Source organism: Dermochelys coriacea, chromosome 8 (genome assembly GCF_009764565.3).
Source record: "Dermochelys coriacea isolate rDerCor1 chromosome 8, rDerCor1.pri.v4, whole genome shotgun sequence".
Classification (NCBI taxonomy): domain Eukaryota; kingdom Metazoa; phylum Chordata; order Testudines; family Dermochelyidae; genus Dermochelys; species Dermochelys coriacea.
The window spans coordinates 23,505,244-23,649,422 of NC_050075.1; the positions used below are offsets into that span (position 1 = coordinate 23,505,244).

General features: G+C 41.9%; 4 protein-coding genes and 1 long non-coding RNA gene across 15 annotated transcripts in view; 2 read left to right on the plus strand and 3 right to left on the minus strand.

The window, feature by feature from the left end:
• Positions 1 to 14,234: 14,234 nt before the first annotated feature.
• FABP6 (fatty acid binding protein 6) lies at positions 14,235 to 19,602 on the plus strand. The gene is made up of 4 exons (XM_038414448.2): positions 14,235 to 14,382; positions 15,306 to 15,481; positions 17,570 to 17,659; positions 18,362 to 19,602. Exons 1-4 carry the CDS (start codon positions 14,316 to 14,318, stop codon positions 18,413 to 18,415), a joined length of 387 nt encoding a protein of 128 aa, XP_038270376.1. The 5' UTR covers positions 14,235 to 14,315; the 3' UTR covers positions 18,416 to 19,602.
• Positions 19,603 to 28,018: 8,416 nt separating this feature from the next.
• On the minus strand, positions 28,019 to 73,646 carry CCNJL (cyclin J like). 7 transcript variants are annotated; one of them, XM_043490561.1, is made up of 7 exons: positions 73,630 to 73,646; positions 70,281 to 70,422; positions 69,389 to 69,501; positions 55,341 to 55,551; positions 32,383 to 32,682; positions 31,401 to 31,560; positions 28,019 to 30,461 (listed from the first exon to the last, which is right to left on the minus strand). In XM_043490561.1, the coding sequence occupies exons 3-7, from the start codon at positions 69,464 to 69,466 to the stop codon at positions 30,023 to 30,025; spliced, it is 1,188 nt and encodes a 395-aa protein (XP_043346496.1). In that variant the 5' UTR covers positions 69,467 to 69,501; positions 70,281 to 70,422; positions 73,630 to 73,646; the 3' UTR covers positions 28,019 to 30,022. The 7 variants fall into 7 exon arrangements, with proteins under 7 accessions (XP_043346496.1, XP_043346498.1, XP_043346499.1 ...); XM_043490563.1 differs by lacking the exon at positions 73,630 to 73,646 and adding an exon at positions 70,647 to 70,879 and having other exon boundaries at positions 69,389 to 69,498; positions 70,281 to 70,378; XM_043490564.1 differs by lacking the exon at positions 73,630 to 73,646 and adding an exon at positions 70,647 to 70,876 and having other exon boundaries at positions 69,389 to 69,498.
• On the plus strand, positions 72,747 to 78,197 carry LOC122455468. 2 transcript variants are annotated; one of them, XR_006273686.1, is made up of 4 exons: positions 72,747 to 72,842; positions 73,728 to 73,850; positions 74,255 to 74,294; positions 77,684 to 78,197. It is a non-coding gene; the product is annotated as an uncharacterized LOC122455468 (long non-coding RNA). The 2 variants fall into 2 exon arrangements; XR_006273687.1 differs by lacking the exon at positions 72,747 to 72,842 and adding an exon at positions 73,404 to 73,520.
• Positions 78,198 to 93,375: 15,178 nt separating this feature from the next.
• C1QTNF2 (C1q and TNF related 2) lies at positions 93,376 to 106,982 on the minus strand. Of its 2 annotated transcripts, XM_043490565.1 has the most exons (4): positions 106,593 to 106,982; positions 99,113 to 99,183; positions 96,404 to 96,655; positions 93,382 to 94,411 (listed from the first exon to the last, which is right to left on the minus strand). In XM_043490565.1, the coding sequence occupies exons 3-4, from the start codon at positions 96,645 to 96,647 to the stop codon at positions 93,798 to 93,800; spliced, it is 858 nt and encodes a 285-aa protein (XP_043346500.1). In that variant the 5' UTR covers positions 96,648 to 96,655; positions 99,113 to 99,183; positions 106,593 to 106,982; the 3' UTR covers positions 93,382 to 93,797. The 2 variants fall into 2 exon arrangements, with proteins under 2 accessions (XP_038269680.1, XP_043346500.1); XM_038413752.2 differs by lacking the exon at positions 99,113 to 99,183 and having other exon boundaries at positions 93,376 to 94,411; positions 106,593 to 106,981.
• A 21,150-nt stretch (positions 106,983 to 128,132) lies between these two features.
• SLU7 (SLU7 homolog, splicing factor) overlaps positions 128,133 to 144,179 on the minus strand; it is a 22,240-nt gene continuing 6,193 nt past the window's right edge. For 2 of the 3 annotated variants that reach the window (XM_043490566.1, XM_038413244.2), the window contains exons 2-16: positions 143,705 to 143,884; positions 142,818 to 142,971; positions 141,580 to 141,660; positions 139,601 to 139,765; positions 138,527 to 138,595; positions 136,464 to 136,511; positions 135,488 to 135,619; positions 134,921 to 135,018; positions 132,937 to 133,004; positions 132,589 to 132,728; positions 131,469 to 131,630; positions 130,896 to 131,000; positions 130,684 to 130,758; positions 130,242 to 130,355; positions 128,133 to 129,287 (exon numbers count right to left, since the gene is read on the minus strand). In XM_043490566.1, coding sequence (XP_043346501.1) covers positions 129,108 to 129,287; positions 130,242 to 130,355; positions 130,684 to 130,758; positions 130,896 to 131,000; positions 131,469 to 131,630; positions 132,589 to 132,728; positions 132,937 to 133,004; positions 134,921 to 135,018; positions 135,488 to 135,619; positions 136,464 to 136,511; positions 138,527 to 138,595; positions 139,601 to 139,765; positions 141,580 to 141,660; positions 142,818 to 142,971; positions 143,705 to 143,874 — 1,761 coding nt within the window. In that variant the 5' untranslated portion in view covers positions 143,875 to 143,884 and the 3' untranslated portion in view covers positions 128,133 to 129,107. Of the gene's footprint in view, positions 129,288 to 130,241; positions 130,356 to 130,683; positions 130,759 to 130,895; positions 131,001 to 131,468; positions 131,631 to 132,588; positions 132,729 to 132,936; positions 133,005 to 134,920; positions 135,019 to 135,487; positions 135,620 to 136,463; positions 136,512 to 138,526; positions 138,596 to 139,600; positions 139,766 to 141,579; positions 141,661 to 142,817; positions 142,972 to 143,704; positions 143,888 to 144,179 lie in introns of all 3 variants that reach the window. The other variant, XM_038413243.2, reaches the window with a different exon arrangement.

Here is a 144,179-nt window from a genome sequence, read left to right on the forward strand (position 1 = left end):
TCTCTCAGACATAGGCTACTGATCCAGTTGTGATAAATTTCTAGATGCATATTGCTGAAGAAAAGTGGGAATTAGAGAGACAGCACCAAGCACATCGCAACCAAGACTGAATTTGAATCTGCTAGATGTCTAGAGGTGGCGGACTAATCCTCTGAGGCTAGGGATTATGGAGTGCAGAGGCACCTAACAGTAGCTGAAGTGCAATGCATGCTAACCTAAGGGACTGTTCAGTTCCTGTGGTCATACTGTCTTTGTTCTTTTGGTGATAACTGAACCTTGCCAAAAGCCCAAGGCCTCACATCAGAAGTGTCTGAGCAAAACGAGATTACACTGAAGATTAACCTCCCTTTGTATCTGATTTATTCTGATGTATCAGCAAGTAACATTATACAGATATGATTAAGTAATAAAATCTTTACACCACATCACGTGTACTACAAAGATAAAGAGGAAAGGAGATTGCTACCATGCCTTATTTATGGCAGGAAGAATGGGTCAAAATGTGTTATCTTAAAGAATCTCATATGTTAACTTCATCTGATTTAGAATTTTGGCTATTTTCTCTTAGGAACCTCAGATGTTTTGGTATAACAGTTTGTGGAACAAAATAAAAATATCCAGAAGTTACATCTACTTTATTTGCTTGTACTAATAGATATCACTGTAGTTAAGGTTAAATTTTATCTTCTGTAATCTAGACAACCTTTTTCAGTTGTTATAATTCTATCAAACTAATTCCTTTTGGATTGAAAGGAATTATTAGTTATCAGTTCAAAGATTGATTTGTCAGAGCAATCTACATAACTTGATTTTTGGCTGCTCCTGTAACTCACATTTATCCTCCTATTGGGCATTTTCTGGTTACATTACTCAAAAATGGTGCGGGCTAGAAACTCTGCTTGTGCTGCAGTTCTCACTGAAACTTAACAATTAAGCTAAGGGCCCATTCCTGCTTTCCATGCACACCCAATACTTCCATTGGTTTGAATGGGTGTTTTGAGTGTTCAATGATTGCAGACTTGAGCCCCTACAGCCAATCCAATTCCCAAAGACGTCAAGAGGATTTATTTCTTTGATTTCAGGGGACTTGCACTGGGCCCTAAATTTGTACAAAATTGGATCAGGAGACCTAAAAAAATAGGCACATTATTAGTTCAACTTAGCAATACTCCTGCCTATCAATTCCAGAGACCTGTTTATATCTGGCAGTTACCAAGGGAACATTAGACTTTTTCTATTCTTTTGGTATAGTTAGACTGTTAAACATGCCTCCATTAACACTTCACTGCAAAGTGATTTTGCAACCCAGAGAAGGCTTTAAAGACCTTTAGCAACTTTGAGACACATCTAAACACTCTGATCCAGACTGTCCCCTCATTGGAACCTATCTCTGAGAGGGAGACGGTTAGAAACACCAGGAGGTTCCCTTAGTACAAGAGGCTTTGTCTACACTAGCACTGTTGTCAGTCAGAGGTGTGAAAAACCCACCCATGACTAACATAGGTTTCACTGACAAAAGCACCAGTGTGGATAGTACTACTGTCATACAATGGGGGTGGTTTAACTATTCTCCTGCCAGCATAGTGCGGCTACACAGGAGACCTTACAGCGGCGCAGCTGCAGCAGTAGAGCTGTGCCACTTTGTAGACGTAGCCAGAGCGTGGTAAGGAATGAGGCACATTTCCCTCTAACTCTCAGGGAACAAGCAGGGGCTTGGTTTCTTGGGAGATCTGTGCCCTGAGTCTCTTAATTGCCTCCCATTTCCTCCTAGCTTCCTTTGGACACATCCCACCCTTCAGAGAGCCACATCATGGAAGAGGATGGTAGGTAAGTAGACGCTGACCTTGTCATTATTAACTTACCCACAAAAATCCTGCAGAATTGGCAGAAGTATTTTGTTAAAATGCACAAACTTTGCACAAACCATAGCTCTTAGTAATTTAACCACATCACCCGATAATTACTTTTCTACCACTGATAAGTTTAGAATAATAAAAGCTAGCACTAAATTGATTCTTAATAAGGCAAAATTATAATGGGACTCCCATGAAATTACACATTACATTAACACCAAATGAGTTCATTCTGAATTCATTATGAATTAGTACTCTGAATACCAAAGGAATAAATAATCATTAACCATTGACTAGAAAGGGTTGTTGAACTGCATGATACAGTTGTATTAAGAATTTACAAGTCTTCCTGATCAGACTTCATGCTGAAAGAATAATTTAAGAGTAACTTTGTTTTCACTGGAGATTTCCCAATTTTATTCTGAATGTGTCCTCCTTTGTTCAATTACTTTTCAGTTCTAAAAGCACTTCAAAAAACAATCGCCCGTCCTTCTTCACTTACTAATGGAACAGCTTTTCTTTTCTTTTATCTTTATTCTGTCTCTGAGTGTCTCTAAGCTGGCTATAAAACACATCTGGAAGGTTAATAAACTCTTAAAACACAGGGTGAGACATTCAAGGGCAGGGTGACTCTGACATGAAAATAAGAATGTAAAGACGTTATTTTTATGACTTTGTGGCAAGTAAATTCTGAAAGTGAAGATATGCCAGGTCTTTGATTCACTTGCTGAAAGTTTTCTGAGTTCCCAATGGAATTTAGATTTTCAGCTGTTTTGAATATCATAGGAACTGTGTTGGAAACAGTGGAAACCAACTGCTTGCTTCATTTCTTTAGGCAGACTTCCACAGCAATAGTGACAGGTTTCTGTATGGTAGCTATGGTAGAGTGTTAGTCTGTAACAGCAAAAACAACAAGGAGTCCTTGTGGCACCTTAGAGACTAACAAATTTATTTGGGCATAAGCTTTCATGGGCTAAAACCCACTTGGTAAGGCAACTCCCATCTTTTCATATGCTGTGTACTTATACCTCTCTACTGTATTTTCCACTCCATGCATCTGATGAAGTGGGTTATAGCCCACAAAAGCTTATGCCCAAATAAATTTGTTAGTCTCTAAGCCCTGGTCTACACTAGGCATTGAGGTCGAATTTAGCAGCGTTAAAATTGATTTAACCCTGCACCTGTCCACATGACGAAGCCCTTTTTTTTGACTTAAAGGGCTCTTAAAATCTATTTCCTTACTCTACCCCCGACAAGGGGATTAGCGCTGAAATCGGTTTTGCTGGGTCGAATTTGGGGTACTGTGGACGCAATTAGACAGTATTCGCCTCCGGAAGCTATCCCAGCATGCTCCATTGTGACCGCTCTGGACAGCGCTCTCAACTCAAATGCGCTGACCAGGTAGACAGGAAAAGGCCCGTGAACTTTTGAATTTCAATTTCCTGTTTGGCCAGTGTGGCAAGCTGCAGGTGACCATGCAGAACTCATCAGCACAGGTGACCGTGATGGAGTCCCAGAATCGCAAAAGAGCTCCAGCATGGACCAAACGGGAGGTACGGGATCTGATCGCTGTATGGGGAGAGGAATCAGTGCCATCAGAACTACGTTCCAGTTTTCGAAATGCCAAAACATTTGTCAAAATCTCCCAGGGCATGAAGGACAGAGGCCATAACAGGGACCCGAAGCAGTGCCACGTGAAACTTAAGGAGCTGAGGAAAGCCTACCAGAAAACCAGAGAGGCGAACGGCCGCTCAGGGTCAGAGCCCCAAACATGCCGCTTCTATGATGAGCTGCATGCCATTTTAGGGGGTTCAGCCACCACTACCCCAGCCGTGTTCTTTGACTTCTTCAATGGAGATGGAGGCAACACGGAAGCAGGTTTTGTGGATGAGGAAGATGATGATGATGAGGTTGTAGATAGCTCACAGCAAACAAGCTGAGAAACCGGTTTTCCCTGACAGCCAGGAACTGTTTCTCACCCTGGATCTGGAGCCAGTACCCCCCGAACCCATCCAAGGCTGCCTCCCGGACCCACCAGGCAGAGAAGGGACCTCTGGGGAGTGTACCTTTTAAAATACTATACAAGGTTTAAAAGCCAGCATATTTAATGATTAATTTGCCCTGGCATTCATGGCTCTCCTGGATATACTCCCAAAGCCTTTGCAAAAGGTTTCTGGGGAGGGCAGCCTTATTCCATCCACCATGGTAGGACACTTTACCACTCCAGGCCAGTAGCACGTACTCGGGAATCATTGTAGAACAAAGCATTGCAGTGTACGTTTGCTGGCATTCAAACAACATCCGTTCTTTATCTCTCTGTGTTATCCTCAGGAGAATATCATCATTCATGGTCACCTGGTTGAAATAGGGTGCTTTTCTTAAGGGGACATTCAGAGGTGCCTGTTCCTGCTGGGCTGTTTGCCTATGGCTGATCAGAAATGTTCCCCGCTGTTACGCACATGGTGGGGGGAGGAAAAATGCGACCTTGTAACGAAAGCACATGTGCTATGTATGTAATGTTAACAGCAAGGTTTACCGTAAAGGAGTGTACCCATTGATCTATAAAATGGGTCTTTTTAAATACCACTGTCCCCCTTTTTTTTCCTCCACCAGCTGCATGTGTTTCAAGGATGACAGGATCTTCCCCTTTCCAGAGGCTAGCGAAGATTAGAAGGCGAAAAAAACGCACTCGTGATAAAATGTTCTCTGAGCTCATGCTGTCCTCTGACACTGACAGAGCACAGACGAATGCGTGGAGGCAGACAATGTCAGAGTGCAGGAAAGCACAAAATGACCGGGAGGAGAGGTGGCAGGCTGAAGAGAGTAAGTGGCGGGCTGAAGAGAGGGCTGAAGGTGAAAGGTGCCGGCAGCGTGATGAGAGGAGGCAGGATTCAATGCTGAGGCTGCTGGAGGATCAAAGTAATATGCTCCAGCGTATGGTTGAGCTGCAGGAAAGGCAGCAGGAGCACAGACCGCTGCTACAGCCCCTGTGTAACCAACCGTCCTCCTCCCCAAGTTCCATAGCCTCCTCACCCAGATGCCCAAGAACACGGTGGGGGGGCCTCCAGCCACCCAGCCACTCCACTCAAGAGGATTGCCCAAGCAACAGAAGGCTGGCATTCAATAAGTTTTAAACTTTTAAAGTGCTGTGTGGCCTTGTCCTTCCCTCCTCCACCACCCTCCTGGGCTACCCTGGTAATTATCCCCCTATTTGTGTGATGAATTAATAAAGAATGCATGAATGTGAAGCAACAATGACTTTATTGCCTCTGCAAGCAGTGATTGAAGGGAGGTGGAGAGGGTGGTTAGCTTACAGGGAAGTAGAGTGAACCAAGGGGCAGGGGGTTTCATCAAGCAACAAAAACAGAAACAAAAACAGAACTTTCACACTGTAGCCTGGCCAGTCATGAAGCTGGTTTTCAAAGCTTCTCTGATGCGCACCGCACCCTCCTTTGCTCTTCTAACCGCCCTGGTGTCTGGCTGTGCATAACCAGCAGCCAGGCGATTTGCCTCAATCTCCCACCTTGCCATAAACTTCTCCCCCTTACTCTCACAGATATTGTGGAGCGCACAGCAAGCAGTAATAACAGTGGGAATATTGGTTTCGCTGAGGTCTAACCGAGTCAGTAAACTGCACCAGCGCGCTTTTAAACATCCAAAGGCGCATTCTACCACCATTCTGCACTTGCTCAGCCTGTAGTTGAACAGCTCCTGACTACTCTCTAGGCTGCCTATGTATGGCTTCATGAGCCATGGCATTAAGGGGTAGGCTGGGTCCCGAAGGATAACTATAGGCATTTCAACATCCCCAACGGTTATTTTCTGGTCTGGGAGGAAAGTCCCTTCCTGCAGCTTTTGAAACAGACCAGAGTTCTTGAAGATGCGAGCATCCTGTGCCTTTCCCGGCCATCCCACATTGATGTTGGTGAAACGTCCCTTGAGATCCACCAGTGCTTGCATCACTATTGAAAAGTATCCCTTGTACTTGCTGGCTTGGTGCCAAGATAGGGATATAGGTTCCGTCTATGACCCCACCACAGTTAGGGAATCCCATTGCAGCAAAGCCATCCACTATGACCTGCACGTTTCCCAGGGTCACTACCCTTGATATCAGCAGATCTTTGATTGCGTTGGCTACTTGCATCACAGCAGCCCCCATAGTAGATTTGCCCACTTCAAATTGATTCTCGACTGACCGGTAGCTGTCTGGCATTGCAAGCTTCCACAAGGCTATTGCCACTCGCTTCTCAACTGTGAGGGCTGCTCTCATCTTGGTATTCTTGCACCTCAGGGCAAGAGAAAGCAAGTCACAAAGTTCCATGAAAGCGCCTTATGCATGCGAAAGTTTCGCAGCCACTGGGAATCGTCCCAGACCTGCAACACTATGCGGTCCTACCAGTTTGTGCTTGTTTCCCGGGCCCAGAATCGGCGTTCCACTGCATGAGCCTGCCCCATTCGCACCATGATGCCCACATTGCCAGGACCTGTGCTTTGAGAGAAGTCTGTGTCCATGTCCTCATCACTCGTCACTGCGCTGAAGTAGCCTACTCATCCGGTTTCGCTTTGCCAGGTTCTGGTGCTACATATACTGCTGGATAATGCATGTGGTTTTTAGTGTGCTCCTAATTGCAAAAGTGATCTGAGCAGGCTCCATGCTTGCCGGGGTATGGCGTCTGCACAGAAAAAAGGCGCGGAACGATTGTCTGCTGTTGCCCTGACGGAGGGAGTGGCGACTGATGACATGGCTTACAGGGAATTAAAATCAACAAAGGCGGTGGCTTTGCGAGAAACTGAATGGCCACCTCAAAGATAGAACTCAAAACCTCAAGGATAGAACTCAAAACTGGGTTTAGCAGGCCGTCGATTTTAGAGAGAGAGGAGAAAATGAATACAAAATAAATCTGGTCTATTTCTTGTTTTGAGCCACTTCATCTATCTTTATACATCATGCTGGCAGCAGACTGTGCAGTACGACCGCTAGCCATTGTCACCTCCTGGGTGCTCGGCAGAAGACGATGCAGTATGACTGCTGGCCATCATCTTCTGCTGGCTGCAGATTAAAAGAGAGTGCACTGCTGGTAGGACTCAATCGCCATGAGATGAAACAAGGGAAATGATCTGGCTGAGTCACTCCCATGTTTGCCCAGGCGTCCGGTTAAAAGAGCACCCAGGACTATGTCGACGACGGCTACCAGTCACACTACACTGTCTGCTGCCAAAAGGCAATAAACTGCTGCTGTGTAGCAATGCAGTACCACGTCCACCAGCACCCAGGAGACATATGGTGACGGTTAGCTGAGTGGGCTCCATGCTTGCCGTGGTATGGCGTCTGCACAGGTAACAAGAAAAAAGCGCAAAACGATTGTCTGCCCTTGCTTTTACGGAGGGAGGGAGGGAATGGGGGCTTGACGATATGTACCCAGAACCACCCGCGACAATGTTTTAGCCCTATCAGGCACTGGGATTTCTACCCAGAATTCAAATGGGCGGTGGAGACTGCGGGAACTGTGGGATAGCTACCCACAGTGCAAAGCTCCGGAAGTCAATGGTTGCCTCGGTACTGTGGACACACTCCACTGACTACATGCACTTAGAGCATTTGTGTAGGGACACACACACTCAACTGTATAAAAACGCTTTCTATAAAATGGACTTCTATAAATTCGACCTAATTTCGTAGACATACCCTAAAGTGCCACAAGGTCTCCTTGTTGTTTTTCCACAGCAATGTTACTTCTGAATTCCCACTCCCTGCATTGTCCACACAATTTCGAGTCAGATGCTTCCTTTCGATGACAAACTCAAGCATAATGCCTAGTCTTTCTGCAGAGCCCAACCTAGTCACACTTATGAAAATTTTAAAAAGCATAGGCCAAGATTTCCAGGTGAAATAAATTGCACGTCCACACACAGATCACCTAATTGATTAATCAAATCCACCCTGTGCAGAGAAACAGGGCCAGGCCTATCCATCACTTAAATCCCTTTTAAACCCCATTGGGCTCAATCCTACTTAAGCCTGGTGCTATCTGCACAGAGTGGATTTCAGACTGACACGTCCATGCATAACAGTATTTATAACTACATAACCAACTAGACTGCTAATTGGGCATGAGTGTCACCAGCCTCTGACTCACACATACAGATTAGGTACCTGCACATATAATTTAGGTTCATCTAATTATTCATGCTTCACATTAAAAATATGGGGCGAAATCCTCGCTCAGTTTAAGCCAGTTATAAAATTGCTATTGACTTCAGGATTTTACCCCTAATCCATAAAACATTTGATTAAATCCCCATGAAGTTGCCACATACTTCTCAATTGTCTTTCCTGTCATTGCTGACCCTCAAGGTATTTGATTAGTGTGTCAATTGAACTATTACTTTTAAACAAAGGCTCGTTCTACCTGATACTTAGTGATGTGATCATCCAATGTTGTGACATCATGATTACCAAGGGAACAACTGTCACTTTGGAAATATTCTCCACCTAGCTTACATGTGAGACAGGCAAAAAGCAACATCCTTCTGAGAGAATCACGAGTTTAACATGGCTCCTAACATCTTGGCCAGAGGAAGATGCTGTTTGACTCAGCTGGGAGGGTTGCTACCATTGGACAATGATGATCCCATATTGAGATTCAGCTTTTGTACCTTGCCCAATGCAAATATTCTATGCCAAATTAATTCCTGCCATCAATTCTTTGAAGTCAATGGTATTATACCTGATATGAATTTGACTCAGGGAGCGTGAATTCACAGAATGCAGGATTATGCTAATTGGTTCAATCTTCTCTGGTAGTTGGCCACCAGATGGCAGACCAGGGGTTCTCAAAGTGGGGGTCAGGATTCCTCACAGGGGGTCGTGAGCTGTCATCCTCCACCCCAAGCTCTGCTTTGCCTCCAGCAGTTATAATGGTGTTAAATATATTAAAAAGGGTTTTTAATTTATTAGGGGGGTTGCACTCAGAGGCTTGTTATGTGAAAGGGGTCACCAGTACAGAAGTTTGAGAACCACTGAACTACACCTCCTGGGCCTGTTAGAAAGATAGCTAAAGCCAAGGGCAAATGGAAAACAACAGCCAAATGCTGGAGACCAATCTTCAGCTCTTACAACAAGCCAACAAGTTGATAGAACATTTTGCCTAGCACCAGTCTCACAGATGATACAGAATGTCACTCTCCGTCCATAGAAGTCACTCTTATCTTTCCATTGGTTTAATAGCAAATTATAGGCATTTAATTCAATTGTAGTTGGATGGAGTTCTTACAATGTGAAAAAAGGACATTTTTATCAGGCTGTCCAGAGGCCTAGATTCCGATGACTGGGAGTGAAAACTGCCTACATGCCTGAATAAACAGCTACTTACATGCAGGGTAACTGATGTGTGCTTCAACAGAAGCAATAAAACATGAAAAAATGTTACTTTAATCAATATTTTTGACATCATGATTATTTCTGCATCTCTTGTGACGTTTAGTAGAGTGATTGCATGGGAGTATTGTTTAATCCCACTCCCACCATTATAGCTGCAGGTTCCAGTCCCAGTGCAGGTCTCTACCCTTAACTGTGTGTTCATCTCTACAATGGTGAAACTCCTTCCTGCACAGGCATACCAGAACAAACACTATGCAACACTGAAGTCCCACTAGTGGTCTTGAAGGTGGGGGAAATCAAGAGCATTGTATGCTGTCAAAATCTAAAATTGTTACCTGAAACGAAAGGGTTGGAAACGTGATGATGAATAAATGTAGCAATGGTGTGAGCATAGCTGCGATGCTGGCAGAGCAGGTGCCAGCTCACAGGGCTTAGACCTCCCTGAACACTGACAAATGCATAGGTGCAAACCTGTCTGGCTCACTTGTATGTTAGCATTGTTAAGATAGAGATTAGTTATAATTAGGGCTCTACCAAATTCATGGTCCATTTTGGTCAATTTCACAGTCACAGGATTTTAAAAATTTTAAATGTCATGATTTCAGCTATTTCAATCTGAAATTTCATGGTGTTGTAACTGTAGGGATCCTTACCCAAAAAGGAGTTGGGGGAGGGGGTCACAAGGTTATTATAGGGGGTTTTGCGGTACTGTTACCTTTACCTCTGTGCTACCTTCAGAGCTGGGCATCTGGAGAGCAGTGGCTTTTGGCCAGGCACCCAGCTCTGAAGGCAGCACCCCGTGAGCAGCAGCGCAGAAGTAAGTGTATGGTATTGTCACTCTTACTTCTGCTGCCAGGGTGCTGCCTTCAGAGCTGGGTGCCTGACCACCAGCCGCCATTCTCTGGCTACCCAGCTCTGAAGGCAGCACAGAAGTAAGAGTGGCAAAACCATAACCCCCCCTGCAACTTCCTTTTGGATCAGGACTCAACTCCCCCCCACCCCATTTGAGAAACACAGGTCTCTCCTGTGAAATCTGTCTAGTACAGGGTAAAAGCACACAGAAGACCAGATTTCATGGGGGGGAAGACAGGATTTCATGGTCCATGACACATTTTTCAGGGCTGTGAATTTGGTAGGGCCCTAGTTATAAGAAAGCGCTTAGTGTTTATACTTTATGAAATGCTTGTAGGATGTTGCATGTATTAATCTCACTTATTACATCTGTAACCCATGTTATTAGGTAACATTTAGTGTTTGCTCTAAAACTGTAAACCCGCACACTCGGGAGAGAAGCATTACCAAGTATGAAATACTAGTATACCACAAGAGATGTCATCTCTTCTCCAACAAAAGGTGGCCCATAGACACCCAACAAGCCAACGTGGAACATCAGTGGACAAAAGACTTTGTTGATTGCTCTTCCTGTACCCATCAAGCAGAGACCTTCACAAACACTCATCCGATCAGCTTGAGCTCTGGGGGAAGAGAACAAACTTCCCTTTCAAGAAGACATTGTTATCCCTATGCTGCATGGACTTCAGGGAGAGGACAAGATTTCTAAGCATAAGCAAAGGATCCCTCGCTCTTTAGCTTGGGTTATTATCCTAAAGGACATATGCAGCACATTACAGCAGCTTCTCATACTTTTTGAAACCTAAGACTGTACCTCATCAGTATGTGTTTGTTAACCTGCTTTAACCTTGTAAATAACTCATTTCTTTTCACTTGAATTAAAATCACACTTGATTGGTGAATCTAATTACAGAACATACAACCAGATTGGTGTTTGTGCCCTGATTTGCAACAGTCTGCCCTGAGGGTGGTAGTCATATTTGTGAGCTGCTCTAAACAGCTTGACAATAGCAGCATTGTATTAAGGGTCCTATGCCCTTTTAATCTAGCACTAAACAGGGGCATGACTTAGTATTTGGGAAAAGATTATTCTTAAATACAACTGCATTTATTTTGTTGCTCTGTAAAAATGAATAAAGATTTTAAAAAAGAAATGCAAGGACATACAATACAGTAAATCCTGCGCAGTTATGTGGATGTCAGCATTTTTATATAGCATACCAAGAGTTGAAGAAAGCTAATGATATAGTTTAAGTAGAAATAGTTACTCAAGGAAGTCATGTATCGGTTATCTTTCCCAGAAGTTTCCTAGACCTGCAGTGCTTTTTTTTATCTGTAGGTTGATCTGACTTCCAAGGTCCTTTATAGTATTACTACACTAGTGAGATTGCTCTCATAAGTTTTGTTCAAACAGAAAAAGTTCATGACTTGAGTTCATTTACCTCGCCCTTGGATCATCCAGGGGACACTTCCATCTAGAACATGCAAGATGGAGGTCTGAATGGTCAGCTGTGTCACTAAATTACATTGTAGAAACCAACTCTGGGACAGTCTCACTAATTGGATTTTTGGTGTGCAAGTTGACAAACCTGGTGGGGAAAGATACAGCTCCTGATCCATAACTATTTTCAAAATTTTTTTTCCATTTACAGAGCATACAAGACAAGACAAGAGCCTTTACTGAGGATTTTGCAACCAAGATGCTCTAGACAATAATTCAGAACATCACTGCGGCTAGTGCAAATTCCCTACATATCCGTTTGAAAGCAGCAGTTCCTCCAATGGTCTCATTGTCATTTTCCATCACATTAAGGCCTTGTTTACATCAAATAAATTTGATGCCCCTATGCTAGTGCAACCCCCTAGGTACTGGACTCAGGCGATTCGTGTTTGATCCTGGCCTCTGCCACCGGGCTGCTATATGAAACTTTGGCCCAATCACTTCACCTCTCTCTCTGCCTCTGTTGTACCAAAGCTAATTTCCTTAACATGGACTGGGCCTAAGAGTTGTGGCCCAGCTAGTAAAGAAAAGATCCTCTTCAGTGGTCTGATCCTGTGCAATGGACAACAAAGGGAACTTTGCCAAGGACTTCAGCCAGCTCAAAATCAGACCTGAAGTGTCAGAATTAAAATTACCCTAAACTGGGGCAGCAAACAGTTACACCCATCTCACAGAGCATTGTTCCTATTTATTTTGTACTAGAAGGGCAAGGGGAGCCCTGGTTCTGAAGCAGAGCTTCCCAATTACTTCCCTGAACCCTGTGTGAGCAGGCCTTACAAATGACAGGGAAGCATCCAATCACTGAGTTTTGAATGCTAGCCACAGAATGTGGAGAAAATTCACAGAGAAGTACATAGACCTCTTCCCTTTCTCATACAGAGACAATTTTTTTTTTAAATTACCCTCAGACAACAGATGACAGCTTTTGTGATGACAAGCACTCTAGCAGCCTGTCATTTCCCAGCACGGTGCACTTTGAAGCTGAGTGCATAGTGAGGGGAAGTGCGTGTGGAAGAATATCTAAAATACGTATTTGATTTTTTTAAATTCTGTTTATACCACTCATGTTCACTTTCTGCATCTATTCTAGTAAATTAATTTACCAGTAGGAACATCCACCGAAGCAACCAATTTTAAATGAGACTTCAACTTGAAAAGTCACATTTCCATCTGAAAGTTTTGTACCTTCCATTGTTATGAGTAATACTTAACATTACTCTCCATCAGACTTCAGAGAAGGAAATAGGTTGTTTCTTGTTTGATCATCGAAGTTTCCAACTAAAAGGCTTGATTATCTGCAGTGTAGATAGTTATTGCATGTTCTATATTCCACTTGATGTCTGTAATTCATGAAGAACAAGGCAGAATGTGAGACCCCTCTCTCACAGGCACTGAAGAGGACAATTTTGTCCTCAAATGGTACAAACCCTTACAATACAAATAGCAAATATATTTAAGGAATAGGACCTGATCCACAAGGCCTTACATTAACCAAACATCTTAAAAGACTAATGTATATTTTCTGCCACTGGCAAATTAGAATTTGTGAATTACTTGGGGTAATAGAAGGTTATGGTTTGTCAAATTATTGTATTGTAGCACTATTGCCAACTCTTTCAATTTTAAAACCAACCTCATATTTGATATTTTTCTTAAAGCTTCAGCTCCTAGAGTTATGACATTATAATGTTTTGGGTTTTTTTGTTTTTTTAAATCTAGCCTACAGGTTTGGGGAGCAAAGTGAGAAAACATGATTTAGAGTGCAACCTAAAAGCTCTGGAACCAGAAGGTAAATAATAAGAGCCCAAGCCTTACTTTTTACATTCTCATTTTACATTCTCATTACATTTACATTACATACATTGAGGAGACCTGCCTCATGATTTCTGAATGCTTGAGGTGGCATTACAGTTGTCCAGCCAGGATCAAACCTTGCCCTGGCTGGACAGAGCCTCAAAAGGGGAGCAGCAGCATTGCCGGCTATATCTTCTGCTCCTGGGATGCTGCCAGTCAGGGCTGGATTCTAGGAGGAAGGCTTAGGGGATGAGGGAGAGGTAGCCCCCTGAGATAGCAGGCATCTCTCACTGCAGCATGCACTCTAATGGGACAAGATTTTGGGGAACAAACATTTATAATTCCTTCTCCTTGGCAGAATCCATGCTACTAAAGAGTCAATAATAAGCATTTTTCTTCTTAGGATTTTGCAGCCCCTCATACAGGCATACTGTATTATCATCCCTTTTTACAAAGAGGGAACTCATAACAAAGAAATCAAGTGATTTGCTTATGGACACACACTGAATCAGAAGCTGTCAAAATCGGACATTTTACAAATACATCATCTGCAAAATAACTAGTTTATTTCAAACAAATTAATTTGCGGTTCTCTTTTTTAAAATAAATTCCAGCAGCAAGGGTCAGCACTTGCACTTGAAAAAAAACAAACAAAAAAAAAACCAACTGATCCTTACAGCCGTATAAACCAAGGACAAGGAGTCATCATAGAATTATAAACAGGCACTTCCATGAAGGTCAATAACACCCAGGCTAGTGACTCAGAGACACTATTTCACTCAGAAGGGTGTGGTGGACTGGTGGAATGATCAGGGGATGGGGTTGAGTAGCTTGGGAAGGTTTATAAAGTGAGAGCTTTGAGCCTATTTGCACCCAGCCAAGCTTCTTCATCGCAACAGCTGCTCCAGTGCGCTAGCCACATCTCTAAGGTAGCATGGCTTTCACGGGCAGATATGAAGTGGAAAGTGAAGACAACTATGATGCCTTTGTGAAGTGTATTGGTGAGTATATACTGGAGATTTTTCTCAATGAATCTTAATGAGTTTTAATAAACTACTAAATAAACAATGCAAAGGTTTGAGGCTTGCTCCTGCCAGGTGCTGAGGGTGTTTGATACCTATCAGAAAGTGCTGAGCACGTTATCTGCTAGCCCGTAGCTGGCAAGGGGGTTATACCTTCATTGATTCATTTTCTTCCATGCAGCTTTCAATCACATCTTCCGAACAACATCTACAGCAAATGTCAGGCCTGCTCCTGCTAACGTCTTCCTGAGTTTAGTGGGAGCAGAATCAGGCCCAAAGGTACCTGAAATACAATGAATTAGGGACCCCAATATTCAATCCTTGCGCTCCACTTGTGCTGGTACAAACTCGTGACTATTCTCTACAGGAGTAGGTGCCTGAGTGAACACTAACTCCGTATGAACTTTTAAAAAGCCAAAGCCGGTGCAGGCACCTGTAAAATCCATGTAGGAAACTAGGTTTTGAGAGTGTAAATGTTCTAATTCATGCAAGTGTTCAACTCTTTAAATGGCATATGCAAATATTAGAATGTAATAAGTGTTTTTTTCCTACTTAGTACAGAAAAAACTTTGTGCACATGTAACACTGTGTACACACATGAATAGACTAGATAGATACAACTGAAAAATTTACACACCCGCCACCCTCCCGACCATGGACACTTTCCCAACAATCTTTCACAGCTCTTGAGCTGCATCTAGCTAGAGGGTTGAGGTCTCACTGCTTCCAAAGTGTGCTTCCAACATTTTGAACTACAACACCAATGTAAAAGTGTGGGGATTCATGTAATCAGTCATGAATTTCTCAATAGAGGAAACCCCACACAATTGTTTGGCTTAAATACAAAAGAAAATATGATTGCTGGGATACTGGATTTTAAAAAGTGTGTTTCCATTGGGTAGGTATCCCCAGTGATATCATTGAAAAGGGAAGGAATTTCAAGGTTGTCACAGAAGTGGCACAGAATGAAAATGACTTCGTCTGGACCCAGATCTACCCAACAGGCCAGTCCATGACCAACAAATTCACCATTGGCAAGGAAGCAGACATGGAGACAATGGGAGGTAAAAAGTTCAAGGTAAATTAATTTAGTCCTATGGTTTAATGTTGTTTCAGTAGTAACTTAGTTACCAAGTCTATTCCATTCCATAATTTAGGGGACAAATGTCCATAGCATCTGGTACCCCATCTGAGGGATTTTGTCAGTGCCTAGTCCTGACATATATGAAGAGATGCCCTGTATTGTTTTTAATCTACCCATTATATTTTTGAACATAAATCTATTTATAAATATGCCCATAGAATCGTCTAAATCTCTTGATTTTCAGGCCAATGGGTAGACAGTTCAAAGAGTTTAGTAAGGACTTGAACATTAATCACCACATAAAAAAAAAACAGGGAAAAAAGGGTAGAATGACAGCCCCTAAAGGGCCCCAGAAGATGTTGTGCCTCCAGCAGGTACACTGGCCGACACCCCACCCATAATGGGAGTTCATTACTTTTTGCCTTCTGTGCCAGATTCCCTTCAGTGACTGGTGTAGAGAGTGGGGAAAAGTCACATCCTCCTTTCCACAACGTAGTGCTGACAAAACGCTAGCTCTGTGGAGGCAGGATTTTAAAGCAAACCTTCCCCCTGCAGTTTTTGTAGCACAATTATCAGATGTGAAATGGACAAGTGTTTCATTGTTCCATCTGAATGCAAAACATTTTTTAAAATGGCTTTCATGATGAAATAGATTTTTTTTAAGTGTCATAGCTAATAAAACCCAGATAACTGTTAAACACCATTTTGTATTTATATTTTGGATTTTTTAACCTGACTTCTCTTAAGTTGACCAGTCTGTCCTTGACAGACTTGGCTGACTACATAAAGTCACACACAGAGCACCAGGACTCCCATTGTGCTTGGGCCTTGACCCATGCAGGGGTTCTCTCATTTCCTCCTTTATAAATCCATGCAACCTGGCCCTATATATTCTAATAGATTTTACTATATGTAGACTGCTAATATAATAATGATTCTTTCTACTTCCCATCAAAATTTACAAGAGGCATGAAGCAAGCCTCACATTTCTTAGATATGAGGAAGGATGGCCTGGTCTTCCAGGCACTGCCTAGAGACTCAGAAGACAGATTTAATATCTGGCTTTGCCACAATCTTCCTAAATGACCAGGAACAAATCACTTGCTCTATTCTCCATCTATAAAATGGGGATAATATTTCCCTATCTCAGAGAGGTGTTGAAAGAATAAACTCATATCTGAGCATCTCAAAAATAATGAAGTAAGTAACTAGATAGAAGCATTATTCATTTTTAACAATGGGAAAGCCAACCATCACATGGGGAAATGTGACCACCCTGGGACCCGAACCCATAATTCCCAATTGCTAGACTGGTTTGTCAATCATAACATTGTTTCCTCTACATTCTGACTAGAGTTGTGCAAAAAGCCAACAATTCTGGCTTTACAAAACCCTTGAGACCTAACATACGTACAATTACAAGGAGAGTTACTTTCATATACTGCAAACTTTTCATCCAAAATTCTAATGTTACAAATTCTACCCTTCCCCTTTCTCTATACCAGAGACACTTTAACATGTGGATCCTTTTGGGCTGCCAAAGATTCAAGTTGGGCAGTTAAGACAAAAAATGGTTCTCACGTGATAAATGCTTCCTTCAATATAACACAATGCAAACCTGACAGGGGGTTTCCCTCCCGTCTGTCAAAGTCAGCTCATTTTTTACCTTGAAAAATCACTATTTTTCTAATTATGACTGACTGGTGTTATGTTATTTTTGCCTTACAAGCTTGGACAAACCTAGTTATCTGTAAGAGACCAACACTATGAGGACTGGCTACGAAAAGAGTACTCTGCAGCCCTTCTGTCTCTGGATATACTGTTTCCCTTTAGTAACTGGCCCAAAGAGAAGATATGTTACTTGCTACTACTACTAGCTAGATCTACTTTAGCTTAAGCTGTAAGAACTTATATTTAGGAGCTAAAGTACTAGGATTCTGGTCTTGTTAGTGTCTGAGAATATATAATAGTGCTGTAGCACAAGGGTTCGCTCACATCGTATTTTTTTTTTAAGAGGCTGTTGAAAAGCAGTCATGCATGATAAAATCCAAGAAGACAATGATAAACAAATTTCCGTTACAGGCAACTGTTAAAATGGAAGGTGGGAAAATAGTTGCTGATTTCCCTAACTACCATCATACTGCAGAGATTGCTGGAGGAAAACTAGTAGAGGTAAGTCTCTAACCATCCTCTAGAGGCACTCCATGAAATGTAAAGGAACATTACCTGGTAAATTGCAGCACAGAACATTATCTTTACAAAAATTAAGGGACCACGATTAACGTTTCCATTACATTTTTTTTTTAAAGGCAGGATTTTAAAACAAACCTTTTCCCTGCAGTTTTTGTAGCATAATTATCAGATGTGAAATGGACAAGTATTTCATTGTTCCATCTGAATGCAAAACATTTTTTAAAATGACTTTCATGATGAATTAGATTTTTTAAGTGTCATAGCTAATAAAACCCAGATAACTGTTAAACACCATTTTGTATTTATATTTTGGATTTTTTTAACCTGACTTCTCTCAAGTTGACCAGTCTGTCCCTGACTGACTTAGCTGACTACTTAAAGTACATATACTTCAAGAATTTGAAATAGAAACAACACTTACTGAAGTCTTCTATAATAGTGAAACTTTCTAGGGTTGAATCCCTTAAAACATATTTTTATGTGAGATAGTTGCTATGTAAAATGTATTTCTATAGAGTATCCCATGATTAATATTAATAATTAATAAGTGTTAATTTAATTTTGGGGACCAAATCTTTTACCAGCCAGGGGCATACTCCAAGCTCTAACAAGTCTTTTCTATAAGTAACTCTGCAGTTCTAGTTACCATGTTCAGAGTTTTTGGTTTGTTCTTTATTCCAGATCTCTACAGCTGGCGGTGTAACCTACAAAAGAATCAGCAAAAAGCTGGCTTAAGAAGAATTCATCTTCCAGTGCACTGAGAAATGAATATCAAGACAATCAATAAATCAGTTTTAGAAACTCCATCTCTTTCTGTATCTCTATTACAAACAAATGAGGGAACGGTTGTTTCAAAGACAGACAACTTCAATGTTAATATTTTTATCCTTTGTGTAACTGAGGGTTCCTGGCACACACCCCTAGTCAAAAACATGAGATTTAAATCAAAGCGCTAATACGTGACTGCTCTGCAGTCTAATTCTTTCAGGATTCATTTTGTGCGTGGCCTAGGTTAGTGGTGTCTATAACCATTTGATAGTTTTCTTATCTGGCCTCTGACTAGGCATGATAGGCAGTACTCTGTTCAAAACAGCTATCATGGTAAGAACAGGGGAAAGGGGTTTACCTTTGTGTATGGCTAAACAGCAGGAATTTTACATCATTGAAAAGCTACATTTGTGCATCCGATATCAAGCCCTTCAGTATCAAAGAAGGTATTTTGGTTATATGTGTGGCAGTGATAATCTGCTAGCATTGCTACCATGGTTACATTATTGTTACCCCTCTTTATCTAAGTGGTTAGCCACTACTTGTGAGGGTTTTTTGGAGGATGTTTAGATTCCCTCCCAGATCTTTTCTACTTGGCTTACACAGAACACCTTGTCCAGTTTTGCTCAGGTGCATTATTACCTCTTCTGATTCCAAGACTGAAGTACACCTTTGTTAGAAAAGATGCTGAACTTTAAACTGGTGAAACAGGAGTCAGATCTGAAAGCTGTGCATGGTCTTCTACTGCTTACAACAAATTGATTTTTCTGATCCACAAGCTTCTGGTTGAAATTCAGCTTTCCCAATCATATTGTTACACGATGGCAGGGCATTGATATTTCCTACCCCTCTCACCAAGGATGCTCCTCCATATCCTCACTATACTCCACCTCCAGACTGCAGGCCTGATTTTTTGAAAGTAGCTCAGTTTCTGAGCACGACTATCTGTCAACAATAGGGACACAAATCACCATCACAATTTCTTAAGGCTGAGGGGGTCAGCCCTCTTGTGTAGGTCCCCTGGAGCATTCACTCAGACACTCTGCCAGCTGTACAAAGTGTTACTTAATTTAATAGATTGCTGTATGAAAACTTGTAACACTGCTGTAAACCCCTGTGGAAAGTCCTTCTCCAGCCCATGAATAATTATTTCAGTTTTTAGGCATTTCAACATCAACTAGCTATTAACTTGCACAGGGAAACAAAAAAGTTCAAGGTCATATGATCCACACACTAAAACAAGTTTTAGAACTAATTAAGAGTGAGAATAGCTCACATTATTACCGGAAAAGAATGGTGCATGAGCATAGGAAATACATTATGTAAACATGAAATTTAGTCACACAACATACCTTAGAGACTTGGATATGGATACACATAGAAATACAGTTGTAGAGAGGAGGGAGTTAGAGAGAGAACTCGGAGCCACATTATGCATTCAGATCTTCATGGAAAGTTGGAATCAAAGGGCCATGTTACCTTCACACTGGTGTAAATCAGGTCCATTTATGTCAATTAAGGAAGGGACTGGCAAAATCCCTGCAGGCAATTGGTCAAAGTATGTATGGGAGAAAACTACCTCTGAGAAATGTTACACCATGGGAAATCCACTTTCATTCTGAAAGTGGGGAGGGGGGAAAGAGGGGGGCACTTGTTCCATACAAGTGACCATGGGATTCAGATTTTACCAGCATTCTCAATAATGGAATTAGAAGCACTGATAGGTAAACATAGCCCAAATATTGAGTATCTAAATTAAAACTTGGAACAAGTTAATTACATAAAACAATTTATTCTGACCAACAGAAATATACTACGATGCATTTATCAGCAGGAACACAATGCACTTCACAAACATTATGCTTCACAACATGCCTCTTGAACATGCATAATTATCTCCAGTTTACAGGTGGGGAAACTGGCAAGAGGCATATAGCATGATATGCCAGGTGCCTCAGTGTCTGTCCCTAAGTATGACTCAAGTCAACTAACCAACATTCTCAAATCTGAGATAACAGACATTTGGCAAATTATGGTCTCACAGTAGTGAGAGTTAAGATTACAAAAAAAAAAATAAAAGCATTCCAAAAAAAGGTGGGACACTGAGGTACAGATCATGTAAAACAGAAAAAATGTAAACATGCCAATTTTCAACCAAATTTCAGTAATTAATGGTGTGTGTGTAACAGGGTACACTCACCTCTCATGAGCGCTCCCTTGGCTGAGCGCATGTGCCTGCACACTCTCTCTCATTGTCCCTGCTCTGGGAGAGCAGTGCCCCAGGGCTCCCTCCCTGGAGACAATGTCTTTGCCCTCTTGGGCTTCCAGGCCACTTCTCCCCAGTCACTAAAAGGAGGGTGGGTGAGACCCAGGCCTGCCCACTCATACTCCAGGTCCCAGCAACCAGCTCAAGGCTCCTTCTCATTCTCCCCGGCTTCTGGCAGCACTGCCCTGTCTGAGGTTCTGCAGCTCCATCAGCCAGCCAGCGCCAGCAAGGAACTGAACTCCCTCTGGCTCTGCAAGTGTTTTTATACCAGGCTGCAGGGCCCTGATTGACTGTATGGGACACAGCCACTCTAGGCAGTTTGGAGGACCCTCTCCGCAGCCCTTTCTTGGGGTGAGACGTGGCAGGGCCACGAGGCCTCCAACAGGGGGCTTCAGAAGTTCTGATATACCCGTGTGAGTGTAGAAGATTAGGAAATTTGGGAAAGCCAAAAAATTGGAAAAGCCTAATTTCTCCTCCTCCCTCCCCCAAGACAGTGCACATTTGTTGCTCCGTGCTGCTGCTGCCTGACCTGAAACATTATGACACCAGAGATAATCAGCCACTCCCTCCCTTCAAGTCATTTGAAGACTTAGAGAAAGTCACTCTTGCCCTGGTTGTCTTGGCAACAGCTGCCTACGATAACCAATTTTCCCTCAGACTACCATAACATTATTAAGAAGAAGGGTCACAGGAGAAGCTGAAATCATAAAAATGTAGGACTGGAAGGGACCTCAAGAAGTCATCAAGTCCAGCCCCCTGTGCTGTGACAGGACCAGTTAACCATAGGTGCTAACTACTTATGCTAAACTATCTGTTCCATCTTGCATTTTGCTGTGATTCTGGGAGTACCTTTCCCAGACCCGAAAGAGAGCTCCATGTAGTTCAAAAGCGTCTCTTTCACTAACAGAAGCTGGTCCAACAGAAGATATTTCCTCACTCACTTTCTCTCTAATATCCTGGGACCAACATAGTTACAACTACACTGCATACTAGACCATCACTGACAAGTGTTTGTCCAACTGGTCTTTAAAAAAGTTCCAATCATGGGGATGCGACAACCTCACTGGAAGCCTATTCCAGAGCTTAACTACTCTTCTAGTTAGAAAGCTTTTTCCAATATCTAAGCTAAATCTGCCTTGCTGTAATTAAAACTATTACTTCTTGTCCTACCTTCAGTGGACATGGAGAAAAATTTATCAGCATGCTCTTCATAATAGCCCTTAACATATCTGAAGACTATCAGGTCTTCCCTCAGTCTTCTCTCAGGACTAAACCTTTCCTCATAGCAATTTTCGTTTTTCTCCTCTGGACTCTCCAATTTGTCTACATCTTTCCTAAAGTGTGATACCCAGAACTGGACACAGCATTCCATCTAGGCCTCACCCTTGCCAGTTAGACAGGACAATTACCTCATGTGTCTTAGATATGACACTCATGTTATTACACCCCAGAATGACAGTAGCCTTTTTTCATAGCTGAAGCACATTGGTGACATATATTCAATTGTGATCCACTGTAACTACAAATCCTTTTCAGTAGTACTACCTCCTTGCCAGTTATCCCTCATTTTGTAGTTGTGCATTTGATTTTTCTTTCCTAAGTGAAGTATTTTGCACTTATCTTTATTGAAATTCATCTTGTTGAATTCATGCCAATTCCTCAATTTGACAAGGCCCTTCTGAATTCTAATCCTGTCCTCCAAAGTGCTTGCAACCCCTTTCAGGTTGGTGTCATCTGCACGTTTTATAAGCACACTGTCCACTCCATTATCAGCACCAGATCCAAGACTGATCCCCTCTGGGTCTCCACTAGGTAGCGCCTCCCAGTTTGACAGCAAACAATTGATAACTACTGCGAGTATGGTTTTTCAATATGTGCCCACCTTATAATAATGACAGCAGATGGGTTGGATAAGCTTCTGCTCTGCTCTTTTGGGGTTGTACTGTGATGTTACATTGTTTCTTTTCAAAGGGTAATTGTTTGGTATTTCCCCCAAAAAAAGTGTTACATGAAAAGCAGCTGTAATACTGAATATTGCTGCTTGGTGCAACACGATCAACAGTAGTCTCTCTGGCTGGCACAATGGTCATCCATAGACTATGACTGTGAGGATGATATTGTTCGTGTATATTGTTTATGGCTTCTTATCAATCAAAATTGCTTGGTTATATCTATAATTTCCTGCTCTTTTTAAAGATGAATCCCTATTCAACTTTGAGGGTTTTTTAAAATGTCATTTAGAAGTGGAAGTAAAACTGAATTTGCATAAAAAAAATCATGTTTTGTTTGAGTACAGTTTAATTACTTTCAAAATACTGGTCAGCATGGCACAGAGTGGTGAAATATGGAGCTTCACAAAGATAATGGCAATACACATTTTTTGTCTTCATTGTACAAGTGCTTTATTTAAATAGCACTCAAATAAGAGATTTTATATTTAAAAACTAAGGACATTCACAGACAAATCTTCAGTGAACATTAGTTAAGGTTGCTCACATGAATGAACTGTAAAAAAAAAAAGGAAATATAAAGTTATGAATTAAAATAAAAGGTTGCAAAGTCAAGCATTCTCCAGCTAGAAAATGCCAAGATGTACGTTAAGGTTGCTCTCATCAAAAACCCTAAACTATTAAGGTTTGTGAACTTAAAATAGGATTTGAATTATACAATGCCTGTTATACCCAAGACATAAAGTGATTGCCCAAGACTCAGTGTGGCAACTGCAGGTAAAACAGTGTATTTTATGGAGAATAAGGCCTCCGGGCATTGGACATTGCAGCTTGTTACTCTTGAAAGAAGAGTATGTTGACTAGGACAGTGGTGTTATCTATCCCCTACTCGTTCCCCAAAGTGCCATTAGATCTATATGCTTCCTAGAAAGTGGACAGATTATGGTCACATTTGTAGGAGGACAGTATTAACAATATAGCTGGCTCCCCACTCCCATCTTACCACTGTAAAGTGATGGCAATAGTAGCTGTGTACACAGGTTGTGTTGTATTGCTTGAACCTATAAGCTGCTCCAGCAGAGAGAAAGGAAGAATGCACCTACCTCGTCATTAGTGGTCTGAGCACAGTACAGGCATACACCAGCAAAACTCCATTCCAGTTCCAGCTCTGTTTGGCCTTGGGCAAGTTGCATAACCTCTACCTTAGTTTCTGTATGTGCAAGATGGGGGTTAAACACTCGTGCACCTCACAGGGTCACTATGACAAAAGAAAGTTTAAGTCTGGAATGAACTGAGCATTTTATGCTCCACTGTAAGACAAATTCCACAGCTCTCAAGAACAGAAATTAGCAGGGGACACTAACAGACAAAGCGGAGTGAAGACAACAGCAACTCATTATTGGAAAGGTTGGGCCATTAATACTGTATATTCTATTGTCCAGCAAAGCTCTAAAGGACAAGGAAATATTTTTCCAAAGCTGCCCCTGGCCTGTTGTAGGAAGCCATATGCTTGTGGTACGTGCACACTCAGCTGTGCTAGTCGCTTAGAATCATGCATGGGGAGGTTCTGTTGCTAAGAAATTACTATGAACTTTTTTGGTTCTTGTGCGGATGCGTTCACATTTCCATCTTGAGCCAGATGGTTAGCCCCATCACATCTAGCCACATGACTAAGCACAGATGTTTGTTTTGTCCTGCATTTACATAAGCTTCTTCTCTTCCCATTTCCCCCCTTCATTACTGCCAATTTGACATTGCAGAAGTGGAAATGGCTAATACTGCAGGAGCCTAGTGCTCACTGTCCAGTCATGTCCTCAGAGGCTTTAAGCTATGCAAGGTTCCAATGGCCCAACTCACCACTCCTGGTCTCCTTTCCCTGCAGTCCCTTTTGCTTTTATGCCAGCAGGCTGTGGCAGAGGTTGTATTCCTTAACCGCTTTCCATGCTTGACAAATTAGCCTTCAACTCCAGCTCTTAGTTTTCCTGGCCATGTAGAAGGTGCACCAGAGGCTACAAAGCCCCAGAAATAGGCTTGTGCCATAATCCAGAGGTGAGGAAGTAGGGTCACAGATACATAGGAATGTGCTGGAGGAGGGGTTTAGGCAGTGTCTCTACTAAAAAAATGTTTGCCACTATAGCTATTCTGGCAAACCTTCCTGGTATTGATGCAGCTTGTTGTATTTTTGCCAATATAGCTTATGCCAGTTCCCTGAACAAAATAAGCTATAACAACAACAATGCACTTTTTTCCAGTGTAATTGTATCCATAGCAGGACTTTTGCTGGCATAAAAATATCACAAAAAGCCTCCACTCCTCTAACCGACATTACTATATGGCAAAAGTTTCTAAGATCAGGTAGGTCAATATTAATCCTGCCCTGTCCAGGCTACTAAACACTATTTAGAAGGTGTTTGGAGAGTTGATTTTCATTTAGAGCAGAACATTTGCTTATGCTGAGGAACAGTAAAAGTAAGAGCAAGTTAAAGTTTAGTCTTAGGAATTGATTCTTGGGATCCATATAAGAATGTGATAAGATTTGAAATTGATTTCTTGGGGACCTGACAACAACAACATGTTTTTTCCCCCCCTCCCACTCTGGTTCAAAAACAAAGCTCTGTCTCAGATGGAACCAAATGATGTCATTGTATTGTAGACACAATTCTGTTGATAGAACCCTGCCATGACTGTGAGGGGGGACCTGCTTCTAAATGAATCCCAATAGTTGGATATACAGGACCTTAAAAAGATGCAAAGAACTGATGCTTTAATAAAGGAGTTGGGAGAGTGGGGTTTAAACTCCTGCAAGATAGTTCCAAACAATAGATTCATAGAATACCAGAGTTGGAAGGGATCTCAGGAAGTCATCTAGTCCAACCCCCTGCTCAAAGCAGGACCAATCCCTAATTTTGGCCCAGAACCCTAAATGACCCCCTCAAAGATTGAACTCACAACCCTGGGTTTAGCAGGCCAATGCTCAAACCACTGAGCAGCAGCCGTGTTAGTCTGTATTCGCAAAAAGAAAAAGGAGTACTTGTGGCACCTTGGAGACTAACAAATTAATTTGAGCATAAGCTTTCGTGAGCTACAGCTCACTTCATCAGATGCATTCAGTGGAAAATACAGTGGGGAGATTTATATACACAGAGAACATAAAACAATGGGTGTTATACACACTGTAAGGAGAGTGATCACTTAAGATGAGCTATTACTGGGGGGAAGGGGGGAGAAGGTGGAGGCGGGAGGAAGAAAACCTTTAGTAGTGATAATCAAGGTGGGCCATTTCCAGCAGTTGACAAGAACATCTGAGGAACAGTGGGGAGGTGGGGGAAATAACATGGGGAAATAGTTTTACTTTGTGTAATGACCCATCCACTACCAGTCTCTATTCAAGCCTAAGTTAATTGTATCCAGTTTGCAAATTAATTCCAATTCAGCAGTCTCTCGTTGGAGTCTGTTTCTGAAATTTTTTTTAAATTGAAGAATAGCCACTCTTAGGTGTGTAATCGAGTGACCAGAGAGACTGAAGTGTTCTCCAACTGGTTTTTCAATGTTATAATTCTTGACGTCTGATTTGTGTCCATTTATTCTTTTACGTAGAGATTGTCCAGTTTGACCAATGTACATGGCAGAGGGGCATTGCTGGCACACGATGGCATACATCACACTGGTAGATGTGCAGGTGAACGAGCCTCTGATAGTGTGACTGATGTGATTAGGCCCTATGATGGTGTCCCCTGAATAGATATGTGGACAGAGTTTGGCAACGGGCTTTGTTGCAAGGATAGGTTCCTGGGTTAGTGGTTCTGTTGTGTGGTGTGTGGTTGCTGCTGAGTATTTGCTTCAGGTTGGGGGGCTGTCTGTAAGCAAGTACTGACCTGTCTTCCAAGATCTGTGAGTGATGGGTCGTCCTTCAGGATAGGTTGTAGATCCTTGATAATGCGTTGGAGAGGTTTTAGTTGGGGCTGAAGGTGATGGCTAGTGGCGTTCTGTTATTTTCTTTGTTGGGCCTGTCCTGTAGTAGGTGACTTCTGGGTACTCTTCTGGCTCTGTCAATCTGTTTCTTCACTTCAGCAGCTGGGTATTAAAGTTGTAAGAATGCTTGATAGAGATCTTGTAGGTGTTGTTTGTCTGAAGGATTGGAGCAAATGCGGTTTTATCGTAGAGCTTGGCTTCCCCCCGCCCTGCTGATAATAGCTCATCTTAAGTGATCACTCTCCTTACAGTGTGTATGATAACACCCATTGTTTCATGTTCTCTGTGTATATAAATTTCCCCACTGTATTTTCCACTGAATGCATCCGATGAAGTGAGCTGTAGTTCACGAAAGCTTATGTTCAAATAAATTGGTTAGTCTCTAAGGTGCCACAAGTACTCCTTTTCTTTTTGCGAATACAGACTAACACGGCTGCTACTCTGAAACCTGTAAAAATGTCCTGTAACATCCATTAAGTTTTAAAAACTCACCCAGCTTTTTGTGCAGCTATGCAAGTCCTTGTAAGTGACATGATCAGGTTTACAGTTACATTACAGTTGCCTACTTTAATGAAAAACATGCCACCTCTGGAAGTAGCTAAAGACAAAAGGAAATTCACACATAAAATTAGGTGTGGCTTAAATGTACACTAGCCAGGAAATTAAAGTGGAACTCCTGCCAGCATTCAGAGGCATTGCAGAAGATATGTTCTCCCAAAACAAGAGGTAATGTTGGGCTTTTTAGCTCATCTATTCTGAGAAACCTCGATATGCTTCTTTCAGAGCTTTGTTTTGGGGCTCCTCTATGAACAGAACATAAAGAGCAAAATTGAGAGAACCCAGGGAAAGGACAGGTATAGAGAAAAGTGACCATGAAGGAAAGAAAGAAATTGCAGAGGCATACTCTCCAATTCAGAATTAAAATCGCATAAGCAGCATGATAAGATGCCCAAGAAATGTATTGGTCACATCACATCATAAACTGTCATTTCACCACATGCCCTCAGTCCTGATGCATCATTTCTAATTGCTCCTTAGACTGCTTCTCTGATTCACTTCTTGCTTCCTCGTATGCTGCCACATCTTACACTTGGAATAGTTCCTCACTTCCCAAGCAGTGAGTAGCACCTCCCTGATCCTTTACAATTCCTTTTTTGAAAAGCCTTCCTGCATAGGTTTCCTAAACCATGGAAATACCATTTGTTAATTCATCCTGTGTATCACACTTTTCTGTTGTGTCCCAGGAAGCACTGTCAACAACTATAGCTTCTATACACAGATACTTGACCAAGGGATTACTCTGTGCAAGGTGGGGGCAGAAGTTCACTGGCTCCTTTTAGGAGAAATACACTGAGAACGCAGACAGCATTAACAAATAAGTAGTCAGATACAGGTCTTTTGTTTATTGGACAATCTTCATCAAGCTAGCAGTGGAAATGGTCACTAAAGAGTGACTGCAGACTGTCAAACATAAGACTTCACATGACCTGTTCTAGAGAGGTTACGAAAAAACACATGGATTCCACAGTCAGAAATGTCCTAGTACCAAAATATTCCCTGCATGTTTAAGAGGTTCTTTACAGTCTGCTGAATGGCCAAATGACTATAACAGTCATTAAGATGCACTAAAACCTTGTGGAAATAAGTTCCATATAAATACCCAAACAGAATAAAAAAAAGTGAACTAAATTCTCTAAGTTGCTAAACTAATTTCTGTAAGACATTACCTCTTCAGTTTTGTTAGGATTTGTAACTTAAAAAAAAAATTTTTAAAAATGAAATAGATTTTAAACTTTCCTAGCCTGTTCTGCTAAGGACACAGTCATCTTACTGTGAGACACAATTACAATATGCAATATTTTTAAGGAGACCCTCATCGTTAAAACAAATGTTAGCAGACAGGTTATTTTTGAGAGAGATTTGCCCTCCACCCCAACACATCCCTTAAAAACTAAATTCTCTAAAAATATAACTTAAACAGCACTGTCTAACATAATATTTAAAAAACACAGCATTTGCCACAGATCAGAGTAAAAGCATATTGCACATTGTCTATACTGCTGTCCTGAGAACCTTTAAAAAAAGAATACTGGCTTTCAGCAACTACAGAATGGTGGTTGCATATCAAGTGAGCGTTCCACACCCAAGTAAAAGTCTCCGTGTTACTTGTAACTATCTACATTACCACACAAATCCTACGTAGAATTTTTGACCAAACACAGGAAGTTCCAGCTCAAAATGATTTTAAAAACATAACCCTTTGGATACACGGTAGCAGGTATTCTCATTTCAGTTAAATTACTAGTACCCTTAACCCAATTTTGCTAGAATGCTCCAAGTTGGAATTTAAAGACCAAAGTTCTGTACATCCTAACATTGCAGTCTTAGAATAAAGGCATAACCATTCCTAATTTCCATGGTAGAATTAACCGGTTCCCCTTCTCCACCTCCTCTTCATTAGTACAAGTTCTTCAGTCCTAAACTTCACTTTGACCACAAGAAATTAATCCCCAAAAATACTAAACCGAAGGCAGTGAACCCCTTCAGTGTGTATATATAAGAGTTTTCTTCCAAGGGGTTTTCTTCAAGTAACATTAGATCCCTGATGTAACTTGTAAACAATTTTACTAAAAAATTATATCCAGTCACATAAGGCAGCAGCATCTTAAAAATCCTAAAGGTGATTTAAGATTGAGGTTTTTTTACATCAAGGCAGAGAGAAGTTTTGTTCAGTGGCACAGCACCCAAATCCAAGAGGACTTTTAAGGCAAAGAGGATTTGATGGTCATATGGGTTGCTTTCACTCCAGGTCAAGAAAAAGTAAAAACATTTTACAAAGAGATTTTGCACAGACTGGGATTGTTCATCCAGATAGCATCAAGAAGCTTCTATATCATCATTTTTAGTGGTAGTTTCCAGTGGAATAAACTGTAAGAGACCCCTTTGGATAAATGCCACTTTAAACAATATCCTCCCACAAGAATGTTATTTGAGAAGTCCCTCCAGGCATTCCTGTTCAAAATAACCCTTTAAATCACAAGTGTTAGCATTTGTGATTCATTGGAGCCTGCTGTACAGAAGACTAAGCTAGTAAGCCCCATAGGGTGTAACTTCTTACACAAGATGCTTTTCAAAGTGACAACCTAAAGTGATGTACGTTATTGCATTTCTGTTTCTCTCAGTCTTATTAAAAGACAACACCCCAATCCTTGCAGGAATGGCACCCACATTAAAAAGGGTCTCAAGAGCAAACGTCTTCGGAATCAATTAGTTGTAAAGATTCTGTTCTTTTGTGTTCCTGTTCCTTTCGCTGCAGATATACATTTGGGTCTCAGCCCATGGGGCCCTTTGTTCAGACTTTACTCACGTCACCATTTTTCTAGACAGTCATCTGTCAAAACACCTGGCTGTGTAGGAGTGATGTCCACTGAAATAGCTGCTGCCATAGGCCATGGAGATGCAGTGTCTAGGTTCTGTTGCTATAGCTACCTGCATCGTGATAGGTCCTTGGATGGGCAGAGTTTGCACAGAAGGTTGAAGGCTGGCCTGCAGAGCAGAGTAAGAATGCAGTGAGGTGCTAGCACTCCCAGAGAGTAGGCTGCTGGGCCTGTGGGCCTGCAAGGAGTCACGGTAAGCAGAGCACAAATCCTGCACCGGAGACTGGAACTGTGAAAGGGTAGTTGAGTGCTGGGCTAGTGGGTGATAACTGGATTGCTGAAACAGGGCCTGAGTTGTGGTTTGGTGGTTTACACTTCCCACCACTTGCTGCTGCAATGTTACTTGTTTTTTCAATTTGCTGGCTTCTTTGACATCATTCTCATAGTATCTAGAGAAAACAAAAATTAAAGCACAGCGTTGTCAAGCAAATGCAAGCAGAATGGGTGTAAATATCTGAGGAGTTTCTACACATTGATTTTCAGTTTTCCCCTTGCCAGCCTGTTCCTACATGGTCAGTACAAAGCTTTCCCATTGACCCTAATGGGCATAGGATTTGGGTGCTTATTAGCCTGCAGAGGTCAGAGATAAAAAGAACTTCCTGTGCTCAGTAATGTTCGTATTTCCCCTGTCGGCACTTTGAATAGACTTACCATTTCTATCTACTAACGACCATTCTGCACCATTAAAACATTCAGTGGGCGTTTTGGTACATTTGGTCTACAGCGTGAAGAGATCTTTTAAAACGTGCAGCTGTATTGTGCATCAAGACCCCATAAATGCAGAGTACCAATAAGGGAATCCTTTCCAGTCTCTGCTAGCAGGACTTGCCTGCGTCCACCTAGATCATGATGGCGGCCCAGCCTATCACAACAGGACAAGCAACCTCCTCTCCTGCGGGTAGTGGGAGGGAGAGAGAGAGAGAAAGTGAATAGTTCTGGAATGTCCTTGCTGGAAGGGGAATATTGCTATCACTTTACAGCAATACTTCATATACTAAAAGTGTTATAACATCGCAAAGGATGGATAGCTACTTACACAGAAGCTATAATGGAAGTCAAATTTTGTGCAGCCTACCCACCCAATTGCATGAATAAATTACCATTCTGGTTGATTCAATGGATTCATATGCTACCACTGCATCAATATTTAGAAAGACTGCCCCGATCCCCAATTTTGCTGATATGGGTTGAGATATACTAATCTCATGTGATCTTGATTACTGCCAAACTAAATGCCATTTGGAGTCTTTCATCTCTACTTTTTTGGAGAGTAATAGAAAGTCTATTAAGAGTTTGAGGAATAGGTTACTTTGGTCCAGCAATCTTACATTAGCATCATTTCGATACACTGGGCAAGATGCTCCCAGGAATAACACGTTAGCAGCTGAAGCTGTGTGGTCCAGGAGGGAGAAATCTGCATACAGATGCGTGAGGCGCACACACAAGCAGCAGCAATCAGAGATGGTCGAAAGTTGAGGAAAGCATAATCTAAAGAAATTTTAAAAATAATATTACGCTTTGACTGATCACCATTCACTCAGAGTTCCATTCACTCTGTGCACATGCAGCAAGGTGGACCAAGTTAAACCTATAGGCCAAATGCCCACAGAGGTGAACAGTTAAGTCTTCATATTTGATACACAGGCCAAAGAGTGGCATTTTGTGCCCAGCAAAAGCCTCCACAAATCAGGATGGAACATTTCAAACTATGACCCTGCTGTGGGCTTCTATCCCCTGCAAGCCATTTGGATCTGTTCCATTTCATGCAAGTTGAATGCATTTTCTGACTCCTAATCAAGTTTCTAGGAAGGGTCTCAACTGGAACAAGGTTGGGCACTTAAATTTTAACCCAATTTTTCAAAAATCAAAAATACACCTTAGTTCAAATCTTGCTGCAGCCAAGACAGTGAGCCCCTTTGGCTTTTTAGCAGCTCTCCAAAACATTTCACCCTCAGAAAGGAAGTTAAAATCCACAACTCCCATTTCTAGTGACTCTCACTAGGGGCATCACAGAAAAGTTCTAGGGCTGGGCATTTCCAACCTGCTTTAGATACTTCCAAAAAGGGCCATAAGGACTCTTCTAGGGGAAGAGCCCTTCCCCTAGAAGTGCCTTTGATAATATGCGCCATTTGCAGTCTGTAGCAATATGGAGGAAAGATATTGCTCTTTGCAGGTATTTTTATTGCATCTACATTGTGCCAGTTTTAAAAGCCTTTGTCTGCTATGGATTTTTTCCATTAGCCCACTAGAAGACTACCCAAGAGTAAATCTCTACATATCCCACCTCTCACAGTTGGACTGAGAGATTACCTTGCACTGAGAAATCAAGGAAGTAGTAAGCATATTTCTCCATGAAAGCTTTGACTTTGGTCAGGGAGGTGATGGGCCAGCCATTGTGAAGGTCCTTCTCACCAACAGAAGCGAAGAGGTAGTAGTCAATGTAGTGTGCTGGAGTCGGCAGGCAGAGGTTCCAGTTGAAGTTTTCCAAGAGCAGCAGTTCCATCTTGAGCAGGTCTTTTTTGTTTAGCACCATATTCACGTTGCACATGTAAGCCAAGTTATTTAACTGCTCCAGCTTTGGAACGTGATCCTCCTTTTCTTCAAATTTGCCTAAAAACCCAAAAATTTTAAAATTAAAGATGGATTTCAAAATTGACTCAAAAAACACACTCAACCCAAGGTCACCAAGATTCAAAGGATCCTGGCACTAGTTGTGCATTAGTAAGCATGTAGAATTAGTAAGCATGTAGAATTCAGCATGTAGAATTAGATCCATCATGCAGCATGGGGAACCTGCTCTTCTAGTGGGGCTAGCTGGAGCTTTGTGGACTTAAACCCAAAACTCATCAGGGGATGTATATGCAGACTTGCCAGGGTCTGTGCAAACACTGTATTTGGTCTATCTGTGCAAGACAAAAGGTGTGCAGCTCTGGTGCACTGGTGAACTGTGAACTCTAGAAGTATTTATTGGGGCAAGGGAAGAAGGCAGGAAGTGAGGTCTGATCATGTCTTGCCATGATCTGAATATAAGGTATCTTTCATTAGAAGCTTCCTTGTCTTTAAGAACAACTCTAACATGCCAAATACCAACACTAGATACATGCAAGTCAAGGAGGCCCAAACAACTTAGGACAATAGCAAACTTTATAGTGATTGGTACATGCCTGCACTATTATGAAGTTGTGTAACCAATGTTGTCTTTCCTTAAAGACTTAGTGAAACTGACCCAGCCAAAAGGTATTGGAATCCTAAACTAATCTCCCAAAGTATAAGCCCACCTCCCCACGAGGACTTACATCACATTCAAAGGTTTAGAAACAGAATCAGACCAAAAAATACATATATATAAAAATTTAAAAAGTGAAGTTTATTTGCAATTAAGTAATATTTTCCATGCAAGGATCTCAAAAGGAGCTTGTTTCCATATAGCACAGAACATTTATAAGATTATTCTATGTGGTATTAATATAAATTTATAAACTAAAAATTGCACAGATTTTTAATTAGCTCATCCCAGTAAAATATCTAGCATAACAGGACCAAAAACCCATGGTGGGTCCTACTGGTGCTACTTCAATTGTGGCAGATAAATAATACAAGTGCTTTAAAAAGCAGCACAGAATTCCTCTCCCCCAAAATCCATCCAAATAAATCCAAGCCAATTTTAAGCATGTTTTTAGAACAGTGCAGACCACCACTGGCCTTTGTCTACCCTTGCTGATGTTATCCCATATTCAGCTTACCCAGTGCGGAGTCTTGTCATCAGCAATGGGCAGTTTTTGCAGTGCAGCTTAGGCTCAGATGGCTGTGAATGTGTAAATACAACCCATGCCCCCACACACCTAAAATTAGTCACCATAAAGAAGTCTGTAAAAAGAAGAGCCTATAAAATATAATGCAAAATAAGAGGATACAAAGTGCAATGAGAAATGGGAAAGAACAAGACCTGTCTATTTGTTCTCCTATCTTCCCTCTGCTAAACCTGTACATTTTTATTCTAGTATTCAAACAGCTATCAGTAGCTGAAGGAGTGCACATCAACCTTAAGATATGGTTAGACAAGAGATTTAAATTTGGTCCAGAGATCAAATATCAGCAAGACCCACAACTCGGTTCTTCGTTTGGATACACAAAGGCAGTTCCCTATAGCACAAGTGCAGATAAAGAAAACACTAATACACTTCTAGAGAAGTCTCAAGACACCAAAGGCCTTTTTGTTAAAACCGAAAAACAAACAAGTGGTCTAAACAACTTGTTCCTGAGCTTAACCATCCATCTACTTTTCTCTGATTTAGAATTCACTTTCTGCCTTAAAACTAATTAACCCCATCTTTGCAGCCATCTTGAATTAGATTGACTACATCTACTTAATAATAATTTATCTATTGAACATTTGTTCAGGATCTTATAGAAGCAGATGTTGGAATTCATTAGCATTTTTATACATAGCAGAAAGCTTGGCAGCACATCCTGGGAGATGCAAATGCATTCTGTAGGAAAACTGTATTTCAATAAGAAAAGAGAATCTGCTCCTATTTCAAGAGTTTTATACTGCACAGGGTTTCAGAAGTGAACAGAAATCCAAGATAAGCATGTATCTAAGCAAAGCAATCTGCCAAACTATGAACTGTGACATTTAACTTTTCAGGTAATAGAAATACATACTAGAAAAAACAAGCCATTTCCATAGCAAGTTATCTTTTTGGGGGAAAAACTGTTTTGAACTTAAGCATTTGCTATTTAAATATAGAGAGAACAGGGCAGTAGCTACAGTGCTAATTCAAAATGTAACTGCTTTAAATAATAGCCTAATTTAAAATGTATACTCTTAATGACTGGGTATATAATGGAGTCCACATAAAAACACCTATAACCGACTAAAAATACACACTTCACTTGTCTATTGACAAATGCCTTTCTGGCAATGTTGGGGTTTTAGCCACCACCGACATCAATTTATTCGTTTAAAAAACTCAGATTCTCCCAGATATCTCATGGAAAACGACAGGAAAACACCTCAATTTCTGAGCATGCTACAGTATATATAGACAGACTGATCAGGAAAATCATGTTACTGTCAAGTAAAAACTTGCTTCAAGAAATCAATTAACACTCGTACGAATGGTCCCTTCTGACCTTAATATCTATGAGTGCCTGTATATCATTTTAGCCAGAATTTCAGCTCTTTCTAGTGCAAATATGTCCCTCCAGTTTTGTTCTCCAGCAGCATTGACACTCCAAGGGTCTCTAACCAAATAGGTACTAAAGTATTCTTAGTCCCTTCTACAATGCTGGCCACCTAACTGAAGCTCAATACTCCAACTGCTATGTTAGGTCAAATTACAAGCTTAAAGACAAGACCATAACACTCTCCCTCAACCTCGGTCATATGCCTTGCAAGGCACCCTCATCATGGTAATGATTCAATAGATCCTAGCAGAACTAAAAAGGGAGCAATGAAGAGATTATTAACACCAATTTCACTGAACGGGCAATGCCCATGTGTTTTTTTAATATGCACACACAATATGTTGGGTTGCATGTGGGGGGGGGGGGGCGGAGGAATACACCTTAAGTATAAATTGCTTCAGCGGTACTTTTGAAGTTGTGTTGCCTAGTGATTAGAACAAATACGTGCATCACCAAAGTCTCACTGCCAACAAGCCCTGAATTACTAATGCCAATTTAATTTACTTCTTTTAAAAAGAAAAATCCATACCTTTTCAGGCTTTCATAGGGGCTAAAGAAGTTTTTTAAAACCCTGTCATTTCCCTTTTACACACCCACTTTTAAGGTACGTTTTCACTTCAGAGTTACCTCTGGCTCTCACTCACGTTTTATCCTTAATTCCCCTACTCTTCAAACACAAATCCCCCTCTCTCTTGCATTTCAGCCAGGGTTGATGGCTTATCTTGGTGTATAGCCTAAAGCTTGGGCAACAGCCAGGACACAAAACTCGGGTATTGCTTTGCAGAGTAGCTGCTCACATACCCAGGCTGTGCTAACCCAGGTACCAACGATCCCAATTAACTTTGCAGTGGAGAAATGTCCTAAAATAATTTACCATAAAGGTTAGTCACTGCCAGATTTAGGTCCGGTTCACACTTGAAAACCTGAAATCAATTGAAAAGATTTAAATCAGAGGTTTGCACCAATATAATTAGATCAAATTTTAAATAGATTTTGTTACACTGATGAAAAATTTTCCCAGCATATATAGAGAAGCCCTAAATCACTCAGATGAATGCATTCTCTCTTTCAATATGGAACAAGTCAGCTGTGATTAAAGTGAATTCCCTTCAACATCCTGCACCAGAAGTATTATTTTTCAACACTCAAACTGTTTTTTTTAAATCAAAGTCTAAACATTTTTTAATTATACGCATTCGTTGCAATGTTATACTGCATTAAGGTTGCCATCGGAAAGGCCTACTTTCCATCCTTCACAACTTCCCTGTGGGGAAAAAAAAAAAAAAGATCTTTATCTGAAGCTAGACATGGAAGGTCTGGATCCCAGAAACAAGCTGGCAAGTTGAAGCTTATACCATGTACTTAGGCTTTTCCTTCCAATGGAGAGTTCCTGTGCTTCTAGTATTCTTGTATTTGTTTACATACCTATCCACGGGGGAAATATTTTTAAATACAGTACGTTTTCAAACTCATATGGTGTAAAACATACACACAGAGAAAGGGTTCTTTGCACATAGCCCTATACATACTATATTTAATATGCAGCACTTGCTAAGGAAGTCAGAAGAGACTCCCAATGCAGAGCCAAATTGTTCCTCTAAACATTTATTCTATCAATCTGATAGATAAATATTACCTTCTTGGTTGAATGGAAACATACTTCAATAACTATATGGCCTGCAGTGGTATGAGGCCTACAATAAAATTGGAGACGTGCTCCAGGCAAGTGGATTAAGAAATGCTACAGAGTTTCTGACCTTTGTTCTGCCATTCCAAGCATTGCTTATCTCTGTCCAACCCACTCTGCAGAATCTAGCTGCACATCAAGTCTCTATAGCCACCCACATTTAGCATTTTTCTTTACGTTTCCATCTTTACTACCCAAGTGGTAGCAATGCTGGAGGACCAGGATAGTCAACACACTGCTGTTTTAACCAATAGCCTCCATTGGGATAGCATTTCAGCACTCGCAGTCTTCATCCTTTCAGACACCCCTGTTGTAACAGGGAAGTGCTACTATAACCTCATTTTACAGATGAGGAATGCAGGCACAGCAAAAGTAAGACATGGCCTACACTTAACAGTTAGATTGACATAACTACATTGCTCAGGGTTGTGGAAAGAAATCGTGCCCTGAGTGCCATTGTTAGAGCGACCTAATCCCTGGTGCAGGTGCAGTAGTGCCTCTCAGAGAAGTAGATGAACTGCATTGATAGGAACAACCCTTCTGTTGATGTAGGAAGGATCTACGCCAGTGGTGGGCAACCTGCGGCCCGTCAGGGTAATCCACTGGCGGGCCGCAAGACAGTTTGTTTACACTGACTGTCCACAGGATCAGCCACCCACAGCTCCCAGTGGCCACAGTTTGCCATTCCTGGCCAACGGGAGCTGCTGGAAGTGGTGCGGGATGCAGGTTGCCCACCACTAGCCTACACCCCGCCACTCCTGTGGCACAGCTGCCTGGTCATAGCTGTGCGGTAGCAGAACAGAACATGGCCTAAAGGTCACACACGAAGTCCAGTAGAGCAGGGACTTAACGAATGTCTCGCAAATGCTAGGCTAGCACCCTAGCCACTGGCCTTTCTTCTTTTAACAAGACTACCTTTCCTCTTGAGTCTACACAAGCGCTGTCTGCCACCCCTTTGCTATCACCCTTCGGAAATATGATAAAAAGCATGAGTGCAGATATAACCAAAATAGTCATTTATTCATCAGTTCCTTTTCCCTCCACAGTGGTGACCTCCATCTGCAGATATCAGTTTTTGATTTCCATCCTTTGTGCTGAGGGCCAGAGAACATCATCTCCACATCAGCCTGAAAAGACAATACTTCTCCACTTTACTCTGCTACATGAATAGCTGGAGTGGGAAAAGACCCAGATATTTAAAATCCATTTACAGATTTAGAACCAACAGGATTAATGAAACGTTATGATTCAGGCTCATGACAGCTGGAGAGCGTGGGAGTACAAAGTTAAAAGAAAAGCAGAGGCCAAGGAGAGCGAACGTTAAGGTAGGACAGAAAACCAATCAACAAAAGTTTTGAATCAGAATTGTCAGTGCAGAAAAATAGCAAAAAGCTCAAGGTATTCACCTGAGGAAACAGCTAAAATAAAACTGTTATATGTTCAGTATTTTGTGAGTATAATAACTGAAGAGATGCAGCTTATTCCCCTACTGTTTCCATTTGAATTTTGATTTTAGATTTTTAACACACACACACACACACACACACACACACACACACACACACAGAAAAAAACTGGGACAAGCAAACTTATCAAGAAATGAGTCTATTGGAGCGAGACCTGCTTTCCCTTCAGGACAGACAAGATTCAGAGGCCAAAATCTCCAGCAGGTAACTAAAATTAGGCTCCTAAATCCACCTTAGGCCCCTGGATAAGTTGCTTATTTTTAAAGATGTCTAGCACGCGGAAGTTCCCCTCTTTGTCCAGGATTGTCTTAAAGACAAATGCACACATTTTACAACCGAGTTCTCTCCCCACCCTCAAAAGCGAGCTCTGAGTTACCTGGCAAAGATCTAATGACATACACTTATTTAATGTGCCAAACTGCAATGCAATAGGTAATCACTCAAGTGCCCATAAAATACAGACTGTTCAATAGCTGTACTCAGATTCAAAACTCTTTGAACACCTACAAATATACTAGCTTGTGTTTTAATCAGCATTAAGGCCTGCTTTACTGTAGGAAGAGGTGAGTGAGCTAGCCATTTAAAAAAAACAAAAACAAAACAAAACAAAAGCCTTTTCTCTAGCATAGGCATCCCTAAAGGGCTTTTCAGTCATGTTAAACTAACTTTATGAAGCTAACCTGTCTTAATGGGTCAACAATGGGTCAACAAGATATGGCTTTCAGACAGGACCATAGTGACTTTCACATGAAGTGAGGCTTCAGAGCCAAGACTAGAACATAGTAGCCCCAAATCCCAGTTCTTTGCTTTCAGTAGCCCCTAATTTATACCACCCCTCCGTAAATCATTTAAAGGCCATTTATTCTGACTGTTTGAAAGCAGCTCAGTGGAAGGCCTGCAGTCAAGTGTGGAGAAACAACATGATCTGGGGAACTCAGCAGCTAAATAAGATTGATATTCAGAAAGAAAACTTCTTTGGATGCATCCGATGAAGTGAGCTGTAGCTCACGAAAGCTTATGCTCAAATAAATTTGTCGTCTCCAAGGTGCCACAAGTACGCCTTTTTTTTTTTTTTTTGCGAATACAGACTAACACGGCTGCTACTCTGAAACCTGTTCTTTGGATATGTTATTTGAAAGCTAAAATGCACATGCTACCAGAGGGAAGACACACAAAGCCCTCAGGCAGCTCCAACTTTGCCCTGCTTTTGCAGAATTTCTTTTTCTTCCTGTCTGGAAGGGCCTCATTAAGATCAGGTCATTGAAAGGTTAGGAAAAGTATACAGTAACCAAGTAATTAACATAAATAAATTCCTATGGGATTAGGAAAGAGAGTATACATTTTCACAGAGCCAGGATGGCTGTACTGCACTCAACTTCTTTAGGCTACATTTACCACTGTTCCGGACTGTGGCTTTCCCCAGAATTAGTCACCTACTTCACAAAAGTACTTATAAAGAGCATTGCCACTAGAAAAGCAGTGTGTACAGGTCTCCATTCACTTTCCGGAAAGGAAGCTGTGTCACACATATTTGATTCCCAGTATGTGACCAATCAACAGATAATGGAATAATGAGAGGGTTAGTCTGGTGTGAAGTTAAGAATGCAGTAATTAATGCCTACTGCACTGCAAAATTTTAAACATAGTTCAAAGGCAGCAACAAAACAGATTCACTAAAAAGAGTCTCTCTCCAGATTATTTGTTTGCTACAAATTCAAACCAACTACTTTGATGTATGGTTACATATGAGTGACACGCAGGTTATCATTCCTTTTTGCTTCCGCAGTGCTCAGTGCTACTACACACCCGTAGAATCTTTCCGTCAATCCATTTTTCAAACTAACAGGTAGAGCCTTTAAACACCAGAGCTGTACGCTAAACAAATTTGATTGTTATTGTTAAGTCTAAAATATTAAAGTAAAAAAAATAAAAATCACTAAGATCTTGCTGTTCAAGGTGATGTTTTCCTTTGTTCATCTTGGTCATTCATTAGCAGATTATAAAGGTGACAACAATTTTTAATTCTACTCCTTAGGTGTCCAAAAAAAACAAAAAAACAACCCCACACTTGTCTAACTTTCAGAAAATGACAACATCCTCCATATTTTTGAGCTTCTTCAGGTATTGCCACAGAGCAATACAGGCGAGTCGCATCTTACGCGGGGATTAGGTTCTAAAGTCAGGCGTAAGGTGAAAATTGCATATAGTCAAATTTACCCTTGAAAATCCTTTAAATCACCCATAAAGTACAGTATAGTAAACTGTACATGGTTTTGTGTATACTGTACAACCCTGTACAGCAGGGGTCAGCAACCTGCGGTATGTGTGCCAAAGGCGCACACGCGAGCTGATTTTTGGTGGCACTTTGCTGCCAGCCGGGGTCCCGGCCACGCTCAGCCCACTGCCGGCCTGGATGAACAGACCCCGGGCCAGCAGCGGGCTGGCGGCCGGGACCCCTGGCTGGCAGGGGCCAGCGGACAGAAATCCACACCGGCACGGGCTGAGCGGTTCAGCCCGCTGGCCCCACTAGCCAAAGGTCCCGGCCACCGGCCCAGCTCAGCCCACTGCCGGCCTGGATGAACGGAACCCAGGGCCGGCAGCGGGCTGAGCGGTCCCGGCCGCCGGCCCCGCTCAGCCCGCTGCCAGTCTGGGGTTCTGTCTGCCGGCCCCTGTAAAAGTAAAATGTATTATTGGCAAGCCAAACCTTAAATTAAGAGACTTGGCAAGCCACTTCTCAAAAAGGTTGCCGACCCCTGCACTAGAATCCACTCAACACAGCAAAATGCTCACACTATGGGTATGTCTACACTACCCGCCAGATCAGCGGGCAGCGATCAATGCAGCGGCAATCGATTTATTGCGTCTAGTCTAGACACGATAAATCCACCCAAGCGCTCTCCCGTCAACTCCTGTACTCCACCACCTCGAGAGGCACATGGGAACTGAGACAGACTGAGGGAACAGCAGATTCATGTCTCCCATCTCATGCTCACTCCAGCAAATACTCACCAGCATCCACACAACAAAAAACACGAACCCAGGAACCTATCCTTGCAATAAAGCCTGTTGCCAACTCTGTCCACATATCTATTCAAAGGGACACCATTATAGGACCTAATCATATTAGCCACATCATCAGGGGATCGTGCACCTGCACATCTACCAATGTGATATATGCCATCATGTGCCAGCAATGCCCCTCTGCCACGTACATTGGCCAAACCGGACAGAATTATAACATCCAAAAACCAGTCAGAGAACACTTCAACCTCCCTGGACACTCTATTACAGACCTAAAAGTCGCAATCCAACAACAACAACAACAACAAAAATCCTTCAAAAACCGACTCCAATGAGAAACTGCAGAGGAATTAATTTGCAAACTAGACACCATTAAATTAGGCTTGAATAAAGACTGGGAGCGGATGAGTCATTACACAAACTAAAAACTATTTCCCCATGCTAATTTTCCCCCTATTGTTACTCACACCTTCTTGTGAACTGTTTGAAATGGGCCATCCTGATTATCACTACAAAAGATTTTTTTTTCTCCTGCTGATAATAGCCCACCCTAACTGATGAGTCTCCTTAGAGTTGGTATGGCAACACCCATGTTTTCGTGTTGAGTGCGTGTCTCTCTCTCTCTCTCTCTCTACTGTATTTTCCAAGGCCTGCATCCAATGAAGTGGGTTTTAGCCCAAGAAAGCTTATGCCCGAATACATTTGTTAGTCTCTAAAGTGCCACAAGTACACCTTGTTCTTTTTTCAAAGATTCAAGAGTGAATTAGGACACAGAGGACATGCATTAGCCTCTCACTTTCAAAGATAATTTTGAATTAGTTTTTAAAGTTCCCCCTCTGGACTTTATGACTCACCTAAAGCTATCCTAGCACTTGGCACAGAAATTTCAGAAGAGTTCATTGGCGGATCTCTGTGAGAGCCTCTGTGTTCTTGTGAAACTAAGGACTAGCTAAATTAACAATCAGTTCCATAAATTCTAAATCACTCCTTCTTTCCACTTAATCACAGATGTTTTCAAAAGCTTTTTGCAGTTTGGAAAACAATCCATGACTGTACAACCTGGAAAGTATTAAGAAAACAAAGTTCTGTCCTGTTTGGCTTTAATCAAGATGATTACATGCTTTAAATTTAAACAATGACAGCTAAGTTCAGTTGTGGTGTTCAAATCTCGACTGTTTTGAATGCTCTTGGAATTACTTTTCACTTTTGCTCCTTAGCAAGTTTCTAAGTTGGATGTTAAATAAAAATTAGCAACCAGAAGAAATCTATGACCTACAATATGGACTTTAGCTGGAGGAGTTGAAACAACATTCTAAACAAAGCCGCCCTTCAAATTGTCACATTGCAGGTAGATAACATCGCAGGAAGTTGAAATCAAGGCAGAAGTCCTATGGCAAACAATATTCTGTAATATTAAGTTACTTGAGCTACTTTCCAATACAAGATCCCAGCGATTGTATCAAGTTATATACGGACATGTTTTCTCTGACCCTAAATCCAGCCTGACCCATCAACATTGCTTCTCAATTCATTGAGCACATGGTGCAATTTACTTCCACTCTGCACTTTAAATTACTTGAATTTGAAAACAGGAAGAGTCATTACATCAGATTTATTAGCTCACAATCAGGGAGCAAAGTCATTAAAAAAAAAATCAATTTATACTGTAAGTCGCTATTTCTAACTTTTCCCCCCTTTCACAGCCTTAATCAAAGTAGATATTTTGTGCTTGTTCCTTTAGTTTCATAATAGAGCCACAAGCTCAAAATACAACTTTTATAGGTAAACAACCTGTGCTAGATTTGCAACCAACACCACTTTCTGACATGTTCTATGCCTACAAATCAAGAAAGCTGAAAGTGTTTCAACCAGGCTATACTCCATCAGTATGAAGTCACTTAGGCCTGGTCTAAACTAGGAAATTAGGTCTGTATAACTGTCACTTGGTATGAAAATCCCCACCCCTGAATGACACAGTTAAACCGACCTAAGACCTCAGTGTAAACAGCACTGGGTCAATGGGAGAATTCTCCCATCGACTAGCTACCACCTCTCGAAGAGGTGGATTACCTATGGTGACAGGAGAAGTCCTCCCATTGGTGTAGATAATATCTGCATTGAAGTGCTGCAGCATTTTAAGCATAGACAAGTCCTTAGATGCTTTTGAAAATCCCACTCTGAGGTACCTAAATATTTTCCTAGAATCCTGATTTTAGGCTCATTTTTTAAACTGTTGGCCTGTGCATAAAGAGTTCCAATTCCTTTGTTAATGCATTGAAAAACCTAAACATCTCATCATTAAACATTGAAGCAGTTTTGTTTTCAAGTGATGCCTCTTAAGAAAAGAATAATCAAAAATATGTTGGCCTCTGATGCTGCAAACACTTATGCACATCCTTAACTTTAAGCACATGAACCAGAACCAGAACTATTGAATTCAATGGAACTACTTGCGTGAGCGAAGTTACATACCTGCTTAAGTGTGTGCAGGATCTGGGCTTTAAATTTTCAATATTTTGTTCTTTGCCTTTAGCAGTTTGTAAAATACAAATAAGATGTCCTTCCAGTAGTGTTCTTCTTAAGAAGCAGCAAGTGTAACTAAATTTTAATCTAAAGTTACAACAGCAAAAGTTGTAAATTTAGGTGTATAAAGCCACAACCTGATTAAATCCGATTTAAATCACTCCACTCTGGTCACAATCAAGGGGTCTTCCCAGTGTGAAAAAAATTGCTTTCTTTAAAAAGAAATATGTTCAGCTAGTTAGAGTGAAAGCCTGAAACAGTGTTGCCAAGAGGAACAGATTTAAGTCAAAGAGAAAAGAACATTTCATTAGCTCATCTGTCTGCCAGAAAGGATTAAAACTGCCTACCCATGCTGGCTTTTAACTAGGAAAAAAAGATAAAGGTTTAAAAGGCACACCACAGCTGTCAAAAGGTACCTGAAGCAACAGCTGCTATGCAATCCTAGCTATAGTGCGCAGCTCAGAGTGTTTACCAGGGAGCTTGCGGGGGAGAGAAGGAAGGTCTTCCTGGGGTTTTGCACAGTGACGAAAATAAAAGAGGACATACGATTGGTTTTATTAGAGTTTCAGAGTCCAACAGAGGTGTGGGTAAAAAGGAATATTGACTGTCAGTTTAAAGAGTCATTAAAATGTAAGTGCTTTTCATCCCATAAATACCCAATTCAATCAAACCAAGTGGGGGATACACAGATCAAGCACATCCAGCCAGGCCTGAAGGAAACACTCATTCAATGCTACAAAGTGGTATGCAGTTGAATACTGACAGACTACATTTTTCTTTACTCCTTGACCCACTAGATGACAATACACATCTGAGTTAAAGTTTTCCCAACTAGTATGTGTTACTGGCAAGACAGAAGCACTAGCCGCTCACAATGAGATCTCTAGTTAGTGTAAGATAAGTGGCTCAATCAAGGCTAGGTCTACACTGACAACTGAACTAGTAAACTTCTGTCTTTCAGAGATATTTCCCTCCCCCGCCCCAAAAGAGGGCAAAACTTCCCCTCCCAACCCCCCATTACAAGTGCTAAAGCGAACAGCAACGGAAACACTGCTCACCGGGGGTAGGAGGTGGTTTTTTTGGCAGGAGAGCCGACAAACAGCAGCTACAATGAGTGACTTTTAGCGGCATGGCTGTGGCAACACAGCTATGTCGCAGAAAGCTGTGTAGTGTAGACATAGCCTTAATGTTCCCTCCTCTCCCCCTCCGGCCCCATTAGCCTCTCATCCTCCTGCTGCATTTTCCCATAACCTAGATGGAGAGCTCTTTGGGACAGGGATTCTTTCCTGTCTCTCTGTACAGCATATACCACAATGGGTCCCTGATCCTTGTCTGGTGCCCCTAGGTGCTAGTAAAATACAAATAAGACAATTTAGCCCTTGTAGGGACAGAGCTTCTCCTTTTATGGTTTATAAATATGCACTGACTGAAAGGTGAGTGAGAAATCACATCTGGCTGATTTTTGCTATAAGAAATTAAATGTGTTTTATCATGTGCTTCTTGCTAACCCATCCTTTTAAGTGAAGATACTTCCATGCCATTAATATGCAGTATTTCCAGCTCACATGATTTTTATCTTGAATCTCAAATTTGGTATCTTTCTTAAAGTCCCAAGCTCCTGGAGTCATGTGAAAACATTACAAGAGTCTGTTTTTCTTTTCCTTTTTTTTTTTTTTTTTTTTAAATGACGGTCAAAAAAAAAAAATCTTGAAAAGTTGAGCCCTAGAGGTTCAAAAAGCAGAAAGCTTATAAAAAGAAGCCAAAATGTATGCGTGTGAGGGAGACAGAGGGAGGGGTCAATTTCAAATTTTTTAAGCCAATCTTAGGATGTTTGGGGGCTTGACTCATGATTTTTGAATGCCTGAAACTGGCAGTAGCCCCATCAGATACAAGCCTCCAACTTATTGGGGTCTGCAGAAGTCAGGGCAGGCAAGAGCTCTTACCCCCTGTGAGATGTCCTTCCTCTTAGCTATATCCATAAATCCACCAATTGTTTTCATCTTTCTTCAAATGCCTAGTAAGCCAGCATGTACCTTCTTCTAATTTCAGTAATCAATTCCAGGCACCTGGTGTTGATTATAAACACAGAACAGCTCTTCAGGCTCACATACACGAATGAGGGCCAGGTAGTCTATCAGTTTTCTAATTCATTTTCTGGAGGTGTGACCCCACACAGTCACCTCAGATCGAATCACTGCTGGTTTTAAAACTATCAGTGTATTGTTCCTGAAAAATCATTCAACTTCCTGCATGTCCTTTTGACATTTTGGGGTGTGGAGGTGTTAAGTAATAAATTAGAGGTAATGCAGAAGCCACTCCACCCCACCCCCATCTCCTGAGGACATATCATCTCGGGGGAAAAATAGGACTGACAGTTGAAATAGGACACAGAAATTTGATTTTGGGAGAGGAGGTGGGATTAATATTTGGAATTTATCAAAGTGCTCTAGGTTCCCTTTATTACACGAATACTTAGCTCATAGATCGCACTTTTCATCTGATCTCAATTCCTTGCACATTAGGTCAGCGTCATCCCCATTTTAAAGATGGGGAAAACGGAGGCACGGAGGGGAAGTGGTTTGCCCAAGGTCACACAGTGAGCCAATGGCAGAGCTGAAAATACAACCCACTTCTCTGGAGTCCTGCTCCAGTGCTCTATCCACTAGGCCAGTTGTTTCCTGACATGGGATAGGAGGAGGGGGATACAGTATAACTTTAAAATGGAAAACACACACACTTGGGGCAGTTTGTGCCTCACTTGTAAAATATTAAAATTTATTCAAGTTGTTAGCAAACAGGTGCACGACAAGCAACACTCATTAAGGAAGAGTAATATTGTCAGCCCAACCGCTCCTCCTTTAGGGCTCTTCCTTCTCCCCACACTACGCCATAATGCAGCCAGCCAGGGAACCAGGAGTGGCCAGCACCAGTTACAAGTCAACCACCTGCTGTCTCCCAGCCCTGAATAAGAGCAGTAGTAACATAGTCTGTTAATAACTGGGGAGGAAAGGGTGTGCACAAAGACAGCCTGGTGGTGAAAGAAGCTGAAGCATGCAGAGGGTTGAGGAAGAACAGACAATCAGGAGCATGACAAAGAAATGTGTAGAGAAAGGAGAGGGATTGGGAATGGAGAAAGGAAGTAAGCGAAAACACTGAACCGATGGTGGTGAAAGGAAGGCTGAATCAACAGTAGCATGTTTAAGTGTTTTTCATAGACTTGGCAGCGATGGAAAGCTGCCCCCCCAATATTGATGCCCAGTTTAGTGAGGCTAATTCAAAATAAGCCTCAGGTGTCTCTGCATCTCTCTCTGAAGGAGAGTGTCTCACTCCTGGGAAGGATTTTAAAGCCTGGCAGTTATAGGGTAAGCTTCAGTAAAGTAAGGGCTACCAGGTTGTAAGGAGCATTCGGTATTACCAAGGCATTTAGTCAGCTGGGCAGTGAAGCTAAATCCTCATAAGAATGGTATATTTAGGGGGGAGATAAATTGAAGACAGGGGAGAGCACCAGGCATGGAGGACACCAAATGAACTTCATTTACCTGTGTTTATCAAAAACTCTGCCGTTCTAGGCCTATAACAAGCTGGATGACCTATTGTCAACACAAACTGTTTCCCACTCAAGGAGGTAGCTAGGATTCTCCTCACACAAGTCACTGACATGCAGAAGACATCTGGGGAAAACAATTTTCTGGACACATTGCAAGGCCTAGAACTCTCCAACCCTGTGGCCAGAGAGAAGCTTTGTCTTCTCTGACCAAAGGTGTTGGCGGGAGAATTGGGTTGGTTTCCCCTCCCCCAAGAGATTAGCATGCCATAGTTATCTCACTGTAGAATCTGAAGTGAAGACAAGGCACCTGTAGTTTATACTGTGGGGTACTTAGGCGAAGTCAGCGCTATTACTTTCCCCACCACCAGTCAGTGACCTCGCCTAGTTTATCTCATGGCAAGTCTACAGGTGCCTTGCCTCCACTATGTTTTACAGCAGGATAGTCAACACAAGTTAGTCAACCTGTAGTGAACACAACTTTTTTTGGTCGGTGAAGACATAGCCAGAGTGGTAGAGTTAGGAGTTGTCTATATGGGAAAGTTATACCAGTTACAATAATGTAGCCATATAACGATCTTATCTTCCGGCATAAAAGGAAAGAGTTTAAGCTAAACAAAAAATAAAAAAAAAAACGCACACACCACACCAACCGACAAGCTAAATCAAAAAGCTACAACTTATAGAAGAGGGAGAAATTAAATTCACAGTGAAGTCTTGTGTGCCATCCTACCTAACTTAATTTCTAACATTGACCAAGAAACAATTTATTGCGCTTCTGTTATTTATATTGCACTAGCACATACATATGCCAATCAAGAACTGGGTCCTCATTGTGATAGACACTGTACAAACAAATGATACCCACCCCAAAAGAATTACTGTAAGTGAATGGAAAAAGAGTACTTGTGGCACCTTAGAAACTTTTTTCCACCAAATGCATCCGATGAAGTGAGCTGTAGCTCACGAAAGCTTATGCTCTAATAAATTTGTTAGTCTCTAAGGTGCCACAAGTACTCCTTTTCTTTTTGCGAATACAGACTAACACGGCTGCTACTCTGGAACCTGTAAGTGAATGGAAAACCCACAACACCGAACTTGTTAGAAGCCAAACAGACAGACTGCCTGCCCATGCGTCAATGAAGCCGTTTTGCCAACTAGACTGAATAGGGCCTGTGGAAGCTTTTCTTTAGCTCACCATCATCAAAATGCCTGGAAAAGCGAGCCTCATTGGCTTAGAGCACACTCATGAGCAATGCTCTTTCTCAGCCTTTCAGTCAGAAAGCAGCTCTTTCTCTTCCACCCACCCCTACTTCTAGTCTCAACAAAGGAATCTGCAAATGCATCTTCTCTCAGACAGCTGAGACTTGCATTGCTCCAGCTTTTGGAAGGCAGTCCACAATTCTCCTTGCTGAAAGCAAGCAACTGAGCTGCCCCCATCAAGGCACAGGACCCTTACGCATTTGTGCTGGTTGGTTGCTGTGCTGTCACTAATGACTTTCTCCAACTGCGCATAGCAAGGGCATCACAAAGCAGAACCCACTGGATGAGTTGGAAGCCGCTCTACATGCTCAGCAGGAGAACAGGGTGGGGAGAGATTGTCCATACCGGACCTCAGCTCAGGTAGTGTTAATGTGTTCTGCTTTCGCTCCAGTTCTCTCTATTTTTTCTCGTGCTAACTCAGCTCTTGGGAAGCACATTGGAGGATTAAGAAGTTGTGTAAACTCTGTAATATGGTAACACCCTGTTAAACTGGAAGATTTGAATACTATAATCCTGTATAATGTCTTCTTAAACAAAAGCTCACTGTTGTAATGATTGTTTCATTTCTGATATTTTCATGGCAAGAATCTGTGAACTTGTTAATACTTCCTAAATAAATAGTAATAAAAAAAGAAAAAAGAAGAAGTTGGGTAAAAACCCTCTAAGAAATTAGAATGTTCTGGAAGCAACATGGCACTGAATATAGTGAAGCAGCCAACAACAGATTGCTCACGGAGTTTGGCTAAAAAAAAAAAAAAAAAAATAACTATCTTGCAATGAAAGCAGAACCTTCAAGAGGGGAGAAAGGAGCAATAACTAAAAATTGTGAGAGCGTTCAAAGTTGCCCTGTGTTAACTCATGAAAGGAGAGCTGTTGCCTAAAGCCAGCTGTTGAGGGTTAGCTCTTCAGGAAAGAAAGGAGAGCAGGATTTTATACTGATAAAAGCAGAGTTGTCTTTAGGGGTTTACCACTTTAACTCTACAGGTATAGCTGAAGCTGTGCATTGTCCTTCCCCCTAAGTGCGCAGGTGGTTATACCAGTATAGCACCTTTATGGCAGAATAACTGTGTCCACACTATGGGTTGTGCTGGTATAATTTATTTTAATTCCTAAATCAAAATAGTTATATTGGTATAGAATTCAGCATTTGTAAACCAGGCCTTAGTATATTACTGGATGACAGGTTTTAAGTTATGGTGTGGCTTTGCAGAGTGTTAACCAGTTGTTTCCTTTACTGCAGTCAAGACTACGTACACAATTCAGAGATAGGGTTCTCTCTGCCTCAGAGAAATTTTACAGAGAAAAATCTCCCAGTCTTGTACCCTTTTCCCAGAATAAGGACCACAACAATGCTGTCTGAATGGGCACCCAGACAGCCTGATTCAGGAATCAAATGCCTTTCATCTCCATAAATTGATAACTCTGGGATATGTGTCAATCTCTGTAGCCTTCCTGAACTAGGGTATTTAACTGCTTCTGAAAGCCATTTTCAAGCAACAGATTTCCTGTGAACCACTATTGAAGGAGTCTCAAATCACACTTTCTAAAACTACTGTGAAGGTTTTGTCCCATCTGCACGAGCATTCGCTCATTTTCAATGCTGACTCAAGGGAAACAGCAACAATCCATGTTATTAGTGTGCATAGGACTTTAATATTAATCCCCTCAAAACTGCAGAAACCTCCTCCACCCCTCCCACTCTGCACGCATTTGAAGCGGTAGTGGCAAGCAGGTTACAACAACTCAATGATTTTTCAAGGGACACACACACCTTGGTTACAGGTTTCAGAGTAGCAGCCGTGTTAGTCTGTATTCGCAAAAAGAAAAGGAGTACTTGTGGCACCTTAGAGACTAACAAATTTATTTGAGCATAAGCTTTCCATGCATCCGATGAAGTGAGCTGTAGCTCACGAAAGCTTATGCTCTAATAAATTTGTTAGTCTCTAAGGTGCCACAAGTACTCCTTTTCTTTTCACCTTGGTTACAGTCATTTCAAATTCCAATATGATTTGGCTGGCCAGCTCAAGTGGACCCAGATTGTTCTGGAACTGCAAGATCCTTCCCATTTGTCAAACATTTTGTAACTAGTAAGTTACTTTACCTGCCAATAAACACAAAGATGTAGGCAAGTGTACATGGTCTTCACAGTTTTTTTTTTTTTTTTTTTTAAAATGCATCTGTGACGTTCCCCTCTGGTGTTAACTAGACCGGTGATCTGCTAGGCCACTCCAATCCTTGACTCTGGGAGCCAGCCTTACCCTGCTCTGCTGTGAGAACTCCCACTCCTGTGCTGTTCACGCACAGCCTCTGGCATGTAAGCTGCTCCCAGCTACCTGCAAGCGAATGACACCAGCCACTCTCTCCAGTCCCAGACACAACCCGAGGACCCTCCATCTTGCAGTGTCCAGTTATGCTCACTGGACGCTGCAACCTTACACGAGTCGGTCAATTTAACAAAGAAATAGATATGCACCAGGCTTGTTCTCCCAAGCGGAGTCTCTGACACACTTCAAACCAAATGCACTGCTTCAGCTAGAACAAACAAATTAACTATAAATTTTAAGTGATTATATCTTTAAGTCAAAACATAAGTCAGATTTGGTCAAATGAAATAAAAGCAAAAACACATTCTAATCTGATTTTAACACTTCCAATGTCCTTACAAACTTAGATGCTTCTCACCACAGGCTGGCTCTTCAGCCAGGCTCTCCCCTTTGATCAGTGCTTCAGTCGCTTGGTGTTGGTGGTGTCTGTAGATGTAGGTGGAATGACAGAGCATGGCAAAATGTCTCTCCCTTTTATCATGTCCTTTCTTTCCTCTTGGCTTTGCCCCCACCCTTCAAAGTCAGGTGAGCATTACCTCATCTCAGTTCCAAACTGACCAAAGGAAGGGGGTGACTCCCTCTAACAGATTCTTTTGTTGCTGCGTAAGCCAGCGTCCATTGTTCCTGTGAGGCTGTGCTAGATTTGTCCCATCCATGCCCTGATGAGATGTGAACTGCCTCTCTGTTCTTGGAGAGTTTTTGCATGGGCTTGCTTTAAGCCATGAGGGAACATTTTCAATCTCATAACTATATACATTAAATTATAATCTATAACATTATTGGAACGATTACTATAACAACCATGCTCAATGCATCATGAGCCTTCCAAAGACACCCAACATGACAAACTTTGCATCTGATACCACACAATCATTTTATAAAGATGAACATGGGGGTGTAGGGTGTTCCCCCGAGGTACAGAGCATCACAGCACCACAAAGTGCTTTTCATTAAAGCTGGTAGGGAATTTTTTTTTTTTTAAATTTCTTCACAAACAGTCAAAGAAAAAAATATCAAAAATGTTCACGTTTTTAAATCAACAACAGTACCCCTTCTGGGTTTTTGTTTATGTCAGCCTAAAAACTTAGTCAAAACTAAACACTTCCCCCAGAATGTCCATTTTGATGAAAAAACAAAAAACCAAACCAAAAGCCACATTTCAAATGAAAAAAAAAAGTTTTGATCAGCTCTGCTTTTCATGTGGATTAATTCTCTTTGCTTCATGTAGTAATTTATACACTCACTTGTTTTGAAACCACCACAACAAATGTTTTGCCACCTGGACTGAAAAATCATCTTCTCATTGTTTTTAAAAGATTCTCTGTTCTCGGCTGAAAAGCTATACAGCTTCTTACAGAAATGCTCTGTAGGAAGTTATAATAAAGACTGCCACACTTGCAGAAAGAAGCCAAGGGAACAGTTTTCTTTCCTCCTTGTTACAGTGGTAGAAGCTTGTCAGAGGTCTAGATGTATCTATACAGATATTCAGAGAAACCACACTTACAGGGTGGTTCAGTAGATCAAAGTTTCCTGAGAGAACTCTCTCAAGCTGATGCTTCTCAGGGCTTGTCTACAGAGGAAAGTTTACTGGCATATCTCCCCATGTGGACACTCATTGAGGAATAAGAGTACCCTTTTCCTGGTTTAGCTGGTGCTACTTTGACAATGATACAATATAAACCAGAAACAACAACAAAAAAAAAACCCACACCACTTATTCTAGAAGAACAGAATATCCAGATGGGGAGTTATGCCAGTATAATTATATTGGTAAATTTCTCCTTGTATGCAAACTTAAAACTTCAGTCATTTAAGGCCTCATCTACATGTAGATTTTGTTCTACTCTAACTATTTTGGTAAAACTTGTGGTGTAGAAACAGTTATAAAGATGATGCACAAGAATAAGCTATTATGGTGCAACCATGCTGACACTGGGAAGGGGCGGGGGGCAGGGAAAGTTTGTACTACTTTCCAGAGGCAGATTAGGATGTTATTGGGCCTTCCCACCCCTTCTGCCTGTGGTCGCCCTGTGCTCCAGCTGGGGAGCAGGGTCGGGACATAGGGGGCTTGCCTCACTCCACTCCACCCAGTGCTCTGGCAAGACCCCATGCCTGCTCCCTTGTTGGAGCACCAGGTGTGTGTGTGGGGGGGGGGGAAGCGGAAGAGCGAGGTAAACCCCCACACCCTGACCCACTCCCCAGCAGGAGCACCAGGTGGAGTGGATTGGGGGGGGGGGAATTGGCCAGGCCCCTGGGCACAGGCCCTGTTGGCTCAGTGCCTAATCCGACACAGACTGCTTTACCTGTACCAATATAAAATGGTTGTATGGGGGGGGGGGGGGGAGTCCTTACTTGTATTTAGGTTACCACACATTTTAAAAAAGTTACTCCCTCCTTACAATGCTCAGAGAAGTTGCAAAGTATTTTCCTCTACTGCTGTCATAAGGAAGCTTGCAAGTTCCCTTTTGCCTTACTACACCTGAGGTGACCTGCAAAAGATTTCTTCCTCCTCCCAGTTAGGGGACTTCTTTTGGTTCTTTATATAAAGGGCAGCCTGAAAAGTTTCTCTGCTTGTTTTTAATCCTAGAAATTGGAGGTCTATAAAAACTAATCTTTCCTGACTGGAGGACGAAATGAGGTAGGGATCCTTGCAAGGTATACAATGTTAGCAGTCACACCTCGAGTGAAGGGGTGAGTACTCTATGTCAAATCCCTTCATCCTCTCTCCATAATGGTAGTCACTGAAGTTAAATGTGTAAAATCCTTTCCTTGAATCTGATTTAAGAACTATTGAAATGATACCTTAACAGCACTCTTGCAGGCCAGACAGTTTAAAAAAAAAAAAAAAAAAAAAAAAAAAAAAAAAGAGGGGTGGGGAAGGCAGAGAAGTCTGAAAGCTTTGAGACCGCCTTCATCCATTTTAAAACAGAAGGACAACTATTATATTCTCTTAGATTAAAGTGACCTGGAAAGTAAGTACTTTGAATTGGCAATACTTCAGCAGCCGCAAGCTCGTCTTGTAACGTAATGAAGTTAAGCAGTACTGGAGATTTTAAAAAGATGAGCTGCAAGTTGTGAAGTTCAGTCCTGAGCTTGCATAAGTGTTCAGGGATATTTAAATCTGGTTTTTGTTTTTTTTTTTTTTTTAAACAAAAGTTAGACTGAACCAAAATACCAGGCTCAAAGGAAAGATTGAACTAATTCCAGCCAATGCAATTATTTGGTTTCTTCTCCATTTCAATTTTAATCAGCTTTTACTGTAAGGTAAGTCAGCAACTAAGTGATCATTCACCAATCCCAGCTTCTCTATATTTCTAAAATGATACAACAATCTCCACCTTTTTCAGAGCTACAAAAAAGGAGCAACACCTCTCTAGATTTAGAAACATACACCAAAATCTGTTGTCTGTTCCACCATAGTGTTATGCTGCCTTAAGTGTCCTTTGTATGGTAAAATTATCCTAGCACAATCCATTTCAGGAGAGACCATAAGTAGGATCCTTGTGGCTACATCAGTGCCATCTACCATTTGCATAGCCTTGAGTACAGAGGTGGAACTGAACAAATAAAGTTCTTTGTCACAGGCTCATTTTCAAGACAGACCAAGAATCTTGAACAAGTATGACAGTGTCACATTAATCAAATAGACATTAGTTGCTGTGTAACATGTTAGTACATATTCTGTCCTTATAAATTTTCTCACTCAAGTCTACATCAATGGATCTATGAAGACATCACTGTAAGAAGAAGTTCTCCAATGGTACAAGAGTTTAGGGTTTATGTAGAGCTATTGGCTGGAAACCCTGAACTTCTTTGCAAAGTTAAAAATCCCATTCTTTAAGATCACTTCTTAAAAACTTCCCTGAAATGCAAGAGTTTAACAATTCAACTTGTTCTTTAGTTTGGTTTCTAAACAAAGCTACTTTAAAAAACACAATGTTGGTTCAGAGGTATATTGGCAAGCACATACAGCTGCCACAGTGTGCTTTGGTAACTGCCTTCAGCTCAGATATTAGGAGGTCTTATTTTCCAATGTACCGAGTGATCCCAGCTCTCTTTGGTTTCAATGGAACCCAAGCATAGCATAATTTCAGGCCCAAATTGATGAATTTCAGGAGAAGTTATATCTTGCATTAAAATTATCCCCTGTTGAATGGAGAATAGCAGCTTGGGTGTTACATAAACAAAAGCAACCATCTGTTTGATCAGAAAAAGAAAACAAGCATGTTACTAGGCAGCAGTGAACTTACTTGCTAGAAGAAGGCAGGCAATCGAAATGACATACAGTTGCTTGACAGTAATATCGTAGTGATCCATAAAGAGGTCCAGTAAGTAGACAGCAAGGTGCCGTGCTGTAGGGCAGAGATTGCAGCGGCTACTGAGGACAGTCAAGAGGTCAGTAAAGTAGCGGCGCATCCCAATCTGTGGTGAATGGGCCTTGTAGACAGGCAGTTTCAGTTCCTACAAGAACACAACAGGAGGGAAGAGAGGATTAAAGTGAGTATTTGTTTCAATGAACAGAATGCCCAAACCAACACCCGCCACCTACGATAAGTGCTTAGCAACCACAGCAATAAGATTTACTCAGAACGCAGAGCTGTGTTAGTGCCAACATGTTTTGAAAGTCAATTAACTTCTAATATGTTTGAGTCATTCATTCATTTTCCTTAGGAGCCTTAAGGTACTTGATTTTGCACTGTAAATTCTGGTTTGACCCAGCAATAACCAGTTATTGCTTTCCATAAAAGGATAAGAGCTCCAACACTATCCAGACTCGGAAAAAAAAAATGATCATGAGGAATAACTGAAAAGGGACATTGATGCAAAATTTGACCTGACAAAGGTTCTGTACTATCTTTTTTTTTTTTTTTTTTTTTTAAGGCATAGGGGTTAATTTTATTTTTTATGCATACACATTCCATACAGAACACTTACACTTTGCTAGGTCCTTTAAAAAACAAAACTCATTCCTTGTTCTACAAATTAAAACGCATTCTTTTATTGTGTTTAAAACCCAAATATTGCAGAGTAGTGGTAGCCTACAAAAAGAACATTGATTAGAAAGAAAGTAGTTTATTTCCATTGTTCAAGGAGAGAAAAAAAATGCAGAGACAAATAGCATAATGATGAGTGGTTAGAATTTAAATCTTTACAGTTAACTATTTGGGGTATTTTTGTACGAGAGAAGTTTAAGAGAGTCCACTATATTTTATTTGACTAATGTTTTCTGTGCCACATCACATGCGTAAAGTTTTTATATTACTCAAAGACCAAGGCCTCACAGGTAGTCTCCAGTGTAGACAAGGCCTTAGAATAGGTCTTTGCTGCATAAGTAAAGGCTGGTCTACACTACAAAGTTAGATCAACACAAGGTGACCTATTTTGGCCTATTTGTGCATGTGTCTATACTCAAAATTAATCTCCAGCTGATGTAAATGCCCCATTACAGTGACAGTCAAACCAGTCCCTAAATGGTGTGGAACCATGGGTGACCCACTCAGGTTGATACAGAGCAACTGCAGACACTGTGTGATACATGTCAATCCAAACAGTCCTTCAACAGCTTCCTTCCCACAATGCCCCATTCTCCACTATAGAACTGGTGCGGAGCCACAGACCTGCTGCTTTTACAACAGGCTGCATGCCATACCTGGTGAAGATCTCACCAGCAACCCACAGACCATAGATCCCTCCAAGGAGCCTGAGACAAAGACCCCTGCTGTGAACACTGAGAAGGAGGAAGATGATGTGTCTGAGGGTTCCAGCCATGCCACAAGCCAGGACCTGTTCGAGCCTCCACCACAGTCTAGCCAGTCCTGCCAGGTGAACACAGACAAGCTTGAAGAGGAAGGAATCTCGCGTAAATGTGTGCATACATTTTTCCTTACAATGTTCAAACCCAAAGATGGTGCCCAGTCCCAAGTTCATGAGACATAGGTATTGACTTTTTATTGTTTTGCACATATGAGAAGAGGTACTGGTACAACAAACAGAGGTAGAGTTGGCATGTGCTTGTTTATGTGAACAGGGACACCCTTTTTATCCTGCTGAGAGAGCTTGATGAAAAACTTTCATGAGATACTCTGCAATCCTCTCCTGCAGGTTTCTAGGGATGACAGCCTTATTTTATCCTCCACAATAGGACACCCATGCCACTCTGCGAGGAGTTTGGCTGGCATCATCACAGCAAACAGGTTAGCGGCATGTGGGCCCAGGTGACTTTGTGATGCCAGTAAGAACTGGGCTTTCTGTGCCTTTGTGACCCTTAAGAGTGAGATGTCAGCTAAAATCACCACACTTGGGCTGCCAGTATTCACTGCCATTGCCCTATACTCATAGCCACGGAATTGGGGGCCAGATTTTATAGCTTCATGCAACAGAAAGTTTCCCCCACCAGGCTGTACTCACCAAGAGCTCAAGACTGGTGCTATCCCAAGGTGCTCCAACGCTGAAGTGTTAATAAGCACCTCTAATTAAAATTTTTTATGGGAGTAAGGGAAGGGAGTTTTGAAACTTTTCCCTTCCCATTGTGACTGTAAATCCAACAGTATGTCTGTTTTTATTAGCAACTTCTGGCATGGTGAGCATAAGGGATGCACCCTTCACACCTGACCTGATGAGAAGGAGAGAGAAGATGACAAGCTAGGAATTTTCTGAGAGATCTTTCAAGCCAATGCTGCATCAGACTGTGGACAAGGAGCACGTAGGGACAATCTGACTGAAAACATGAAAAAAAAAAAATACAAAACAATGGTCAGGCAAAAGGCCTAGAAGTCCTAGCAGAACAAGGAGAGGGAAATGCACCAGGATAAAAATGACTCTTCAGGCAGCAAACCCAAACACTGCAGACCTTGGTTGATCTACAGGGCCAAACATCAGACTCGGCCTTTGCAGTCACTGGAGAACTACATGGTCGCTGCTCCCCAACATATCACTTGGCATTATGAACCGCATCCTTACCCCTACCACTCCATGCTGGGGGGAAAGCAAGGCAAGCCTCAGCTTCACATACACCAATCTATGGTTTTCTCAGCTACAACAGGCTACACTGGACTAACATCCACTTGTGAAAACAAAAAGGACATGTTTACTTCCTTTTCAAGAGTAATTTTAAAAGGTTTCACTAATGTTAAGTTGTGTTAGAAATTTGCATGACATTGTCTGCACTTTGATTTTGTGCACTAAACTTTAAACGTTCTGTTTTTGGAGACTCAAAGTAGCTTCATTAGCTCACAAAATTACAGAATGCCCACCAGCAGTCAAGAAATCGAACAGTACTTGTAAATGCACCTCCAAGCGCCACAGAATTCCTAGTCTCAGGAAAACACCCCACCATGTACAGCACGCGCCACACAGTTCACAGCAGCAGGCAAAGCTGCTTTTTCACACCCTGGAGAGACGTAGCTATGCCAATATAAGTTCCCAGTGGAGGCCAGCCCTTAGTTAAGTAGGAGTCAGGTGAAGTCTTGCCTATCACAGCTCTAAGGATGGAATTCAAACTGGTCTGGACTAAAGGCACTTCAGAACTGATTGCAGAAATGAAGGAGCTAGTGCCCGAGTTGTTAATAAAATGAGAAATACAGTGGGAAGTTTGTCTCCACAGCTCTGGAACCACCATGTCAAATTTAATAGTAAGGGGGTAACATTGACTCACTTTGCACCAGTGTTAGTCACATGCTTATTAAAATTTATTTCATTGTGAAGAAATCATCTATATAATGGCATCAAAATGCATTTCTATGGTGAACTGGCACCATACAGTTTGGTCAGTTGTGACAACATTAACAGAATAAGAGCAGATTTTCCCTCTTCTTCAAGAGAAGGAGCATCTGGATTTGTAGTCAATAAAAAGCCAGATAAACAGTGAGGGATTTATTCCAGTTGAGGTATCTGCTTCTTAGACTTTCCCCACATACCAAATGCCAAGATAGAGAATTCCAATGTTTACTTCCTTTGCCATGTTCCTCTTCCACCCTTTCTCCAAATACTACAGGTATTCATTCCAGCAACTGACTCAATACGAGCAGAAGATTTAGCAAATTATGTGTTGGTTGCGGTAGTAAACCACTGCTCAAGGAAACAAAATGGAATTCATCAGCCAAGCTTGTTTTTTGGTTGTTTTTTTTTGTTTTTTTTTTTTAAATTGACAAATATTTCCAAGAAATACTCCTGGCTATCATTTCTCAACAAATGTACCAACAACCTGGGATACTTGCTCCCATACCAGAATTTGCTGTTCTATAGTGTTAAATCAGTGCAACTGTCAAAGCAGTCAATTTAGATAGCAACAGGGACTGATCATTAACATATGCATATATTATTTTACACATATACAAAACAGTTTTAGTGAGGACAAAGTTTACAGTAGTATTCTTGGGATCCCTCTATCATTTTGTGACAGGCAGAAGTTAATCCAAGGATAGCATCCGTCTCTCACCATTTGCTGATGACAGTCAGATTAAGAAAACCAATACTTGAAAGACAGCCAAGCTCTACCATACAACTGCATTTGCTCCAACCCCTCAGACAGAGACAAACACCTACAAGCTCTCTATCAAGCATTCTTACAACTACAATACCCACCTGCTGAAGTGAAGAAACAGATTGACAGAGCCAGAAGAGTACCCAGAAGTCACCTACTACAGGACAGGCCCAACAAAGAAAATAAAGAACGCCACTAGCCATCACCTTCAGCCCCCAACTAAAACCTCTCCAACACATCATCAAGGATCTACAACCTATCCTGAAGGACGACCCATCACTCTCACAGATCTTGGGAGACAGGCCAGTCTTTGCTTACAGACAGCCCCCCAATCTGAAGCAAATACTCACCAGCAACTACACCCCACACAACAGAACCACTAACCCAGGAACCTATCCTTGCAACAAAGCCCGTTGCCAACTCTGTCCACACATCTATTCAGGGGACACCATCATAGGGCCTAATCACATCAGCCACACTATCAGAGGCTCGTTCACCTGCGCATCTACCAATGTGATATATGCCATCATGTGCCAGCAATGCCCCTCTGCCATGTACATTGGCCAAACTGGACAGTCTCTACGTAAAAGAATAAATGGACACAAATCAGACATCAAGAATTATAACATTCAAAAACCAGTCAGAAAATACTTCAATCTCTCTGGTCACTCGATTACAGACCTAAAAGGAATGCATCTGATGAAGTGAGCTGTAGCTCACGAAAGCTTATGCTCAAATAAATTTGTTAGTCTCTAAGGTGCCACAAGTCCTCCTTTTCTTTTTGTGAATACAGACTAACACGGCTGCTACTCTGAAACCTGTTTCAATACTATGTTTCTAAAATGTAATTGTGAAAGAAACTGCAGATATATTTGAAGGATGCTATTTAATCCAGTGGAAAGTTGCCTAAACCTACATAGGGCCACAGCCAGGTCTGAAAACCAATAATAAAAATTCCCACAATTTATTCAAATCAGGGAGTCAGAACTAACCAACAAGGTTTTTTTTGTTTTTGTTTTTGTTTTTTTTAAGTTCTCTGTATGCTGGCTTTTCTTTTGCACAGTATGTCTCAGTAAATACCCTATTGCACTGGATCCTCAGATTTCTTATAACAAGAATCTTTGTGTCATAAGAAATAACATAAGATTATTGCCAATTAAGCAGCAGTAGAAATGCCTATTGCAGGGATGGCCAACCTGCGGCTCTGGAGCTGCAGACGACTCTTCAGAGGTCAATATGCAGCTCCTTGCATAGGCACCGACTCTGAGGCTGGAGCTACAGATGCTAACTTTCCAATGTGCTGGGGGGTGCTCATTGCTCCCTGTTCTGCTCCAGGTCCTGCCACCACACCACTCCTTCCCCCCAGCCCACCATGCCCTTGCTCCTCCCCACCAGAGCCTCCTGCACACTGCAAAAGAGCTGACTGCGGTGGGTGGGAGGCGCTAGGAGCTGGAGAGGGGTAGCGGATGGGGGGCTGCTGACATATTACTGTGGCTCTTTGGCAATGTTCATTAATAAATTCTGGCTCCTTCTCAGGCTCAGGTTGGCCACCCCGGCCTATAGTTTACAGGTATGGAAAAAATCCTAGATAAGGTTACCTTAAAAGTTCACCCTCACAACAATTCAACTTTTTCCTGTTTTCTATCTTACTCAGCTGGGGAAGAGGTTCTCATTTTCTCTCCTTGAATTCAATTTCTGCATAGAGCATTAGCACAAAAAGTCAGGGGTGAAAAGTTAACTCCTTTGTAACTGACACTATTTATACAAACAATCCTCTTGTCAGGAAGTGTTTGGAGAATAGCACAAAGAGGAGTTAAGGATCTTTTGTTTCTGTTCTTCTTTTTAAGGGGGAGGTACATGTTTCTTAAATTTAACCTAAACTACCCGTCTTCCAAACTAACTTTCCATTTTTGACCAGTATTTCAATACAAAGTGAAGTCTGAATGCTTAGTTATAAAGGGCCATGAAACTCAAGAGGGGACTCTGCAATTGATGGCATGCTATTTCCTACTGAAACTAAGTTCAACTTCTGCACAAACTGCAGCGTTGTGCCTTTAAGTTACAAAAACATTTACAGAAGTATTCTGGTAAGTGTTTCTACTATTAGACAGTTGGCAGTAGTTTAGTGAACAGGTCATTAAGATTAAGAGTCAGATACTATGTTTATGAAAGCTTGTTATTGGGTTACAGTTGATGCTTTTGGATTTTGCTGGTCACAATGCAAAGATTATGCAAACCACCTCCCCAACGGGAAGCGGTAGAGAGAACTGACAGGTCAATGACACTTCTGAAGGAACTAGCACAGTGGTGGGCAACCTGCGGCTTGCAAGCCACATGCGGCCTTTCAAGGTAATATGCACATCCCTGCGGCCAGCACTGCTTCCCGCAGCTCCCATTGGCCAGGAACGGCAAACCGCAGCTACTGGGAGCTGCGGGGGCCGTGCCTGTGGACGGTCAATGTAAACAAACTGTCTCATGGCCCACCAGCACATTACCCTGACGGGCTGTGTGCAGCACACGTGCTGCAGGTTGCCCACCACTAAACTAGCAGGATGTGTTTGGTCAGAGGACAGGAATGTGCATGAAAATCCAAACAAAAAAAAAACCAAACCACCCCACGTCTGCATCAGACTCCAGCTACGCTACTGCTATATCAGTTCAAAGCCGTAGTGTAGATGGGTTCTAACCATGTTAGGGGGACAGTCCAGGGTTTTAACCTTGTTATGGGGCCACAATTAGATATGCTCTACATGTCAACTTTTAGCCTTATTATAACTAGGTCACCTATTTGTTATAGAATAGATAGAGCCTAAGTGGTAGAGAAACATTATTAATGTAACTTAAAAACTTAAATGAGTCCTGAAGTTCCATTAAGCAAGTTTTATCAGTATTCCACCCACCCCTCATTTCTAACTAAGCAAAGTTCTAGAAGACTGTGGGGTTAGAGTCTCATAACAGACCTGGGTTCATCCCCATTGCCCTCACTTAAGCACAGGACTGGAAGGGACACTAAGTTATTAGTAAAAAGAAAAGGAGTACTTGTGGCACCTTAGAGACTAACAAATTTTAGTCTCTAAGATTCGTTAAAAATTTATTAGTCTCTAAGGTGCCACAAGTACTCCTTTTCTTTTTGCGAATACAGACTAACACGACTGCTACTCTGAAACCTGTCATAAGTTATTAGTGTTATCCCTTAAACAGGATGTCAAAATGCAGCTCTCTTGAAATTTAAGATCCCAGGGCTCTTTTTGACAAGTATAAGGACCAAGATTCTCCCTCCTTCAACAGAGTCTAATAACGGATAAGGTTGCGTGCAAGCTGTTGTACAACGAACTACCCTTGACGATTTGTGAAGTATGCCACTCAAATGTCAACAGAACTATATATCTAAAAATATGATTCTATGCAGCACCACCAACACTCTACAATTGAAAGAGATGGCGGAGACCTCCTTTTGAAGAGTACACAACTTGTTCTAAGTGGAGTACACCAGAACTTCCCATATCCAGTAAGCAATGACAAATATTACGGCATGCACCTACCGGTTTTAAAAAGAAGACAAACTATTTAAATTATATAAATCTTTACTCATGCAAACACGTGGTTCTTGTCTACTGACTTCAAATGGCATCATTGGAAGAGTGATGTTCCATGTTTATGTCTCTAAACCAGGGCTTAATTTGTGCCAGGGCTAGCCAGGGTTGAGCCCTGGCACTCTGGTTGATGCATCAGCTCTGAATGTAAAAAAAAAATTGCTTGAGCCCCAGCACCTCTTTCATTACAAATTAATTGCTGCTCTCTACTCCACATCAGACTTGCGGATTAAGGTTTTTTTCCCCAACGGACAGTCAAGTTTAGAAGACTCAGCCAGGCCTCTGGGGAAAAGAGCCTCAAGATGAGTTTTCAAAAATTTAATTAAAACTTCATAGTAATTCACCTAGTATGCTATAGCATGGCCAAGCCAATAAAGCTAACATGAGTAAATCAAGTCAGAAAATATAGGATTTGAAAACCACCTTGCTCTTAGATAGCTCTTTTCATCAGCAGACCTTAGAGTGCTTTAAAAAGGTGGTCACAGTACGATCATCCCCATTTTACAAACAGGGAAATTGGGGCACAACAAGGGACATGTCTTGCCCAAGGTCACCTAGCAGCAAGTGGCAGAGCTGGGAACAGAGTCTAGGTTTAATGAGTCCTAATCCAGTGTTTCATCTACTAGAAAGATCATACTGACTCCTCTTTGGTAAAAAGTTGCCAGTTCACATACTTTCAGAGAAGAGCCATACCTTCATAACGTTGTCCCGTTCATCCAGAGGAGAAGCTACCTCTGACCATGTGTATTGTATTTTTCACTTCATATTTGTACTGGACTGCCAGATTTCTGCCCACTGACAATGCCTTTCCACATACGCAGATAAAACTGCACACTTCACTGCTCAGACATTCAAAAATTTAATTTTTTTTTGCAGCCTACTAAAGACGACAGACAGGAAGATAACACGCTGTTCTTATGTAAGAGGATGTATTTCTGCTTGAAAGCACTCCACAGCAGGCATTTGTAATCACAATATTACCAAACATTCTAATTTCAAAGGACAGTTTAATTGCTCCTATGCTTAAAAATCCACTACTTCATGTGTTTTGCGTTGGCATTTTAGAGAGTTTCATTAAAATCTCCGTACTCAATTTAAATTATTCAAATGCTCAGCAGCTAATCTGAGGCAGGATCAGAGAAAGAAGTGTGAAAACTGAAATTCCAACTTTGAGGAAAGATGAAAGAAAAGATCATGAATAACCATGTACTTTATTAGAACACCTGTTCTTTTCAGCTCCATACATATGGTGCCATTTATACTATAAGCAAACTAAAGCTAGAAACCAGTAATGCTATTGTTACAACTTTCAAAAAGCTGGAGTTTTTAAAGTGGACAGATTATATTTTTGTTGCTGGGCTGAAATCCCTTTAGAGGCCCTAACGCGATGAGTTGCTCACTGCTGGTTATGCCTACTTTCATTTCACAACTGATTTAAAACTAGAAGGGCATGTTAAAAGCAAATGTTAACTTTTTCAGTTCATCAAGATGAACAGAAGAGAAACTGTGTCTCAGACATGCTGGATCCCAGAAATCCTCCTCTAGATTTTGCTTTCAAAATCTGGAAAAGTTACACAGCCTTTTGCAGGGTCCTAGTGCCAGCTACCCCTTTGGACAAAAAAAAACAAAAAAACCCACCACACACAATTGCCTGATTTACTCAGTTGTGATGTTTGTATAATGCTGTATTCAATTATCTGTGTCAAGCACCTGTAGGTTATTGAAAAGCACCTATCAAACAACATTAGGTAAGGGGTAAAAAGTACAATAGTGGATTTAAGAGGATACAGAATTGAAATGATGAATTACTGTGGCCTCATTTTTAGTAAGATCTTGCTTAATTAATAGAACAGGGAAACCAAGTGTTTCAGAGCTCCAGAGAATGTGTGTGAAGAACACAGGGAAACATTCCTCCCTATTCATTGGGCGAAAGTTGGGTGCGGGTATGTTTTTAACTGAAGAATGGTGACCATAATATTGTAATATTGCTTGTAATATTCTGACAACTTGTTTTATTACTATCAGGGTTATCTGGGGGAGTAACTTTTACCTAGAGGAAACATCTATCCCCCAGACACTGTAAAAATGTAAAGTCACAGAACTGTTTGTTTTCAGCAGAAGGCATCAGCTCTGTTCAACTATCCACCTGGCTGGAAAGCCCACAGACTACTCATTCGCAAAGCAATTAAGACAGCCTTTGAAGGATTAAGTTACAATATAAACTCTTAAAGCTTGCACACTCAATGGGCTTTGTGAAATTCAGCCCTGCTCTTATTCACATTGCTTTGAGAAGCTATGTAAGAGGTGAATAAAGGAGGAAATAAAAAGTACTAAGTAGATCTGCTTGTAAATTGTAGGAAATGTGCATATCCTGGAAGGAAGAAAGCCAACATAACCGCAAACACTGGGGGTTGGGGGACAATTCAGTACTCCGTTTCCAAAACGGACTCAGACCATGTTCTAAATAGATTTTTTCCTCTTTTTAGCCCTTGTGTGAAAGGAAAAATGCTGACTTGCTATTTAAACTCTCTCTCTTTCTAGAAAAAACAAGGAGTACTTGTGGCTCCGTAGAGACTAAAATTTATTTGGACAAAAGCTTTCTAGAGTACTTATTCCTGCTAAAGCAGAGGTACACGTTTACATCGAACTGAAGCATCAGAAGGCCAATTTCTGTGACATTCTATCCATTTGGTAAGTCCCAAAAACCTCTTGAAAGCTGAATGAATTAAAATGCAAGTTAGCCTTTTAGCATGATGTTCCTGCACCACTGACCACCACTACACAGGCTCTAGGCTACTGAAACGTCATCATGGGCACCAGCGCATATATACTCAACCCACCTGGCATAGTACTGCTGATGAAAAGGATAGAAGAGAACACTGAAGACTGCAGGGCAGGCTCTGTCTTCTACTCCACCAGTGCCCTTCCACCTTCTCAAGCAGGCACAATCCACCTCCATGGCACAATCCTGCAAGGCTTAAGTGTTCTGACCCAACCAGAAAAGCCATTAAACTTGTACTGTACTTTGACTTCACTGAGACTAGTCGTGCGCTTACAAATGTTCTGGATCTGGCCAGAACCCTCGAGACCTTGCAAGACCAAACCCTGTGTAGCCTAGCAGAAGCTACCTCCATAGCAACCACAACACTGCTTGCTGACCAGCCAGCCAACTTAGAATGCCAACTCAAGGGATTTATTTCCTCTGCCTTATGAGCACTCCATCTCTACAGCAAAAAACTTCCCAGCACCTTTAAACCCAATTTATACTAGAAGACTTCAGGTGCGCTATGTACATCAGGTGCCTGCCCTCAAGCATACCACATGCACTCATTCATTACGTATAGCTAATGAACATACAGCATGGATTGGAGTCTTTCATGCAGTAACACCAGCTCTCAGAGTCCCTGATTATCCTCAGAGTACAGTAATTTCAGTTTTTTGTACACTATGTAAAGTATGGACACAGATATATTATGCCACTACTCTGACAGGTTTTTGTGGTTTTATACCCTCCAAAGGAAGGCTCAGTTAGGTTTAATATTAAAATGATCTCCACATGTCTTGTTTAAAAAAAAAAAAAAAAAGTTAACATTTTTCAGAACCTTTCCTTCAGAAATCTTTATGTTGCTGAGATGGGAAAGGTCTTCTCCGCATTAAATACAAAACTTCAAGTACGTACTTCTGAAGAGAGGATAATCTGCCAACAAATTTGCACTGCAAATCATGGGCTACATAAAGTGTATTTTTCCCCAGTGCCAAATACAACCTTTACTATAGTTTGTTTCTGTTTCAGACTCACCTGCTTAGGCCAAGACTAATCTGTTGGTGTGTTCTTCCCTCCCCCTACACCCCATCCATGACCAGATTAACATGCTGTGCCAGACCACAGAACTGAAAGTGTTTAGAAAATCTCTCAGTAGAGATCAAGGGGGAAAAAAAAAAAAAAAGAAAAGAAAAGAAAAGAAAAAAAAAAGAGCTTTGTTTTGTGGGCAACACCATCTGTTTTACCATTTTGTACAGCACCACACCATAATATACCACTAGGACTCTCAGCAATCTTATAGTCATAGAAAAACAGAACAATATTTATGCTTTTTTTGTTCTATGCTGCTTTTGCAGATTTCCCCATCACTGAAAGCTAATTAGTTAAATACACTGTATTCGTCCAGAACAAAATCAGATGTGCTTCTTCTATTTGACTAGAAACATGCTAAGTCGAATTCCTTTAAAAAAATAAATAAATAAAATTAACAAACATACATAAAAGTAAGAATTCCTTCCAAACTCCCACCTCAAAAGCATGAGCAGGTGGCATCAAATTCTCAATACTGCAGGGTTTACAAATCCCGCATTTAGATTTCTCTTTAAGGGAAATTTTCAATTTAAAAAAGAAAAAAGCCTGGGTTTGCATCCTCTTTTTTGCTTCTTTATTATGTATAAAGAAAGCCTGAAGAGTTTTGGGTTTTTTTTGGGGGGGGGGGGGGTTCTGGGTATTTTTTTCCCCACTTTAATATCATATATATCAACTCTCATCTTGCTGGTTATGCTGAAGGACAGTCTGTTTTACTCTCTCATTTGTTTCAAGGATTCATTTTTCCAAAACATTAAAGGCATAAACAAAAAGACTCAACAAATTGTACACCGTGACAGTCCTTTTCTTTCTCAGTACACTCATACTCTGAGCTCTTAAATATCATTTCATTCTTTAACCAGAATCTTCCAAACTAGGCAGGACCTAAACTTCTAGTGCAAGAACACAAAGATGCACAGTTCAGTTCAGGCCTTCCTTATGAATAAAGTAGCAAAAGAAAAATACAAGCCCATTTTCCTCCCTTTTCAGCTTCATCTGCAAACTCAAACAACCAGGCCTATTCCTGTCATAGCAATTGGCATCTATGGGTACACATGAATAAAGAAAAAATGTTAGCACTCTAGGATAGTCCAGTGTAACTATGTCCCCAAAGTAGACTGAAGTATGCACTTACTAAAGACAAACTCTAAGCCACATATACAAGAGGTAAAACATGGCAAAGAAATTATGCAGGCCTCAGAAGAAATTGACAAGGCAAATAGTGTGGGTTTCGGTAAAAAGCTTTCAGACCAGATAGAATTTTCAGTGGATGTTTAAGTCTTTTGGCATGAAAACTTGTGTGGTAAAACTCAATTATAAGTCTAATAAGAGCCTATTCTTTACATTGTCAATTTCATAAGGAATTAGATGGCTGACACAGGAAAATTAGTTTTAAGTAACTTCATAAACAAGTTTAGTGTTTTCTTTTGCAAGAAAAGAAGCTGTAGATCTAGATTTACTTGCATCAATTATCCCCCCACTCCATTTCAGAATCAGAAGGACCTGTCCCTCAACCTGATTGCATGAGAACAAACAACTCACTTGCCAAGACCTGATAATGATTAAGTCACCTGATGTAATTTATTGTTGAATGCCTGCTGGAGAGACAAAAGTAGTAGAATATCCAAAGTGTTAATTTTGTTAAGGGTAACTTGAAAGGGAGTAAAGTGCAGATAGTTAATCTGTGCTGTGATCTCTCTTTCATGTTACCCAGCTAAATGCATGTAGTAATTCTTTAATGTTTGAAGTGTACTTAAGGAAATGCAGCATCTAAATAGACAATGCTATTATTTCTAGCAGCTCAAAGCAAGAGCTTTTTTAAATTAAGAGGACAAGACAAAGCACAGCAATAAATCCCTTCAAATACTGCTCATTTGGGTATTTTAATATCAAAGATTTTTTTCTTCTTTAAAAAGAAAAGGAGTACTTGTGGCACCTTAGAGACTAACAAATTTATTAGAGCATAAGCTTTCGTGAGCTACAGCTCACCTGTGTTTGTTTGAAAACAAAGTTACTTCTTCAGGCCTCAAGATCTTTTGATTGGATGCAGCACAGCAACAGTATCCCCTTTTTATTTAAGCACATTGTCTCGTCGCCAGCTTGCCTGAACTAAAACGGCTGAACCAAAGCAGGCAGATATTTTTAGCCTATAAATAGGTTTTTGCAGACCCTAAATTATGATTAAAGCATTTTTATAGGACAGAGAGGGTTAAGTGTAGCTTCTTCTTTGATTAACTGAATTGGTGAAGACAGTTACTTGACAATTTAGAGCTTTAACATTTGTTTTCCTTATAATGCTTGAGGGGTACCAAAGCATTTTTGCTGAATCGAAAACAATCAGGGGAAGGGGAGAGAAGGGAATTAAAGTCCAACCTTCATTCTCAGAGTCTGATGAATGTCTGCTGCCAGCTCCCCTTTCCACCACTGCTCTTCCATCCTCATTCTTCCCATCCAAAGGTGTGGAAGAGTGGCATTTAGTAACTCTGTTGGAAAGGAAACAAACCAAATAAATCAATATAGTACAAGCAGCTTGTACAAACCAATCCAGCGCCATCAGTTTTTTGTAGCTGTTTTAGTGTTAGTTACTTGCCATCAGATTGACAACACTCTCTAGAAATAAACTACTTGAAAACAATCACGGATCAGCTTGTTTCAATGAGACAAAAATACAAGTTATTCAGGGTCATCATAAGGCCACCAAACTTCTAAGCAGATTGTGACCTGTAGGTTTTGGCAGTTGCCAAAGCCTTCCAAAGGGTTTTGCTCCGAAACATCTCGGAGTAGCATTGTCCTCGGGATCGCTTAAAATTTCAGAGAGCTTCTCCGATAGCAAAGTGTTTCTTACACTGTTGCTTCCTTCCCATAAAAGGAACCAACGATGCCTTTACCCTCAGACACCCTTATTCTCCAAATTTTAGGCTACCAAAGGCTTCCTTCCAATTGCCTTTCCCAGGTAAAGGTTTTTTTGGTTTTTTTTTTTTCAAATTGGGACGGGAGGAGAGAGAGAGAGGACGGGAGGAATGAGTCCCAGCTAGAGAAATCCTGGGGGACTTCTTCCCACCTGATGAAATCAGGGCAAGAAGCGCCCTGTAGCTGACTTTACATCAATTGGATCTAGCCCTTCCCCCAGCTGGTTGCGTAACGCAGTCACCCTGGGGTTTTTAATACCCTTCGAATGTGCAATTCCAGCCTGCAGATTTCTTTTTCGCTTTTAACTAAGAACGCTACACAACTTCAGGACCCTGAAAAATGCAACTTGCGTTACCTTCGCTGGCTGCCTCCTCTTTGCCTCACACACTCTGAGCAGCAGCCTTTGTCCTACTCCAACATCCTGCGGGTGCTGCTACAGCAGTAGTGCGAATACTGCAGCCAAGAGGGGGGAAATCAGACCCCAGCAGCCCTTGGCGCTAGAAGTCGGAGGGAAAGACGGGAGATGGATGCGCACCCTCCACGTCCCCAGGGTGCACCACCAGGGAAAAGGGACGCTGCCTTCCCCCCCCCTCCCCTTATAGCGCCCAACCCCTCCAGCCTCCCCTTCTTGCACCCAGTCCCCGCGGCAGGTCACTGCTGCTGCTGACACTCTATGAGAGCGCAGCAGCGCTCGCGGGGGATTACAACACCGGCCGCGCACCACGCAGGCGCCATGCCTCCGCCCCGAAGGACTCTGGGGACTGTAGTTTCCTCCCCCCTGCGCGGTGAGGCTATGGGAAGGGGCAGGTGAGGCGTGGCTTGGCTCGGGCGGCGGGCGCCCCGGGCAGAGGGTGCCCCGCGGGAAGGCGGCGGGTGCTGCTGGGGCTCAGCAGCTGGCTGCCCACGTGCTTGCAGCAGTGCTCTCCGCACCAGGGTCACCAAGCCCCTGGCCTGGGTGGGTGTGAATGTCTTATGCAAATCATGCGATGAGCTAATGTACATATTTGCTAATCATTTGCATCTAATCACACAGTCTGGGGAGTAAAGTCAGCAGCAGGGCAAGCTTCTGCCATACCACTCTTTTGCCAGTCACAATCATTCAGAAGCCAGGGTTAGCCCCTCTCCCCATTATGAAGTTGGCTTTAAAATCATGAGATTTTTATAATATAATAAATGTTGGGATCTTTATTTGCCTTCTGTTTTTTGAGACTTTAGAGCTCATGTTTTGCATGCATGAAGGCTACAAACTTTCCTCCCTCCCCCCCCATGAAAGCTGAGTATGCAAGTAGGCATCCACTGTGAGACATATGATGCCCCATACACACATAACCAGACAGGGAGATAAGCATCTGTTACCCCCTGCTTGAAAAGAACCTGTCTATGACATGTTTCAGAGTAGCAGCCGTGTTAGTCTTGAGCTGTAGTTCACAAAAGCTTATGCTCAAATAAATTTCTTATCATAGATTTCTTATCATAGACTATCAGGGTTGGAAGGGACCTCAGGAGGTCATCTAGTCCAACCCCCTGCTCAGAGCAGGACCAATTCCCAATTTTTGCTCCAGATCCGTAAATGGCCCCCTCAAGGATTGAACTCCCAACCCTGAGTTTAGCAGGCCAATGCTCAAACCACTGAGGTATCTCTCTCCCCAAATTTGTTAGTCTCTAAGGTGCCACAAGTACTCCTTTTCTTTTTGTCTATGACATGTCACCTCCAGGTTACCTGCCTTAAGAACATAATTTTCAGTATAGATACACAGTACAGATAGTACTCCTTAGGTCAGTGGTGGGCAACCCCATGTGGCCCATTAGGGTAATCCGCTGGCAGGCTGCGAGACAGTGTTTACATTGACCGTCTGCAGGACGGCTGCCTGCAGCTCCCCGTGGCCACGGTTCGCCGTTCCCAGTCAATGGGAGCTGCAGGGCATGGCGTGGGCTGCAGGGATGTGCTGGCCACTGCTTCCCACAACTCCCATTTGCCAGGAATGGCAAACCATGGCCACTGGGAGCTGCAGGGGGCCGTGCCTGCGGACAGTCAATGTAAACAAACTGTCTCGCGGCCTGCCAATGGATTACCCTGATGGGCCACATGCGGCCCGCGGACTGCAGGTTGCCCACCACTGCCTTAGATACTACCCATCCATACATTTCCCAGTGATTATGACGACCAGTATACTACTGGCTCTCGGTAGAGACCTCCCAGGTCACCCTTTAGTAAAATATTATGTAGATATACGACCCAAAAGATCCCTGTAAAAATCTATTCATTCCTTCTTCCAATTGGCACCAAGAGGTTCATGGGTCACACTGCTGATTAGTGCAAAGCATAGTGGTCAGTTTGTAATGTGAGAATTGGAACTGAGACCCTTCAAATTCATCTCATATAAGTGCCACTAAATATCCATTAGATTAGAACATATTTTAGTCGCTGCTGAACTGGGCTGGGTTTAAATTTGTAACCTCCAGGTTAAAGGCTCTGCAGTGCATTAGCACTGTCCTGAGGCATAAGTGTTAATTTAAGAGGGAATCATAGATATAGATATAGATATAGATAAAAAAAGCCCAGTATCTATATATCTATCTATGTTAACAGAATATGAAGGTTGCAAGTCAAGCACTCAAAATGGAGATGTTAGAGTTAATGTAACCTATGGCAGCCTTAATTCATCATTCTTCTTCTCAATGGGTCTTTAATTATATGATTAAATATTATTTTTCTCACATGATTCATCAGTTTGGTTTGAACTCAGGACCTTCAAAATCACAGCACAGACACCTACTAATTAAACTAAATGAGCAACTGATAGCAGAAGTAGGTTATTAGCCGCTATAAGGGTCAGCCCCTATAGTTGTTATGTCATCCTTTTCCAGTGGGTTACGCAACTATTTGCTAGAACAGGTGTTTCTAAACTGTGTTGTGGTATGTGAGCTTGATATTTCATCAATTCACTTCACAACAATTTTTGAAGAAGATGGTACGTGAACCAATATAGTTTAGGAGCTGCTGTGCTAGATAAGAGTAGAATGTTGGGTGTCATGATTCCTAGTTGCCATTACTGGTTCAGGGAAGGCAGCATAGGATGAGAGTGGTAGTCAAAGACAAGCTAACCAAGCCTGTAGCTTCTTTCTGGAGTAGTGTGATTAGGACTTGGCTAGGGATCTAGGTTCTAATCCTAGCTCTATTGGAAGTTACCTTGACCTGGATCCTCAAAAATGTTTAGGTTCCTAGTTCCCCCTGAAATAAATAGGAGTTATGTGCCTAAATACCTTTAAGGATCTGGGCCTTATCTGAAAGTGGAGAGAATAGAAATTGTTTCAGAGGGGAGTATAATGGGCTGTATAGCCCCTGTACTGCAACAGCTACTTAATGGATACACTCAAAGCAACTTTTTTCCACCTGTGGCTAATTATTTGATTAACAAGCTGCAATGTGGGGGTAAAAGGCTGTACCTCAGCCAGAGATTGGTTGGTATTAGGTACCCTGAGAAGGATTTAGCACTGGGTGCAGCTTGGGAGGAAATAGTATAAGCACCTGGAACCTCCAAGAATAAACACTGGAATGAGCTGCTCTTTGAGAGGGGGCAGGAGGTCAGTAAAGGTAGGAAGTTCAAGTAGCCAAGGGATGTAGCAATACATCTGAGGGAGCAGACCTTAGCGTGGTCCCTGGGCTGAAATCCAGAGGAGTGGTGGGGCCTGGGTTCCCCTACCTGCCCCAGGGAAAGGGATGGAAAGCTCTCCTGAAGCAGAATGTGGGTGAAGACCTGACATAAAATGTTGGATTTCTTTTTTTTAATTCATTTGGAAGGGGTGGGACTACAAGTGACCTGAGTGGTCAGAAAGAGCAAACTGTATGCTCTGAGTGGCTGTTGATGGAGGGTACTAGAGTTGAAGACACACTACACCTGGCCATGAAGGGGTGGTCTAGTTGGTAAGTGACTCCTCGCAGAGGATATGAAGGCTTGCTCAATAATAAGGGTTATGAAGTATAGGAAAAAAATCAACAGAAGTGGTGAGCTTTGAATTTATTGTCTTATGGTTCCCAACTTGGGGAAGTTTTCCATAGGCTTCAGGAGAGGGAGAGAGAGCTTGTAAGGGAAACTCACTATCTCCAGGCCAAATTTGTTGGTTTCCCCATCTGTAAAATGGTAATAGTTGTATGTGGCTCCATTATAAAGTGTTTTGAAATCTCTTGATGAAAATGGTTATATATGAGGTGGGTATTGTTATACAAGTTTTTTATCATGCCAAACACACTGGGGTCCCAATTACACGTGGACACATTTGGAGCTAATAGAGCAATAACATAATATAAGGATTTTGGCTCTCTTTGAGCTCAGAGAGGTGGGACTGTTCCACATTTCAGAGAGACAAGGTGGGTGAGGTAATATCTCTTATTCTGTTGGTGAAAGAGACAAGCATTTGAATGTAAGCAGAGCTCTTCTTCAGGTCGGCTCTGTGTAAGTGCTAGAGCTTATCTCTCTCACCAACAGAAGTTGGTCCCTTTTTGTGTCTCTAATCTTGTGACCAATACAGCTACAACAACACTGCATACCATACAGATGGCAACCACAGCTGAGGCCTGGGTTTATAGCCCTAGTTAAATGCCCCCATCCAAGGGAATGGGTTCTATCCCCAGGTCCTGGAGCTCCATATTCAGGGATCTGGGATCTGTTCCTCAGACCCCACATCTAGGAAGCTGTGATTTTATGTACACCCTAGTAGAAATTGTAATTGACTGCATTATAATCCTTCAACTTTATTAGCTTTCTGCTCTACTGGCTTGGAGGAACACCAGTAGTTCCTGCAAGCAATAAATCAATGCACCCATTAGTTTATTCCCAAATCTAAGTTCCCAATCAAAACCATATGAAAAATGTTATTTCCAAGTAGGGATTCTAATAGGCAAGGCTGTGAATTCTCACACCTGGGAAACTGGGGTTCCATTTTTACAGCTTGGGCTGGTAGGGAAAACTCCAGTTTTTCATAAGAAATAGGAAATCAAGAGGGATTTCTATCAATGTTTTGGCTTCTACATTGGAAAAATAAGGGCTTTTTAAAGTTTAAAAACAAATAAGCTTTCCGTAAAAACTCGATTTTTGAAAACCAAGCACTTTATTGAAGAATTTTCAGTTTCCAGTTTCACATGCAGAAACATTCAACCAGAATGAAAACTCTTGTGAATATTCATTTTGGTTGAAAAGCAGTTTGTTTTTTTTACAAGATGCTTCAGTGGAGAAGTTTTGACCAGTTCTGTTTAAGACAATAGGCCCCAATTGTTTTTATGCTAAAAGTTGAGCATGCTTTGGCTGCTTGATTTATTAACTTACTCTGCAAAACAAAAGGAATCTTACTAATGTTCAGTGAAGTTGACTGTTAATGGCCTGTTAGAATTCAACTGAGTTGGCCGCTAACTACCCATCAGAAACTCTGGCCTATTTTCTTTTCAGTATCTCTAAGCAGTCTGCTAAATGGGTACCAAAATACTACAACACTTGCCTACAATGAAGCATCTGAGTAGTTCTATTGTCACTGGCTCAAAATTCAGCACATTAAGTACCATGCTGAATCAGCAACTCAGTCCTGCCCTAGTGGTACAAATGTGAGAACTATTAAAGTATCAATAGACCGATTTTTTTTCTTCATCTGTACTTTATCTACTTTAATACGGCTATGGGATGTCTAATATTTACATCAATGCCATTCTACTACCTTTAAAATCCAGATTTATATAGCTGCAAAGGTAAATGACTAGAAGTGTCTAAAAGATTATAAACATTTTATGAACAGTTTTTATTTTTGGTCCAAAATACTCCTCCTCCCACCACCCTAGGGGCACTTGAAGGGATTTAGGTGCCTGGACAGGTGCCAAGCCTACCATGTAGGCACCTCTGACACTTTCCAAGCCTCAGCTCACGAGCCCCCTGAGATGCTGGCATTTCTGCTTGTTGGCACTGTCAAAAACAACCCACACTGCTATCACCCCCCAGCTCACAAGCTGCTCAGAGCCCTCATGCCCTTAAGTGGGAGTTTTAAACTTGGTGGAGCTAGCTTGCCAGTGAGCCCAGTCCCATGAGCATGTACTGAGCACACCTAAGATCTGATGCCAGACAGACCCCACAACAAGAGAGCTGGACACAAGTTTCCAGTATGTGGAGAGGCAGCACATCACCTACAAAAAAAACAATCTGAGACAACAGGGACGGGCAAGCATAAGAGAAGTACTGAGCATGAGTAAGGAGCTGATCTGTCTTAGGTACCTAATTCTAGGGAGTTTTTTGCAGTTGAAGCTCCTGAGTGGAGCCCATCAGCAGGCACACCAGGCCAGCTGCTTAGTTGCCCAAGTCCCTAGCCTCGCCTCTCCTCTTAGCTAGTTTAGGCAGCTCCCTCCCGAGCTGGCCAATTTCTGAAAATCTGTTTTTTAGGTGCTCAACTATTTCCATGTCCTAGGGAGTTTAGGTAGCATGGAGCTGCTTAGCTTGGGGCTGACAATTCCAATGCGCTGCAGGCCACCTATGGGTTAGGCATTGCTTTGGTCAATGCTGAGCAGCACCTCAATCTCTTTCAAAGTCTGTCCCATAATCAACGTGTTTCACTCATTGCACTTAGAATGGAATGAAATGTGATGCACAGCAAGACAGTCCGTGCAAAATTAATTTCAGCAAAGTAGGCAACAGACAAGGAAACAACTGTTCTTATTAATGTAGGATTCTTTGTACTTGTGAAAGGATCATCAAGGTGATTCTCAGCTCCATAATATGAGTTAAATAACTGTTGAAATAGAAGAGCATACAACTTGGCTTTAAATATTATCTGGCGTCTCAAAGTGTTTACAAATTAGAGCCATTGTGTGCTTGATACTAGTTCATGCCATTGCCTCGCCTTGAACGCTACAGCTGTTTTAGTGAAAAAGACAAGAGGCACTTGGGTAAAATAACAGAGAATTTGCTTAGATCTTTTGAAATATTGAGCAATCCCAGCAGTTCATTTCCATATGCTAGTAGTTTAGCCAGTCAAACAATATCCATGCATAGTATTTTGGTCCATGTTTTTTACTATAAATGTACTGCATTTATGGAATTATATTTTCCATCAGAGTGTTTAACTGAAAGAATCATCAACTTTTTGTGTGTGGTCTAAGTAACATAATACAAAATGAATAGTTTGAATATTAAAAATGCCTCTGTTTTAACCCAAAGTTGTACTAGTTTAACTTTACATCAACTTAAAAATCGACTTGGTTGGTGCAAAACCCTGTGTGGACATGCCTAAATGGATTTAAACCTGGATTTTATTAATGTGTATTGCAGTGGTGGCTAGAAACAGAATCACTGTGTGCTAAGTCAGTATCAACCAGGTGAAAACTGAATGAGTAGTGCCTACGCTATCTTTAACAAATTTAACTAAATCAGGTTTGTTTGTTTGTTTGTTTTTAAATTGTTTAACCAGTGCAACTGAGAGCATAGACAAAGCCAGCATTTTATATGGTGCTCTGGGAAGGCCCTTACAGCAACTTTTTCCCAAAGTTATTCTGAAACTTCCTCCAGTTCCCATTCTGAGAAATACATGGCTGCATCCACACTACAGTCCCCTGATCTTGCTCTCCCAGATCCCAACTTCCTTATTATTTCCTGTAAATGCTTCTCCTCAGACGATCAATTTTTTTTACTGAAGTTGACTGACAAATCGCACTTTTACCATTGAAACAACACTTTATTTAAAGTCATTGTGTCAGATTTCTGATATGCACGTTGCTTTGCAAAGTTATTACAGGAAAACTTGTACTCAAAATGTGCTGAAAGCAGCAGAGAAGGAAAAAATCGTCATGCCTTGAGGATGAGTACTGGACTAGGACTTTATTCCTGGCTCTGCAGCTAGCCTTCTGGTGGCCTTGGGCAAATCACTTCACCTCTCTGTGTCTCAGTTACACCATGTGTAAAAGGAGAATGATACTGACCTTGGTAAAGCGCTGTGGATGCAAAGCACTATATAACAGCTAAGTGCAATCATCAAGAAAAGACCTGAGTTGTGCTGCAGATTCCCTACTGAATGAGCATACTTCATATTTGGCACAAAAAAGAACTCTGTATTAATAGAACTGGCAGAATACTGCAAAACAACACGAACATAAAAATCAGTTTGGACATACTAGCATAAATATTTATAGAAAGTGATTTTGCTTTCCCAGGACACTTGCACCAGAAACCTGATTCTAAGGCTGTGTCTACTCTGCACTGTCACTGGTAAAACTTTTGTCGGTAAGGGGCGTGGGAAAAAAACACATCCCTGATCAACAGAAGTTTTACTGACGACAAGCATCAGTGTGGACAGCACCATGTCAGTGGGAGATGCTCTCCCGTCTACAAAGCTACCACCCCTGGTTGGGAGTGGTTTTATTTTGTCAGCAGGAGAGTATAGGGGAAAATTAGATTTAGATTTTGGTTCATTTTGGTCATTACAAAACCTAAACCTAATTTCCCCCTACTATTACTCACGCCTTTTTGTCAACTGTTTGAAATGGGCCACTCTCATTACCTACAAAAGTTATTTTTCCTCCCTTGCTATCCTACTGTTAATTCAATTGTCTTGTTAGACTGATCTCACACTTGGTAAGGCAACTCCCAACTTTTCATGTATTTATACCTGCTCCTGTATTTTCCACTTCATGCATCTGATGAAGTGGGTTCTAGCCCATGAAAGCTTATGCCCAAATAAATTTGTTAGTCTTGAAGGTGCCACAAAGACTCCTCATTGTTTTTACCTCTCAGCTGAACTTGAGAGGGTGGCTGGGCACCAGCGAAAGAGACCAGAAAGGTGGCTGGGAGCTGCCTGAGAAGTAAAGAGATTAACCTCATCTAACTTACAAATGTAGGTTGATGCAAGGAGACTTGCATTGCCCTATTTGCTCATGTGCCTAGTCTCTGGGGCATTTGTCAGCCATTACAGCAGTGCAGTAAAACAACATCCCCGAATGGCATGCAGCCATGGTCAACCTACTGAGGTTAACACAGTTCATGCATAGACACTGCATGACTTGTCATTTCTATTAAACAACACCTTACTAAAATCTCCTGAAAGGTACTGCACCAGGTGGGAGTGTGTAGCACTCTGGGATATCTTGCACCACACTTTGCATTGATGCAAGCTCTCCTAGTATGCTGAGCACTGATGCAAGCAGCCAACTACACATGCACCCCAGTGAGAGTCACATTTTGGCAGCTGTGTGCGCTGACAAAACTTGCATTGACCAAAGGCTGTATTGTAGCCATGGCCACAGAGATACAGAAAACTGCAGCAGAAGGATAGAGTGACTAGAGAGAAGGAGAATGGGTAAGTTTAGAGAGCTATTGAAAAGAACAGAAGCTGAAGAAAGTTGTTGGAGAGCTCTGGCCAGAGCTGGGGAACCCAGCTGAGGCCTGGTCTACACTATAGAGTTAGGTCGACATAAGGCAGCTTAAGTCAACCTAATTATGTCAGTGTCTACACTACATCCTTACTCCCGCTGACGTATGTGCCCTACTACACCAACGTATACAAGAGGTGTAGGGCTTCTGTTGGTGTAATTAGAGTGATGCAGAGTCCACGTAGACACTGCAAGTTACTTACATTGGCTATTGGCTCTCATTCTTGTGAATTTCATGGCTACCTTCTGGAACCGTGAACCTCTCCCGGCTCCCCACTAAGAGCTGAGGGTCGGCAACTCATGGGAGGGACACTAAGGGGGCACCAGCTAAAGGGGAGGACATGTGACCTCCCCATGTGCCGCCTCTATGCCCCTCCCCCCAGCCCAGGCCCCCTGCACTCTCCCTATTCCATGTTACCTGCAGGGGGCTCTGTCGTCCTGCTGCGCCGGCTCCCCCTGGCATGTTCAGCTGCTCTTCCTGGCAGCCAGCCCTGGAGCCACTCCCGGATGCTGCCCAGTGCAGCACAGCAGCTGCCTGGGAGAGTGCCTGGCTGCAGCAGCAGCGGGCTGCCTTCTGCTCGGGCTTGGCTTCCAGGACAGCAGCTGAACAAGTCGGAGCCCCCTGGGCTCCCCAGTATGCTCAGAGTCGGCTCCTGTCCTCAGAAGCTGAGCCTGGGCGGGGGAGGCAGCCTGCTGCTGCAGCCACAGGCTCTCCCAGTCAGCCACTGCACTGCACCAGGCACCATGACTGGAAGAGGAAAGGCTCTCACCCCGGCCCTTCCTCTCCCCATCCGGGCACAGGTATGCCAACTAGGAGTGCAGGGGGTGCTGCAGTATCCCCTGCCCCTGGCTGCTGCCCCCGTGTGCCCAGGCTCCTGGCTGCCAGCCTCAGTTCTTGGATGGGGGGGTGCTGAAAGCCAGCCCCCTTACTATTAAAAATGTTCCAGTGCTACTGTGCCTAGGCTGGCTGTTGGGGGCACTTGACCCTTTGTACCCCTCCCATGAGTTGCTACTGCCAGCGGTGAGCTGCACATGGAGCTGAGCCTGAGTTTTCAGCCCCCCACACTGCCTCTCTTAAGTCGGTGGAAGTGCTCCTGGTGAGGACACACACCACCAACAGAAAGAGGGTAGTGCAGATATGAATCACTGTAGTAAAAGTCTGTAGTGTAGACATGCCTGCAGGAGAGCTAGTGCTGAGGCTCCTGGGCAAAAGGAAAGAAGAGCCTGGAAATGAGAGGCTTGATGCTGGAGGGCGGATCCCATGTAGGACTTATGGATGAGGAGTCCTGGGGCAGTGGAGCACTGGGGGAGCCTCTTGCAGCAGACTTGAGTGGGGGCCAAGCCCAGAAATAAGGCTTAATTCTGCAGGGATGTTCCCTGAGCAGGAGCCCTGAGGAGCAGAACCATGTGGGGAGCTCTTCTGCAGGAGATGGGACTTGCTGTCTGCGGTAACAGAGTTGCATGAGGGAAGTGACTCTGGCAACCCTTGGGTCAGAGGCTGGGAGAGAGGGGCCCTGGAGTAGCAGAAAGGAATTGAGAATAGCTGGGCACTGACTCTCAAGTAGGTGACCTGGAAACTATGTCCCTGGAGGTGGCATGGAAACCTGTTGTGACTGTATCTGTTGTACTTTGGGGGCTTGGGAGAATGCTTGTTTCATGAGGGTTTTACAGATTACTGTGCAAGTATATGAATAAATTATGCCAAAGACAGGTCTTTGAATAGGACACAGACTATTCCTTTCCTTAGGCAAATGAAGGGGAAACTGAGGCAGGCACACTGCTTTTTTTTCCACAGTCTGCTGCAGGAGGGAGCTCCGGGAGGGGTGGCCCAGCCACTGGTAGCTTATGTGAAGTGCTTTGGTGGTCTCAGTGCAGTTGCTACCAGATGAGAGTCCATCTCTCATGAAAACATACCAACACGCCACTAGCAATTTCAATAGAGAAGTTTCAGAGTAGCAGCCGTGTTAGTCTGTATTCGCAAAAAGAAAAGGAGTACTTGTGGCACCTTAGAGACTAACACATTTATTAGAGCATAAGCTTTCGTGAGCTACAGCTCACTTCATCGGATGCAAGTGAGCTGTAGCTCACGAAAGCTTATGCTCAAATAAATTTGTTAGTCTCTAAGGTGCCACAAGTACTCCTTTTCAATAGAGAAGCCAAGATATGGATGGGAATGGAGAGTGAACCCACTCCTAGAAGTGGTGCCTATGGGTTACTGTGGAGGCTCGTGGATGGGGTTAGGATGGGAAGTTTGCATTGTTACTGCCCAAGCTATAACTTACTCTGGGACTTAGTTGTTGGGGGCTAACAAATAAATTAGACTACGTTTCCAACTTCATATTGCACACACTAAGGGCTTCTTGCATCCATCTATTTCCCTCCTCCCCGCCCAACCACCCAGGGTGCCCCCTTCCCATCCCTTTCTTTCTTGGGGGCTTCCTGCAATTCTCCTCCTGCCAGAGATTCTGTGTGCCCTCATCCTCCCTTCTTCGCCATACAAGAGCTCTGTGCATCCCCATTCCTACTTCCCCCATGTCCTCCATTTCCCCAAGGAATGGACAAAATCTTACTCTTGTAGACGGTATCGTTCAGAAACAGCCACTCTCTATGGGCAATGTAATACATTCCTCTCAGAGTTCAGGGGGCATTTTCCCATCATCCTCAGTTGTTTGTAGCCTTATCTATTTGACTTTCACCCCACTTTGCCATGCACCCTCATTGCCTGTGCATCACCTCTTGTGCAGAGTTTCTGATATGAGACACTATCTTCCTTTGAACCTGTTGTTTGTGTTGTAGTGGAATTGCCTGGTTTGCATCAAACCTCTCCTTTTTACATTGGCAATTCTGTTAGAACAGACATTTGGCAGGATTGCAGTTGTCTAGTATGTTTGTCAGGATGCCAACTTGCAGGAGCTTTTAGCAATGACTGGACTGAGGGATTGCATACAGGCAAATAACTGATACAAAAGGATCTTTAGTCAGGATTCTTGGGTTGCTCTCCTGCCTGTGCTAAGCTGTCAAGTGTTAAATAATTTTAACTGAAGGTGCACTAACACAGAGTAGTACTGAAACCCTGGTACCTATTAAATAATATATAAAGCATCACTCTTAAGCCTTGTCTACACGGGCAAGTTTCTGCGCAGTAAAGCAGCTTTCTGCACTGTAACTCCCGAGTTGTACACACTGCCAAGCCACTCAGTGCGCAGACACTGTGCAGCTGCAGCGCTGTAAAAAAACCCACCCTGACAAGAGGCGTAGAGATCCTGTGCCAGGGCTACAACGCCACGGTGCCAGTGTAGATACCCTGGTCGATTACAGAACTGCAATTGGTCTCCGGGAGATGTCCCCCAATGCCTGTTCTTGCCTCTCTGGTCATCAGTTTGAACTCTACTGCCCTGCCTGCAGGTGACCAACTGTGAGCCCCATCCCATAAATTCCATGGGAATTTTCAAAGTTCCCCTTCCTCTTTGCTCTGTGATGCATGCAGTGGTCTCAGTGCATATTTCCAAGTGACTATGTCTGCTCCATGCACCAGGTGATTTCCCTACTTGGAGCAATGCCGAGCTGCTGGACCTCATCAGCATTTGGGGAGAGGAGGCTGACCAGTCCCAACTGTGCTCCAGCTGTAAGAATTAAGATACCGACTGACAGATTTCACGATGCATGACAAAAAGGGGCCATGACCGGAACGCACTGCAGTGCAGGGTCAGAGTGAAGGAGCTGCGGAACACCTACCACAAGACGTGGGAGGCAAACCGCCGCTCCGGTGCTGTGCCCACAAACTGCCGGTTTTACAAAGAGCTGGACACGATACTCAGTGGTGACCCCCACCTCCATTGCGAAGGCCACTGTGGATACTTTAGTGGCTCGCGTGCCAGTTGAGAGTGGACCACGTCAGGAGGAAGAAATCTTGGACCAGGATGTGGAGTGGGTGGGGGACCCAGAGGCGGAGGATGACTCAGAGGTCAGAGATGCATGCAGCTAGGAACTCTTCCTTACCCGGAGGAGGCTAGCCAGTCACAGCTGTCGGATGTTGACAAAATGCAAACAGGAGAGAAGGCCCCTGGTAAGTGGCTTTGGTTTTGGGAATCGCTGAAGTGAATTGTTTGGGGCAGGAGGGTTGCAGAAAGCAGGCTTGTGTCTGTATCATGCACATACCACCACATGTCTAGTCTGAGCCGCGGAACAGGTTGTTGATTGACTCCCTCACTTGATGGGAATCTGCCTCTGAGATATCCACGAAACGCTCATGGGGATACTGGGCAATCCGCTGCTGCAGGTTCTTTGGCAGAGCTGCTTTGTTTCTTGCCCTGTTAAGGGTAACTTTGCTGCACCACTCTGCTATCACTGGTGGGGGAGGGGGGAAGTGGGACCGTTGCTGCACACAGGAGAGCTGCAGGGCAGAAGGGCCAGGGCAGAAGCCTCAGTCTTGGAGAAGACCCTCCCTTGATTCCCTGCTCACCCACAGCAGCAAGATATCTTCCATAATGAACACAGCCTGTGGAAAATGTGGGGACAGTAATGATTATAAGCCTCCCCATACAGCGCTGGCTCTCCCCAAGTGCCACATGCCCAGTGTACAGTACAGTCCTGGAACACTGATTTTTTTTTTTTTTTTTTTTTTTCCCCTGTCCCTGTGGTTACTCACCATTTTGGGGGTCTTGTGGCTCATGTTTGCTTGCCTGGGTAAGCCAGTTAGTGACAGATATATGAATAGTGGTTGTGTTTTTAAATCACTGAATCGATGGTCTGTGTGTTGCAAACAATACTGCTTCTGTAAAATGTTGCATTTTGGCTTCACAAAAATGACCTTGGGAGCCCAGCCTCCCTCTTCATTATCACCAGCTGAATAGCTGAGCAGAATTAGAAAGCAGTCACAAAGAACTAAAAGGACTTTCTGCGTCCTGTCATGATGCAGTCCGTGGCCGAAAAACAAGAATTGAAGGAGTGGCGGGATAGCGAGAAGAAGAACACGGCACGCCAGAATGAAGCCACGGAGTGACTCTTAAATGTTATGGAACGCCAAGCGGACACGCTCCAGGCACTACTAGCACTGCGAACCAAGCAGTTCCTCACCCGCTCTTCCCTGCAGCTGCTGTCGCAGAACTCTTGCCCATGCGCCCCACACACACACACCGCCAACACATTCTTATCAACCTCCTGGCTCCAGTCTGTACCCGCTGCATTCCACTCTTACCCCATCACAGTCCAGCCCTGCGGACTCCCAGTACCTACTGCACTCAACACCCATCCCTCTGCAGTTTAGCCCTGCTTGAAGTACAGTACCTGCTGCACTGTACTCCAAAGGACAAGGTTGCATATGATACCTGGACATACACAAATCTTTAAACATTCCGGGACCCCACCTCCTCCTGGGACCTTCCCTTCCCCCATCCCCCACAGTGCTGATGTGGTGTTTTTTTTTTTATCTCTCTCCTCCGGTTGTTGTTTTTTAATAAAATAATTGTTTTGGTTTGAAAGCAATCTTTATTCCATTAATTGAAAGCAAACAGAGCCCTGCAAAGCAACAGGCAATTTTCTGAAACCTTCACAGTGCATTGTCTGCACCAATCACAATCACCTCCTAGCATTACAAGCACTGCATCCTGAGCATAGCAACAAATATTAGTGGCTTTCAGCTTCAAATTGCTGCCTCAAGGCATCCCTGATCCTTATGGAACTGTGCTACGTCCCTCTAATAACCCTGGTCTCTGGCTGTTCAAATTCAGCCTCCAGGCATGGAGCCTCAGCAGTCCAGCCATGAGTGAAGCTTTCACCCTTCCCTTCACAAATGTTATGGCGTGTACAGCACATGGCTATAAGCATCGGAATATAGTCATCAGCCAGGTCTGGCCTCTCATTTTGGCAATGTCAGTGGGCCTTTAAATGGCTAAAAGCACACTCCACAGTCATTCTGCATTTGCTCAGCCTGTTGAACCGATTCTTGCTTCTGTCAAGGTGCTCCATGTATAGCTACATAAGCCAAAGCATTAAGGGGTAGGCAGGGTCTCCCAGGATCACAATGGGAATTTTGGCTTCCCCTATGGTGATCTTCTGGTCCGGGAAGCAAATCCCTGCTTGCAGCTTCCTGAACAGGCCAGTGTTCTGAAAGATGCGTGCATCATACACCTTTCCAGACCAGCCTATGTTAATGTCCGTGAAATGCTTGCAGTGATCCACAAGTGCCTGTAAAACCATTGAGAAATACCCCTTCTGATTAATGTACTTGGTGGCTAGGTGGTCTTGTGCCAAAATTGGAATTGCCCCTCCGCAGTTAGGGAAGCCCATTTGTGCACAGCCATCCAGAATTTAACGCACATTGCCCAGAGTCATGGTCTTTCGGAGCAAGGTGTGATTAATGGCCCTGCAGAGTGTGCAGTACTCAAATCATTGAAAGATGGTGTCAAATGCAGACAGACCGACAGGGATTGCTGGGAGGCAAAGCAATGCATCATGGGGCATTGGGACAGGACCCAGGATGCTCTGCGACCCCTCTCTGTCTTCCCACAACTCTTAGCAGCAGAAGAGGAAGAGATGCTCTGTGGGATAGCTTCCCAGAGTGCACTGCTCTGAATACCACTGCAAATGCTGCAAGTATGAACATGCTATTATCCAGGCAGCTGACAATGTGAACACACAACAGCAGTTTCCCTTCAGCACTCTCTGAGTGGCAATGTAACTTCCGGTGATTGTAACGCTGCTAGTGTAGACATACCCTTAGTGATCCATTTCCTTTTTTCTCTTGAAGGACAATTGTAAGAGATTGAGATAGTAAGTCCACCCATCAATCTATTAATTAGCAGCAACTTTCTCTAGTGTGAATTTTTAGTGCAGAGGTTCTTTGGATGTGGTGGACTGTGGAGAGCTGACTGGCTGGGTTGCTCCTGTTTCTTCTTGTTTCCAGCTGTTACATTTCAACATTTATGTTCAAAACTGCCAACATACATTAGATACTTAGCTTACATGCAAAAGTAATACTAGCAATCACTGTAGTTTTTCATGTTTATTTCATATTTAAGTGAATAAGAGCATAACAAATAGACTGACATATCAAAATCCTTTTGGTGTAGAATAGTTTTTGGGCGGAAGGGAGCGTGGAACTTGGGAGATGGGTTGAATATTGGGATCATTGATTTGGGCTAGGCGATGGAGATGAGGACAAGTCTGCATCCCATTGGGTGTTGATCACCCTTAATTCCCATTCATGTCAGTGCTGCTTGTGGGTGTCAATACCACACAGGCTCAGACTCCAGGGGAGGTATCAGGAAGATCTGTTTTCCAGTCCTGCACCCCTATCCATCTCTTTACTTTCTAACCATCTAGGCCCTGGTTCTTGGAGATGTTAAGCCTCAAAAGCAAGAGTCCAAGTCTCATAGAACTGCTAAGTCTTGTCAGACTGAGGCTCCCCCAGGTCCCCCAGGTCACCACTACCTCTAGCAGAGATGCACTCTTCAGGCAACTCTGGGTCCAGGTATTCCCTACCTTTGCCCTCTGTGTGTTGCTGATAGGCGCTAGGATATGGTGGGAGGAGAAAGTTGAAGCCAAAGCTGTCTGAGAAGTGAAGCTTCTTTGGTGACCCTACTGTGGTTTGCCAGAAGCGAGCTGCAGTGTGACTTGGGATTCCAAGGAAGCCAAGTGGAGAGAATGTGGATGGAGGAATCTGGAAAATGCAGCTAACGTTTTTTTGAAGCTCTGGTCTAGTTAACCAGAGTGTATGTTTTTGGGAAATGGTCACTGCATGTGTGTCTGCCACCCTCCTCTTCTCTGTGCTTCATATGAAAAGAAACAACACTTTTCCTACAGTGTCTTTTCAAAATGGAATGATTTTGACATGCACAAGATGATAGTCTCGTAGCCTGAGCTATCCCTACAACTCTGGCAGTAAAACAACCCAGGTGCTAAGTTTTTACTGCAACAGTCATAAATTCATATTGAGTCTTAAAGGGGGAAGAGTAAAACCTGTAAGCATATCACTTTGTTTTGAGTGAATTCAGTATAGTCCTTCAATCTAGATTAAAAGTGCCCTCCTCTGCTAGGTCTCAATGCGGGTGATGTGACAGCTTTTACTAAGCAACCTATATGCTAGACTACAAAAGCTTTCAGCCCCTACAAAAAAAGTTTTCTAATTTTTGTTTTACTGCATGACTGAGCATTTAGTTAAATACTGTAACAAATGGAGGGTGCATTTTCTTAGATTGTTTCATAATACACATGCCATACGTGCCAGACATCTTATAAGCCTTATACTTTTTCAGCCTGAGTTAAAAGAAAAGCTAACACTAGAGAAATAGGAAATCCAGCTGATTATCCTTTAATGTGGAAGGGGTGAATCTCTGTGCATGAACAGAGCACCTCCTTGAGTATAGATGTAAGATTTCAAAGAGAAATGTCTTTTCTGAGACAGGTTTCAGAGTGGTAGCCATCTTAGTCTATATCAACAAAAACAATGAAGAGTCTTTGTGGTACTTCAGAGACAAACAAATTTATTTGGGCATAAGCTTTCGTGGGCTAGAACCCATTTCATCAGATGCATGGAGTGGAAAATATAGAAGCAGGTATAAATACATTAAAAGATGTGAATTGCCTTACCAAGTGTGAGGTTAGTCTAACGAGACAAGTCAATTGACAGCAGGATACCAAGGGAGGAAAAATAACTTTTGTTGTGGTAATGAGTGGCCCATTTCAGATAGTTGACAAGGTGTGAGTAACAGTAGGGGGACATTAATATTGGGGAAATTAGGTTTAGGTTTTACAATGACCCAACCACTCCCAGTCTTTATTCAGGCCTAATCTGATGGTGTCCAGTTTGCAAATTAATTCCAGTTCTGCAGTTTCACGTTGGAGTCTGTTTTTGAAGGGTTTTTTTTTTTTGTTGAAGAATTGCCACTTTTAGGTCTGTTATTGAGTGACCAGGGAGACAGAAGTGTTCTCCTACTGGTTTTTGAATGTTATGATTCCTGATGTCAGACTTGTGTCCATTTATTCTTTTGCGTAGAGACTGTCCAGTTTGGCCAAAGTACATGGCAGAGGGGCATTGCTGGCACATGATGGCCTATATCACATTGGTGGATGTGCAGGTGAATGAGCCCCTGATGATGTGGCTGATGTGGTTAGGTCCTATGATGGTGTCCCTTGAATAGATATGTGGACAGAGTTGGCACCAGGGTTTGTTGCAGGGTTTGGTTCCTGGGTTAGTGTTTTTATTGTGTGGTGTGTGGTTGCTGATTATTTGCTTCAGGTTGGGGTGGGGCTGTCTTTGTAAGCGAGGACTGGCCTCTCCCTCAAGGTCTGTGAGAATGATGGATCATCCTTCAAGATAGGTTGTAGATCCTTGATGATGTGCTGGAGAGGTTTTAGTTGGGGGCTGAAGGTGATGGCTAGTGGCGTTCTGTTACTTTCTTTGTTGGGCCTGTCCTGTAGTAGGTGACTTCTGGGTACTCGTCTGGGTCTGTCAGACCAGGAAGCATTGCATACAGTATTAGCAGCCAGGGCCAGGGAAACTATGGAGCTTCTAGTGGATAATAGTGAACCAGATGAGACTTTCATCAGGAGAGAACAGATCCTTATGGAGGCAAAAGTTGATCAGAGTAACAGGATGGAGGTAAGGGTTACAACTCCTTCTCCAACTCCTTTCCCCCAGTGAAAACATAAAAGCAGGACCCTCATCCACCTCAGAACTCAATTCAGAAGACTGGAGGGAGGGACATCTCTAACAGTTGCAGCACTGCCAACTCTTGTGTGGTGGTTTTTTTTGTTTTTGTTTTTTGTGTGTGTCTCATGATATTTGGTGTTTTTTCTTAAAGGCCCAGTGGCCAAAATCAAGAGATAGTATTGCAAATCTCAGGCTTCATTTATTATTTGGCCTGGCTCATGCCTTTTGAAATAATGGGGGTTGGCATTGCTGCAGATACCTTTGCCATTATGCCAGCTGCCTCTCCAGCCCAGTGACAGGTGGAAAGTGAGGGGAGGAAGAACACCCCTGCTCAGCAGCCACTCTTTATTAAATGCTACTGCCTATTGGTTTTTCTGTGTGTCTGTCTGAATCCCCCATGGCAAACTTTGTAAATGAGGTGTGTTTTTTTTTTTTTTTTTTTTTTTTTTTTTTTCCAAGAGGTAAGATAGTATGATCATGTTTAAGCCATTGTAGGTAAAATTCTCCCTGTTAAGAGGAAACCACACAAGACCAATACATCACTGAAGTGCATGCGTCTGTCTGTCTCGGGAACATTTCACAGAAATACTTAAGTGGTTCAAAGGCTTTTGGTGGACCCTCAGCCAAGGGGTGAATTTCCTCCTGTGTGAATAGATAATTTCTCCCACTTTGCCCTCTTCAGTTCGCTAGTTTCTGGGTTTTCCACTTCCCTTCTATAACTCTCCAAGTTTCGTACTTGCCTTAAGTTCATTGAGCTGTGGCTTATGTCATTCAAACAAGCCCTGGAAATAACTTCTCTGTGGTATATAGCAGCGGTTCTCAAACACTTTTTTTTTTTTTTTTTTTTTTTTTTTTTTTTGCAGACCACTTAAAAATTTCTGAGGGTCTCGGCGGACCACTTAATGATCTTTCTAAATGTTGTTTGTACCGTTAGCTAATTATTGTAAAGTGCTTTGGATAAAAGCATATATAAAAAAATTAATAAAAGCACACAACTCATATTTTAATATCAGTAGTCTCACCTTTCCAAAGTGATGGATGTGCCCTCTCCCCCCCACCATGGCAGCCCTCAAGCTGGGGCTGGGAAGGTGGGAGGTCTCTTCCTCTGCAGCCACAGCCCTGGAGTTGGGGAAAGTCGCTGTGACGGGTTCAGTCAGAGAGATCCCCTTGGGACTGTCACCTAATGTGCTGAAATGACCTCTGAGCCCATTTTCCCTGCCAGCTTGGGACTCCAGAACCCTGCCTCGTTGAGCCAGACATGCTAATCTGCGTGGCTCCACTAATTAGGTGGGTGGCCCTTCATTCTCTCGTGTGCAGCCACCCAGGCATGCAACTTTAGAGGGAACTACCCACAGACCACCTGAATGGAGCTCGTGGACCACTGGTGGTCCACGGATCACAGTTTAAGAACTTTGGTATCTAGGAAGGCATGCAGACCTGAACTGGTGGGTATGGAATTGTTATTGAAACATGATTCTGTGCTATTTGAAAGAAAGAACTCCTGCTCCCATTCCTTGAAGGAGAACATGGGAACTCAAATTTGTTCTTAAAGTTGAAAGCAAAACCTAGAGTACTGTACTATGCCAGTGATCTGTCTTTCATTATAGATCAAGGATCGGCAACCTTTTGCACGTGGCCCGCCAGGGTAAGCCTCCTGGTGGGCTGGGCTGGCTTGTTTACCTGCCGCGTCCTCAAGTTTGGCTGATTGCAGCTCCCACTGGCCGTGGTTCACCGTGCCAGGCCAATGGGGGCTGTGGAAAGCGGTGGCCAGCACATCCCTTGGCCCGCGCCATGTCCCGCAGCCCCCGTTGGCCTGGAGCAGTGAACCGCAGCCAGTGGGAGCTGAGATCGGCCGAACCTGTGGACGCAGCAGGTAAACAAAGCGGCCTGGCCCACCAGGGGGTTTACCCTGGTGGGCTGCGTGCGAAAGATTGCCGATCCCTGTTATAGATCAGTTGCACTTGGCGAGCCTGATCTAAATATTTGCATTCATTTTTCTAATTTTATTAGAGAAATAATGAATTACCTTACAGGTAATCTCCCATCTCTTCCACACCAAGAGATGTAGAGATAGGTATGTATGAGATGTCCCAGGCAGAGTCGCTGTTGTATTTGAGATGAGAGCTGGGGACTGGGAGTTAATTCTTAGATTGTGTATGATCTTGATCTAATCACTTTCTCTCTCCATGTCTTAGTTTACCCCAAATTAGACATAATACCTCCTACCTCACAGCAGTGTTGAGGCTTAAATAATTAGTGCCTGTAAAGCACTGCAAGATGGCAGATGAATGGTGCTTGAGAAGCGAAAATTATTTGGGCATCCACTGAAAATATGAGTACACTAGCCCTTTAAGTGATGAGTCTCGGGGGCAAATATGAAGCTGTGTTCTCCTGCCTCACAAGAATTCCTACATAGAGAATAGAAAACTGAGTTTTCACTTGCAGAGTTTCCTGCTCTCTCTCCTGCCGAGGGAACCCTCCCTCTGCCTCCTACTGTAGAATGGGCAAGAGGTTCAACCACCCCAACTCATAGATCTCCCAAGATACCCATGCCTGTATGTGCCCTGAAATAGAAGTGCTGCCATTGGCACAGTCCCCTCAATGAGTATACAGCACCAAGTGTGGAAGGCAGTCTACAGGAATAGGTGCTGCTTCAGGCAAACTGCTTTTCCTATGGGAATTCCACTGGGGTGGAGGAGAAAATGCTAAATCCTCCTCTGCTCCATTTTTTGTTTTTTTTGCAAAGCTCCAGCCAGGTGGAAGAATGCCTGTGAGACCAAGAAAAAGGGGGCGTGTGCTGTAGAGTCGGTATTCCCCCTTCCTTCCAGGTCTCCTCTTGTTGTTGTTCTCCACTCGGGGGGATCCTATTGCCTATGGTCAGTGAGTCTGGTTCAGTGATTCAAGCTGCACACCAGTCCACAGATACTTTCTAACTGGAAAACTTTATTATAAAACCAAGATCATTCCAGCAGTGTTTGAATTCAGCTTTATGTTTTTAAAAAGCAATTTAATGGTCTTGCAAGATACAGCACAGTTACTGTAGTTAATAGTCATGCAAATATTCTGACTTGTAAAAGTAACAAACATGTTTCCAGCCTTGTGGGATTTCCTTTCAATGCATGTGAATTAAAAGAACTGGAACTTCATGTGAATTTTCATCTAAAGTGATAGAATAAAGGAGACTAAAGAAATGACTGGGGAGACATGAGTACATATCTGAGAAAATAATTTGGCCAACCTTTAATGGGAAAAAGGTGAAGGGTTTCTCTTATTTGGCTGTCAAGATAGATATCTGTGTTAGGAGTGTTTTACAAAGGGGAGTTTGTAATAGACATTTCTGGGGCTCAGTCAGATTGCCGCAGCTTTATAGCAGGATTGCTTTGGACTCTATTACAGTCCCTCTAACATTGGAGAACCATACCTCTGTTAGCAGCAGCTGATATGCTTACAGATAAAGGAAGAATGCTAAAAAAAAAATCTGTTTATAACTCTTGACCTTTTTATCACCAATACAAAGCTGAATGTGGCTGATTCCAGAGCATCAGTAATGTTTTACCTTGGTACGCTGAAAACAATATCTTGTAGCCGTGGGTCACCATACTTAGGAATTGGATATGTGTGTATGCATTAAAGCCCTAGAAAAGAGCCTTAGCAGCAGCACACAGATCCTTCACAGCAAAAGCTAGGGAGAGAAGTTCACACAACAGTTCATGGGAATAAAAGTTTGTCCTCATCTTGAGGCATGAGCCCAAATGCCAGATTTGGATCAGAATCTCAATGGGCCATTTGGCCCATGCAGTCCTGAGATGTGACACTTGGGTCCAGATCCAGATACCAACTTTTCCAAAACTTGTGTGGAATCAGATCCAGGATTCCAGTTCAGGTCTCTCTCAAAATCTGATTTTTGTGAATATTGGATGCATTCTGAAAGCTATTGAGTGCCATTAATACTCATTGAATGGGAGTGGAGAGCAGCCAGCATTTTATAGGAAGCTGTACCATTGACTACGAAGGGGCTAAGATGAGGTCTTTGTACCAATTCTATTTTGGCCAGACTGCTTTGCCCATTAATAATGCACTTACAAAGCTGCTGTTAGAATCTTAACAGAGAACTGCCTGACTCTTTAGTGGTTACTGAACTTTGACTTTGCATTAATGAAGATCCTTTCTGCAGGGGGATAGATATTGTCTATAATAGTAACAGTGTTTCCAATACGAGGCTGCAGAAAATAGATGTTTTGACTCATTTTTTGTAATTTAAAAAAAATAAAAATATAGATTCTGCATTGGTTTTAAAGTTATAGTAATCTGACCACAGCGTATATGCTTGGTAGAGGAAAATATAACAGACAACTCCAAGGACTGTAAAAAACAAAAAAAAACAAACAAAAAAACCCCCAATCATTAAGGGTACTTTAAAGTGGTCTGACTGATCCTAACTCTATTTGTATTACTATAGCACCTCAGAGCCCATTATGCTACGGGCTGTACAAACCCAATAAAAGGACAATCCTGGTGGGAAACACCTGATATCAACCAAGTGATAATTGCTCCCCACCTCCAAGTAAACTATATACTGAGTATCTTCCCTTTATCTCTTAGTAAAGGTTCTAGGAAAGCACAGCAACTAAAGAGCTTGTGCTAAAACTTAAATGACATTAAAATACAATGCTTTAATGTTATGGGAGACTTCCAACTAGCCAATTCAACGTTACAGCTCTAAGAATGTAGAGTCTTATGATTATCTCACACATATGCACTTAAAGCTGTACTTTGCTTGTATAAGCTCCCAAACTCGCTTCCTATTTTTTGACAGTCTCCTCTTATATTTCATTGAGATAATCCTGGTCCGCATATATAAGAAAGCCAGTAAATAAACTGTCTGTCCAGTAGGGATCATAAAAGAGCCCGTTTTGTTCCGAGTAGAAGATCTGCAACCACACCTCATCGTCCTGCTTCAGGGCAATAATGGTTGATCCAGAGGCCACATCATGGTTACCAGTATTGGCATCAAAAGTCTTTATTCGGTATTGCCCGTTATGGACCAACCCAATGGCCAAGTGTTTATTGGCCAAAGTGATGTCATAAGTGAAGTAGTAAATACCAGGAATGCTGCATATAAATTTCCCACTGGAAGCATTGTAGTGCTCTCCTTCATTCATAAGGATCTTGTCAAATTTGATAGGCAGCCTCTCTCTCGGGTAGCTTTTGGTGACTGCGACGGAAAAGGCAGATTTGGCCTTTTTGGTGTCACAGCTGCATGGTCCTGGCATCCCAGTATCACCCTTTTTCCCTTTGGGTCCTTTCTTTCCTTGCACTCCGTTTTTCCCATGATTCCCCTTAATGCCCTTTGGACCTCGTGGACCTGCTTTGCCTATGGCGCCTGCTTTCCCCTTTGGTCCTGGTTTGCCTGGGTTTCCGGTTCTGCCTTGGGGACCTAGAAGACAAATTGCCTTCAGTGAGGTTTTTAGTGAAAAATGTGATCAGGTGTGAGGGTGGGGTTATCATTACAACATGAAATTATCACATGGGAAGAAACCAGCCAGGATCCCCATCTACAGGCGATTTTAATGAAACAATACCTGGGGCTGGATGGGTACTGAGATGTCAATCGTGTTGTCTTTTCTAACACAAACATTCATAATGTACATTATAACAAAAGAACCCCTGTCTTGCTTGCATTTTGCAACACATGTAAATGAGTGCTGCTGGAAGGGTGCAGAGTGAGCCTGACAATGTTAGAAAGTGACTTCCTCCATTTATCCATGGACAACACAGTTAGAAATAGTGCAAGCTTCCCCCCACACCATCCTCTCTTGGTGCCTCGATCCTCAATTGCAGGGACCACCTGTAGGAGTAGGAAGAGAGTTCACTTCACGTGTCCATCTGCCCTTGGCATCTCTGCTGAAACTGCCAGCTAATCCTGACTGTGATGAAAGTTTCTGTGCCATAGATATTTGTTCAAAGAAACAGGATGTAAACCTCCAAACACCTGTCAGGGATGGTCTAGGTATACTTGGTCCTGCCTCAGTGCAGGACTAGATGACCTCTCAGGGTTACTTTCTAACTCTCAAGGTAGTTAAGCTCTGGAATAGGCTTCTAAGGGAGGCTGCAGAATCCCCATCATTAGAGGTTTTTAAAAACAGGTTGGACAAACCATTATCAGGGATGGTCCTGCCACAGCGTAGGGGGGCTGGACTTGATGACTTTTTGAGGTCCCGTCCAGCCTTGCATTTCTATGATTCTATAAGAAGGGTCCCGCTGCACAGATAATGTGAGAGAGCAGAGCCTAATTTAAGACAGGATTCACGATGTGGGTGTAAGAAGCAAAAGGAAGTCAGGAAGGTGACAGTGAGAGAGAAGAATCTGGCCTTCATTACCATAATATCTGAGTACCTTGCAATCAAATGTATTGATCCTCACAGCACACCTGTGAGGCAGGGCACTCCTATTATCCCCATTTTACAGATGGGGAACTGAGGCAGAACAAGGCTAGGTGATTTGCCCAAGGTCACAGAGGAAGTCTGGCAGAGCAGGGAAATGAATATAGTCCTAGTCCCACGCGAGCTCTTTAAACACTGGCCCATCCTTCCTCTCCAACCACTAAACATGCTGTCTCATGAAGAGAAGACTTTACAAAAATGAAATGCTCTTGCAGCCACTTGGCTATGTTAGAGTAATAACAAGCTATGAGATAACATAGCAAAATCTCACTTTGAGAAGGGTCAGCAATAAGAGATGTCACCGAGAACTTTCTAGGTAGGCATGAAAGAAAAGAATCATGGATCTAAATTACTGAGAATTAATTAGTGTGAAATAAAATTCCACCTGTTTAATATGACCTGTTTGGAACAGGGTGCCTCACTTAATTCAGTCACAGTTTTATCTGTACCTCCATTTGATTTTCTCGGAACCTGCGGAATCAGATCATCTGTATGTAACATAGAATTGCTTCCACCTTCATTGTGATCAGGTTTGATTGCTTTAGGCAGGTATCCCTGAATTACCCTGTCTCTGAGTACAGAAAGATAGTACCGAATTCGTGTCAGTCCTGGGTCCCATTTCTGGGGGCTGCTAGATGTGAGACTGAGCTGGGAGCAGGGCTGGAACTACTAGACAAGACAGTTGCATGACAGGTGAGAAACTTCAGATGAAACCCAGAACTGGGACAATGGCGCACGTATGGGTTTGGGAGCATACGTGCTGGAACTAGGGCTGCTGGGGGTGCGACAGCACCCCATCGCTTGAAGTGGTTTCCATCATATAGAAGGTTTACAGTTTGGTTCAATGGCTCTCAGCACCCCCACTATATGCTCAGCACCTATGTTTGGGAGCAGCTGCTTGGATCTCCCTGTGTTTTCTGAACCTCTATTCTTCACCAGGATAATCTGAAGTGTTAACAAATCTCTAAGAGGCAGTTCCCTCTTACCTTCCTCTCCATGCTCTCCTTTCTCCCCGTCCTCACCATCTTTTCCATCCTTTCCTGGAAACCCCATTCGCCCAATTGTTCCTGGAGACCCTGGTGCTCCAGGGGGGCCAGGAGGGCCCTGTGGCCCTGGCATGTTGCATATGAGCTGGTGGGAACCTTTCTGAAATTCTCCTTTAACAAAGCCACTGAGAAGCTGATTAGCTACACAGGGCACGGTCCAGATGAGCAGAACCACAGAAATCATGGTGAAACCTGTCATAATGAAACAAAGGGATTTACTGACATGTACCATGGCAGGCCAGTATACACACAAAAGTATCCCTACTCTACCTTGGGATGGGGGGAGGAGGAGAGGGCGTGTTTCAGGTTCCCCTTCAAAAATTGGGGCTAGTTGTATTGTTTTGGTGGCTGGAGGAGTCAAGTGAACCACCCCATTTGAATCTGGGATCCTCTGTATTGAACAGTCACGTTTTCATCCTTACCTACACATCCACTTTCCTCTTCCCCTTGCAGAGAATATCCCTGGCTTAACCCCTATCTCTTGTTCTCTTATGACCTCTGCATTGAAATGGACTGGGCAGCTGAACCTTATATACTCTAAGATCATCCCCAAATTGGGGTTTGCCAGTCTGGTTACCAGAAACAAAGAGGGGAGAAGCAAAGGGATGGGAAAGCAGGTTTGAGGATAACAAAAAGGGCCTTTGTTTCCTCAGACCCCTCTTTCCCCAACCCGTATCATTATATCTCCTTCTTTCTTTGCTATTTCTTCTTTTTACTCTTGATCCCTGAAAGCTGTGAAATGCAGAGTAGAAGTAATGGTGGTGAGGTGCAGGGAGTGATTTGCTGCATATTAACAGAGCTAGAATCCTTACTGCTGGACTCCCATGTTTCTCATTACTCAGGGATCTAAAGCGGTAGCTCCTGAATACTCCAAGTGATTCCTGAACTGTTAGCAGCACTTGTCAAGTGTGGTTGAGAACTCTACCTACTTTCACGAGAGAGCTGTTTTTCAGATCCATTTATTTCCCAGTTTGCCAAAATCTCAGCTAAGATTTTTTTTTTTTAAACTTGCTTTTGCCCAAGGGCTACAAATCCAACATCCACCTCTCTTCACTCTTAGACTTGCTGAGCAAAGATGTCTGTCTGCCCTTCTGATTCTTTATCATGTCTCCATCAATTCCAGTCCACAGTAAGCAGCACACTCTACAGCCTAATAACACACATCAGAGTCTCTCTAACTCTGAATATAGGCTGCAGCTGTTATCTCCTCACAGCCGTCAGAGCTGGCAGGAGATCACTGACATTCTTCAGTACTTTCTTCTCTGCCTCTTCGCTTCCCCCTCCAGGATCCCCCATCTTGCTTTGCCTCCTTTATACTGTATTCTCATCCCCTGATGTTTTCCTAACCTCACACCAAGTCAACTCATTTTCCCTCCCTCTGGTTTTTGTGCCTCCGTGTTGCTTGATTAAGAATTCTAGCTCAAGCCTCACTGGAAATGTGTACAATTAACTAAATCCAAATCTTGTTGTGTTTGTTTCCTGTTGTAGTTCCTCCCTCTCCCTGACTGTTACATTGAGGCAAATTCTGCTCTTAGTTACACCTCTGTAATCCCATTCACTTCCATGGTGTTTCATGGAAGTTAGCCCATTAGCATGTAAAATAAACTGATTTATATATAATCACAGAAGAGACTACTTACTGATATACTTAATCTGGTTTCAGAGTATTCCAGATTCTGATACCCTTTACACCTATTCAGTGATAACTCTCATGGAGTGAGGAGCAACATACTGTGAGTGAGGGTGACAGAAGAGGGACCTAATGATATAATTTAGAGACACTTATGACAATATGTGAATTAGGGGTCTGATCCTGTGAGGTGCAGAATGAGGGCATTGAGCATCATGTAGGACTGACTCCTTCATTGTGCTTCTATCTCCCTCAGTAACATTATTTACGTTAAAAAAGGTGGAAGCTGAATTAATATATATGTGCGGGTGGGATTTGCGGAAGCATGTAAACCTCCACAAAATTTCCAGCATAGTTGTATGTTTAAATCTCTATAGAGGAGAGGAGTTTGACAATCCCTTATTCAGAAACTTTAGAAAATGTCATTTCACTGCATACTTATTGTCTCCTTCTATGCTAAGAGTAGGTTGAATGTCCCAGATGGAGAACTGGGGACAAACTACCTACATTCAGCATGGTGTTTACAAGAGTGCCATCTGTAGTGACTGGGAGCTACATCACAGGCCTTCAGAATCCATGGTACCTCATTTTAGATGCCAATTTACCTCTGCCCCATACAAATCTCTAGTTATCTCATCTTTATCATTGCAGATTATTGACAGCAGAGAAGCCAAGTCACAAAAGGTGGTGTCTAACTCCTATTGAAATCAGGAGGTGCCTAAAAATTGAAGGCAGTTAGGTGCCTAAATATCTTTTTAATTTCATTGGGTAGGATTCACAAAGACATCACTTTAATATTCCTGAACTATGGTATTTCTTGTATCTGCCAAGTTAAAAGGTTTAGTATGTTTAATTAATGGACAAAGAGAGAGGTACACATAAGAACATGGCCCCTTCCCTTATCAAAGAGCTTCCTTCCTTAGCTGTGACAGATACCCCTCTTTCTAAATATGTATAAAATAAGATTTATCAATCATCCCACTTGGATTTTTCTTATCAGATGTTTATGTTCTACTAACTTAATATAAGATGAGTTTTTGTTCAATCTAACTAGCTTCCAGACAGTTCTCTATCACGCTTCTCTGCATATCTGTAGTAGGCAAAGCAAGTGTAGTTAAATGAACACAGATACAAGGTAGAGCATTAATTGTGACAGTATGAACTCTGTTATCAGGCATTTCTAGTCCATAAGAACACAGCAGTCTCTGGGGCCTATATCCGAAGCCTATTGAAGTAAAGAGAGAGATTCTCATTGACTTAAATGTCAGGTTTCAGAGTAGCAGCCGTGTTGATCTGTATTCGCAAAAAGAAAAGGAGTACTTGTGGCACCTTAGAGACTAACAAATTTATTTGAGCATAAGCTTTCATGAGCTACAGCTCACTTCATCGATGGGGGCTTTGGATCAGGTTACAAATGTTCTAATTAGCCCATATATTAGAAACTGAGATTATTATTAAAAGTATTGTGCAAAACACACATCTAACATCCTTCCCTGCACACACTCTCTGAAGGGAATGGAATATGTAGTACTATGTCCTCCAAGAGCCACGTAACTTCTTATTTCAAATCCATTGGAAAAATATGCTACAAATTAACATTGTATCGAGTGCTGCACACTTTTTCAATATACATAATTAAGAACATGCAGAGGAGCAAGAGACATAAAACAGATCTCGAGAAAGGGTTCAGTTCCTGAGCTATTTTGATCATCTCATTCCTGTGTTCTCTCTTGCTTTATACATATTTAAGTTAATTTACAGCTGGTGAAAGGTGTCAGATAGCGTTGGAGATCGAAACCACAGAACAGGTATCACCGTGGGCAGATGAATAAAGACCTTTGCTCAGTGTCCAGCAACAACAATAATAATAAAAAAGGCAAATAGAATAGTAGGATACCTAAGGAATGCAGTGAAGAATTATAATACTACTAGTATACCCTGAAATTTTGTGTTCAGTTCTGTTCACCCATCACAAATAGGGCTTAATAGAATTAGAGGGCATTCTGAGCAGAGCTGGGCAGTTAAATGGTTTTCCTATCTTGCAAAAGTCTGAGATTTAAAAAATGTTACCAACCTATTTTGGGACAAACCCAAAACCTGAGAGAGAGAAACCCTCCCAAACAGCTGAGTCGTTAGGGAACTCACCCGGCCTGTGGGAGAGCCAAATTCAAGTCTCTGCTCTGCCTGATGCAGAACCTGAGGGCATGGCTACATTTGCAGATGTAGAGCGCTTTGAGTTAAACCAGCCCTCAGATAGTGCAGTAGGGAAAGCATTGCAGTCCACACTCACAGGAACAAGCGCACTGGTGTAGCCACATTTGCGGCACTTGCAGCGGCATTGGGAGCTGTGCATTATGGACAACTATCCCACAGATCACCTCTTCCACTTCTCGCGCTGTGGCTTGTGGGAAGGGGCCAGGGGTTGCGGGGCATTCTGGGTCCTGTCCCAATGCCCCATGATGCATCTGTTTGCATCCCAGCAATCCCTGTGCTTCCGTCCACACTTGGTGCCATCTTTCAACAGTTTTTTGTACTGCGCGCTCTGTCTTCCCTTTCGTTCTGCAGGAATGGAGCCCAAACTGCTGAGGAGTATGCTGACAACTCTCGCCAGCACGTCACGTTTGGCAGTCAAGTTACTCCTTAAGATCCAAACTGACGGTGAGGACTCCAACTATGATATCAACTCAAGTAACGCATACAACACGAGATTGCTTGTGGCATTCACGGACATGCTCACCACCGTGGAACACCGCTTTTGGGCTTGGGAAATGAGCACCGAGTGGTGGGATCACATTGTCATGTAAGTCTGGGATGACTAGCAGTGGCCGCAGAAATTTCAGATGAGGAAAGCTACTTTCATGGGACTGTGTGATGAGCTCGCCCCCACATTTCAGCGCAAGGACATGAGATTGAGAGCTGTTCTGGGGGTGGAGAAGTGGGTGGCTATTGCAATCTGGAAGCTGGCAACTCCAGACAGCTACCGATTGGTTGCTAACCAGTTTGGAGTGGGAAAATCGACTGTTGGAATTGTTGATGCAAGTTTGCAGGGCCATTAATCGCATCCTGCTCAGAAGAGCCGTGACTCTGGGTAACATGCATGACATTGTGGCTGGCTTTGCACAAATGGGTTTTCCTAACTGTGAGGGGTGATAGATGGCACACACATTCCAATTCTGGTACCAGCCCACCTAGCCTCCGAGTATGTTAATCGGAAGGGGTATTTCTCTATGGTTCTCCAGGCACTTGTGGATCACTGTGGGCATTTCATTGACATTAACGCAGGCTGGCCTGGAAAGGTGCATGACGCACACATCTTTCAGAACACTGGCCTTTTCAGGAAGCTGCAAGCTGGGACTTTTTTCCCAGATCAGAAGATCACCGTAGGGGAAGTCAAAATGCCCATTGTGATCCTTGGAGACTCCGCTTACCTTTAATGCCGTGGCTCATGAAACCCTACACAGGGAGCCTTGACAGCAGCAAGGAGCCGTTCAACAATGGACTGAGCTGGTGCAGAATGACTGTGAAGTGTTTTTTTGGCCATTTAAAAGGCTGCTGGCACTCTCTGTATGGGAAGCTCGACCTGGCCGATGACAGCATTCCCGCGGTTATATCCGTGTGCTGTACCCTCCATAACATTTGTGAAGGAAAGGGTGAAAGATTCACTCAAGCATGGAACTTGGAGGTTCAACACCTGGAGGCTGCATTTGAACAGCCAGAGAGCAGGGCTATTAGAGGGGCCCAGCGCGGGGCTGCAAAGATTAGGGATGCCTTGAGGGAGCAATTTGAGGCTGAAAGCCACCAGTAATGTTTGGTGCCCTGCACAGGAATGGTTCCAATGTTAGTAGGAATCTGTGTTTGCTACGCTGACTTGCAGTGCCTGTTGCTTTCACGGGCTAAGGTATCTTTTACTCTATGCAATAATAAAGAATGTTTTCAAATCCAAAAAAAACATTTATTGAAAATAAAATTCATTTATTGCAAAGAAACAACTGCTTGGGAAACAGAAAGGGCAAGGGGGTGGGGTGGGGAACGGTACGATCAAAGATTTGCATATGTCCTATTATTATATTCAGCCTTCCTGGCTAGAGGGCTGTGGAATGAGTGCTGCACTTCAGGATTGCTATACTGCATGGTGATGGGGGTTGAGTGCAGTGGCTAAGGGTCGTAGTTTTCAGGGCTGGGTGGTGAAGCTACAGGTGTTGGAGGCAGCAGGTGGTGATAAGAACCCGGATGTTGGGGATAGTGGGTTGGAGGTGACATGGGGGCACAAGGGAAAGAGTTTTGGGACTAGGGCTGCAGGGGGAGTCGGGCACAGTAGTGCTATGCCTGCATGGCTACAAGCACTTGGATTGAGTTCGCTTGGCGCTCCAGGATGCTTATCGGCCACTCTGTGCTTTGCTGCCAGAGCTCTGTGCTTTTGTGCTGGTGCTCCTCATTCTGCTGGCAGATCCTCCTTTCACTCTCCCTCCGTTCCTGCAATTTTAGATTCTTGATAAGGGACTGCTGCATGACTTCATGGAGCATGTCATCTTTGCTTTTACGTGGCCTCTTCCTAATTCATTGAAGTTGATAACACGGACGGCTGAGATCTCAAGGTTGCATCTGTAAAGGCAAAATGTAACACTTAACAGAGGCAGCATTGTTCACACCAGACAGAGACAGGACTCCCCTGTACATAAGGGCAAGCACAGTCTACACAATAGCATAATTTGCCCATCCCAAAGCAAGCGCACACAACCCATGGGAGCCCCAAAATGGTGAGTAAGCACAGGGTCAAGCATGAACTATTGTTTCACGGCTGTACGGTCCTCTGGGTTTCTGTGCCTTGCAGAGAGCCAACAGCAGCAGGGGGCCCTTCTACTGAACACTGTCCCCACATTTTCCATAGAAGTTCATCCTGGAAGATATCTCACTGCTGAGGGTGACCTGGGAAGCAAGGGAGGGTCTTCTACTCCAATGCGGCTTCTGCCCTGGCCCATATTCAGCTTGCCTGTGTACAGCAATAGTCCCCCCCACCCCTCACAGCACGGGGTGCTGATATGTTAGCCTGTCTGGGACAAGGAACACAGTGGCTCTCCCAAGAAACCTGCGCAAGCGCATTGCCCAAGTTCTGGATGAGACCTTTGAAGAGATCACTGAGGCTGATTTACTGCGATGTGAGAGAGCATATCAACGCCCTATTCCGCATCTAGGCATGCATGCAGCCCTAACCCTCCTCACCCCAAGAGCCCACACCGAATGACTTCCTTTCCAAAATAAAAGCCGCTTACCGGGAACCTCCTCTGGTGTTTGTCCTTCCCCAAGCACCGGCCGCTGCGACTGGCTACCTTCCTCCTGACTTGAGAGCAGTTCCTGGCTGCATGCATCTAGGGATGCCAGTGTATCTCTCTCCTCCTCAGCACTCTCGGTCTTGCTTTCCTCCTCCTCCTCCTGCCTTGTTGAACTGGGCTCTGAAGTGTCCAGGGTGGTACTCGGAGGGGAGGTGGGGTGGGCCCCAAGTATTGTGTCCAGCTCTTTGTAGAAACAGCAGGTCGGGGGGCAGCCCCACAGTGGCTGTTTGCCTTGCAGGCTTTGCAGTAGGCATTCCACAGCTCCTTCACTTTAACCCTGCACTGCAGAAGGTCCCAGTCATGGCCCCTTTCCATCATGTCCCTTGGTATCTGCCTGAAGGTATTGCAATTCCTATGGCTGCAGCACAGTTTGGACTGGACAGCTTCCTCCCCCAAAACACTGCTGAGGTCCTGCACCTCGCCATTGCTCCATACTGGGGATCACCTGGCGCGTGGAGGCATGGTCACCTGGAAAGATGCGCTGAGAGCACTCCATGCCTGGCTGAGCAAACAGGAAGGGGATTTTCAAAATTCCCAGAGAATTTAAAGGGCAGGTCTGATGGTTGGTCACCTGAGGGCAGGGCAGTAGAGTTCAAAGTGATGACCAGAGTGGCTAAAACAGGCATTGTGGGACACTTCTGGAGGCCGATCAGTGTGCACTAACAGACCAGGGCATCCATACTGGTGCTGCGGTGCTCCAGCGGGGGTGCACAAAACGTTATTCCACTCGCCAAGGTGGAGGACCAGGAGCACTCTAGCCACGGAATCAGAGTGCTCTATGTGCCTTGCCAGTGTGGACGTGTCATGAGGTAGGGTGCCCGAGGCTGCTTTAATGTGCTCTAACTCACAAGCGTAGCCAAGCCCTGAGTCTTTCACATCTCAGATGCCCTAACCACTATGCTTTTGCTCAGATGGGGCAGGTATCTTGCTGAATAGACCCGAGAACTTTCTGTGAAAAGTTTCAGTTTTGTTGAAAAATTTCCACCCAGCTCTAATTCCGAGACCGGCAACAGAAATAGAGGCATGAATAAAATTCCTTATGAAGAAAGACTGAAAAGGGAGGGCTGTTTGGTTTATAGAAGAGATGAATAAAAGAGAACAATATGGAGTTGTACAAAATAACAAAATGGCATAGAGAAAGTAAATTGAACACTTTGGTTTACTTTGTCATAATCTTAGAATAAGGGCACAGTGGATGATAGGCAGCCCATTTAAAACTGATAAATGCTTAATTATCCTATGGAACTCATTGCAACAAGATATTCTTTATAGTAGTAATTAGGAAAGAAAAACAGAACTTTTGGAAGGGATATAATACCTCATGCTTCAGGACACAAGCCAATCACTATCTTGTTAAGTTTAAGAAGAAAACCTAGATGCCCATTGAGGGATTCCAATTCTCTCTCTCTCTCAGCTTCAAAAAGCATATTGGAACCAGATCAGCATATGTCCCTGGCCTCTCCAAACTACAGGCAATGGTCCCAGTAGCAAAGGTCAGAAAGAAAAAGTTAGGCATATTGCAAGATTTCAGTGGAGATATTACAGTTTGAATAACATTCAATGAGAATTTTTTTATATTCAGGGTGTTGTTGAATGTTTGATCAAAAATATATCCCTTGTGCAAAAATACCTGGCACTTTCATAGTGTTTGACAAACATCAACTAATTATTGTAAGCTCTTCAGGGCAGGGACTGTCTTTTGTTCTGTGTTTACCCAGCACCTAGCACAAATGGGTCCTGGTCTGTGACTGTGGCTCCCAGCTGTTCCCATAATACCGGTAGTTAATAATAATAATCCTCCCATTACCCCTTCAGTTTAGTAATGTCATATTAATACACTGATTTTTCTGGAGGAAAATGAGAAGTGACTTGCCTAAGACTATGGAATATCAGAACTCAGGTATTCCTGCTTTTTGTTGTGGGGCACACTGTTAGGGAATCCGATATGACAAATATAAATTAAAATAAAAAATAGGACGTGAAAAGAGAATCCAGGCAAGGAAAAGTTTTGGCCAGGACGCCACGGATGAATGGTTGGAAGAACATCCTTTTTGTTATCATGTTCCATATATTCCATGTTCCATAGTTCCATATATTCTTTATTGCATTTCAGCTGCCTTGGAAATGTAAAGTCAGAGTAAAAATCCTAGAGCGGCTTATCCAAGTAGGAAAGTGGTTGTGTGGTGACAGATGACCTGACTCAATTGTATATTTCCTTCAAGGAAGCTAAAAAGTACAAGTTGGAGGTGTGGGGTGTTTGAAGGGGATGAGTGAGAGGGAACCTTCACCACACAGTAATTGACAAATAAGGCTAAAAATATATGGTGTTCTATATTGCCTGAATAGGGACTGTAAGCTTTGACCATGCAGTCTATTAACTGATGTTGCCTGAATTATATTTCCTCCCTGCTGCCTTATGATATTACAGTGTTTTCTAACACCAATTTGCAAATTAAAAAGATTAGCTAAATCCTTGCATTCCAATGTTTCCCATAAATATTTAGACATCTCCTCACCCCAGATTCTTGCAATATAATTCGAAAGGTCCTAATGTTCTTAAAATGACAGATTTCCCTTCTATTATAATTCTCATTACTGGTATTATAATAAAGTATCACCCTAATGATAGCAGCAAAGCACTTGTCCACACAAAACTAAAACAATTATTTGATTTAAACAAGGTGTGCTATTAATAACTACAGGTGGCATGTTTTAAATGGATGCATTTAATCACTTGTGTAGCTCAGTGAAAGTCAATAGATTTACATCAGGTCTAAATTTGGCCCATTGTCTGTTGTTAGGCAAAATGCTGATAACATTACGCTTCAAAAAAAGGAGAACAATATCTCTTACGCTTTGGGTTGCATTACTGTCCCTGCCATTAAGCAACCAGCTGATGCCTGTGCCAATCCCTCAGTAGCGTTGTGTAGAAAACCTTATTATACAAGTCACCAGTTAAAGAACAGAGAAAAACTTCCCTGGGCTGGCTGAGCCCAGAAAACTCTATAAGCATTTTCACACTGTAATATTTCTTTTAATTTAAGACTGTTGCCATTAAGGATTCCTTTGCGTAACTTGGAAACCTGAGTGCTCAGTAATTTAGACCTTATTTAGCCAGTGTTTCAAAGTTAAGGTTAAAAAAAAAAAAAAAAAGGGAAATTCTACTTACCAGGACTAATCTCGTCAGGATTAATCTCTTTCTTTCTTGACCCTGCACTGGAAAATCTACTGAACCTTAAGCAGACGTTTCATTGCAAATCATTGTCACACAGTTTAGCCTGAATCCCAGTTATTTCTGCAGACAACTTCCTTTCTGAGGGTAGCTTGAAAATTCAAGTCCTCAAACGGCGTTTTAAAATGTTTATTCCTTTCAATGCTATTCCCAGCTTCCTGCAGCAGCTTCAGGTTTTGGCTCAACTTTGCTAAAGGCATATTTTTATTATTGTGTAATGGGTTTGAGCCTCTTCCTTGTGTCACGTGATATGGAAAGAGAATTTTTACACACATATGGCTGAAAAGCTCTTGATGCTTGGGATTGCCCCCACCCGCCTTTCCTCTCTCTGTTTCTCCTTTACAGACTAGTCTAAAAGGTTCAGACCTTGACTGATTAATGGGTAAATGGTTGAGAGTTGGCCTGATGCAGTCTGTCTGTCTGTGCAAGGAGTGTTTGTAGGGAGATAGATTAGCTTAGCTTGACCCAGGGAAAAAAAGCCACACTTGATTCTTAGCACATTGGCAGGAGAGGAAGATCTTATCCTGGGGACTGAAACTCTGTTATCAATTCTAAAATGATTTAGGCAAATTGATGGCAGAAGATTAGTCCCAAGCCTAAAAGTGAAATAAGTTATTACATTGCCATCATTAATCACTGACATCATCGTTAACCAGACAGTGCAACTCAATAGCTCTACAAACCTTACTTTAGGTGTGGAGTCTCATGTTCTCTTACTCACCTCTGCTGCATACACACACATGCTATAAGAACAATGACACTAATTCTCTAATGACAGGTTTCAGAGGAGCAGCCCTGTTAGTCTGAACAGCAAAAAGAACAGGAGTCTTTGTGGCACCTTAGAGACTAACACATTTGTTTGAGCATAAGCTTTCGTGGGCTACAGCTCACTTCATCAGATGCATAGAATGGAACATATAGTAAGAAGATATTTATACATACAGAGAACATGAAAAGGTGGAAGTACCCATACCAACTGTAAGAGGTTAATTAATTAAGAGGAGCTATTATCAGCAGGGGGAAAAAAAACTTTTGAAGTGATGATCAAGATGGGTACTTCCACCTTTTCATGTTCTCTGTATGTATAAATATCTTTTTACTATATGTTCCATTCTATGTATCTGATGAAGTGGGCTGTAGCCCACGAAAGCTTATGCTCAAATAAATTTGTTAGTCTCTAAGGTGCCACAAAGACTCCTGTTCTTTTTTTACTAATTCTCTAGTTATTACTGTATGATGTATTAATATTTTGAAGTTGATAGTGATTATAGGATTGGAATTTTCTTGGCAATTTCTCTCTCTCTCTCTCTCTGAAAATTAGAAAGCAAAAATAAAATTTTAAAAGTATTCACAAGGAAAAGAAAACAGAAACTATATGGTGGATAAGGAAGAAAATACTAACAGCAGCGTAGCTTCCTTAATTTATAGATCTCAAAATGCATTACAGAGGTAAGTATTTTCATCATCCATTTGTTTCACTAAAGCGAGGTGAAGTGACTTACTTATGGTCACACAACAAGTCAATAACAGGCAAGAATAAATAGTTGGACCACAAGTATCTGCCAATGGCCAGTGTCTGGAATGACTAGGGCTGATCTACACATAAAACTTAAGTCAACCTAGCTATGTTGCTCAGGGGTGTGAAAATTTTTGCACCTTGAACACTGTAATTAGGTTAGGTCAACCTAGCCCATGGTGTAGTCACAGCTAGACTGACAGAAGTATTTTTCTGTTGAACTAGTGACTGCCTCTCAGAGAGATGGACTAACTCCAACGATGTTTGAGGAGCTTTTTTGCTGGAATCAGGGTGAGTAAGATGTCCGTCCCCAATGAATACAGTAATCTCATGCATCTGATGGCGGGAGCTGACACTCAACCTTTAAACAGACATCCAGATATGAATTATTTTCAGGCTTGTTCATCTTTAGCATGGAGACAGAAGGGCAGCTTTAAGGGAAAGCATAAGCAGACCTTTTGCTCATCCATGCATCCTAGGTACTTATATGGCACACATTACCAGAGTAACTAAGCACCTCACAATATTTGATGTATAGATTGACACAACACTCCTGTGAGGTAATGCAGTGCTAGAGACCCTATTTTACAGATGGGGAACTGAGGCACAGAGAGACTAAGTGACTTCCCCAAGGAAGTGTGTTACAGAGTAGGGACTTGAATCCAGGTCTCCTAAAGTACCAGGCTGACACCCTAGCTACTGGGATATAAGCCCAATGCAGCTTCCTAGTACGTCATGTGTGTCGAGAAACTCCTCTCCCCAAGCAGCTGGAATTCCATGTTTCGCCTAATACAGGGCTTTCCGAGTCTTCTGCTGGTGGCCACCATGCTGGTGTTGATAGAATGACACTCATAATGACAGCTGGCAGCATGTTTTCCCACAAGCATCAGACTTGTTTCACTGCTTCCCAGTGTTGATTTAACAAATCAGGAGAACTGAACTGTTTACATTTCACAGGCAACTGGGGCCCTTCTTCCGGGGTGATAATGTGAAACTGATGTTCAAGATGAAGATAAGAGTGAAAAAGGAAATCCACAAACACAATCTGTTCTTTGCTTTCAGCCTCTTTCTTCCTTTGACCCCATTGCTCAAAGTTAATCATCTGGTGGACATATGGTGTGCAATAATACTATTAAATTTTGGTACGAGTCCATCAAATACTGTTTGTGATGAGGACCTAGGTTTGCTAGGGACAATGAGGGAAATTCATATAGCCACGTAGATAGCTTGACTAATTATTTGATTTTTTTTTTCATGGTAAAGAGAAAACAGCCTTTTGATCTTATACAGGAACTGATCTTTCTCCCACTGAAGTCAGTGGAAGTTTTATTATTATTTATTTATAGTATAGTAGTGCTAGACCCTAGCCCTGCCCCTTCCACCGAGGCTCTGCCCTCTCTGCACCCCCCACCAGAGCCCAGAACCCCCCCACTGAGGCCACTGTCCCTCTCCCCAGGCTAATCACTCCTTCCCCCTCCCCCCCCCGGAGATCCAGAAGCGTGGGTAGTGTGCGGCCACAGCCCTCCCAACCTCAGAGTGCTAGGAGGGCGGGCGGCACAGCCCTGTCCCAGCCATGGCCAGCACTGGGGACTGGAGCTGCACACAGAGCGGGAAGGAGGGAGGTAACCTGGGGGCAGAGTGTGGGCAGGACCACGCCTTGCTGTGTGGGGAGGCACAGCCTCCCCCAGCCTATGGTACCTGCCGCCCCGAGATGACACCACAGCTGTTGCAATGTTGCCCTGAACAGAATGTTGGGAATCATTAAGAAAGGGATATATAATAAGACAGAAAATATCATATTGCCTCTATGTAAATTCAGTGTATGCCCACATCTTGAATACTGCATGCAGATGTGGTCACCCCATCTCAAAAAAGATATATTGGAATTGGAAAAGATTCAGAAAAGGGCAACAAAAATGATGAGGGGTAGGGAACAGCTTTTGTATGAGGAGAGATTAATAAGACTGGGACTTTTGGGCTTGGAAAAAAGACAACTAAGGGGGGGGGTATGAGAGGTCTATAAAATCATGACTGGTGTGGAGAAAGTAAATAAGGAAGTGTTATTTACTCCTCATAACACAAGAACTAGGGGTCACCAAATTAAATTAATAGGCAGCAGGTTTAAAACAAACAAAAGGAAGTATTTCTTCACACAACACACAGTCAACCTGTGGAACTCTTTGCCAGAGGATGTTGTGAAGGTCAAGCCTATAACAGGCTTCAAAAAAGAACTAGATAAATACATGGAGGATAGGTCCATCAATGGCTATTAGCCAGGATGGGCAGGGATCGTGTCCCTAGCCTCTCTTTGCCGGAAGCTGGGAATGGGTGACAGGGAATGGATCACTTGATGATTACCTGTTCTGTTCATTCCCTCTGGGACACCTGATGTTGGCCATTGTCAGAAGACAGGATACTGGGCTAGATGGACCTTTGGTCTGACCCAGTATGGCCGTTCTTATGGTGTTATGTGAGCATTTTCAATTAGAGGAAAACAGAGCTGAGCAATTATGGCAGCTAAACTGGGCTGGTGGGAATCCTTTTATTTAATAAGATGTGATCCACAACCTGTATGAATTGATTCTGATTCATATGGGGCAGGGGGATGTGTCACCTTATAGTTTTCATTTAATGGGAACCACACATGACAGCCCCTCTAGTAAGTATTCAAGAATCCCATGAGTGTTCCATGCCCATACAGTACCTTTTTCTGAAATGAAATGCCTTTTTTAAAATGAAAGGATTTTTTTTAAATGGGAAGGGATCATTGTTTAGCATCTAGAGAATAGGGAGCCAGGACTCTTGGGTTGACCTTGTGTGACCTTCAGCAACTTCTGTGAACATTTCTGTGCCTTTTCTGTAAAATACTTGCATACCCAAGGATGTCGTGAGCCTTAGTTAATTAAGGTTAGTAAGGTGCTATAGAAGTGCAAAATATAATTGTTTTCTTTTTCTAAAGAAAATAAACACAGCTGGACCAAAACTCAGCATGTTCCAAGAGCAGTAGGAGGTGAAAGTTATGAAAATCAGAGCGCTTTGGGAAAAATGCTTCTAGCCAAGGGCTCACAACTCACTGATAATCTCCACTGGATAGAAAACATCTCAAGGTTAATCATACAAACACAAAAGTGTAGCAGATTTACCCCTATGTTTTGACTGAAGTGATTTCAAGTAAATGAGACACATTTGTCTGAAGTAAACAGATTCCACCACCATCAAGCTAAAACTGAGAAGTTGGGTCCACCAAACTAGGGACATAGATATTATGACACTGACAAGCTAAAGTCCTCCGAAATACAGAACACCTTCATTCTGCCATTAAAGAACAGGTTTCAAGCACTTGCAGATCTTGAAGAGGAGATCAACAAGAAGTGGCACAAAGTAACAGCAATTTATAAAAAAAAAAAAAGAAAAAAGAAAAGCAGTACTTGTGGCACCTTAGAGACTAACAAATTTATTAGAGCATAAGCTTTCGTGAGCTACAGCTCACTTCATTGGATGCATCTGATGAAGTGAGCTGTAGCTCACGAAAGCTTATGCTCTAATAAATTGGTTAGTCTAAGGTGCCACAAGTACTCCTTTTCTTTTTGCGAATACAGACTAACACGGCTGCTACTCTGAAACCAGCAATTTATAAACAGAGCAGTGAAGCTTGTCTAGGCTACAGGCAAAAAGAGAAGGAAGGAGTGGATTACATCCAGCACATGGAATGCCATAGAAACCAGACAAGCCCTGAAGAAAAAAGTTTTAGACAGAAAATCCCAGAAGCTAAAGGACAAATACCACAAGCAATAGAGCAAGGCACACTGGGAGATCAAATGACTTGTGACAGCGGATAAATGACATTATATTGATAATCTGGTAACACAAGCAGAGGATGCCGCTGTTTGTGGTGAACAAGGAACCATCTACAAAATGACGCGGCTTATCAATGGTAAACGGCAGACACCAAGAAACACTGTCATCAGGGGCAAAGAAGGCCACCTACTAACAACAGAAAAACGAACAAGAAATGCACTAGACAAAGCATTTCAAAGAATTGCTGAACAGGGAGCCACCTAAAGAGGAAGCAAATATCCAGTAGGCAGAGGAAGATCTTGATATCAACACAAACACCCCAGCTAAGAAAGATCACTGAAGCCATCAAATCCTTAAAAAATGGGAAAGTTCCTGGCAAGGATAACTTGAATGCAGAATTGTTCAAGGTAAATCCTGAGTTAGCAGCATCTATCCTGGTCCCTCTATTTACATCAGTCTGGGAAAGGGAAAAAGTGCCAGATGAGTGGACCAATGGGATTATAGTGAAGATACCAAAAAAAAAAAAAAAAAAAAAAAAAAAAAGGAACTCCGTGATTGTAATAACTGGCGTGGATAAATTCTTTGTTAAAGTGCCAAGCAAAGTATTGTGTAAGATCATAGTCCAGGTATATCAGAGGCAGTTGATAGCATTCTCAGAAAAGAGCAAGCTGGTTTTTGGAAAAGGCGTGGATGCACAGACCAGATATCCACTCTATGAAATATAATAGAACAATGCTTAGAATGGCAACGGCAACTCTACATAAATAGACTTTGAGAAGGCTTTTAATAGCATTCACAGGACCAGCCTCTGGCACATTCTGCAGGCATATGGAATCTCTCTCCGTATAATCAACATCATCAAAAGCTTTTATTTCAACTTTACATGCAGTGTTGATCACAGTGAGCTCAGTTTTGGAGTATATCAGGGGTGTATCATGTCTGCAATCCTCTTCAACATTGCCGTCGACTGGGTAATGCAGCGTACAACAGAAGACATGCCAAGAGGCATTAAATGGACACCCTTCTCATCCCTTGAAGACCTGGACTTTGCAGATGATCTCGCTCTCTTATTACACACCCTATGCCATAAACAAGAACAAACAACTCAACGCATTCAGCCAGCAAATTGGATTGAAAAAAAAAAAAAAAACACAATAAGACAGATATCATGACCTTTAATATTGCCTCACCATCACCAGTTAGGATAGAGGATTATGTTCTCACCAATGTAGAAACATTCACATACTTGGGCAGCACCATCAACCAGAACAGTGGAACAAGCCAGGACATCCGGAACAAAATCAATAAAGCTAGGAACACCTTCAGGAGCTTAAATACAGTCTGGAAATCATCAACATACAAAACCAAAACCAAACTCAAGATTTATCAGAGTTGCGTACTTTCAACATTAATTTATAGTGCAGAATGCTGGGGAATGAGAAAGTCCGACATGTCAAACTATCTTCGTTCTATACAACCTGCCTCAGAAAAATCCTCCGTATCTTTTGACACAGAATAATCTCAAACCAAGATCTACTGACACAGTGCAGCCAAGAGGATATGATATTGCCAGGAGGCGTTGGAGATGGATGTGCCATGTGCTTCAGATGGAAACTGATTCCATCACCAGAGTAGCAATAAGATGGGCACTTGAAGGCAAGTGAAAAATGAGGCCGAAAACAACATGGCGAAGAACTGTGGAAGCCGAGCTGAAAAACCTGGGACAGAGCTGGGGAACCATTGAAAGACTTGCCAGAAACAGACAGGAGTGCAGGAGCTTCATCACTGCCCTAAATGCCAGAGGTGTAATGGAAACATGATGATGATGCTCCTTTCTATTTTCCTCACTAGGATTTAACTTCCACTTTTTAAAAAGATACCTTTTTGCCTCTCACTACTTCTTTTACTTTGTTGTTTAGCCACAATGGCTCTTTTTTGGTTCTTTGGTTTTTTAATTTGGGGTATACATTTATGTTGAGTCTCTATTATGGTCTCTTTTAAAAGTTTCCATGCAGCTTGCAGAGATTTCACTTTTGGCGCTGTACCTTTTTAATTTCTGTTTAACTGACCTCCTCATTTTTGTGTAGTTCCCCTTTCTAAAATTAAATGCTACAGTGTTGAGCTGCTGTGGTGTTTTCCCTGCCACAGGGATGTTAAATTTAATTATATTATGGTCACTATTACCAAGCAGTCCAGCTATATTAATCTCTTGGACCAGATCCTGTGCTCTTAGAACTAAATCAAGAATTGCCTCTCCTCTTGTGGGTTCCAGGACTAGCTGCTCCAAGAAGCAGTGATTTAAGGTGTCAAGAAACTTTATCTCTGCATCCTGTCCTGAAGTGACATGTACCCTGTCAATATGGGGATAGCTGAAATCCCCCATTATTACTGAGTTTTTTATTTTAATAGCTTCTCTAATCTCTGAGCATTTCGCAGTCACTATCACCATCCTGGTCAGGTGATTGGTAATATATCCCTACTGCTATATTCTTATTATTAGAGCATGGGGTTACTAACCATAGAGATTCTATGATTCATAGATACTAAGGTCAGAAGGGACCATTCTGATCATCTAGTCAGACCTCCTGCACAGCGCAGGCCACAGAATCTCACCCACCCACTCCTATGAAAAAATCTCACCTATGTCTGAGCTATTGAAGTCCTTAAATCATGGTTTAAAGACTTCAAGGAGCAGAGAAGCCTCCCTCAAGTCAACCATGCCCCATGCTACAGAGGAAGGCGAAAAACCTCCAGGGCCTCTCCAATCTGCCCTGGAGGAAAATTCCTTCCCAACCCCAAATATGGCGATCAGCTAAACCCTGAGCATATGGGCAAGATTCACCAGCTAGATACTACAGAAAATTCTTTCCTGGGTAACTCAGATCCCATCCATCTAATATCCCATCTCAGGGGATTTGGCCTATTTACCCTGAATATTTAAAGATCAATTCATTACCAAAATCCCATTATCCCATCATACCATTTCCTCCATAAACTTATCGAGTAGACTCTTAAAACCAGATAGATCTTTTGCCCCCACTGCTTCCCTTGGAAGGCTATTCCAAAACTTCACTCCTCTGATGGTCAGAAACCTTCATCTGATTTCAAGTCTAAACTTCCTGGTGGCCAGTTTATACCCATTTGTTCTTGTGTCCACATTGGTGCTGAGCTGAAATAATTCCTCTCCCTCTCCGGTATTTATTCCTCTGATATATTTATAGAGAGCAATCATATCTCCCCTCAACCTTCTTTTAGTTAGGCTAAACAAGCCAAGCTCCTTAAGTCTCCTTTCATAAGACAAGTTTTCCATTCCTCGGATATTCCTAGTAGCCCTTCTCTGTACCTGCTCCAGTTTGAATTCATCCTTTTTAAACATGGGAGACCAGAACTGCACACAGTATTCTAGGTGAGGTCTCACCAGTGCCTTGTATAACGGTACTAAAACCTCCTTATCCCTACTGGAAATGCCTCTCCTGATGCATCCCAAAACCGCATTAGCTTTTTTCACAGCCATATCACATTGGCAGCTCATAGTCATCCTATGATCAACCAATACTCCAAGGTCCTTCTCCTCTTCCGTTACTTCTAATTGATGCGTCCCCAACTTATAACTAAAATTCTTGTTATTAATCCCTAAATGCATAACCTTACACTTCTCACTATTAAATTTCATCCTATTACTATTACTCCAGTTTACAAGGTCATCCAGATCCTCCTGTATAATATCCCGATCCTTCTCCGAATTGGCAATACCTCCCAGCTTTGTATCATCTGCAAACTTTATTAGCACACTCCCACTTTTTGTGCCAAGGTCAGTAACAAAAAGATTAAATAAGATTGGTCCCAAAACCGATCCCTGAGGAACTCCACTGGTAACCTCCCTCCAACCTGACAGTTCGCCTTTCAGTAGGACCCGTTGCAGTCTCCCCTTTAACCAATTCCTTATCCACCTTTTGATGTTCATATTGATCCCCATCTTCTCCAATTTAACTAATAATTCCCCATGTGGCACGGTATCAAATGCCTTACTGAAATCTAGGTAAATTAGATCCACTGTATTTCCTTTATCTAAAAAGATCTGTTACTTTTTCAAAAAAGGAGATTAGGTTGATTTGGCACGATCTACCTTTTGTAAAACCATGTTGTGTTTTGTCCCATTTACCATTGACTTCAATGTCCTTAACTAATTTCTCCTTCAAAATTTTTTCCAGGACCTTGCATACTACAGATGTCAAACTGGCCTGTAGTTACCTGGATCACTTTTTTTTCCCCCCTTTCTTAAAAATAAGAACTATATTAGCAATTCTCCAATCATTTGGTACTACTCCTGAGTTTACAGATTCAGTAAAAATTCTTGCTAATGGGCTTGCAATTTCAGGTGCCAATTCCTTTAATATTCTTGGATGAAGATTATCTGGGCCCCCCGATTTAGTCCCATTAAGCTGTTTGAGTTTCGCTTCTACCTCAGATATGGTAATATCTACCTCCATATCCTCATTCCCATTTGTCATGCTACCATTATCCCTAAGATCCTCTTTAGCCTTATTAAAGACTGAGGCAAAGTATTTGTTTAGCTATTGGGCCATGCCTAGATTAACCTTAACCTCCACTCCATCTTCAGTGTTTAGCGTCCCCACTTCTTCTTTCTTTGTTTTCTTCTTATTTACATGGCTATAGAACCTTTTACTATTGGTTTTAATTCCCTTTGCAAGGTCCAACTCTACTCGACTTTTAGCCTGTCTCACTTGATCCCTACATGTTCTGACCTCAATTAGGTAGCTTTCCTTGCTGATCCCTCCCATCTTCCACTCCCTGTATGCTTTCCGCGTCTTCTTAATCACCTCTCTAAGATGCTTGCTCATCCAGCTTGGTCTACAACTCCTTCCTATGAATTTTTTCCCCTTTCTTGGGATACAGGCTTCCGATAGCTTCTGCAGCTTTGATTTAAAGTAATCCCAGGCCTCCTCTACCTTTAGATCCATAAGTTCTTCAGTCCAATCCACTTCCCTAACTAATTTCCTTAGTTTTTGAAAGTCAGCCCTTTTGAAATCAAAAACTCTAGTTGCAGATTTGTTTTTGTTAATCCTTCCATTTAGTTTGAACTGAATTAGCTCATGATCACTTGAACCAAGATTGTCCCCTACAACCATTTCTTCTATGAGGTCCTCGCTACTCACCAAAATTAAATCTAAAATGGCATCCCCTCTAGTCGGTTCAGCAACTACTTGATGAAGGAATCCATCAGCTATCGCATCTAGGAAAATCTGAGCCCTATTATTATTACTAGCACTGGTCCTCCAGTCTATATCTGGGAAGTTAAAGTCTCCCATGATAATACAGTTTCCATTAGTATTTACTTTATTAAAGACATTAAAAAGGGCTCTATCCCGGAGGTCTATAGCACACCCCAAGCACTATCGTAGGAGAGGCTTTACTAGTTTTCTTCCCCAATGTAATTTTTGCCCAGATAGACTCTGTCTTATCTATTGCATCGCTTCTTATTTCTTTACATTCTACCTCATCATTGATATACAATGCTACTCCACCCCCTTTACCTTTGTTTCTGTCTTTCCTAAACAGCACATACCCTTCAATACCTGTAGTCCAGTCATGACTACTATTCCACCATGTTTCTGTTATCCCTATAATATCTGGTTTCACTTCCTGCACCAATAGCTCTAGTTCCTCCATTTTGTTACCTAGACTCCTCGCATTGGTGTACAAACATCTTAATTTTTGCTGTTTGGCCTCGCTCACATTTTGTACCCTATTAGGCACAGTCATTCTACAGCCAGTATAACCTATTAGACTAGTATCCACACCGCCCTCACTCTTTATATACATTCTCCTACCCACGGCTGTATCCTTTCTTACTTCGTCGTCTTCCCTCTCAATGCTAAAATCTGGCATGGAGATTTCCTGGACATCTCCCAACCATCTCCCCCTAATTCCTAGTTTAAAGCTCTCTTTATCAGTTGTGCCAGCCTCCATCCTAGAAGTCTATTTCCTTCCCTACTCAGATGAAGTCCATCCCAAGAGAACTGTCCTCTGTCCGTGAATGCCTCCCAGTGGCCATACATCCCAAAGCCCTCCTTATAGCACCACTGCCTAAGCCATTTGTTGACAGTCATAATCTTGTCACACCTTTGTTGCCCTTCTCTAGGAAGAGGAAGGATCCCGCTAAAGATCACCTGAGCCTCAATTTCCTTAAGCGTCTTCCCCAGCCTAGCATAGTCTCCCTTAATACTTTCCAGCAAGAATCTAGCCGTATCATTTGTTCCCACATAAAGGATAATTAGGGGATTCTTTCCCGCTCCCTTTAGGATCCTTTTCAACCTCAGGTCTACATCCTATATCTTAGCACCCAGAAGACAGCAGACCTTCTATTCTCTGGATCAGCTCTAGTTACAGGCCTGTCTATTCTTCTCAATAAAGAGTCCCTGATTACATAGACCTGCCTTTTCCTGGTGACGGTGCTATTCTCCAGTCTCTCACCTGTACCCTCTGGCTGCAAGTTCTTTCCATTCCTATTTTCCCTTATAATCCTCTTCAACCCATCCTGTATCCTCCTGGGGCTCATATTTGGTGTAGTCTCCCTTGACTCTTCCGCTTTTCCTATAGGACTAGCCTCTCTTCTCTTCTTCCTTACCCTTCCACCTTCAACAAGTACTTGCCGAGCCCCTTCTTCATTTTCCAACTCTGCAAACCTATTCCTAAGCTCTATTTCTCCTTCACTAGCCCATCTTTTCCTCTGCCTGGTTCTTTTAGTCACATGCTTCCACTGACCACTTTCCTCACCCAGTCTCCCCTCAAAATTCCCCAGCCCTGCTTTGATCCACAAGTCTGAGTTTTTCTCTTCAGATACCTCATATCTTTGCTCCATCATCTGCTCAAACCCCTTCCTAAACTCAACCAGACTTTCCACCTGCATCTCCAAACCTCAGATCTTTTCCTCCATCAGCTCTATCAGACAGCATTTCATGCAGAAAAAACTCTTACCGGTTCCCCCCTCCAGGATCATGTACATACCACAGCTTCCACCTCCAGTCATCCTCAATGTGTCTTCCACTACAGGAGTCACTTCCACAGCTGCCTCCATATCTGTCATCGCCTTCCCACCTAAGTCCTGTTAATCTGGGAAACACAAGCCACACCAAAAAGACCCCCTCCCCCCCAGCAAAAGCAAACCCCAAACAAGCACCGCAATCCAAACTCCTCCAACAGAACTCCCACTCAAACTCCCCTGTTTAGAGCTCTGTTTGCTAGCTCCTGTGCCACTGCCTGACTGGCTGGCTACCTTTATAGGACCTCTAGTCAGAAGCCCCACCCCCTAAGCAGGGCTCAGCTGCTCTCCCAGCACAAAGCCCCTACACACACACAAATACTAAAAATACAAAACCAAGTACAACTACCTTCTCCTCCAACAGAACTCCCACTCAAACTCCCCTGTTTAGAGCTCTGTTTGCTAGCTCCTGTGCCGCTGCAGCTGTCTGTGTCAGTTTGGTTCATTTAAGATTTTTTAAGATTTTTACTTCATTTGATTCTACACTTTCTTTCACATATAGTGCCACTCCCTCACCAGCACGACCTGTTCTGTCCTTCTGATATCATTACTTCAACGCTCAGAAGACCCATGCCAAGCTCTTGCTTTGTCAGTGGGATTTGTACATATGGCTCAGGAGCACAAATGTGGCTGCTTTATGAACTAAAAGTCATCTTTGGAATGAGGAAAGTGATCCCTTGTGTCAATTAAGGTGAGAATGCACATTTATAATCTGCTTTGAAGTCACTTAGACTTGAGTCAGGCACTAAAATACCACAGCGATGTATGTGGAATAAATGTCTGCATAGATAGCACCTCCTGAAGAGATCAAGGCAGTGAAATAAAGCTGAGAAGGTAAAGAGATAAAGCTAAAGACATCTTCACAGAGACAGATGAGACAGAGAATTTCAATCTGCCTCGTTGTTGTCTAGGAGTAAAACACTGGGTTTCTGTGCACACCTGAGATGAATTCCAACTACTTATTCCCCACTTTTCTTTGACTGCTGTAGTTCAGGGTTCCTTCTCAGAAAGGACTTTGAAAAAATGCTATATATGAAGATGGTTCCTAGATTGTACTAATAACACTGAGTTTGTAAGCTCTTAGGGGCAGGGACCAACCAACCATTTTTCTATTCTGTTTTTGTATAGCACCTAGTACAGTGGGCCACTGCAGCATGACTGAAGCTATTAGGTGCCATCACAATACAAATAAATCATAATAAAATGCTAAGGTATTAAAAAGTCATTAAAATGATATAATTTTTTGTGGGGCTCATTTTCTCTCCTAAAATTCAAATTAAAAGACGTCCCCAGTGTAAACTACTTTGAAAGTCCTCATTCTTCTTGACCTTCCTCCAAATATTGCATCGATGCAGAGGGTGTCAAAATGTTGTAAACTATTTATTTCTAAAACATGCCTTAACTCACGCCCCTCCCCGTAGCAATTGTGAGCTCATACCAGATGTGAGCTAACCATTAAGGCAGCAGAGTATATTTGGCTATTCAGACTGGATATTATTATAGCTAAAGCCTTCTAGTTTGTTCCAAGCATGAAGCAGGCCAAGGGCACAGTGTACAAGGGAGGTAAAAACATACACAAAGGATATAAAAGTAATTCTGGATAATTCAAAATGCTCAACTTGAGGAAAAAGTAAAGTACAGTGTGGAGATGTGTGCTGTAATATTTGACCCAGGATATTGTTAACTATCAGTAGTTGATTAGTTCATGTTTAGATCTGCTGTACACCAGATGCAGAGAGAGAGATTGAATTCTGCCTTACTTAGACTATGTGCCTAGAAAGGAAACAGTTTTGAGAAGTCATGCCTTTCTCTAGTGCTTTTATCTGCAGATGGAAAATATGTCTGTACTGTAATGCTGAGTCTGGGATCACCGCATTTTGACTTACAGGATTTCAGAAAGTTCTGATGGAGCACATTTGGCAATGTCCTTGTATTAAATAAATAAACTAGCCTTTCATAATATGAAACAGAATAAACATGAGAATTAGTTTTATGAATTTTTAGCCAAAGTCATTGTTTAACTGTTACACGGGGAGATCAAGGCTTTGTCTATGCAAGGGACATTTTAGAAAAAAATCCCACCACTGCTAATACTGGTTCAGTTGGTGGGGCTTTGGCTGCTGACACAGTTTTCAACACCGTATCATTGAGAGCAAATCTAATCCATACAGAGCTGAAAATTGCATCAACAGCTAAGATCCCATCTACACTAGGGTTCCCAACACAATTAACTTTGCAACATTGCTAAAGAAGTGTTAGCAAGGCTGGTAAATATCCCTAGTGTAGACAGTGCCCCAGAGAACAGTAACCTTGAATTTGTAACTTTTTAGTGAGATTACAACTTTTAATGTGTATACAGACTAAGTGTATGACAAGAAGCAGGGACGCAACCTGGGGCAGGGTTAATTCTAGCTCAGTTACCTGTCCCCTTTTAAACATACTCAGGGGAAGGGCTAGAAGTGGCTGCTTGGGAGACAGATGTGATAGAATTCTGGGTTCCCTACCCAGAGAGAATAGGATTGGACTGTGTTGGGGTGTTTTTTGCTTTTGTTTTTTCCCTATTTGCTCTATGATTGTTAATATATTTTACTGTCTTGTTAGAAACACTGGCGTGGTGGAAAAGACCATGTTGACTGCAGTTCTTTTTCTTCTGCTGAGTCATTTCACTAGCTTACAGATGGATTGTAGCTAGCCTAAAATATAGATGCATGGCATAGAATGGGAAACAGAAAAGGAAGTGGGGAAGTGTGTGTGTTTTCAGAGATAAATGATGGGATGTGGGAGATTGACTTTTTAACTGCAGAAATCAGCGTTGAGTCATTTTTATTGCCCTAACTAAAAGGAGTTTAGAGGTCCCTGAGCTGTCTTTAGTGAATGATTGTCTCTGTCCAAAAACCGTGACAAAGCGAGCTGAATCTCTGCTTTAACTTAAAAGATGCCACTGACAATATCAGCTCTGCTATTTAAGAACTGCAATCTTAAGACATACAGGCTATGTCTATACCACGAGCTAGGGGTGTGTGGTTCCCAACTCAAGCAAACATACTTGCGCTTGCTCTAAGTGAGCAAGCATGCTGAAAATAGCAGTGTAGGCGTGGTAGCATGGCTACCCCCAAGCACATATCAACAAGGTTGAGGAGGGTTTGTAATCAGGGGTGGCTAGTCTGTGCTGCCACTGCCTGTGCTATTGTGACTACACTCCTACTTTTAGAGTGCTTGCTCGATAACAGCTAGTGTGAGTTTGTCTACACAACTGGGAATCACACCCATCGCTCATAGTGTAGACGTAATCTGTAGTGTAGACAAGCATTTCGGCTATGTTTGTATAACTTGTGTCACTCGGGGGTGTGAATAAGCCACCCCGAGTGATGTAAGTTATGCCGACCTAAGCGCTGGTGTGCGGACAGTGCTATGCTGGTGGGAGAGCTTTTCCCGCCAACATAACTACTGCCTCTGGGAGAGGTGGTTTTATTGTGCTGACGGGAGAGAACGCAGACAGCATCTTCTCCAGATGCACTACAGCAGCACAGCTGCATCAGTGGAGAAATGATAGTGGGGGAGAAATGGTAGTGGAAACCAGACCAACAAATGAGTGAGACAAGGCAAGCAGGAAATGCAGAAGAAAATGAGTGTTAGGTGTATATATTTTAAATTGTACTCTTTTCTCTATGCCTTTTCTCTATACTTCAAAGCGAATAAAATGATTTATTGCCACCTGACAAGGTGAGGCACCTATCAGATATCTAATCAAACAACTAAAGACAAAGCTTTAAGAAAATGCCCACATTCTCCGCCCTCACTTCAAAAAGGTAGTTGAAAATTGGAAAATATTCAAAAATTACTACAAAAATGATTCAAGGTCTGGAATATCTGCCCTATAGTGAGAGACTAAAGAAGCTCAGTCTATTTAGTTTATCCAAGAAAAGGTTAAAATATGACTTAATGACAATCTACAAGTACCTATATGGGAATAGGTCTGCTAACTCTTTAATCTAACAGAAAAAGGCATAACGGGATCCAATAGAAGGAAACTGACGCTAGACAAATTCAGATTAGAAATAAGGTGCAAGTTTTTAATAGTGAGGATATTTGGCTAGAGGAATAAATTTAGTTAAGGATGTGGTAGATTCTCCATCACTCAACATCCTTAAATCAAGACTGGATATCCTTCTAAAAGATATTCTATAGCTCAAACAAGTTATGGATTTGATGCAGAAATTACTGGGTGAGGTTCTATGGCTTGTGTTCTGCAGGATTAGATGATCAGATTAGATGATCATAATGGTCCCTTCTGGCCTAAAAATCTATGAAGATGAAATTTGTTTGGAGTGAATTAGGGATGTTTGTCCCTGTTGTGTCACCGTCATGGTGTTTATGGAGAGATGGTACAAATAAAGCCAGTTGCAGAACTCAATAGGGAAATTAGTTCTATAGGTGCCACATGTCAGCTAAATAGTTGCTGCTGAGCAGAGGAACAATATTTATTTTTTAAAGATAATTTTTGTACCATATTCCATACCAGCCCCTAAATGTCAGGAGTTGGGATGACCTCGGACTGGCTGTTAATGCAAATTTAATCATCAAATGCTGATGTAAATGGAAAAGGGTCAGTTTTTCCTTGTAGTACTCAAGGAGTTTATAAACAGTTCCCAGTATTATCAGAGGGTTACACATTCCAGTGGGAAAACAGATGTTTTATAGTGAAGTGGAGCAAAGTTAAGAAACGTATAAATGTATTAACCAGTGCATTTGACATGGTGGTGAAAACTCAGTCAGTTGTAGAAAGATGGAGAATTCCTCAATACATGGTGTGGATGAGTTCAGTTACAGTGGTAGCATTTGCACAGGCCAGTAAACCCAATTAACTCATGTCACTAGTCCAATGTTACGGTAGAATCTCTCAGCTATTCAGGCAACAGTGGAGTCTCCAGATTTCAAGAAGACATTGGAAAAGTCCCAGTTAAACAGGTAAAGGAAGGCCTGACAGATAATAATGGACAGTCGCAAGTGGAAGGTCTTGGCTCCAGTTGCTGCTCTCTCTCTGTGGAACTCCGCACTCCTCTCAAGTTCATCATAACCCTGTTTTCATTTAGGGGCATTCCACTGTTTGTCCTGACACAGAGGCTAAAAGGCCAGAACCCTCTCCAGACTAAGCTTACACTGTGACCGCTGTTGTGTGTAGATAAAGCCTAGGAGACTCCTTCTCTTCCTGCACTGCTATGACAGCTGACAAGGGCCTCGGTTTGCATATGCATTGCAGGGGGAATTTTCAGTCAAAGGTCTTTGACTCTGGCACTCATTTTTCTTGGTCTGACAGACCTCTGCAGACAGTGTAGGCTTTCGACTAAGGAGTGATTGTGGGTTACATCGCTGCCTCTAGTTGTTTGTGGAATCCAATCTCTGTATTATTTGAAATTGGCTAGTTTTGTATTTGTTAAATATAAACTTTCAAACATGACAAGTCTGAAAATAGCCTAATTAGGAGTAAAGCTGTGTGTGGTTACAGAGCTGTAAGCCAATGACTATGTTCAGATATTAAAAGCACAATATAAATAAAGAATCTGGGTGGTTTTTCTGAGGGCTGTTGTGAGCTACCAGAAAGTCCTAGTGGCTGGATGTGTTTGATCTCCTTAATCTGCCCACATAGACTTTAGTCAGCTATCATTAGGCAGAGTGAGGTTTTTACAGTTCCACTGAGGCTTAAACTGTGGTAATATTCGGCACAAGCAAGAAAACATCTGTGCCTAATATTTCTAGTGGGATTTCTGGTTGGATTATGTAAGGGAAGTGTAAAAATAAAAAATAGAATACAACTGTTTCCCCCTATTTCTCTATGTTACGTCTAACCAAACTAATCCAAACAGAAGTGTTAATGCAGCAAAATAGCAATTCTTGCTTCAAAGACCAGCCCAAGATGTCGTGGCTTGCCCCCAACCTAATAATGCAGATAATTAAAGCAGTAGCAAGAAGGGTATAGAGAATTGGAGCAATTGAGTTAGGCTAGAGAAATCTCGTTTTATAAGGCAGAGCAAGGAATGCTTTTGAAGGCTTTGTGTACTTTTGTTTTTCTCTTTCTTAGGGCTTGTCTACATTACCCGCAGGATTGATGGGCAGCGATCGATGAAGTGTGGGGGGGAGGGGGTCGATTTATCGCATCTAGTCTAGACATGGTAAGTCGACTCCTGAGCGCTCTCCTGTCAACTTCAGTATGCAGGTGGAGTTGATGGAGGAGCATCAGCTGTCAACTCACTGCAGTTAAGACACCGTGGTGAGTATATCTAAGTACTTGCATAATTTAGATCGATCTTCCCCCACCTCCAGTGTAGACCAGACCTTAGAGGGCTAACCCGATTTCATCATTAATTATCCTACTACTCCCTTTCCTGGTACCAAGGCTCTCATGGCTTACCCAGAACTGGGTTTCACCCATCCAGCTCTGACTGATTGATATCATATGAAGATCACCACACCTCATACTTTAATTTCAAAGCAACATGGGACACTGCTATCTGGTGAACCTCACTGAAGGCTTTGAAGAGGTTCCACATTGTACTAGTTTTGTTCTGGCAAAAAATTAATCCAGCAACATTTTGCCTGGGTGTTATGCATTCCCCTTTAAATGAACCAGCAAGCTTCCTATCTCCAGCATTAAATCTGGCGGACTAAGGGGAAGAAAATTGACAGAATGTATCTGCGACACTGGCAGAACAGGTGCCAGCTCTTGCCAAGATTTAAGGCACTAGCTAAGAACTGACAAACTCATAGCTGGAGACCAGATCAGTATTAAACCAGTAGGTATTAGTCTTATAAGAATGTATTTAGTGTTTAGACTCTATGAAATGCTTGTAAATTGCTGCATCCATTACTTGTAATGTCTGTATTCCAGGCTATAAGGAAATATGTAAGTTTTGCTTTATAACTTGATGGGAAGAGTGTTGGTCTTCCTCTTCTCCCTCCCCCTCCAAGAACTATCAAAATCAGATGGGCCTCAAGGAACATTGCAATACAAAGGATTGGTTAACAGCCCTATTGCACCAATGGAGAAGGGAAGCATGCCTTGTTCTATCACTCTGAATGATGGCAGAGGAAAATAAAAATAGTTGATGTGAAGATTGTTCATCTCTTTGCTATTTGAACTTCTAACTCTAAGAAGCCAAGCTAAAGCCAGAGGTCTCCAGGGGTTACCCCCACAGTCTACCTTGAAAGACACTTTAAATTGACAGATCACAACTGTTGCGCTTCGGATTTAGATGGTAACTCATTCGTGTGTATGTTTGCTAGCTTTAACTTGTAAATAACTCATTTCTCTTTCCTACTTAATAAACCTTTAGATTGGTTACAGATCTTCCCAAAGATCTAGGACAGCAGTGGGCGGCCGGGCAGGGTAATCCACTGGCAGGCTGTGAGACAGTTTGTTTACATTGACCGTCCACAGGCATGGGTGCCCGCAGCGTTCCTGGCCAATGGGAGCTGCAGGAAGCAGCATGGGCCTTAGGGATGTGCTGTCCGCTGCTTCCTGCAGCTCCCATGGGACGGGAACAGCGAACCACGGCCCCTGGCAGCTATGCCAATATAAACAAACTGCCTCTCGGCTTGCCAGCAGATTATCCTGACAGGCCACATGCAACCCCTGGGCCACAGGTAGCCCAACACTGATCTAGGGTAAGTGACTGGTGTCTTGGGATTAGAATTAGCCTGAACATAGTGATAAATAGTCACACCAAAAATCACACCAAGTCCAGTCTGTCTTGGTGGCAACATAGATTGGAGCCTCTCAGGGGACCTTCTGCAACTCCATGGTGAGACTGTCACAGTGAGCCAGGAGTTCACATTTCTTACTAGCTTAGTGAAATTGAATTATAGAACATACTACCAGGTTTGGTATATGCACTGTTTCTGACAGTCTGCCCAAAGGTAGGCACTCACAATCATGAGCCACTCCTGGACCCACACCAGATAGTATTACAGCATCAAAGAAAATTGAGGGAGGCGGTCTAAGGGAATTGAGAAATTATGCTGCTAGTCTTAAGAGTTTTGTTTAGAGCCACATTCTATTCTGATAGGTGCATCTTACTCTAAACTCTAGCTCATGTGCTAAATCAGCGGTGTATTTTGTTTTTTAAATTAAACTCACAAAACCAGAACACTAGTCGTTAGAGCTTTTCTTTTCTCTTGTGTGCATTGTGTGTTAGATACATGTAGCTTACTTTATTTTTTATTGAAGTTTTTGTATTAGTCAGAATGGTTTGAAAGTAAAAAAAGATGCTCCAGAGCAGACAGGAGTGTTAAAAACAGGGACAAGACAAATGCAGTACAAAATGGAGTGACAAGAAATCAACCTAACTGTATACTGCAACACCCTGCATTTTAACGGATAATACCATACCATTTCAAATAAGTAGGAAAGTTATGTCAATATTTTTTCCACATTGAAATTGAGCTTCTATTTATAAAAGATTTAAAAAAATATGGTTATGGTAGAAAAGATTTTATTAGCATGTGAGGAGGACTCCCACGTGTATGACTTTGCTATTCAGAGATGACCTGCATAAATCAAACAAGCTAATAACGCTTCCTATATCACACCACTAGAAATTGATATATCCCATATATTTAAGAGAAAGAAATATTACATGTTTTAAAAACACTTTCTTAATCCTTCTAGCTGTAAAGCCAGGTTCTGTTAATATTAATTCACCCATACAGACTTTTGAGGGAGAGAGAGATTTTATAATATTTCTTATAAATGTTTAAAAGTTTACACTAAAAGTATCATATCCAATATCTCAGCCATCCAGGGACAGAACCAAAAGCTGCATCTCTGCCTTTTTGGAAATTCAGGAATCACAACTTTCCAATGGTGTAGACAGTATGTTTTTAACTGAGATACCATAAGATATTGGACCTTAAACTTGTCACTTAGTATTATTGCAAGATGGAGTTTTGGTAGGAGCAAAGGGTTAGAGAAATGTGGTCATTTTTTATTTTTAAAATACATAATAGTAATGTTGGCTGTTTGAACTGCTCAGATGTTTAGATTGTGAGATTGGATTTTGTTGGACATGCATGAGTATGGACAGAGCAGGTAAACCAGTCAAAGTTTCATGAGAAATACAATTTATCTCACTGGATTTCAGCATTGCATATCGGGGTGTATGCATAAGGCTACATTGTTTTAGCTAAAACACAGGAAGAATTTCAAAACTCTGTGTAGTATATCAACTTCTTGTAACCTCTTCAAGACAAAAGTAAAATAGTTCCAGTTACCAGACAGCATTAACATTTATATTATATTCAACGAAGTCTGTACATCAAATCACATCAGCTTTTACACATTTTTGCATTCCTAAAATTACCAAAATGATAAAGAATGACTCTTTCTCCTCTACTGAGCCACACATAAGAGAAGTCTTAAGATCTTAGTCATCCAACCCTACCACTTTTAAGGCTTTGTCTACATAAGCACTTTTGTCAGCAAAGCTTTTGTCGGTCAGGAGTGTGAAAAAAATACCCCCCCCCACCAACAGAAGTTTCACTGACAAAAGCGCCTCCCGTCAACATAGCTACTGCTGCTTGTTGGGAGTGGTTTAGTTATGCCATCTGTAGAGCTTTCTCCTGCTGGCACAGGGTGCACAGAGCGGCTACAGAGGAGATCTTACAGTGGCACAGCTGCAGCGGTACAGTGTAGTGTAGACAGTCTGTGTTACATTCATCAATTTTTACATAAGTGACACCTGCTGGCCAACTGGTTTAGATGCAGTTTGTTTTCCTGAATTTATAGGTTCCTCTGTCCCGTTACTTGTTACAATGAATTTTAGAAGGTATCAACTTACCCTTTCAGTAGTACAAGTCTGTACCAAGTATACTTTTCAAAAAAAGGAAAGCACTACTATGCTTATAGCACCAGCCGTTACTTCATTCAGAGACTTCTTTTCCCTGGCAAAAGCCAGGCCATTTCTGAAAAAGCACTTGTGCAGTTTTTTACAGAAACGTGGAAAGAAAAGCTCCAGTTACTGGTTTACCAAGTATCATATACAATAGCCAAGAACTGTATGCTGGAATGTCTTTCACATAATTACTGTCCAAGAAAGGAGGCCATGGGATCATCAGGTCTTTGGCGTTTCATTCTATAAGCCTCCATTTCCTCTTCTGTAGGCTCCCTTGTTTCATACATGCTGTTATATGGCCTCTTCCTCTCATCTAACTGCATGATTTCTTTAACCTGGAGGAGACGAGCCTCTTCTGCATTTAATGCCTGAAGTAAAATCAGAAATGAGGTTAAGAATCTGGACAGATTCTAGTACTTTAACTAAAAGCACCAGCAGCAGACAGAACAGTGGGATTCTATAATCCACACAAAACAGCTAATGCTAGTTCTCATTTTACATCGACAAGCCTTAAGTGTTTAACCTCCAACTACAGTGCCAAATTAGCATTTGTCATGCCTAATGTTTTAATTTTGCTGTCAGTTTTCTCTGTTCACAGTATTATTTAATTTCGCCATTTTAAAATTTGTGTAAATGTAGGATGTTAGGGTGTGGTAATTTTAAGGATTCCTGAATTTTCAGCTAAGTTTACATAAAAGGTGAAATTCTCTAACACGTTTTAGTGACTTAAGAACTTTTGAGAATTTCATCCAGACTGAATAAGGATAGCTTTTTCCCCCCTTTTGTTTTTTTAAAAGACATTAAATATTCCTTTCCTACTGCAGTGCTACTGTTTGCTATTCAGCAGAAGCTGTGGTTTATCCAAAAGATGGCCAAAGTATATCAGTGTAAGACTCCCATGCTGTAACTGATGTACATCAGTCTGCCTGTGTACTTTCTGTGGAGCCCCATTCAATTACTTCATTGGGACTTTGTACAGTTGCGGTAATCTACTCATGCACACCAATTGCAAGATAGGGCTTAATTTTCTCCTTGGGATAAAAGGCACTTTAAGGAGAAAGGAGTTTTGCTGGTTTATTCCCCACCTCGCTTCACACAATTAATTAGGTTAGTTTTCCACTTTTCTGCTATCACCCACTGTTTTAACCATTTACTTCAAAGCAGCTAAACAACACTGTCTAAAAGAACTTCAGCTCAGAGACAACAGAAGAGAAAGCCTATATACAACACCCCAAGAACCATGATTTTGGGACCTTCATACTACTGACCAAATATTTCTTAAGAAGAAGAACAAGAACATTGTCTGAAAAAACACAGTGCACCTTTTTCAGTTTTTCATGTTTCTTTCTCTCTTCACCCTCACTATCTGAATTTGGACTCTTCTTTTGCTTCTTCTTTTTCTTCTTTTTCTCATCTTTCTGTTTTTCTTGATATATCTGGAGGTAGGAAAGCAGGAGTTTTAGACTGAAATGCCATGGGTTATGCACATGCACGTCCAAGGAACTTATCTCTAGGGTCTATCAACTCTATATCTCAGGAGTTTAGTTGGGAACATGAGAGATGAGACATTAATGATCCAATACTTTATAAATCTCCTAGTCAAGCTCAGAAGAGATGGCCCATGCATCTTTGTAGTACAGTCACTATACCACTCCACCTTTTAAAACTCCAGATTAACAGAATGTAAAACTCTTCCTTCCCACAATCTTTTAAAATAGTTATCCTTTTCTAAAGGGAAGACACGTGGGAGGGGAGGTAACCTACCTCCATCAACGTTTTGGATTTTGCCATATACTCTTCCTCCGTAGGTTTTTCCTCTGGTAAGTCTAATGCAGTATTCTGCATAATGAAGATAAAAGAAAGGACATGAAAACTCACTATGCATGTACCAAAATGGAAAGACAAGTTGAATTATTACCCTTATTTTTATAGCAGCATCCCATTGTTCTAATGTCTAAAAATGAAGTGATACTTACAGCGATTTCTTTCCCAGCTTCTCCTGTACAATAGGAATACTTGACAAATGAGTGGCAGCATTTATATCCCCATCTGCCTTCCTTCCAATATGAACCCCATATACACTGCAAGACAGACACAGTACTCAAGCAATCATATAATAGGAACATTGCAAATCATACATGATTTTTGTTTAACTGTTTTCAGAAAAGTAGTAGTTCATCCAAAAATCTTAGGAGGGAAAACTGATGAACTTTGAAAATCTACAAGAATTAGCACATGGGGGAGATTTTCAAAGGCAAAGGACAGCTAGTGCCCAACTCTCATTACAACTCAAGGGGAGTTGGAAGCATGACTGCCATTTGTGCCTTTGAAAGTTCCCCATATATTCTCCACTTGATTCACACACAGCTCCTATTAGAGGTAATTAAATTCTCCTGCTTGGAGGGAGAGCTTAAGCAAGCAACTTATCCAAAAAGATAAAGTTCACTACTTTAGTGACAGTGCATCGGTTCCCATGGCACTTGATCATATTTCCTCTGCTTTACCAGGAAATTTAGCTCTTCCTATTGTTTTTCAATGTAGGTGCTTACTGTGTGGTTGTTGATAGTTACATCCTCTTCGTACTTAGAACGGACAATAGCTTTCTCTTGTCCTTTGATGACTGTTCCATGCCTAGAATACTCCACATAGTCTTCTGTCTGGGCTAACAGCAGTTCAGCTGGTGGAGCATCTAGATGTTCTTGTCCTCCATACTATAACAATACAAGCAACATTTTTGAAGATCTATAGCAAAAAAAAAGTCATTTAGACTTGCAACTGCATTTCAAACATCACCTCACTACCTTCCCTGGGCTTTGGGTGCTATGCAAGCACTTAGAACATTAAAATGTAAACTGTGATCCATTTTTTGTGCTTCTGATTTACTAGCTAAAGATTCAAATTTCTGCTACAGTGGTAACACTTCATATTTTTTTTGTTTGGAGAAATATTACCAGCTCCAGTGCTATATCCCAATTTAAGTATAGGACATCTCGTTTAACCCACTAGAAGTTTTCAAAGCAAAACAAAATTAGAAAAACAATATAGAACAATTAGACAATATATTGTTTGTTGTGAACTTGTGCTCAACAAATGTTAGCACCTTCATGATTTGTTTTTACCACATTGTCTATGTAAAATTGATCGTAATACAGCAAAACAGAAAAATGTTTATCTAAAAAACTGCGCTCATTGTGGCAATCCCAAAGTCTGAAAATTAAGATTTTGAAAAGCACTTTTGTATGAGTTGTGAAATATTTGCAAATACTTAGTCTAAACTATTCCAAGTTATCTTCTTCCTAAAAGATCAATTTTAACAATGCAAAAACTATTTTCCACCACTTGTATGTATTTTAAAACATAAATCCGGACCCCCACACCTTGCAGTGCCAAGTTTTCACCAAACGTAAATTCTGACAGCTGAGGGATGAGGCCCGTGACCACAGAAAATGCTAACAGACCTTCAGCTATACTAATGTGTCTATATTAAATAACTTACCAGACACAACAGGTATAAAGACTACATAATTTTAGAGTTTGATCAGAAAGTTAACAGGTGGTTTGGCCCGCACTAATAATGTGATTTTTTTTTTAAAAATTAAAAAAGCAAAAACCCAAAGCTGGACCCTTTCTTTACAGCATTCTTGTTAGTTGGGCATTTGTTTTTGTTACCTTCTCTAGGATGCTCTCTTTCTGCTGTTCCTTAAAATCTTCTTTTTTCACCTTGAAGGATTTGTACAGGAGTTCCAATTTTGTAGGGTCTGCTTGAAGATGAACTTCGGAGCCTTTGTCATAAGCCTCCCAAGCAAACACTATATATAAAACAAAGAGCCATCACTTAATTAAAAAGATAATTTTGAATCCTATATATGCTTTTCAAATAGCACCTTTAACCTATTCTTTGTTTAAGAGTCATCATGCAGTCAAGTTTATCGGTAACAAGAGACATTTCTTCCTTGGCATAGAAATAGGGAACTTCAATTTTAAGGTATGATTTTTCTGATTTAATGAAATACTTACACTGAGTTTGTGCCATTGAAATGGTATCTCCAGTGTAACGAACAAAGTTGTCACCTGCATAACCGACTCTACAAAAAAAAAAAAAAAACAACCAAAAACCCAAAACAATCATTTAAGTAATGTGCAACACCCTTACTCTCTGTTAAGCACAAATTCTTTCATCTATTTTTGGCATTGTTACTTTTGTTAACTGTGAATCTCTCTTGCTTGAAAAGGACACGTCACGAAGATTCCCAAATTGGTAAGAACCTCCTGCAACATTGTTTCTATTCCCTACCTGGGCCACAGAAAAACATACACAAGTGTCAGGTTTCAGAGTAGCAGCCGTGTTAGTCTGTATTCGCAAAAAGAAAAGGAGTACTTGTGGCACCTTAGAGACTAACAAATTTATTAGAGCATCATCAAGGATCTACAACCTATCCTGAAGGACGACCCATCACTCTCAAAGGTCTTGGGAGACAGGCCAGTCCTTGCTTACAGACAGCCCCCCCAATCTGAAGCAAATACTCACCAGCAACCACACACCACACACCAGAACCACTAACCCAGGAACCTATCCTTGCAACAAAGCCCATTGCCAACTCTGTCCACATATCTATTCCGGGGATACCATCATAGGGCCTAATCACATCAGCCACACTATCAGAGGCTCGTTCACCTGCGCATCTACCAATGTGATATATGCCATCATGTGCCAGCAATGCCCCTCTGCCATGTACATTGGCCAAACTGGACAGTCTCTACGTAAAGAATGAATGGACACAAATCAGACGTCAAGAATTATAACATTCAAAAACCAGTTGGAGAACACTTCAATCTCTCTGGTCACTCGATTACCGACCTAAGAGTGGCTATCCTTCAACAAAAAAGCTTCAAAAACAAACAGACTCCAACGAGAGACTGCTGAATTGGAATTAATTTGCAAACTGGATACAATTAACTTAGGCTTGAATAGAGACTGGGAATGGATGAGTCATTACACAAAGTAAAACTATTTCCCCATGGTATTTCTCCCCCCCACCCCACCCCCCACTGTTCCTCTGATATTCTTGTTAACTGCTGGAATTAGCCTACCTTGCTTGTCACCATGAAAGGGTTTCCTCCTCCCCCCCCCCCCCCCCCGCTGCTGGTGATGGCTTATCTTAAGTGATCACTCTCCTTACAGTGTGTATGATAAACCCATTGTTTCATGTTCTCTGTGTGTGTATATAAATCTCTCCTCTGTTTTTTCCACCAAATGCATTCGATGAAGTGAGCTGTAGCTCACGAAAGCTTATGCTCTAATAAATTTGTTAGTCTCTAAGGTGCCACAAGTACTCCTTTTCTTTATACACAAATGTAATTCACATCACTACTCCTCTGTTTTCTCCCTGAGAGTTAACACATTAAGCTCTGTAACATTCTGAATGCTTGCTGGTTTGGGGACCAGGAGGCCAACCTATGGATTCTAACAAGTATTTGACAGGGAAGCATGAAGTTCAAATTCTGGACAGTGGGCTATCTGCATTTGGGAGTTATTTTTGCTGTGATAATTGCAGGTAAAGAGGAAAATAGCTGCAAACATCCAACTATTGAAATACATTTACATATACATCACTGTGGTCTAGAGATACCATCTCTACTATAGAGGGGTTCTGCTGCAACCTGCAATTTGCTGTTCTGCCCACTTTACAATTTGTACTCAAAAAATTAGTATCAATCCTATGGTAATTAAATTGATAAGATCACTTTAAGTATCAACTCTCAACAAAATGATCCTCATCAGCAGTGTGTGGTTTTTGTAAGTTATAAGAAAAAAAACAAAATAAGCAGAAGAACGTAACCAAGCAAGTATTAAAAGGTTCCCTCCTCCATAGCTGACTAGTCGCTCATTGGTAGCAAGATACACAGGACAGCAAAGAGAAACAAGGTTTATATTAAGACAATTTTAACTTTATCTAGTTTTGTTATAGATATGTAGCCAAAATCCCAGTTTCAAACTTACTCATCTGGATTCTTGCCTGCATTGGCATATGGGTTTTCCCTCATTGCTCTCGTTTTGGGATCATAGTAGGCAGAATTTGGATCTAGATTCCTCAAGTACTAAAATAAGGAGACATACAAAATGTTTACTTAGAAATCTGGGATTCTAACAGAACTGAAAATATTACTGTAATCCCTTCATACTTTAAAGTGTTAGATGACATGCCTCCAACTAGTATAACAACAGCTTCCTTTAAGTTGGGATAACCATGATAGGTTGCCTACCTTTGTAAAGCACCTGATGCTCTGTAGGCGAAAAGCACTATCTAAAGGTCAGAATTTTTATATTTTGACAAAAGGGAAATGGGTAAAGGAAGGTCATGAGTTACCCAAGGTGACATAGGAAGATCAGTGGCAAAGCTAGGAACAGAAACTAAGTCTACAGGCTCCAAGCCCCATACTGAATCCACTAGCTGGAACTACTAGTTAAGAGAACACAACCTTAGAAACAACAGGTTATAAACTTTTTTTTTTTTTTTAAAAAAAGAGAAAAGTCATAATATAACCCAGTTCGTTTGCTGTGGCTTACTTTAGCAATGTCTTCCCGAATACGCAAGTTTCGGACTGTAATACGTCTTTTGGAGTCAAAGTTCTGTCCAGGCATGTCAATATCATCTGCATATTTATCTTCATCCTCATCTTCACTGTTATGATCTCGTTCCTGAAAACAGAGTCAGAAAACTACTAAGTAAAATGATGGGCGTACAATCTAGAAATAAATATAACAACCTGATTATTAGTTTAAATTGATTAGTTAAAAAAAAAAAAAAATCTTTTAAGAACTCCTCATCCCAACCCCCAGTCTCTCTAATTAGGCATTTGCAGTGTAAATTCTGGGTTAAGTGTTAGAATCTATTCTACAGTTACACTGAAAAATTTAAAAATAAATCTGTTACAGGATTTCCATTTCTACTTATAAAAAGAAAAGGAGTACTTGTGGCACCTTAGAGACTAACACATTTATTTGAGCATAAGCTTTCGTGAGCTTCAGCTCACGTCATCGGATGCACTCCGATGTAGCTCACGAAATCTTATGCTCAAATAAATGTGTTAGTCTCGAAGGTGCCATAAGTACTCCTTTTCTTTTTGTGAATACAGACTAACACAGCTGCTACTCTGAAACATTTCTACTTATGAAACCCAAGAGTTAAAATACACTTAAAATAACACTGCAATAAAAAAATATGGCCACCATTCTTGATATGGCCTGGATTTTCTTTACAAGTCAGTTATTCTCCTGCCTGACAACTTGTTTCTAAGAGTTAGTACCACAATAAGATTCAAAGACAAAGAGCCAGAGCCAGGAACCCAACTCCAGCTACTTTGCATCACTCTGGCAGCACAAAGCAGCTGCAAAGACAGTAACTCCAGGCCCTGCCCCTGCTGAGCTTCCACTGCTCAGGGAATACATAGATGGCATGAAGCCACCACAGCAGGTCCTATGCCAACCCCATCCAGCATCTGGTTTTCCTTCGCTTGAGTCAATCATTTGAGAAGTGTCTTACAGTCTGTGAATTTGATTCCTCCTCTTCCCAGTGGTGTCTTGGGGAGTTCTGCAGCAAAAAATAAAAAAAAAACAAAACAAAACAAAAAAAAAAAACCATGCAGCACATGAGCAAATACAAAACTTTAGGGTGGGAAGATATTTCGGAGGGGAAAGTAGAGGAAATTGTTGGACAATCAAAGCAGGGCTTATCCCAAAGGCAGTGGAAGACAAATATGATAACCACGGAACAAACTGCAGAACAGATCATTGTGATATACATTTTTTGCTTGAAAGTTTACAAGCCTCTCACAGCACAGAAACCTTTTTGAGAAATATTTTAATTATTTTCACATCAAACCACTATATATCTCGCAAGAGTGATGAGTCCCTGAACTGTGAGAGTGTTGCATAAAGTCAGTTCTACTGTCTATCAACACTGAAAGTTCCAAATTAATGTCTCATTAGACCTTATAATTTCAGAAGTATTTTGGAATTGATGATTTAAGAGGGTTGCAAAGTACCTTAGTCATTTTTGTTTAGAGACCAGAACCCATAGTTTAACCCAGAGAAAGTCAGCTGAAGTGTTTTAAGAGGGACCAATTAATTTCCAGGTTGAGGTGACCTCTGGAGTGGAGGAGAACGGAAGATCCATGGGGACAATGGAGGAAGGACAAGGAGTCCTAGGAGAAACCCATGAAACTCCACATTCCCTCTCCCAGAAATCTTTCCCTGCGTTCTTCACATGCTCCACTTCTGCCACCTCCCTCATGCCCAGGGGGAGGCTGAAGGCAATCTGGCATTTGGATGAAACTATGGAGAGAGTGTCTGACCACTTAGAGAAGGGAAACAAAGAGCATGAAGTTCTTCACCCTCAGAGAATGGCTTGTTGTGGAGAGTGATAGGGCCTCCCTTTTGTTTCTGGGAGGGAAATGGAGGTTCCTACTGGGGAAGGGAGAAGGAAAGAGATGGGTGCTACCTTTAATTAGCTCTGATTGTTCCGTTTAGTCTTTAGGAAGAAGAGTATATCCTGTGTCAGGATTAGAGACCAAGTTTACTCGGCCATCTAGGGACAAAATTTGTGGTTACATCCATTAGAAAATGGAGGACAAATGGCATAAATTCTTTGTTTTGTTGTTGATCAGTAATAGAGTAAACACAGTATACTATATTCTGAGAACTACCCCTCACTTATAGCCATCTCTTTATGTTTAATTTTTTTTGAAGACATGCAAAGTTACCATTAAACCCTCTTAAAAGAATATTCAGTTAATTTAATTACTAAGACTCTAATTATAATCCAAGAGCCACTAGTGAGAAGGAAAATGAAAACTAAAGCCACGGCAAAGAGATCTGCAAGCCAAGAGGAATGTGTGTTGATATTCCCCAACCTCAAAATAAAGGTTAACCAAGAAACGACAAATAGTGGCATAAAAATCTGAACAAGATGTAAAGTGTGGATTTCAGATATTGAACCGAGCTCATACTAACCAGTGACAAATCAATCCATGGGAAGATTTCATAGTTAGAAAGTTAGTAAAATTATATAAAACTTCTCAAGTTTAAGTATTTCACTCCCTGAATAAAAGTTACTAACAGACAGCATGATGCGCTAAGCTCCGTTTTCCATGCCTTGGCAAGGCCATCAATTGTCAGGACTGGAAAATGGGAGCCTTTCTATGAAGCAAAGATTAACTCTTTTTTTACTTAATTCAGAGTATTTTAAAGTACTTCCTGATACAAGTACATTTTTCTTGTTAGTGTACTTACTTTATAAAAAGGATTAGAGTATTGGACCATATAGGATAAACAGACTTTATAAAAATGCCCAACAGACAAAAAAAAGCACTGCTCTACCACTTGCCCCAGTGCTAGGTGCTACTCCTATCAAGCAATTGCAAAACAGAAGCTTCAGATCTGCGCACACAAAAAAAAGATAAGACAGCAAACGAAGCACATATATGTTAAAATGTCCTCTACTAGTTATTTGGGCTACCAGCATCTGAAGGCAGAGATGACCTGTTCTATTCAGAAAAGGAATAAAGGCACTTTTTTTGTTTCAGTTTTAAGTAAACTATTACTTACCACCTGCTCCATCAGTTTTCCTGAAGCCAACTCTTCCTGCAACTTCTGGGCTTTCAGAGTACGTTTAGCCTAAATATAGAAAGACTGTGTTTTTATTTTATTTTGCTAAATAAAAGCGATCTATCAAAAACACTTATCATAAGCACCTCTGGGTGCATTTAGAACTTTAAATGCACTAGTTAGGACCCGAATTTGTTGCTACCAACCAATTGCTACTACTCACGGTATGTCTACACTGCAACGAAACACAAGCTGACTCAGGCTTGTAGGGCTAAAAAACTGCAATGTAGATGTTACAGTTTAGGCTGGAACTGAGGCTCTGAGACCTGAAAAGGAAAAGGGTCTCCGAGCCCAGGCTCGAGCCGGAGCCCAAAACCTCCACTGCAGTTTTATAGCCCCGCAAGCCTGAGTCAACTGACTCGGGCCAGCCTCAGGTGTTTGATTGCAGTGTAGACTTATCCAACCGACCCAGTGCCCCAGAGTCTGTTTTTATACTGCTCTTCCAAATCCCTAGCTACTGGCTACATCACGCTAGTCTCTTGACTACTAAACGGAGGGAAGAGTACCTAAAGACTATCTTCCTGTCACAACCAGTTTACTTAATATGAGCAAGTTTACAGGTCCATATTCTCTAAAATACTCTGGCTCATCAGGCTGACACAGTAAGGCATGTCAGTTTCATTGAGTTAAAATTCGAAATGTCTGCTTTCAGCATTGGCATTCATATCTGCTATAGAAAACATTAAAAGTCCAGCTAAGCTCAAATATTTTAATTCTGTGGTAAATCATTATCAATATTACCTATCCCATATCAACTATTTACTGATAGTGATTATACATACAGAAAAATTAAGTCAATTTAAGAAGTGATTGCAATAGTGTGTATGCAACCCTGATCTGCAGTTCATTTAGAGGGTGAATCCTCCTGTAATTCCATTTTTATTTTTGAGTTTTTAGTTCAACAAGTAAAGAAATCTAAACAACCAAAGAGAGAATCCACACATCTTTTGCATTATGAATGCAGCACATGTTGAAGAATGTTTAGTAAGTCTATTCACCCAAGTACCTACATACCAAGTCAACTTTGGAATATTCTTCTACAATCTTCATGTGCTCTTCCGGGTTATAACCATTCCAACGATCTCTCTTCCCATCATAATCAAACATTAGCGTAGGCTGCATATGTTCATCTGGTGCAATATTAAGGCCTGTGAATTTTGCTCCAACTTTCCTAGGTCTCTGTAAAAAAGGGAAGCCACCATTACCTTTGCATTATTTTAGTCTAAAGGACAGCCACACTACTCACCTATATACATCTCTTTAAAAAACTGAATTCCTCTTAGATACCTTGACAATACAGCAACTTACAGCTCTAAATATATGTCCATTATTACTTCTAGATTTTATATACCGAAGTCAGCTTAAAAAGACATTGACTTAAAACAACTGACGAAAGTGCAGCTGCTTTTATTTTATCTACTGCTGCCAACACCACCTAAAGACGGCATGTGAGCTGATTTTCAGTGGCACTCACACTGCTCAGGTCCTGGCCACCTGGGGAGGTCTGCATTTTAATTTAATTTTAAATGAAGCTTCTTAAACATTTTAAAAACCTTATTTACTTTACATACAACAATCGTTTAATTATATATTATAGGCTTATAGAAAGAGACCTTCTAAAAATGTTAAAATAAATTACTGGCATGCAAAACCTTAAATTAGAGTGAATAAATAAAGACTCAGCACACCACTTCTGAAAGGCTGCCGACCCCTGACCTAAAAGAACTCTTTACTGGAAGATTAGTTTTTAGTTCCTTCACTGTGCATTTCCCTGTTTAGACAGTTAGGCTGCATCAACAGAGGTAGTTTTGGGGAATTCTCCCACTATTGGATCACTTCTAGAAATGGCAAAAATGCTAGTATAGATTAACAATGGTGTTTTTGACTACTAATCCCGATCAGAGGAGGTCTGAAGAACACAAGTAGTGTCGAACAATGCTAGTCTACACTAGAGCTGGTGGAGCCGTACCAGTGCTAAAACAAAAGATGCGAGAACTTCTGCAAAGTCATGCATGTGAGCAAAGCCTGTGTTAGCTTCCCTGTTTTTGTGGGTCATACACTGAAGGGAGAGAGAAAAAAAGTTTTTTTTGTTTTTTGTTTTAAACTAAAGTGTGATTGTAAAAACCACCAAAAAAAAAAAAAAAGTTGACATGAAGACTTAGAGGCAAATGCAGTACATGAAGACAGGTTTCAGTGGTAGCCGTGTTAGTCTGTATCAGGAAAAAAAAAAAAGAGAGGAGTCTTTGTGGCACCTTTGAGACTAACAAATTTATTTGGGCATAATCTTTCGTGGGCTAGAACCCACTTTATCAGATGTATGAAGTAAAAGATGCAGGTATGAACACTTGGTAAAGCAACCCACATCCTTTCATGTATTTATACCTGCTCCTGTATCTTTTACTTCATACATCTGATGAAGTGGGTTCTAGCCCATGAAAGCTTATGCCCAAATAAATTTGTTAGTCTCTAAGATGCCACAAGGACTCCTCGTTTTTTTTGCAGTACATGAAGTTATTTTTTAAACTGAACAGATTGAAGTTGGTGTCCCATCATCAGACATTTAAGAGTACTTTTAAGAAATCCCATTTTAACAGATTTGGAGCTGAAAAAGGCATCCTGGGCTGTGCTTGACAATTACTTAAAGAACTTATACAATGAAAAGAAAAGTGTGGGTGAGATGTGGTAGACTGAAGTGCCCATTTTCTTATCCCAATTGGCAAATGTTTTTATCTAACTATCTATATGGGTTGACCCATAATACCATGAAAAGATAAGTCTTTTGATATGCTAACAGTTTTTTTCTTATGTATTCCTCCTACATAAAACTGGTTTGGTTCAACAGCCTTCAAACATCTCAAACTGCATTTGAGAGATTGATTAAAATCACTTTGAAGAGCCAGTTTAGATGTGCCAAACTACATATTTTCCACCAATGCAAATTCACAACAATATTTTCCAAGAAACAGGCAGACACCAAAAGTAGTCAGGTTTACCTCCAAGCAGTCTTTCTTTGTATGTGTCATTGCACCACAGTTCTCACAGGCTCCTTTGCGGTACCTAGTTGTAACACCATTCTAAACATAAGGGGAACAAACAATGTGATAACACTGACCCACACATTTCCAATAACAGCTTTGGCTGATGTGCATTTTTCATTAGCCTGACTAAGCGAAGGTGAATCTGTGCACAGAAAATTAGCTCTACAAAGCCAAAACACACAGTTTCAGTTGTTTCCCAAATGCTCTGGAAAGCCTATGGCAAAGGTTTCCCCTTTCACTCCGCCCCTCCCCCCAATCAGTACAGAAACTAGAGGGAATAGATATTTCAGAAGAATTGATCATAGGAAACTATAAACTCCCAAACTTAATAGTGCTGGATTGAGCTCTCAGATTTTCTCCTCTAGACTAGATTATTCAATTAAATACATTCACCTTAGCATGTAAACTAAAGTAATTTAATTTGATGGCTATTTAATAACCTATTTTAAAACAGTGGTCTCATTTCAGTTATTAGTAGCAGTCTCTACATTACCAAGAAAAGAAAAAGCAATTCCACCCTTGTTGGATGCAGATGCAGAGAATCAAAATAGTAATAAAGACTGAACTATACTCACAGACACAGTCCCTTTAGAAAAGATCTGAAACCTATTAGTGGAGCACTGTGTCTAAATAAACTAAGAAATTAAATCTCTGGATTACAATCCAACACCATTTTATGGTTAGTGAGAGATTATAAGAAATTTTACATTGCTTTAATACAGTTAAGGAAGCCACTGGATATCAAAGGAAAACCATGATCAAACTTGTTGGGAGCCCTTCTTGGCAATTCTTACACTAAAATACACTCCATATCCCCAATTTTTCTCTATGAAGAGAAAAACTAATATTCTACTTCAATTTTTTTCAGTAGTCAGAAAAGATCACAACAGAAAAAAAACCCAGACTAGATATACTGTTATTGTTCTTCAGTCTTGGTGTGTAGGGGTGCAGCTCTTCCAGCAAGTGAAAAAGAAGGAAAAAATATTTCCATGTGGGGTAAGTGAGGATAAAACTGAACACTAGAGTAACCAAAACTTAGATTAGTTATAGTGAAACACTTTTCATAATAAAATCATCACAAGGAAAAATCAATTTCATTCAAAGAAGATTCTCCCATATTTATCACAATTCTTCCCTTCCCAAAACAAATGTTCCACAAGTCTCATCTTTGCTATACCATGAAGATATTTTACCTCTTGAACACCTCGTTTGTACCATTCCACAGATGAGGTAAACTCTTTCTGCTTCTCTGGCTGAGGTCTCTGGTGCTTTAACGTAGGTCTTTTTGAAGGATCTATGTACCATGGCACTGAAGAGATGTACTGAGGAATATGAGGGTTGATATCTCTGTAAAAAGATATAAAAAAATATTTAGACACATGCAAATGATGTAAACAATGTGGCATAAGTGAAAAACAGTATAATGTCTTATTATATTCAGCATTAGTCTTTGTGACAGATGAGCTGTAGTAAACGTTATCTTAATGAATTTAAACTAACTATAATTGTCAAAATAAGTAAACAATGATTTTCCTTTCTTTTGCTGCAATCAGTTCACATAGGCTCACATCCTGCCTCCAAATGAAGTAACTTGGCTTGGTGCTACAGTATACCAGGGGATATAGAGACAGAGCAATCCTCCTTTCTGAGGTGCAAAACTGACTACGACACCATGACTACTACTCCTGCCAAAGTTAGTGAAATAGCCTTTGATACAGATCAGAGGTAGAGGAAAAGAAATGGAGAATCTCCATAACAGGCTCTCCAGTCCCACCCTCTGCCTAACACCATAATCCCATTGTACTCAACCATAAGAGCCCCCCATCTACAACTGGCAGCTCCACCCAGCGTATACCAGATTAGTACCAGTTGTTTGTTTGTTAAAGGAAACTCTACACTTGCAGAAAAGTGTGGATGATTTCGGCCTGAGCAGCTAATTCACAAAGGTCAGCTTTCACAAAAAGTCTCCCCAGCGTTACTGGAATTTAGCCATTTTCCTCAACATTTTCTTTAGTAATGAGCAGGGCAAGTGTGTTTTATCTGTAACAGAAAATCAAGCATAATCTTAGATGAAACTTACTTTCCTTCCTCATCCACTTCAGCTGGAGCATTACCCAACTTTCTCTGTTCTTCTAGTTCCTTCTTTTTCCTCCAGTCTTCTCTTGTCATCTTCTTTGGTTCCTCCAAGCTTACATCATTCGACCCTCCCGCAGGAGTAGAGTTAATTATTTCAACAGTCCCAGATGCCATTGTCTTTTTCCTTCTGTCACGAACACATATGGGTATATTGAAAAGGGCAAGAGATTTAACACTCTATAGAATTATTAAAAATTAAAGGAAAATCAATCGTTAATACATTAGTTATTTTTATTTGACATCACAATCCTTTATATGTATTCACATCACTTAGTGCCTTCCAGTTTTCTAGTTAAGCCAATATGCTTAACAAAAATCACTAGCATTTATGGTTTATAACCATGTTAAACAGTTAAATAAGTACTGAAAAATGCACAGTCAATACATTATACTTTCTTATCTCTTGCAAATGAACTAGG

Coding starts and splice junctions, on each gene's coding strand:
- FABP6 (XM_038414448.2), top strand. CDS start 14,316: ATGGCTTTCACGGGCAGATATGAAGTGGAAAGTGAAGACAACTATGAT. Junction 14,383..15,305: donor TGCCTTTGTGAAGTGTATTG/GTGAGTATATAC, acceptor TCCATTGGGTAG/GTATCCCCAGTGATATCATT. Junction 15,482..17,569: donor TGGGAGGTAAAAAGTTCAAG/GTAAATTAATTT, acceptor TTTCCGTTACAG/GCAACTGTTAAAATGGAAGG.
- CCNJL (XM_043490561.1), bottom strand. CDS start 69,466: ATGGGAAGAATGAGGATGGAAGAGCAGTGGTGGAAAGGGGAGCTGGCA. Junction 55,552..69,388: donor ATCAGACTCTGAGAATGAAG/GTTGGACTTTAA, acceptor GTGTTCTTGTAG/GAACTGAAACTGCCTGTCTA. Junction 31,561..32,382: donor CCTTGATTTCTCAGTGCAAG/GTAATCTCTCAG, acceptor AAATTTCTTTAG/ATTATGCTTTCCTCAACTTT.
- C1QTNF2 (XM_038413752.2), bottom strand. CDS start 96,647: ATGATTTCTGTGGTTCTGCTCATCTGGACCGTGCCCTGTGTAGCTAAT. Junction 94,412..96,403: donor AGGAGAGCATGGAGAGGAAG/GTAAGAGGGAAC, acceptor TTTGTCTTCTAG/GTCCCCAAGGCAGAACCGGA.